Source organism: Oncorhynchus kisutch, linkage group LG20, assembly GCF_002021735.2.
Source record: "Oncorhynchus kisutch isolate 150728-3 linkage group LG20, Okis_V2, whole genome shotgun sequence".
NCBI classification, from domain to species: Eukaryota; Metazoa; Chordata; class Actinopteri; order Salmoniformes; family Salmonidae; genus Oncorhynchus; species Oncorhynchus kisutch.
In genome coordinates, this window is record NC_034193.2 from 21,571,551 (window position 1) to 21,693,446 (window position 121,896).

Genomic DNA, 121,896 nt, shown 5'->3' on the forward strand with positions numbered 1-121,896 from the left:
CGAGCAAGAAGGGGTAGGCGAAACTAATCATCTTACATACGGAGTATTAAGGAAACCACGAGGAGAGTAAAGGAGGGATGGGGAGACTTGGATAGCAACAGCAGAAAGGAGCAAGAGAAATTTGACCAACGGTGGAATGAGCATTAGGATGGAACAGCCCTGCTGACAGAAGAGGAGAGAAAGGTGAGAACCTTCTTTTCCCCTTGCCCATCAATCGTTGTGTGATTTTCATGCAAATTCACTGTCTCTGTCTTACTTTCGTTGGATCTGCCTTGGTGACTCAGTCTTTCAGATCACACTGGTGTGTGTAACTTTAAGTGCCAGGGAAAATTGGGTCAGTGAGTGAGGAGTGAGGAACATGTGTTGTGGGAGAGGCATTCGGAGAGAAAAGAAAGACGGAGAGAAAGTCGGAACGGCCCTAGAACTAGCAAGTGGCCACTTGAGTAGTCACTGGTGATTCAGAGGGAGACATGTAAGTGATGGATTCTCCCCGGCATGGTTTTATTTTGTCACGTTTGAATGAGGACTTGATCCTTGTAATGATTGAATGCAACTTGAATGTATTTTTCTTTGAATTATAGTCTATAATACTGTTCAGTGTTGTGAAACTGAGCCAAGACAAACTAGCTAATTGATGCTTAAACACCCCAGTCCCCTACCCACCTTACCTCGGCATGCTGAGGAAGAGATGGGGTAGAGACAGATATGTAATACAACAAAGTCGCTATAGTGGGACCATATCTAAAATCGAACAACAATCCTGTGACATTTATCAACAGTAGGCCTTCTGTACTGTTATATCATGGCATAGAAGACCAGCTGAGGGAGGGAGATGGTAGATAAGCACAGCAGCAAGGGGGAGAACGTTTCAGAGACAAAACCTTGGTTCTTCTCTTCCCTCTGCGTTAGTCTTGTGATGAGGTGCGGTTAGTCAGTTTCACACAGAGTAAATTATCACTCAGCCAACAAAGTGCCAATGTGTTAGGGAGATAAATAAGCCAGTAAGTGTCTGAGTGCTTGTGTGCTTGTGCATGAATCAGATTTTTTTATCTTGTACTGTTCAAAGTACCTCCTATACTGACACAGCCTCATATCTTTTCCCTCAGTTGGGATATCACAAAGCTTTGGCTTAGAACTACAGTAGGCATATTATCTGATTTGCTAAACCCAAACTCTCTCCCCTCGCACTTTGTTGTCATGTTTCCATGAGCGTGGACGTGTGAGAGTAGAAGATGGCTCGGGCTAATAGTGAGGGAGGCCGTTAGTCAGAGCCAGGGAAATATGACCTTTCCCTCCCTGTTTATTTTGGGACAGCAGCAGGAAGAATGTCGGAGCGGGTGTTCTATTCCTGCTGTTAGATTCCAGTCTATAAATTCCAGTCTCGGAATGACACTCCCCTTACTCACGATGGGTTCAGAGCAGAGGAGGCTGACGTGAGGCACTAATAGAAGGATGGGCTCATTGTAAAGGCTGGAATGGAATTCATGGAACGGAGTCAAACATGTGGTTTCTACGCATTTGATACCATTCCATTTATGCCATCCCAGCCATTACAATGAGCCTGTCCTCCTATAGCTCCCCCCACCAGCCTCCTCTGGTTCAGCTAGTATATCATAGATGTAAGCAATGTAATGTATAAATAATGTTGCAGCTGGCTCCAGTTCCGAAGGCTCAGTGTAGGAGCTGTTTTGTAGCTGTTTGTTGCATTATCGATTTCAATGAGATTCTGTATATCCAAATCACATCGTATTTCATATTCAATTTGAGTAGATTCTGTACAAATCTGTACTAATTATGTCATCGAGCCATTAAGTTTGATCACTGGCATGTACATTTCAGATTCAAGAGCCAAATGCTTATATTTAAAAGATACGTGTGTATCTGTTGATATTGTAGTGAATGGGGGGGCAGGGAAGTGAACACGGGTTGCTGGCGTAAAAGGTAAACACCCTACGCATCGAGCCAATAGGTATAACCCACTTGGTAAGAATTGTAATGTGGCTCATTTAGCTGCACTGACCCTTACTATCAGGGAGGCAAATCCCGTGCTTCGACTGCTCAGCCCCCTCATGTCCCGGGCCGTGCCTTCCGATGGCCCCACGGCTAGTGGTGTAAAAAGTACCCAAGTTGTCAAACTTGAGTAAAAGTAAAGATACTGTAAGGGTTTTCTGACGAAGAGGAGTAGTATGAAGGATTGGAGGACCAAAACGCAGCGTGGTAAGTGTTCATGTTTTTGAATGAATAATGAACACTGAACAAAACAATAAACGTTAAGTAAATCAAAACGAAACAGTCCCGTGTGGCACAGACACCAACACGGAAAAAATAAACACCCACAACTCAAAAGTGAAACCAGGCTACCTAAGTATGATTCTCAATCAGGGACAACGATTGACAGCTGCCTCTGATTGAGAACCATACAAGGCCGAACACAGAAATCCCAAATTATAGAAAAACGAACATAGACAACCCACCCAACTCACGCCCTGACCATACTAAAACAAAGATATAATAACAGAACTACGGTCAGAACGTGACAGATACCTTAATAGAAAATGTCTCAAGTGAATGTGAAAGTCACCCAATAAAACACTACTTGAGTAAAAGTCTAAAAGCATTTGGTTTTAAATATACTTAAGAATAAAAAAGTAAATGGACTTGCTAAAATATGTTGAAGTATCAAAGTAAAAGTATTAATCATTTCAAATTCCATATATTATGCAAACCAGACAGCACAATTTGTATATATATATATTTTTTATTTACAGATAGCCAGGGGCACACTCCAACACTTAGACATTAATTTACAAATGAAGTATTTATGTTTAGGTAGTCTGCCAGATCAGAGGCAGTAGGGATGACCAGGGGTGTTCTCTTGATAAGTGCGTGAATTTGACTATTTTCCTGTCAAAATGTAACGAGTACTTTTGGGTGTCAGGGAAAATGAATGGAGTAAAAAGTACATTCTTTTCTTTAGGAATGTAGTGAAGTAAAAGTAAAAGTAGTCCAAATATAAATAATAAGATAAAGTACAGACGCCGAAAAAAAATGACTTCAGTAGTACTTTAAAGTACCTTTACACCACTGCCCACTTCTGACAACAATGTATAGAACTACGGTCCAGGGATGCAAACCCGGGTTGCTGGTATGAAAGGCAAACACCCTACACATCGCGCCAATAGGGTTAACCCACTTGGTTGGAGTTGTAACACGGCACAGTACTTCACATAATGATGAAATCCCTGTGAAAGTACTGAAGGTTGTTTATGATCTTTTCCTCTGCTCATCAAAGACATACCGAAAAATGTCGACGCTCCCTAGAGAACCCCACGAGGACTCCAGGATGCAGAGCTTCTGGATGGTGAGGAGGAAGTTACAGATATGAATATAAACATGAACCTTTTTACAACAGTTCATGGCTACCGATAACGGATTTTCTATGTGTTCTTATAATAGGAGAGTTGATTCTATAGCAATACCTCTTTCTGCAGTTCCTCCTGATCCTGATCTACTCTTCTCTCCGCCATCCCTCTCTCCCCCTCTTCCTCCCCAGCCAGGGAACTATGAGCGAACCGTCCGACGCACTGACCAGTCCTTCCATGCATGTAAAGATATCATGGCCTGTTTCAATGAGAGGGCCAACGTAGAGAAGCAGTACGCCCAGCAGCTCAGTGAGTGGGCAGCAAGTGGAAGGCCATAGTAGACGCCCGTAAGTGAAGGAGAACCAAGGAGAACTTCAGGACTGGACTTCTATACTATAGCACTTATTATAAACTGTCAAAATGATGAACAAATACACTATGCCAAATCCTCCTACCTGGTCTTTGTATTATCAATCAGGCTGTTCTCATAGACTAGACGTAACATATTAAACGGAAACCCGGGACACTCAAATGAGTATGATACAGTATGGTACGTTTGGTATGGATACATAAGACAGAAGTTTACAAAATAACACAAATGTCTAGCAACCCAAAGGATGCGTGTTCGAATTTCATCACAGACAACTTTTGCATTTGAGATAATTAGCAACTTTGTAACTCCTAACGCAAACGTCTAGCAATCTAAAGGTTGTGTTCGAATCTCATCAAGAACAACTTTAGCATTTTAGATAAATAGCAACTTTGCAACTCCTTATTACTTTTTAGCTACTTTGCATCTACTTAGCATGCTAGCTAACCCTAACCCTAACCTTAACCCTTTAACCTAACTCCTAAACCTAACATTAACCTTACCCCTAACCTAGCTAACATTACCATTAGCGACTTAGCAACCTAGTTAATGTTAGTCACAACAAATTTGAATTCATAACATATCATACGTATAGCAAATTACTGACATATTGTACAAATTGCAATTTGTAACACATTGTAATTGTAATGCGTAACATATCATAAGAAATGGTTGATGGATATCCACAAATGAATGCATACCATACCAAACGTAACATATCACAGTAAATTGAGTGTCTCCTCATTTTCGTTTACTATGTTACGTTTACCCCTGAGTCCAGGTTGCATCAATCTAATTAGTTATCAATCCCTAATCAGTTAAAAGTCTTCTCTCTCTTTTATCTTTCCCTTTCTCTTCTCTATCACCCTAGGCCGCTCTATGGCTCCCTCATGAGGGCGTGGCAGTGCTCGTGGCAGTGTTTCTCTCCTCCGCTGAGCGTCTATCCATTCTCCATTCCTCTATCTCCCAGTCCCTCGTTACTGAGGAGGGGGACAGAGTAAAGAGCTGGCAGAAGGATACCTTCCCTAAGAAGATATTCTGTGGATTCCGTGAGACCCACGAAAACGAGACAGGGTTTGCACGCGCTCAGAAGCCCTGGGCCAAGAGGCTGGGAAAGGTTACAAAACCCATATGTTAGGTGTACATTACATCTCATGAACTGACCAAATGGGCCCGCATTTGTGTGCGTGGTGGGATTGTACTTCACATCCCTATTGCTTNCCCCCTCACTCTCTCTCCCCCTCAACTCTCTCTCCCCCTCACGCTCTCTCTCGATCCTCTCACTCTCTCTCTTCCCTCTCCCCCTCACTCTCTCTCCCCGCTCACTCTCTCTCTCTCTCCCTCTCACTTCTCTGCTCTCTCTCTCCCCTGCACTCTCTCTCTCTCTCTCTCCCCCTCACTCTCCTCTCCCCCTCAACTCTCTCTCCCCAATCACATCTTCTCTCTTCTCTCTCCCCTCACTCTCTCTCCCCCTCAGCTTCATCTCTCCCCTCTCACTCTCTCTCCCCTCCCCTCTTCTGCTCTCTCTCTCTCTCTCTCTCTCTCTCTCCCCCTCACTCTCTCTCCCCCTCACTCTCTCTCCCCCTCACTCTCTCTCTCGCTCTCTCTCTCTACATGTATTTCTCTCTATCATTTAATTGACTACCTTCACTACTTTTCATTTTCTATTTATTCTTATTTCTTGATTTACCCCCTCCCTCTTTCCTCAGGCTGTTCTCTCCCATGCATGACCCTAGCCCCTCCCCCGAGCCACAGGCAGAGAGTGAAAGATGAGGTGACTCAGGGCTCAGAGAAAGACAGAGAAACACACAGACCGAGATGAGTTCTATAGAAGACCATTGGACACAGACTGTGAGCTGGACAAATGGCGTAAAGGATCACGACGGAAAAGGCTTAAACACACCAGGAGAGATTTGTTATGAGTGGAGGACAATTGTCTATTTACACCCACTGTACAACTACTGATAAATAGGCTTTTAATGAACACATGGATACAGACAGACACACACACACAGACACACAGACATTTGACTGGTGATTCTCACACTCCATCTGCTGCCTGGCGGTTACAGTACTGGGAGAAATGCTAACAAGAATCTTGAGATTGTAATGCTGCTACCCATACAGAGATGGTAAGCCCATGGATATACTAAAGGTGGTGGTTGGGTACCTCTAATAAACAATACAGGCCCTATTCTTATCCTGAAATTCATGCGCAAACTCTGACGCGCAATTAGAGCATGGGATTGGAAGCTGTTGTTGGAATGTCTAAAAGTCCGAATATGGTCCTAAAATGGAAAAGTACATGACATTTTAAGTTAAAGTAAATAGTTTAAAAAAAAAACTTTTATACTGAGGTCAGTTTATTCCCTAATTCCCTAGTGATTTCCCAACAAGCTTTCTACTTATTTTACTAACTCTGAGTAACAATATAGCTTACATGTAAAAATGGATTCACAGATCCAAATCATTTAATTTGTTTCGTACCAAGTGCTGATTGCAATCATTCATTTCAAACGGACCAGAGTATTATTGATAGTTAATCATCCAGATCTGTGTGTAACGACGAATACTCAAAAAATATTCAAAACATAGAGTCGTAATATGTCATTTTTACTATGATAGTTATTATCTTTAGAAAGGCCGTCCGGAGTATGTAGGAGAGGTACAGAGGAGATTCAAATGTTGGTTTGTTTTTTCCTGAGACATGACTGTATTGGAGTCCACAGCCATGACTCAGGGTTATGCTTATGAACTCATGTCATTTTACACTACAAAAGCTGTTTGTCATTCATTCATGATGACGATGTTTACGACTGTACCAGGGATGTGAGCGTCTTTTGTCCCATGTCGACTTTCACACACACACACAGGTGCAGCGATCAAAACAAAAAAAAAGGGCTTTTACTGCGCGTCTGTCAGTCTATACGGTATGTCTGGTTCCCTAAGGCCTTCTCCCTCTGTAAGTGTGTGTCTGTTTGTGTCGATCTGTTTGTCAGCCTGCCTGGTTACTCATGATTCTTTCCCCACCCTCTGTCCCTCTCTCATATGCCTTCTCCACAACTCAACGCCAGTTTTCTAACGGTTCCCGAAAATGTAGAGATGTATATTTTGCACCAGTTGACAATCCTAACTTTGCCCTATTTCATAAACTCCTCTCCAGGATCTCAAGAGAAATCTTTTTTCAGATCCACACATTTCAGAAGAACACGTTCAGACACACACAGAGACACACACACAGAGACACACACACAGAGACACACACACAGAGACACACACACAGAGACACACACACAGAGACACACACACAGAGACACACACACAGAGACACACACACAGAGACACACACACACAGAGATACACACACAGAGATACACACACACACACACACACAGGCTCTTTTAGGTTCCTTTTTTAATATTGCCTTCAGTGAAATGCACTGTAAGATGAGGAATACACTCAAACTCTGTACACATCCTTTATAGGCCTATATGATATAGTGATAATGACAAGTATGATAAAGACGACAACAAAAAACATAAATTATAGTATAATTTTAAAACAATTATTATATTAATCATTAGGTATATGTAAAAAAATATATATAATTTTAAAAAAATAACACTACAGAATCTCTGTCTTCCAAATAGTGTGAGAAATGATTTGAAGCTACTTGTTTTGTTTTCTCTTTATTTATTGTTTCCGGTGCTTTCTATACTGCTCGACTTGTTCTACCATTACCCACGTCATCCTCCCTGTGAAACTCCTACACATCAACACACACCCTTCACTTCTTTAGGGTTGTTGCCTTTCAACAACCTTCTGATGGAAATGATTGAGCGGTAGTGTAGGAAGCATTAGGTCCTATGTTTTAAAGAGTATTTTAGGACTAGTAATATAAACATACGATGACTATTTACAGTATGAGCAAATGTATGCAGCGATAAGAGGTATTTATGAAGTTATGTTCAAAATGAAATGCAGAAATATACTGATATGATAGAGTTATAACTAAGGTGTTGAAATAAATGCTGAATAAACTATTGAACTCTATTGATATTTTTTCCCTCTCTGAATCCAAGGCTTCTAGGTTCACATAAAGATTCAATCTAGACTGCCCTGTTATGATTGACTCATTTATCAGTGTCTCCTTCTCCCAGCCAACCAGGGGTCTTACGCCATATTGTTCTCATGTTCAGGATGAATTCAGATCTGGCAGGAATGAGGAAAAGCCGGCCACATGAGGTACTTGGGTTCATCTGTTGTGGTCATACAGTGTAGGAGGAAGGGTGGGTCTTTAAGAAGTGGGTAATCAGAGGGGAGAAAGAGAGTAACTCAATAGGGGTAAACGAGAAGTCGTTCCCTGACACACTTGGACGGGTCCTTCTGCAGTGGGTTGCAAGGACCCACTGCATCAGGGAAACTCCCACTCCCACTTTGCACCCAAGTAGTGTGGCCCGAGAGCAGGGCGGCATAGTCTCTCCAAACAGACAAATCCCAAGTCTCAACACAGAATGGAGTGTTGCAAAAGTGCACAGGGTGAAGGCGACAGTTCGCGGGGGCCACCCGTCACTCACACACTAATAAGCTCCCATGACGCAGTGCCACATTGACACAACGCTGTGACCAGTAGAGGGTCAAAATTAACTTCTACAATTCATTAGCACCATATTGAGAGAGGTGAGGGAGGGAGGGAAGGAGAGTAAGGGAGGGAGGGAAGGAAGGAGAGGGAGGGAAGGAGAGGAGGAGGAGGAGGATGAAGTTTCTTCCAGCTGTTTTTGTAATAGACGAAGAGTTGTAAGAGTTGTGGAGAGAGAGAGGGAAATAGTGAGCGAGCAAGAAGGGGTAGGCGAAACTAATCATCTTACATACGGAGTATTAAGGAAACCACGAGGAGAGTAAAGGAGGGATGGGGAGACTTGGATAGCAACAGCAGAAAGGAGCAAGAGAAATTTGACCAACGGTGGAATGAGCATTAGGATGGAACAGCCCTGCTGACAGAAGAGGAGAGAAAGGTGAGAACCTTCTTTTCCCCTTGCCCATCAATCGTTGTGTGATTTTCATGCAAATTCACTGTCTCTGTCTTACTTTCGTTGGATCTGCCTTGGTGACTCAGTCTTTCAGATCACACTGGTGTGTGTAACTTTAAGTGCCAGGGAAAATTGGGTCAGTGAGTGAGGAGTGAGGAACATGTGTTGTGGGAGAGGCATTCGGAGAGAAAAGAAAGACGGAGAGAAAGTCGGAACGGCCCTAGAACTAGCAAGTGGCCACTTGAGTAGTCACTGGTGATTCAGAGGGAGACATGTAAGTGATGGATTCTCCCCGGCATGGTTTTATTTTGTCACGTTTGAATGAGGACTTGATCCTTGTAATGATTGAATGCAACTTGAATGTATTTTTCTTTGAATTATAGTCTATAATACTGTTCAGTGTTGTGAAACTGAGCCAAGACAAACTAGCTAATTGATGCTTAAACACCCCAGTCCCCTACCCACCTTACCTCGGCATGCTGAGGAAGAGATGGGGTAGAGACAGATATGTAATACAACAAAGTCGCTATAGTGGGACCATATCTAAAATCGAACAACAATCCTGTGACATTTATCAACAGTAGGCCTTCTGTACTGTTATATCATGGCATAGAAGACCAGCTGAGGGAGGGAGATGGTAGATAAGCACAGCAGCAAGGGGGAGAACGTTTCAGAGACAAAACCTTGGTTCTTCTCTTCCCTCTGCGTTAGTCTTGTGATGAGGTGCGGTTAGTCAGTTTCACACAGAGTAAATTATCACTCAGCCAACAAAGTGCCAATGTGTTAGGGAGATAAATAAGCCAGTAAGTGTCTGAGTGCTTGTGTGCTTGTGCATGAATCAGATTTTTTTATCTTGTACTGTTCAAAGTACCTCCTATACTGACACAGCCTCATATCTTTTCCCTCAGTTGGGATATCACAAAGCTTTGGCTTAGAACTACAGTAGGCATATTATCTGATTTGCTAAACCCAAACTCTCTCCCCTCGCACTTTGTTGTCATGTTTTCCATGAGCGTGGACGTGTGAGAGTAGAAGATGGCTCGGGCTAATAGTGAGGGAGGCCGTTAGTCAGAGCCAGGGAAATATGACCTTTCCCTCCCTGTTTATTTTGGGACAGCAGCAGGAAGAATGTCGGAGCGGGTGTTCTATTCCTGCTGTTAGATTCCAGTCTATAAATTCCAGTCTCGGAATGACACTCCCCTTACTCACGATGGGTTCAGAGCAGAGGAGGCTGACGTGAGGCACTAATAGAAGGATGGGCTCATTGTAAAGGCTGGAATGGAATTCATGGAACGGAGTCAAACATGTGGTTTCTACGCATTTGATACCATTCCATTTATGCCATCCCAGCCATTACAATGAGCCTGTCCTCCTATAGCTCCCCCCACCAGCCTCCTCTGGTTCAGCTAGTATATCATAGATGTAAGCAATGTAATGTATAAATAATGTTGCAGCTGGCTCCAGTTCCGAAGGCTCAGTGTAGGAGCTGTTTTGTAGCTGTTTGTTGCATTATCGATTTCAATGAGATTCTGTATATCCCAAATCACATCGTATTTCATATTCAATTTGAGTAGATTCTGTACAAATCTGTACTAATTATGTCATCGAGCCATTAAGTTTGATCACTGGCATGTACATTTCAGATTCAAGAGCCAAATGCTTATATTTAAAAGATACGTGTGTATCTGTTGATATTGTAGTGAATGGGGGGGCAGGGAAGTGAACACGGGTTGCTGGCGTAAAAGGTAAACACCCTACGCATCGAGCCAATAGGTATAACCCACTTGGTAAGAATTGTAATGTGGCTCATTTAGCTGCACTGACCCTTACTATCAGGGAGGCAAATCCCCGTGCTTCGACTGCTCAGCCCCCTCATGTCCCGGGCCGTGCCTTCCGATGGCCCCACGGCTAGTGGTGTAAAAAGTACCCAAGTTGTCAAACTTGAGTAAAAGTAAAGATACTGTAAGGGTTTTCTGACGAAGAGGAGTAGTATGAAGGATTGGAGGACCAAAACGCAGCGTGGTAAGTGTTCATGTTTTTGAATGAATAATGAACACTGAACAAAACAATAAACGTTAAGTAAATCAAAACGAAACAGTCCCGTGTGGCACAGACACCAACACGGAAAAATAAACACCCACAACTCAAAAGTGAAACCAGGCTACCTAAGTATGATTCTCAATCAGGGACAACGATTGACAGCTGCCTCTGATTGAGAACCATACAAGGCCGAACACAGAAATCCCAAATTATAGAAAAACGAACATAGACAACCCACCCAACTCACGCCCTGACCATACTAAAACAAAGATATAATAACAGAACTACGGTCAGAACGTGACAGATACCTTAATAGAAAATGTCTCAAGTGAATGTGAAAGTCACCCAATAAAACACTACTTGAGTAAAAGTCTAAAAGCATTTGGTTTTAAATATACTTAAGAATAAAAAAGTAAATGGACTTGCTAAAATATGTTGAAGTATCAAAGTAAAAGTATTAATCATTTCAAATTCCATATATTATGCAAACCAGACAGCACAATTTGTATATATATATATTTTTTATTTACAGATAGCCAGGGGCACACTCCAACACTTAGACATTAATTTACAAATGAAGTATTTATGTTTAGGTAGTCTGCCAGATCAGAGGCAGTAGGGATGACCAGGGGTGTTCTCTTGATAAGTGCGTGAATTTGACTATTTTCCTGTCAAAATGTAACGAGTACTTTTGGGTGTCAGGGAAAATGAATGGAGTAAAAAGTACATTCTTTTCTTTAGGAATGTAGTGAAGTAAAAGTAAAAGTAGTCCAAATATAAATAATAAGATAAAGTACAGACGCCGAAAAAAATGACTTCAGTAGTACTTTAAAGTACCTTTACACCACTGCCCACTTCTGACAACAATGTATAGAACTACGGTCCAGGGATGCAAACCCGGGTTGCTGGTATGAAAGGCAAACACCCTACACATCGCGCCAATAGGGTTAACCCACTTGGTTGGAGTTGTAACACGGCACAGTACTTCACATAATGATGAAATCCCTGTGAAAGTACTGAAGGTTGTTTATGATCTTTTCCTCTGCTCATCAAAGACATACCGAAAAATGTCGACGCTCCCTAGAGAACCCCACGAGGACTCCAGGATGCAGAGCTTCTGGATGGTGAGGAGGAAGTTACAGATATGAATATAAACATGAACCTTTTTACAACAGTTCATGGCTACCGATAACGGATTTTCTATGTGTTCTTATAATAGGAGAGTTGATTCTATAGCAATACCTCTTTCTGCAGTTCCTCCTGATCCTGATCTACTCTTCTCTCCGCCATCCCTCTCTCCCCCTCTTCCTCCCCAGCCAGGGAACTATGAGCGAACCGTCCGACGCACTGACCAGTCCTTCCATGCATGTAAAGATATCATGGCCTGTTTCAATGAGAGGGCCAACGTAGAGAAGCAGTACGCCCAGCAGCTCAGTGAGTGGGGCAGCAAGTGGAAGGCCATAGTAGACGCCCGTAAGTGAAGGAGAACCAAGGAGAACTTCAGGACTGGACTTCTATACTATAGCACTTATTATAAACTGTCAAAATGATGAACAAATACACTATGCCAAATCCTCCTACCTGGTCTTTGTATTATCAATCAGGCTGTTCTCATAGACTAGACGTAACATATTAAACGGAAACCCGGGACACTCAAATGAGTATGATACAGTATGGTACGTTTGGTATGGATACATAAGACAGAAGTTTACAAAATAACACAAATGTCTAGCAACCCAAAGGATGCGTGTTCGAATTTCATCACAGACAACTTTTGCATTTGAGATAATTAGCAACTTTGTAACTCCTAACGCAAACGTCTAGCAATCTAAAGGTTGTGTTCGAATCTCATCAAGAACAACTTTAGCATTTTAGATAAATAGCAACTTTGCAACTCCTTATTACTTTTTAGCTACTTTGCATCTACTTAGCATGCTAGCTAACCCTAACCCTAACCTTAACCCTTTAACCTAACTCCTAAACCTAACATTAACCTTACCCCTAACCTAGCTAACATTACCATTAGCGACTTAGCAACCTAGTTAATGTTAGTCACAACAAATTTGAATTCATAACATATCATACGTATAGCAAATTACTGACATATTGTACAAATTGCAATTTGTAACACATTGTAATTGTAATGCGTAACATATCATAAGAAATGGTTGATGGATATCCACAAATGAATGCATACCATACCAAACGTAACATATCACAGTAAATTGAGTGTCTCCTCATTTTCGTTTACTATGTTACGTTTACCCCTGAGTCCAGGTTGCATCAATCTAATTAGTTATCAATCCCTAATCAGTTAAAAGTCTTCTCTCTCTTTTATCTTTCCCTTTCTCTTCTCTATCACCCTAGGGCCGCTCTATGGCTCCCTCATGAGGGCGTGGCAGTGTTTCTTCTCCTCCGCTGAGCGTCTATCCATTCTCCATTCCTCTATCTCCCAGTCCCTCGTTACTGAGGAGGGGGACAGAGTAAAGAGCTGGCAGAAGGATACCTTCCCTAAGAAGATATTCTGTGGATTCCGTGAGACCCACGAAAACGAGACAGGGTTTGCACGCGCTCAGAAGCCCTGGGCCAAGAGGCTGGGAAAGGTTACAAAACCCATATGTTAGGTGTACATTACATCTTCATGAACTGACCAAATGGGCCCGCATTTGTGTGCGTTGGTGGGATTGTACTTCACATCCCTATTGCTTGATTACAAGGAAGTCAACTTTATGCCTAACTGTTTCTCTACAGTAGTTTAGTTTTGCTGTAGTCTAAGTTTGGGCACCATTACATTTACATCTCCAAGGCTAGTAGCATGCAAGGCTTACCCGTTGCTGGTAAGATTAGAAGCTAGGTGATAAATTCCTGAACCCTCAAAATATATTTTATGTATCCTACTGTATGCGGCACACCCTATTATAGTGATTGAATTACTCCCAAGGGAGGTGTTATTTTAGAATATGAGTAGTAGGACATGAGGAGTAGAACTGGGTTCAAATATATACAGTGCCTTGCGAAAGTATTCGGCCCCCTTGAACTTTGTGACTTTTGCACGCCCAATTTTTCAGTTTTTGATTTGTTAAAAAAGTTTGAAATATCCAATAAATGTCGTTCCACTTCATGATTGTGTCCCACTTGTTGTTGATTCTTCACAAAAAAATACAGTTTTATATCTTTATGTTTGAAGCCTGAAATGTGGCAAAAGGTCGCAAAGTTCAAGGGGGCCGAATACTTTCGCAAGGCACTGTATATTTGTTAAATGAAATACTTTAGCTGTGCTTGATTGATAAGTCTTTTGCATTGAAACCATTTAAAAAGTCCCAAATCTGCAAACCCCACCCAGTACTTGGCACTCCAAGGCAGTCTAAAGCAAACACTCAAAGTATTTGAAAGGATTAAAGTAGTATTTGAACCCGGATCTGATGAGTCGTGAGTGGCATATTCATGGAAGCAGGGCATACAATGTTTTAACTTTGTTTTGCTTCTTTTTTACCCGTATGTCGTAGCTGGAGAAAGCCCGTGGTTCATACCATAAGGCTTGCCATAAGGAACAGATAGCCATAGACAGAGAGACGCAGGCCAAGGAGAACACAGTGCTGAGTCCTGAGAAACTGAAAAAGATCCAAGACGCTCGAGAGAAGGCCAGTGAGGAGAAAGACAAAGTGAGAAAAACTGAAAGGCTACTAACTCACAACTGCTAAATTTATATTCATTCATCTGAGAGTGTGGGATGCTCAACTAGCCAGATATGGAAATGTTGCACTTCCCTAGCCCATGCCCCCATCTGGTAGACTGTTCTGCGGAATTTTTCCCACATACAGTTTCCTTTTATGGCAGGGGCAAAAATGTGTTATTGTAACCACCATAGTAACCACCTTCCATGTTATTGTTAGGCACCGTCTTTGTTTATCCAGTAGTAAATTATTCTAACTTACACTATATATACAAAGGTATGTGGACACCCCTTCAAATGAGTGGATTCGGCTATTTCAGACACACCCGTTACTGACAGGTGTATAAAATACAGCACACCGCCATGCAATCTCCATAGACAAACATTGGCGGTAGAATGGCTGGTACTGAAGAGCTCAGTGACTTTCAACATGGCACCGTCATAGAATACCACCTATCCAACAAGTCAGTTTGTCAAATTTCTGCCCTGCTAAAGCTGCCCCGGTTAACTGTAAGTGCTGTTATTGTGAAGTGGAAACATCTAGGAGCAACAACGGCTCAGCTGCGAAGTGTTAGGCCACACAAGCTCACAGAACGGGACTGCTGAGAGCTGAAGCGATTAGCGCGTAAAAATAACCGTTCTTCGGGAGCTTCATGAAATGGGTTTGCATGGCTGACCAGCCACACACAAGTCTAAGATCACAATGCCAAGCGTCGACTGGATTGGTGTAAAGCTCGCCGCCATTGGACTCTGGAGCAGAGGAAACGCATTCTCTGGAGGGATGAATCACACTTCACCATCTATCATCCATCCACCAGCTACCTGCCCCAATGCATAGTGCCAACTGTAAAGTTTGATGGAGGAGGTATAATGGCCTGGGGCTGTTTTTCATAGTTCGGGCTAGGCCCCTTAGTTCCAGGGAAGATAAATCTTAACAGCACAGCATACAATGGCATTCTAGACGATTCTGTGCTTCCAACTTTGTGGTAAGAGTTTGGGGAAGGCCCTTTCTTGTTTTCAGAATGACAATGCCCCAGTCCACAAAGCGATGTCCATAAAGAAATTGTTTGTCGAGATCGGTGTGGTAGAACTTGACTTGCCTGCACAGAGCCCTGACCTCAACCTCATCAAACACCTTTGGGATGAATTGGGACGCTGACTGTGAGCCAGGCCTAATCGCCCAAAATTTAGTTCAAAGCCTTCCCAGAAGAGTGGAGACTGTTATTGCAGCAAAGGGGGGACCAAGTCCATGTTAATGCCCATGATTTTGGAATGAGATATTCAACGAGCAGGTTTTTTAAACTTGATTTCTTGTAGTGTACAGTACATAGGGACACTGGCTAAACCAGAAAGGCCCATTCATATACAGTACCAGTCAAACGTTTGGTCACACCTACTCATTCAAGAGTATTTCTTAATTTTTCTATTTTCTACATTGCAAGATAATAGTGAAGACATCAAAACTATGAAATAACACACATGGAATCATATAATAACCAAAAAAGTGTTAAACAAATCTAACCCTTTATCTTTGTTGACAACTTTGCACACTCTTGGCATTCTCTCAACCAGCTTCACCTGGAATGCTTTTCCAACAGTCTTGAAGGAGTTCCCACATATGCTGAGCACTTGTTGGCTTCTTTTCCTTTGCTCTGCAGTCCAACTCATCCCAAACCATCTCAAATGGGTTGAGGGCGGGTGATTGTGGAGGCCAGGTCATCTGATGCAGCACTCCATCACTCTCCTTCTTGGTCAAATAGCCTTTACACAGCTTGGAGGTGTGTCGGGTCATTGTCCTGTTGAAAAACAAATGATAGTCCCACTAAGCCCAAACCAGATGGGATGGCATATCGTTGCAGAATGCTGTGGTAGTGATGCTGGTTAAGTGTGCCTTGAATTCTAAATAAATCACTGACAGTGTCACCAGCAAAGCACCACCATACCATCACACCTCCTCCATGCTTCACAGTAGGAACCACACATGCAGAGATAATCCATTCACCTACTCTCAAATCAAATCAAATTTATTTATATAGCCCTTCGTACATCAGCTGATATCTCAAAGTGCTGTACAGAAACCCAGCCTAAAACCCCAAACAGCAAGCAATGCAGGTGGAGAAGCACGGTGGCTAGGAAAAACTCCCTAGAAAGGCCAATACCTAGGAAGAAACCTAGAGAGGAACCAGGCTATGCGGGGTGGCCAGTCCTCTTCTGGCTGTGCCGGGTGGAGATTATAACAGAACATGGTCAAGATGTTCAATGTTCATAAATGACCAGCATGGTCGAATAATAATAAGGCAGAACAGTTGAAACTAGAGCAGCAGCACAGTCAGGTGGAAGTTGAAACTGGAGCAGCAGCATGGCCTGCATCTCTGCATCTTACAAAGACATGGTGGTTGGAACCAAAAATCTCAAATTTGGACTCATCAGACCAAAGGACAGATTTCCACTGGTCTAATGTCCATTGCTCGTCTTTCTTGGCCCAAGCAAGTCTCTTCTTCTTATTGTTGTCCTTTAGTGGTGGTTTGCAGCAATAAGACCATGAAAGCCTGATTCACGCAGTCTCCTCTGAACAGTTGATGTTGAGATGTGTCTGTTACTTGAACTCTGTGAAGCATTTTTGGGGGGCTGCATTCTGAGGTGCAGTTAACTCTAATGAACTTATCGTCTGCAGCAGAGGTAACTCTGGGTCTTCCTTTCCTGTGGTGGTCCTCATAAGTGTCAGTTTCATCATAGCGCTTGATGGTTTTTGCGACTGCACTTGGAGAAACTTTCAAAAATTCCTGACATTTTCCATATTGACTGACCTTCATGTCTTAAAGTAATGATGGACTGTTGTTTCTCTTTGATTATTTGAGCTGTTCTTGCCATAATATGGCCTTGGTCTTTTACCAAATAGGGATATCTGAATACCATCCCTACCTTATCACAACACAACTGAATGGCTCAAACGCATTAAAAAGGAAAGAAATTCCACAAATGAAATTTTTACAAGGCATACCTAATTCATTGAAATGCATTCCAGGTGACTACCTCATGAAGCTGGTTGAGAGAGTGCCAAGATTGTACAAAGCTGTCATTCAGGCAAAGGGTGGCTACTTTGAAGAAATATATTTTAATTTAACAAATGTTTAGTTACTACATGATTCCACATGTGTTATTTCATAGTTTTTTATGTCTTCACTATTGTTCTACAATGTAGAAAATTGAATTAAAGCTAGACTAAGTCATTGGCACAGATGTCACTATACAAACAGAAGATCCTTCAAATACTGATATTTGGTTGTGTTGATATCCAAACACAATTCAACATCACAAAATATCATTCAATTTGAAATCAACCAGGGCTTGAAAACCTAGTCCTATTATATTGTCAAATTTTTACTTAAATTCTGGGGTGAATTGAAACAATAGCTGTGGATGACTTTGCAAATGCTATATAGTCCTAAATAGCGGCATTGATGATATATGAGTGACAAAGTGTGGTCACATTTCAATTGCTCTGTTAAACCTACCCTTTGGAATGACTTCAATAGCAACAGTTGAGTATATTTAGTTTTTAGTATATTTAGTTTTTAAGTGGAGATCTCTCAATCTTTCTCATGATAGCACTTTGGAAATAGTCAGTGACAAATATCATAGCTAAGGAGGGCTGGGCTTGGCTTGGTTAATACCCTGGATGGGAGAGCAAAGGGTAGCTGTAGATAGATCAATTATCTGCCCGGCCTGTTGTCCTTTTCTTCTGATAGTGGATATAACCTTGAAGATCTATCCACATCGATGGAACAGTAGTGGAGAGGGTAGCAAGTTTTAAGTTCCTCGGCATACACATCACAGACAAACTGAATTGGTCCACTCACACAACCTCAGGAGGCTGAAGAAATTCGGCTTGTCACCAAAAGCACTCACAAACTTCTACAGATGCACAATCGAGTGCATCCTGGCGGGCTGTATCACCGCCTGGTACGGCAACTGCTCCGCCCTCAACCGTAAGGCTCTCCAGAGGGTAGTGAGGTCTGCACAACGCATCACCGGGGGCAAACTACCTGCCCTCCAGGACACCTACACCACCCGATGTTACAGGAAGGCCATAAAGATCATCAAGGACATCAACCACCCGAGCCACTGCCTGTTCACCCCGCTATCATCCAGAAGGCGAGGTCAGTACAGGCGCATCAAAGCTGGGACCGAGAGACTGAAAAACAGCTTCTATCTCTAGCCACTTTAAACAATGCCACTTAATGTAATGTTTACATACCCTACATTACTCATCTCATATGTATATACTGTACTCTATACCACCTCCTGCATATTGCCATTTTGGTGACAAGCTGCTGCGCCTTCTTCACCACGCTGTCTGTGTGGGTGGACCAATTCAGTGATGTTTATGCCGAGGAACTTCAAACTTTCTACCCTCTCCACTACTGTCCCTTCGATGTGGATAGGGGGTGCTCCCTCTGCTGTTTCCTGAAGTCCACTATCATCTCCTTTGTTTTGTTGACGTTGAGTGTGAGGTTATTTTCCTGACACCACACTCCGAGGGCCCTCACCTCCTCCCTGTAGGCCGTCTCGTCGTTGTTGGTAATCAAGCCTACTGTAGTGTCGTCTGCAAACTTGATGATTGAGTTGGAGGCGTGCGTGGCCACGCAGTCGTGGGTGAACAGGGAGTACAGGAGAGGGCTCAGAACGCACCCTTGTGGGGCCCTAGTGTTGAGGATCAGCGGGGCGGAAATGTTGTTACCTACCCTCACCACCTGGGGGCGGCCCGTCAGGAAGTCCAGTACCCAGTTGCACAGGGCGGGGTCGAGACCCAGGGTCTCGAGCTTGATGACGGGTTTGGAGGGTACTATGGTGTTAAATGCTGAGCTGTAGTTGATGAATAGCATTCTCACATAGGTATTCCTCTTGTCCAGATGGGTTAGGGCAGTGTGCAGTGTGGTTGCGATTGTGTCATCTGTGGACCTATTAGGGCGGTAAGCAAATTGGAGTGGGTCTAGGGTGTCAGGTAGGGTGGAGGTGATATGGTCGTTGACTAGTCTCTCAAAGCACTTCATGATGACAGACTACCGGGCGGTAGTCATTTAGCTCAGTTACCTTAGCTATCTTGGGAACAGGAACAATAGTGGCCCTCTTGAAGCATGTGGGAACAGCAGACTGGGACACAGTCTTTGGTGGCAAGCTTACTCAGTCTTTATCGGCAAGATGTGTTTTGATGGTATGACATCACTACTCTGATGTTGTGACAGGTCCGTGAGAAATATGAGAAGGTGTTGGAGGATGTAACGTCCTACGCGCCTCGCTACATGGAGGAGATGGAGGCCATTTTTGACCAATCGCAGGAGGAGGAGAGGAAGAGGATCAGCTTCCTCAAACAGGCTTTCCTGTCCATCCACAGACACCTGGACATCACCAACAATGAAAGGTAGAGGAGCCTCATCCTTCTCTCTCTCTCCTCACTCATGTGGGTGCGTGTGTGCATGTGTGTTTCAAGTTTTATTGTCACATGCAGTACAGTGAAATGCTTTTCTTGCAAGCTCTTTCCCAGCAATGCAGTAATCGATATCAGTAGTACTATTAAAAAAGTATTCGTTTTAAAAAAACACAAGAAAGTAAGTAACCTATATACAGAGTCAGTTTCAGAGTCAGTACCAATACCATATTTACAATGTTCAGGGACACTGGAGTGGTAGGGGTAGATATGCATAGGGGTAAGGTGACTATGCATCAGGATATACAGTTGGGAGAACAAGTATTTGATACACTGCCGATTTTGCAGGTTTTCCTACTTACAAAGCATGTAGAGGTCTGTAATTTTTATCACAGGTACATTTAAACTGTGAGAGACGGAATCCAAAAATCCAGAAAATCATATTGTATAATAAATTTGCATTTTATTGCATGACATAAGTATTTGATCACCTACCAACCAGTAAGAATTCCGGCTCTTACAGACCTGTTAGTTTTTCTTTAAGAAGCCCTCCTGTTCTCCACTCATTACCTGTATTAACTGCACCTGTTTGAACTCGTTACCTGTATAAGATACACCTGTCCACACACTCAATCAAACAGACTCCAACCTCTCCACAATGGCCAAGACCAGAGAGCTGTGTAAGGACATCAGGGATAAAATTGTAGACCTGCACAAGGCTGGGATGGGCTACAGGACAATAGGCAAGCAGCTTGGTGAGAAGGCAACAACTGTTGGCGCAATTATTCGAAAATGGAAGAAGTTCAAGATGATGGTCAGTCACCCTCGGTCTGGGGCTCCATGCAAGATCTCACCTCGTGGGGCATCAATGATCAGAGCTCTATCTATATATGGCTGGTGAGGGATCAGCCCAGAACTACACGGCAGGACCTGGTCAATGACCTGAAGAGAGCTGGGACCACAGTCTCAAAGAAAACCATTAATAACACACTACGCTGTCATGGATTAATATCCTGCAGAGCACGCAAGGTCCCCCTGCTCAAGCCAGCGCATGTCCAGGCCCCTCTGAAGTTTGCCAATGACCACCTGGATGAGCCAGAGGAGGAATGGGAGAAGGTCATGTGGTCTGATGAGACAGAAATAGAGCTTTTTGGTCTAAACTCCACTCGCCGTGTTTGGAGGAAGAAGATGGATGAGTACAACCCCAAGAACACAATCCCAACCGTGAAGCATGGAGGTGGAAATATCATTCTTTGTGGATGCTTTTCTGCAAAGGGGACAGGACGACTGCACCGTATTGAGGGGAGAATGGATGGGGCCATGTATCGCGAGATCTTGGCCAACAACCTCCTTCCCTCAGTAAGAGCATTGAAGATGGGTCATGGCTGGGTCTTCCAGCATGACAACGACCCGAAACACACAGCCAGGGCAACTAAGGAGTGGCTCCGTAACAAGCATCTCAAGGTCCTGGAGTGTCCTAGCCAGTCTCCAGACCTGAACCCAATAGAAAATCTTTGGAGGGAGCTGAAAGTCCGTATTGCCCAGCAACAGCCCCGAAACCTGAAGGATCTGGAGAAGGTCTGTATGGAGAAGTGGGCCAAAATCCCTGCTGCTGTGTGTGCAAACCTGGTCAAGAACTACAGGAAATGTATGATCTCTGTAATTGCAAACAAAGGTTTCTATACCAAATATTAAGTTCTGCTTTTCTGATGTATCAAATACTTATGTCATGCAATAAAATGCTAATTAATTACTTAAAAATCATACAATGTGATTTTCTGGATTTTTGTTTTTGATTCCGTCTCTCACAGTTGAAGTGTACCTATGATAAAAATTACAGACCTCTACATGCTTTGTAAATAGGAAAACCTGCAAAATCGTCAGTGTATCAAATACTTGTTCTCCCCACTGTATATGATAAACAGAGTAGCAGCAGAGTATATAATGATTGTATGTGAGTGTGTGTGCTTGCGTGTGTACAGAGTCAGCATGAATGTGTGTGCGTGTGTGAGCAAATGAAGTGTGTTAGTTTGTGGGTGTGTGTTGGAGTGTGAGTGTGCATAGAGTCGTGTGTGTGTGTGTGTTTGTGAAAGGTCTGTGATGATCTATGTGTACAGTTTATTAATATCCTCTCCCATTCTGTCTGTCTCTGTCTGTCAGTGTGAAGACCGTGTACAGTGAGCTCCACCACACTCTCACGTCCATCAGTGAGGCGGACGATCTGAGGTGGTGGAAGAACAACCACGGCCCAGGCATGCCCACTGACTGGCCAACGATTGAGGTATACAACTGTCACTCATTATATTGACCTTTGACCTTTGCTAGTGTTGATAGGCGTATTGCCACCAGCCATATATAGAGAGAGCTCTGATTACTACCGTATACAGACCATGTGTTGTGTGAAATCAAATGATATGGAGAGAGTTTAATGAGAAGGAAGAACTAACGCTTATCTGTATCATCAGGAATGGATCCCACCTGTAAAGAAGCCGAAAAATAAAAAGAGAGAAAAGAAAGGGCAGAAGGATAAACCGTAAGCTGTGTGTGTGTGTGTGTGTGTGTATTTGTATCCAACATATTACCATGTCCACTACAATTGATTACTGTAAAATGTCAATTAAACGTTGAGTCTCAAATACATTTCAACAAATAAACGCTGGGTCTAAATTAATTGTTTACAAAGTTACCGTGAATTACCATGAATTGTTTACAAGGTTTAATGTTTGATTTATTACATAAAATAATTCAGTAATGACTAGAAAAAATAATGGCAAGCATCCCTTTTCATCCCCAGTAAGAAACTGCTAGCCATTGGCTGCTAACAGAACTTCTAGCGAGTGGTGTAAAGTACTTAAGTAAAAATACTTTAAAGTACTAATTAAGTCTTTTTTGGGGGTATCTGTACTTTACCTTACTATTTATCTATTTGACAACTTTTACTTTTACTTCACTACAATCCTAAAGAATATAATGTACTCTTTAATCCATACATTTTCCCTGACACCCAAAAGTACTTGTTACATTTTGATTGCTTAGCAGGACAAGAAATGGTCCAATTCACGCACTTATCAAGAGAACATCCCTGGTCATCCCTACTGCCCCTGATCTGGCGGATTCACTAAACACAAATGCATAATTTGTAAATGATGTTGGAGTGTGCCCCTGGTTATCCATAAATAAATTTAAAAAACAAGAATAGTGCCATCTAGTTTTCTTAATATAAGGAATTTGAAATGATTAATATTTTTACTTTTAATACTTAAAAGTATGTTTTAATAATTACATTTACTTTTGATACTTAAGTATAATTAAAACCAAATACTTTTAGACTTACTCAAGTAGTATTTTACTGGGTGACTTTCACTTTTACTTGAGTAATCTTCTATTAAGTTATCTTTACTTTTACTCAAGTATGACAATTGGGTACTTTTTTCAGTAGAAGTCTACAAATATTTGGTTATAAAAATACTTAAGTATATTTTAGCAATTACATATACTTTTGATACTTAAGTATAAAAAATTTAAGCTAAAGTGTAAATCATTTCAAATTCCAAATTCCATTATTAAACCCAGATGGCACAATCTTCTTGTCTTTTATATTTACGGATAGCCAGGGGCACAACGACAACACTCAGACATAATTTACAAATGAAGTATTTGTGTTTAAGTCTGCCAGATGAGAGGCAGTAGGGATGACCAAGGATGTTCTCTTCATAAGCGCGTGAATTAGACAATTTTCCTGTCCTGCTAAGTATTCAGGGAAAATGTATGGAGTAAAAAGTACATGATTTTCTTCAAGAATGTAGTGAAAGTAAAGTAAAAAATATATATATATGAATAGTAAAGTACAGATACCCCCCCCCCCAAAAAAAAACTTAAGTAGTACTTTAAGGTATTTTTACTTGCTTACTTTACACCACTGCAAAATAGACGCCTAGCTCAAACAGACGCCTTGGTTCTAATAAGAGCCTATTGTGTTTATTGATTTAAGAAAATAAATGCCTGGGCAATTAATTGAAGTTTTATGATAATACAGTTCCAGATAAACTCCCTTATTCATTCTATCATTCCTCCATCCTCTAGTGTGATGATTGGAGGAGTGAAGGTGCGAGCTCTGTATAATTATGTGGGAGAGGAAAGTGACGAGCTGTCCTTTAAAGCAGGTGACATGACCGTTTAAAACACAGTTCAATTCAGCATTTTGTCGAAAACATTGGAAAGACTCCAGTTCATTTTGCCAGTCCAATGTCTCAAGTGTGTCATCCAGAATCATGTCTGTTTCCACACCTGTATTATTCCAGGTGAGGTGTTCCTGAAGGTCGAGGAGGAAGACGACCAGGGTTGGTGCAAGGGGATGCTGGATGGAGGGAAGGACGGCTTCTACCCTGCCAATTATGTGGAAGTTGTTGTGCAGTGATGTCATGCTACCACTCTCAAAACTCTCAAGCATTATGTCAGCAACTTTTTTTTTTTTTTATGAAATGTGCATGTCTTCATGGAAAATCCACTTTGGTGCAAAATTCATTCGAATTTTGATTTGACTCTGAAATTAGAAGGGGGGAAAAGTAATTAACATAAAAGGTTGACGCTCACAATGTTATAATCATCAAGCTGAAATGTGTAATGTTACCAATACCTTATTAAAGAGAGACATACAATTCCCTTCATTATTTTACAATCTAACCTAAATGGTTTGACCTCAATGTAAATGAACTTCCTTCATACGCTATTTCTACTTTTGCAGGTGGTTGTGGGCAGGGACACATTTGGCTGCCTCTGTCACTACTTTAAAATGATTTAATTAGCAGTATTAGTATTTACCCTCGACCAGGAAAGACCACAGATTTACAGTGATTTGTGTATGCCGATATTAAAATCTGAAAGCTGTATGATAATGCATATTATAGATGATTGAAGGACATACATCATTCTTAGTAAATTAAGTTCTACAACTGGCATTGGGTTGTATTAGAAAAATAAATGTCCTAATTCTTTACTAAGCTCAACGTTTGTGTCTTTTTTATACTGACACCAAAGTGTTGCTATACAGTGCATTCAGAATGTATTCAGACCCCTTGACCTTTTCTACATTTTGTTACGATACAGCCTTATTCTAAAATTTATCAAACAGATTGTTTTTCCTCATCAAACTACACACAATACCCCATAATGACAAAGCAAAAACTGTTAATTTTCTTATTTTAGCAACGCCAAAAAAAATAAATGAAATATGACATTTCCATAAGTATTCAGACCTTTTACTCAGTACTTTGTTGAAGAACCTTTGGCAGCGATTACAGCCTCGAGTCTTCTTGGGTTTGACACAACAAGCTGTATTTGGGGAGTTTCTCCCATTCTTCTCTGCAGATCCTCTCAAGCTCTGTCAGGTTGGATGGGGCTATGTTGCTGCATAGCTATTTTCAGGTCTTCAGAGACTTGTCCCGAAGCCACTCCTGCTTTGTCTTGGCTGTGTGCTAGGGTCGTTGTCCTGTTGGAAGGTGAACCTTCGCCCCCAGACTGAGGACCTGAGCACTCTGGAGCAGGTTTTCATCAACAATCTCTCTGTACTTTGCACCGTTCATCTTTCCTTCGATCCTGACTAGTCTCCCTGTCCCTGCTGCTGAAAAACATCCCCACAGCATGATGCTGCCACCACCATGCTTCACCGTAGGGATGGTGCCAGGCTTCCTCCAGACATAATGCTTGGCATTCAGGCCAAAGTGTTCAATCTTGGTTTCATCAGAACAGATAATCTTGTTTCTCATGTCTTTAGGTGCCTTTTGACAAACTCCAAGCGGCCTGTCATGTGCATTTTACTGAGGAGTGGCTTCCGTCTGGCCACTTTACCATAAAGGCCAGCGACCAGCTTTAGGAAGAGTCTTGGGGGTTCCAAACTTCTTCCATTTAAGAATGATGGAGGCCACTGTGTTCTTGGGAACCTTCAATGCTGCAGAAATGTTTTGGTACCCTTCCCCAGATCTGTGCCTCGACACAATCCTGTCTCGGAGCTCTACGACAATTCCCTCGCCTCATGGCTTGGTATTTGCTCTAACATGCACTGTAAACTGTCGGATCTTCTATAGACAGGTGTGGGCCTTTCCAAATCATGTCCAATCAATTGAATTTACCACAGGTGAACTCCAATCAAATTGTAGATACATCTCAAGGATGATCAATGGAAACAGGATGCACCTGAGCTCAATTTCGAGTCTCATAGCAAAGGGTCTGAATACTTCTGTAAATAAGGTATTGTGTGTAGATATTTTTATTTATTCAATATTAGAATAAGACTGTAACGTAACATGTGGAAAAAGTCAAGGGGTCTGAATACTTTCCGAATGCACTGTATAGCAACACAGATCAAGCCATCTTCTATGCACACATTTAGTTCAAATCAAATCAAACTGTATTAGTCACATGCGACGAACACAACAGGTGTAGACCTTACAGTGAAATGCTTACTTACGAGCCCCTAAGAGGACTGGACACCCCTCAGAGCCTGGTTCCTCGGTCCCCTCTTTGTTAATATAACTGCCTCCACTCTTTTGGGAAGGCTTTCCACTAGATGTTGGTACATTACTGTGGTGACTTGCTTCCATTCAGCCACAAGCATTAGTGAGGTTGGGCGCTGACCCTATTACGGGGGCTGAGTCACTGGCTTACTCGTGCTCTTCCATGCCGTCCCTAGGAGGGGTGCATCACTTGAGTGGGTTGAGTCACAGACGTGGTCTTTCTGTCCGGTTTTACACCCCCTCGGGCTTGTGCGGTAGAGGAGATCTTTGTGGGCTATGTCTCAGGGTAGTAAGTTGGTGGTCTGTGGATATACCTCGAGTGGTGTAGGGGCTGTGCTTTGGCAAAGTGGGTGGGGTTATATTCTGCCTGGTTGGCCCTGTCCGGGGGTATCGTCGGACGGGGCCACAGCGTCCCCAGACCCACTCCTGTCTCAGTCTCCAGTATCTATGCTGCAATGGCTGCGGCTAGGGAACCCTGACCTGTTCACCGGACGTGCTACCTTGTCCCAGACCTGCTGTTTTCGACTCTCTCTCTCTCGTTCTCTACCGCACCTGCTGTCTCGACCTCTGAATGCTCGGCTATGAAAATCCAACTGACATTTACTACTGAGGTACTGACCTGTTGCACCCTCTACATCCACTGTGATTATTATTTGACCCTGCTGTCATCTATGAACATTTGAACATCTTGAAGAAAAATCTGACCTTAAATGGCCATGTACTCTTAAAATCTCCACTCGGCACAGCCAGAATAGGACTGGCCACCACTCAGAGCCTTGTTCCGCTCTAGGTTTCTTCCCAGGTTCTTGCCTTTTTAGGGAGTTTTTCCAAGTCACTGAGCTTCTACATCTACATCTGCATTGCTTGTTGTTTGGGGTTTTAGGCTGAATTTCTGTATTGCGCTTTGTGACATCTGCTGATGTAAAAAGGGATTTATAAATACATTTGATTGATTGATGTCGGGCGATTAAGCCTGGCTCGCAATTCGGCGTTCCAATTCATCCCAAAGGTGTTTGATGGGGTTGAGGTCAGGGCTCGATCTCGACAAACCATTCCTCTATGGACCTCGCTTTCTGCAAAGGGGCATTGTCATGCCACAAAAGTGGAAGCACACCCCAAGGTGTTGCCACAAAGTTGGAAGCACAGAATGATCTAGAATGTCCTTGTAGCATTAAGATTTCCCTTCACTGGAACTAAGGGGCCTAGCCTGAACCATGAAAAACAGCCCCAGACCATTATTCCTCCTCCACCAAACGTTACAGTTGGCACTATGCATTGGGGCAGGTATTTATTCATTTATTTTTTATGTAACCTTTATTTAACTAGGCAAGTCAGTTAAGAACAAATTCTCATTTACAATGACGGCCTTCTAAAAGGCAAAAGGCCTCCAGCGGGGACGGGGCCTGGGATTAAAAAAACACATACAAAAAATCAATATACAGTGCCTTGCGAAAGTATTCGGCCCCCTTGAACTTTGCGACCTTTTGCCACATTTCAGGCTTCACACATAAAGATATAAAACTGTATTTTTTTGTGAAGAATCAACAACAAGTAGGACACAATCATGAAGTGGAACAACATTTATTGGATATTTCAAACTTTTTTAACAAATCAAAAACTGAAAAATTGGGCGTGCAAAATTATTCAGCCCCCTGAAGTTAATACTTTGTAGCGCCGCCTTTTGCTGCGATTACAGCTGTAAGTCGCTTGGGGTATGTCTCTATCAGTTTTGCACATCGAGAGACTGAAATGTTTTCCCATTCCTCCTTGCAAAACAGCTCGAGCTCAGTGAGGTTGGATGGAGAGCATTTGTGAACAGCAGTTTTCAGTTCTTTCCACAGATTCTCGATTGGATTCAGGTCTGGACTTTGACTTGGCCATTCTAACACCTGGATATGTTTATTTTTGAACCATTCCATTGTAGATTTTGCTTTATGTTTTGGATCATTGTCTTGTTGGAAGACAAATCTCCGTCCCAGTCTCAGGTCTTTTGCAGACTCCATCAGGTTTTCTTCCAGAATGGTCCTGTATTTGGCTCCATCCATCTTCCCATCAATTTTAACCATCTTCCCTGTCCCTGCTGAAGAAAAGCAGGCCCAAACCATGATGCTGCCACCACCATGTTTGACAGTGTGGATGGTGTGCTCAGGGTGATGAGCTGTGTTGCTTTTACGCCAAACATAACGTTTTGCATTGTTGCCAAAAAGTTCAATTTTGGTTTCATCTGACCAGAGCACCTTCTTCCACATGTTTGGTGTGTCTCCCAGGTGGCTTGTGGCAAACTTTAAATGACACTTTTTATGGATATCTTTAAGAAATGGCTTTCTTCTTGCCACTCTTCCATAAAGGCCAGATTTGTGCAATATACGACTGATTGTTGTCCTATGGACAGAGTCTCCCACCTCAGCTGTAGATCTCTGCAGTTCATCCAGAGTGATCATGGGCCTCTTGGCTGCATCTCTGATCAGTCTTCTCCTTGTATGAGCTGAAAGTTTAGAGGGACGGCCAGGTCTTGGTAGATTTTCAGTGGTCTGATACTCCTTCCATTTCAATATTATCGCTTGCACAGTGCACCTTGGGATGTTTAAAGCTTGGGAAATCTTTTTGTATTCAAATCCGGCTTTAAACTTCTTCACAACAGTATCTCGGACCTGCCTGGTGTGTTCCTTGTTCTTCATGATGCTCTCTGCGCTTTTAACGGACCTCTGAGACTATCACAGTGCAGGTGCATTTATACGGAGACTTGATTACACACAGGTGGATTGTATTTATCATCATTAGTCATTTAGGTCAACGTTGGATCATTCAGAGATCCTCACTGAACTTCTGGAGAGAGTTTGCTGCACTGAAAGTAAAGGGGCTGAATAATTTTGCACGCCCAATTTTTCAGTTTTTGATTTGTTAAAAAAGTTTGAAAAATCCAATAAATGTCGTTCCACTTCATGATTGTGTCCCACTTGTTGTTGATTCTTCACAAAAAAATACAGTTTTATATCTTTATGTTTGAAGCCTGAAATGTGGCAAAAGGTCACAAAGTTCAAGGGGGCCGAATACTTTCGCAAGGCACTGTAAATATAGGACAAAACACACATCACCACAAGAGAGACAACACAACACTGCGTAAAGAGAGACCTAAGACAACAACGTAGCAAGGCAGCAACACATAACAACACAACATGGTAGCAACACAACATAACAACAACATGGTAGCAACACAAAATGGTAGCCTCACAAAACATGGTATAAACATTATTGGGCACAGGCAACAGCACAAAGGGCAAGAAGGTAGAGACAACAATACAACACATAAGCAGCCACAACTGTCAGTAAGAGTGTCCATGATTGAGTCTTTGAATGAAGAGTTTGAGATAAAACTGTCCCGTTTTGAGTGTTTGTTGCAGCTTATTCCAGTCGCTAGCTGCAGCGAACTGAAAAGAGGAGCGACCCAGGGATGTTTGTGCTTTGGGGACCTTTAACAGAATGTGACTGGCAGAACGGGTGTTGTATGTTGAGGATGAGAACTGCAGTAGATATCTCAGATAGGGGGGAGTGAGGCCTAAGAGGGTTTTATAAATAAGCATCAACCAGTGGGTTTTGCGACGGGTATACAGATATGACCAGTTTACAGAGGAGTATGGAGTACAGTGATGTGTCCTATAAGGAGCATTGGTGGCAAATCTGATGGCCGAATGGTAAAGAACTTCTAGCCGCTCGAGAGCACCCTTACCTGCAAATCTATAAATCATGTCTCCGTAATCTAGCCTGGGTAGGATAGTCATCTGAATCAGGGTTAGTTTGGCAGTTGGGGTGAAAGAGGAACGATTACGATAGAGGAAACCAAGTTTAGATTTAACTTTAGCCTACAGCTTTGATATGTGCTGAGAGAATGACAGTGCACCGTCTAGCCATATTCCCAAGTACTTGTATGAGTGACTACCTCAAGCTCTAAACCCTCAGAGATAGTAATAACACCTGTGGGAGGAGGGGAATTCTTCTTACCAAACCACATTACATGGTTATGGGTAGAGAAAGCTTATTGGACACCAAGAAATCTTTGTTGTAGAGCATTTAACACAAAATTCAGGGAGGGGCCGGCTGAGTATAAGACTGTATCATCAGCATATGAATGGATGAGCGAGCTTCCTACTGCCTGAACTATGTTGTTCATGTAAATTGAGAAGAGTGTGGGATCTAGGATCGAGCCTTGGGGTACTCCCTTGGTGACAGGCAGTGGCTGAGACAGCAGATTTTCTGACTTTATACACTGGACTCTTTGAGAGAGGTAGTTAGCAAACCAGCCCAAAGACCCCTCAGAGACACCAATACTCCTTAGCCGGCCCACAAGAATGGAATGGTCTACCGTATCAAAGCTTTGGCCAAGTCAACAAAAATAGCGGCACAATATTGCTTAGAATCAAGGGCAATGGTGACATCATTGAGGACCTTTAAGGTTGCAGTGACACATCCATAACCTGATTGCATACCTGAGAGAATACTATACACATCAAGAAAGCCAGTCAGTTGATAATTGTCTTTCCATAAGTCTTTCCAACACCTTTGATAAAAGGGGCAAAATAGAAATAGGCCTATAACAGTTAGAATCAGCTTGATCTCCCCCTTTAAATAAAGGATGAACCGTCGCTGCCTTCCAAGCAATCGGAACCTACCCAGAAAGGAGAGACAGGTTTAAAAGGTTGTAGATAGGCTTGGCAATGATAGGGGCAGCAACTTCTTTTTTTTTTTTGCCCTTTTTCTCCCCAATTTCGTGGTATCCAATTGTTTTAGTAGCTACTATCTTGCCTCATCGCTACAACTCCTGTGCGGGCTCGGGAAAGACGAAGGTTGAAAGTCATGCGTCCTCCGATACACAACCCAACCAAGCCGCACTGCTTCTTAACACAGCGCGCATCCAACCCGGAAGCCAGCCGCACAAATGTGTCGGAGGAAACACAGTGCACCTGGCAACCTTGGTTAGCGCGCACTGCGCCCGGCCCGCCACAGGAGTCGCTGGTGCGCGATGAGACAAGAACATCCCTACGGGCCAAGCCCTCCCTAACCCGGGCGACGCTAGGCCAATTGTGCGTCGCCCCACGGACCTCCCGGTCGCGGCCGGTTACAACAGAGCCTGGGCGCGAACCCAGAGTCTCTGATGGCACAGCTGGCGCTGCAGTACAGCGCCCTTAACCACTGCGCCACCCGGGAGGCCCAGGGGCAGCAACCTTAAAGAAGAAAGGGTCTAAACCGTCTGAGCCAGGTGGTTTTAGGGGGTCTAGTTTAAGGAGCTCCTTTAGCACATTGGACTCAGTGACTGCCTGCAGGGACAAACTTTGTAGCGGGGCAGGGGAAAAGAGGGAGAAGCATCGGGGATAGTCGCATTAGAAGAGGTGGGAGATGAGGAAATGTTGGACGGGCAAGGAGGCATGGCTGAGTCAAATAGGAATCTTGACTTAATGAAGTGGTGATTAAAGAGCTCAGCCATGTGCTTCTTGTCAGTAACAACCACATCATCAACCTTAAGGGACATGGGCAGCTGTGAGGAGGAGGGTTTATTCTCCAGGTCTTTAACTGTTTTCCAGAACTTCTTGGGGTTAGACCCACAGAGCGAGAACTGCTCCTTAAAGTAACTAACTTTGGCCTTCCGGATAGCCTGAGTGCACTTATTTCTCATTTGCCTGAACGAAAGCCAGTCAGCCATAGTATGCGTGTGCCGAGCCTTTCACCAAATGCAATTCTTGAGGTGGAGTAACTCTGCAAGATCACGGTCGAACCAGGGGCTGAACCTGTTTTTAATTCTCATTTTCTTTATGGGGGCGTTTTTGTTAACAATACCACTGAAAATGTCAAAAAAGAAGGTCCAAGCGTCTTCGACAGAGAGGATCAAGCTGATTCTATACTATTTTACAGAGGCCAGTTCATGAAGGAAGGCTTGCTCATTAAAGTTTTTAGCAAGCGTCCATGACAAATCAGGACAGGAGCAGCCTGTAAAACAGTGATCACTATGGTCATTACAGAAAACACCAGACTGAAACCTATCAAGATTATCGAGGAGAGTAGCCTTTTCTGGGTGGTTGGAGTCATACCTTGTGGGATTGGTAATAATCTGAGAAGGATTTAAGGAGTCCCATTGCTTTAGAACTTGGCCAGGTGGTTTAAGCATGTCCCAGTTTTGGTCACCAAGCAGGACAAATTCAATTAGTGTAAGGGACCAAGAGAGAGCTTAGGGCAGGTAGGGTACAGGCCGGTGCTGATGGAGAACGATAGTACCCAGCAACTATCAACAAAGAGCTATTTGAAAGTTTATTGCTTAAAACCAGCAAATCAAATTGTTTGGGGACAGACTTGATGGAGACAACCATGCACTGAAGGTGATCCTTGGTAAAGATTGCCACTCCCCCACCTTGGGAAGATCTGTCTTGCCAAAAAAGGTTATAACCAGAAAGGTTAACATCAGCATTCAAAACACTCTTCCTTAATCACGTCTCAGTAATGACCAACACATCTGGATTGGAGTTGTGAACCCACACTTTCAAATGATCCATTTTAGGTAATAAGCTTCTAGTCTTAACATGCAGAAAACCCAGGCTTTTACGAGAGCAGATATCAGCGAAGCAGGTTGCAAGTTCAAACCCGAGCTGACAAGGTACAAATCTGTCATTCTGCCCTTGAACAGGCAGTCAACCCAATGTTCCTAGGCTGTCATTGAAAATAAGAATTTGATCTTAACTGACTTGCCTAGTTAAATAAATAAAAAATAAAAATGATGGACTGTTGTTTCTCTTTTCTTATTTGAGCTGTTCTTGCCCTAATGGATTTGGTCTTTTACCAAATAGGGCTATCTTCTGTATACCACCCCTACCTTGTCACAACCTTGTCACAACACAACTGATTGGCTCAAACACATTAGGAAGGAAAGAAATTCCACAAATGAACTTTTAACAAGGCACACCTGTTCATTGAAATGCATTCCAGGTGATTACCTCGTGAAGCTGGTTGAGTGAATGCCAAGATTGTGCAAAGCTGTAATCAATGCAAAGGGTGGCTACTTTGAAGAATCTCAAATATATCATATATTTTGATTTGTGTATTGGTTACTACATGATTCCATATGTGTTATTTCATAGTGTTGATGTTTTCACTATTATTCTACAATGGAGAAAATACTAAAAATTAAGAAAAACTCTGGAATGAGTAGGTGTGTCCAAACTTTTGACTGGTGCTGTATGTGGTAAGTGTCAATGTTCAAACCTGTCTGATCTGTGCTGATACACTCCCTGTACGTAAACTTTTACAAACATGAATATTCACAAAGTGGAACAACGCAATGTCCACTGCAATCTCTACACTGACTGTATTACAGTGCTGTGTGCGTGTGTTTTGTTTCCATTCCATGTTAGATAATGTATACACTGCATTGGACAAACTTGTTAAACAGGTTTTTTTTTACATTATAACACAGAGAATGAGTGATGTCATCACTCACTCACTCCTAACACTTCAGACTGGGAGTAAACTCAAGTTTGAACCGTCACTGTTCACGAGGCTTTGCATATGTAAGAAAGACTCATTTGTATGACGGAGTAAGCTCTCATTGAATGCAATCTTATCCTGTACTTGACCGTTCTTTCCACAGAGGTGTGTTAACATTAGTTACTGTGTTACCAATATATCTTCTGGAGCTTGACTGGTACTGCTACATGGACAGTGATAGCATTGTCAGGGACTAATCCTATGGGTGTGTTTGCATCAGTGTTTTAATCTAGTTGTAATTAGCTTGCATCGGATGCAATAAATTAAGATTTATTCAGGATCACAATGACATACAAAGGCTTAGAAATAAGAGTTTGACAATGTGATAGAAGTGTCTACATCCTGGTGACTGGTTTGATGTGTTTTAATGTCCATGTCCTTACTGTAGGTTAGGGTACCCCAACTGGCGGCCCGGTGGCCAAATTTGGCTCGCTATGATTTTATTTGGCACCCCAAGTTTTCTCTATATATAGTACCTTCAGAAAGAATTAACACATTTTCACTTTCCCTACATTTTGTTGTGTTACAGCCTGAATTTAAAATGGATTAAATTGAGATATTTTGTCACGGGCCTACACACAATACACCATAATGTTAAAGCGGAATTATGTTTTTCAAAAGTTTTACAAATTAATAAAAAATGAAAAGCTAAAAGATCTTGAGTCAATAAGTATTCAACCGCTTTGTTATGGCAAGTCTAAATAAGTTCAGGAGTAAAAAATAGATTAACAAGTCACATAATAGGTTGCAAATCAAAATCAAATCAAATCAAATTTTATTTGTCACATACACATGGTTAGCAGATGTTAATGCGAGTGTAGCGAAATGCTTGTGCTTCTAGTTCCGACAATGCAGTAATAACCAACAAGTAATCTAGCTAACAATTTCAAAACTATTACTTTATAGACACAAGTGTAAGGGGATAAAGAATATGTACATAAAGATATATGAGTGAGTGATGGTACAGAGCGGCATAGGCAAGATACAGTAGATGGTATTGAGTGCAGTATATACATATGAGATGAGTATGTAAACAAAGTGGCATAGTTAAAGTGGCTAGTGATACATGTATTACATAAAGATGCAGTAGATGATATAGAGTACAGTATATGCGTATACATATGAGATGAATAATGTAGGGTATGTAAACATTATATTAGGTAGCATTGTTTAAAGTGGCTAGTTTCCCATCAATTCCCATTAATAAAGTGGCTGGAGTTGAGTCAGTGTGTTGGCAGCAGCCACTCAATGTTAGTGGTGGCTGTTTAACAGTCTGATGACCTTGAGATAGAAGCTGTTTTTCAGTCTCTCGGTCCCAGCTTTGATGCACCTGTACTGACTGGATGATAGCGGGGTGAACAGGCAGTGGCTCGGGTGGTTGTTGTCCTTGATCTTTATGGCCTTCCTGTAACATCGGGTGGTGTAGGTGTCCTGGAGGGCAGGTAGTTTGCCCCCGGTGATGCGTTGTGCAGACCTCACTACCCTCTGGAGAGCTTTACGGTTGTGGGCGGAGCAGTTGCCGTACCAGGCGGTGATACAGCCCGACAGGATGCTCTCGATTGTGCATCTGTAGAAGTTTGTGAGTGCTTTTGGTGACAAGCCGAATTTCTTCAGCCTCCTGAGGTTGAAGAGGCGCTGCTGCGCCTTCTTCACGATGCTGTCTGTGTGGGTGGACCAATTCAGTTTGTCTGTGATGTGTACGCCGAGGAACTTAAAACTTACTACCCTCTCCACTACTGTTCATTCAATGTGGATAGGGGGGTGTGTGCAGTAAGAGTAAAAACGTTTATTATTTTTTATTCTTTACCCCTTTTTCTCCCCAATTTCGTAATATCCAATTGGTAGTTACAGTCTTGTCCCATCGCTGCATCTCCCCTACGGACTCAGGAGAGATGAAGGTCAAGAGCCATGCATCCTCCGAAACATGACCCTGCTAAGCCGCACTGCTTCTTGACACACTGCTCAGTTAACCTGGAAGCCAGCTACACCAATGTGTCAGAGGAAACACCATCCAGCTGGCGACCGAATTCAGCTTGCAGGTGCCCGGCCTGCCACAAGGACTTGCTAGAGCGCAATGGAACAAAGAAATCCCGGCCGTCCAAACCCTCTCCTAACCCGGACAACGCTGGGCCAATTGTGCGACACTTCATGGGTCTCCCGGTCATGGCCGGCTGTGACATAGCCTGGGATCAAACATGGATCTGTAGTGATACCTCAAGCACTTCAAAGCAGTGCCTTAGACCGCTGCATCACTCATGAGGCAATAATAGAGTTTAACATTATTTTTTAATGACAACCTCATCCCTGTACCCCACACATACAATTATCTGTAAGGTTCATCAGTCGAGCATTGAATTTGAAACACAGATTCAACAACAAAAACCAAGGAATGGTAAAGTTATTATTTACACTTTAGATGGTGTATCAATAAAACCAGTCGCTATAAAGATACAGGCGTCCTTCCTAACTAAGTTGCCGGAGAGGAAGGAAACCGCTCAGGGATTTCACCATGAGGCTAATGGTGACTTTAAAACAGTTACACACGGCTGATAGGAGAAATCTCAGGATGGATCAACATTGTAGTTACTCCACAATAGCAATCTAACTGACAGAGTGAAAAAAGGAAACCCTGTACTGAATAAAAATATTCCAAAATATGCATCCTGTTTGCAATTAGGCGCTAAAGTAAAACTACAAAAAATGTGGCAAAGAAATGAACTTTATGTCCTGAATACAAAGCATTATGTTTGGGACAAATCCAACACAACACAACACTGAGTAGCACTCTTCATATTTTCTAGCATGGCCGTGGCTGCGTCATTTTATGGGTATGCTTGTCATTGGCAAGGACTAGGTTGTTTTTTAGGATAAGAATAAATGGAATAGAGCTAAGCACAGGAAAAATCCTAGAGGAAAACCTGGTTCAGTCTGCTTTCCAACAGACACTGGGAGACAAATTCACCTTTCAGCAGGACAACAACCAAAAACACAAGGCCAAATATATACTGGAGTTTCATACCAAGATGACATTGAATGTTCTTGAGTGGCTGTGTTATAGTTTTGACTTAAATCGGCTCAAAATCTTTGGCAAGACTTAAAAAGGGTTGTCTAGCAACGATCGACAATCAACTTGACAGAACATGATTTTTTTAAAGAATAATGTCCAAATATTGTGCAATCCAGGTGTGCAGGCTCTTAGAGACTTGCACAGAAATACTTACAGCTGTAATTGCTGCCAAAGACATCAAATCTATGAAATAACACATATGGAATCATGTTACAACCCCCCAAAAATTGTGAAACAAATCAAAACGTATTTTATATTTGAGATTCTTCAAAATAGCCACCATTTGCCTTGATGACAGCTTTGCACACTCTTGTCATTCTCTCAACCAGCTTCATAAGGAATGCTTTTCCAACAGTCTTCAAGGAGTTCCCACATATGCTGAGCACTTGCTGGCTCCTTTTCCTTCGCTCTGTGGTCCAGCTGTTACGGCTTTCTTCCATCGAAGGAGTCGGACCAAAATGCAGCGTGGTTAGTTCGATACATGTTTAATGAAAACGAAAACACGAACAATACAAAAACAACAAACGGAAAAATGTGAACACCTATACAGCCTGTCTGGTGACAACTAACACAGAGACAGGAACAATCACCCAGAAACACACAGTGAAACCCAGGCTACCTAAATATGGTTCCCAATCAGAGACAACGAGAATCACCTGACTCTGATTGAGAACCTCAGGCAGCCATAGACTATGCTAGACACCCCTACTCAGCCACAATCCCAATACCTACTAAAACCCCCAATACCACAACACAACACAAAATAACCCCATGTCACACCCTGGCCTGACCAAATAAATATATAAACACAAAATACTAAGACCAGGGCGTGACACCAACTCATCTGAATTTTGTTGATGTCAGGTGATTGTGCAGGCCAGGTCATCTGATGCAGCGCTCCATCACTCTCCTTCTTGGTCAAATAGCCCACACAGCCTACAGGTGTGTTTTGGGTCATTGTCCTATTGAAAAACAATTTATAGTCCCACATTGGGGCGGCAGTGTAGCCTAGTGGTTAGAGCATTGGACTAGTAACTGAAAGGTTGCAAGTTCAAATCCCCGAGCTGACAAGGTACAAAATCTGTCGTTCTGCCCTTGAACAGGCAGTTAACCCACTGTTCCTAGGCCGTCATTGAAAATAAGAATTTGTTCTTAACTGACTTGCCTAGTAAAATAAAGGTACAATTTAAATAAAAAAAAACGCATTCTGTATCGCTACAGAATGATGTGGTAGCCATGCTGGTTAAGTGTGCATTGAAATTCTAAATAAATCCCAACATTGTCACCAGAAAAGCACCAACACACCATCACACCTCCTCCTCCATGCTTCACGGTGGGAACCACACATGCACAGATCATCCGTTCACCTAGTTAACTCTAATGAACGTATCCTCTGCAGCAGAAGCAACTCTGGGTCTTCCTTTCCTGTGGCAGTCCTCATGAGAGCCAGTTTCATCATAGTGCTTGATAGTTTTTGCGACTGCGCTTGAAGAAACTGACTGACCTTCATGTTTTGAAGTAATGACGGACTGTCGTTTCTCTTTGCTTATTTGAGCTGTTCTTGCTATAATATGGACTTAACAAATAGTGCTGTATACCACCCCTACCTTGTCACAACACATCTGATTGGCTCAAACACATTAAGAAGAAAATAAATTCCACAAATGAACTTTTAACAAGGCACACCTGTTCATTGAAATGCATTCCAGGTGACTACCTTGTGAAGCTGGTTGAGTGAATGCCAAGATTGTGCAAAGCTGTAATCAATGCAAAGGGTGGCTACTTTGAAGAATCTCAAATATATCATATATTTTGATTTGTGTATTGGTTACTACATGATTCCATATGTGTTATTTCATAGTGTTGATGTTTCCACTATTTTTCTACAATGGAGAAAATACTACAAATTAAGAAAAAGTCTGGAATGAGTAGGTGTGTCCAAACTTTTGACTGGTGCTGTATGTGGTAAGTGTCAATGTTCAAACCTGTCTGATCTGTGCTGATACACTCCCTGAACATAAACTTTAACAAACATGAATATTCACAAAGTGGAACAACGCAATGTCCACTGCAATCTCTACACTGACTGTATTACAGTGCTGTGTGCGTGTGTTTTGTTTCCATTCCATGTTAGATAATGTATACACTGCATTGGACAAACTTGTTAAACAGTTTTTTTTTTATACATTATAACACAGAGAATGAGTGATGTCATCACTCACTCACTCCTAACACTTCAGACTGGGAGTAACTCAAGTTTGAACTGTCACTGTTCACGAGGCTTTGCATACGTAAGTAAGAATCATTTGTATGACGGAGTAAGCTCTCATTGAATGCAATCTTATCCTGTACTTGACCGTTCTTTCCACAGAGGTGTGTTAACATTAGTTACTGTGTTACCAATATGTCTTCTGGAGCTTGACTGGTACTGCTACATGGACAGTGATAGCATTGTCAGGGACTAATCCTATGGGTGTGTTTGCATCAGTGTTTTAATCTAGTTGTAATTAGCTTGCATCGGATGCAATAAATTAAGATTTATTCAAGATCACAATGACATACAAAGGCTTAGAAATAAGAGTTTGACAATGTGATAGAAGTGTCTACATCCTGGTGACTGGTTTGATGTGTTTTAATGTCCATGTCCTTACCTTAGGTTAGGGTACCCCAACTGGCGGCCCGGTGGCCAAATTTGGCCCGCTATGATTTTATTTGGCACCCCAAGTTTTCTGTATATATTGTACCTTCAGAAAGAATTAACAACTTTTCACTTTCCCTACATTTTGTTGTGTTACAGCCTGATTTTAAAATGGATTAAATTGAGATATTTTGTCACTGGCCTACACACAATACACCATAATGTTAAAGCGGAATTATGTTTTTCAAAAGTTTTACAAATTAATAAAAAACGAAAAGCTATAATGAGAACTGTACTGACACAAGCAACTAACATAGACAATCACCCACAACCCACAATGACAAAACAGGCTACCTAAATATGGCTTCCAATCAGAGACAATGACTAACACCTGCCTCTGATTGAGAACCATATCAGGCCAAACACAGAAACAGACAAACTAGACATCCAACATAGAATGCCCACTCAGATCACACTCTGACCAAACAAAACATAGAAACATATGTCGTCCGTCCCCCCCCCCCCCCCCCCCCCGCCAACCTAAGACTGGCAACCCTACTAAAGGACCCCACTGGACTGAGGGGCAGCTCGGGACTGGGGGGCAACTCGGGACTGAGGGGTAGCTCGGGACTGAGGGGTAGCTCGGGACTGAGGGGTAGCTCAGTACTGAGGGGTAGCTCAGTACTGACTGACGACTCTGGCAGATCCTGGCTGACTGGCGGCTCTGGCAGATCCTGGCTGACAGGCGGCTCTGGCAGAACCTGGCTGACTGGCGGCTCTGGTTTAAAAGGTTGGAGATAGGCTTAGCGATGATAGGGGCAGCAACCTTAAAGAAGAAAGGGTCTAAACCGTCTGACCCAGATGGTTTTAGGGGGTCTAGTTTAAGGAGCTCCTTTAGCACATTGGACTCAGTGACTGCCTGCAGGGACAAACTTTGTAGCGGGGCAGGGGAAAAGAAGGAGAAGCATCGGGGATAGTCGCATTAGAAGAGGTGGGAGATGAGGAAATGTTGGACGGGCAAGGAGGCATGGCTGAGTCAAATAGGAATCTTGACTTAATGAAGTGGTGATTAAAGAGCTCAGCCATGTGCTTCTTGTCAGTAACAACCACATCATCAACATTAAGGGACATGGGCAGCTGTGAGGAGGAGGGTTTATTCTCCAGGTCTTTAACTGTTTTCCAGTACTTCTTGGGGTTAGACCCACAGAGCGAGAAGTGCTCCTTAAAGTAACTAACTTTGGCCTTCCGGATAGCCAGAGTGCACTTATTTCTCATTTACCTGAACGAAAGCCAGTCAGCCATAGTATGCGTGTACCGAGCCTTTCGCCAAATGCAATTCTTGAGGTGGAGTAACTCTGCAAGATCACGGTCGAACCAGGGGCTGAACCTGTTTTTCATTCTCATTTTCTTTATGGGGGCGTTTTTGTTAACAATACCACTGAAAATATCAAAAAAACAAAGTCCAAGCATCTTCGACAGAGGGGATCAAGCTGATTCTATACCATTTTACAGAGGCCAGTTCATGAAGGAAGGCTTGCTCATTAAAGTTTTTAGCAAGTGTCCATGACAAATCAGGACAGGTCGTTTCACTGAGCAGCCATTACAACACAGGCTGTAAAACAGTGATCACTATGGTCATTACAGAAAACACCAGACTGAAACCTATCAAGATCATTTCTGAGGATAACATAGAGGAGAGTAGCCTTTTCTGGGTGTTTGGAGTCATACCTTGTGGGATTGGTGATAATCTGAGAAGGATTTAGGGAGTCCCATTTGCTTTATGACTTGGCCAGGTATTTTAAGCATGTCCCAGTTTTGGTCGCCAAGCAGGACAAATTCAGACTTAGTGTAAGGGACCAAGAGAGAGCTTAGGGCAGGTAGGGTACAGGCCGGTGCTGATGGAGAACGATAGTACCCAGCAACTATCAACAAAGAGCTATTTGAAAGTTTAATGCTTAAAACCAGCAAATCAAATTGTTTGGGGACAGACTTGATGGAGACAACCATGCACTGAAGGTGATCCTTGGTAAAGATTGCCACTCCCCCACCTTTGGAAGATCTGTCTTGCCAAAAAAGGCTATAACCAGAAAGATTAACATCAGCATTCAAAACACTCTTCCTTAATCACGTCTCAGTAATGACCAACACATCTGGATTGGAGTTGTGAACCCACACTTTCAAATGATCCATTTTAGGTAATAAGCTTCTAGTCTTAACGTGCAGAAAACCCAGGCTTTTACGAGAGCAGATATCAGTGAAGCAGATATCAGAGTACAAGTCAGAATTGGGGTTAGCACAGTAGATGGGCCAGGGTGTACATGCACATTTCCAGATATCATCAACATTAATACAATCAAGGCACAGCACAGGACAGGGAGAGCTCTGCAGTGTTGATTTATGACATCTGAATGTGCATCAGATGGCAACAAGATCATATTGTACAGCAATTTCATCAGGTAACATACATTTTTTTTAAGTCTGTGTAAACCAATAAAGAGTCAGAGTCCCGAGTCCCAAACATAGTCTGTCCCATGGTTGGGTAAAGAAAGTTTGTAGAAAGTTTGTAGTTAACAAAGTATGCAGGAGTCATGACAAAGGCAAATAACAACATAGCAAAATGCACAAGAAAAAAAAAATGTTCTCCTGGCATCCGCCAAACTCAGATTTGTCTGTCGGACTGCCAGATGGTGAAGCGTGATTCATCATTCCAGAGAACGAGCTTCCTCTGCTCCAGAGTCCAATGGAGGCGAGCGTTACACCACTCCAGCCAACACTTGGCATTGCGCATGGTGATCTTAGGCTTGTGTGCAGCTGCTCGGCCATGGAAACCCATTTCATGAAGCTCCCCACGAACAGTTATTGTACTGACGTTGCTTCCAGAGGTAGTTTGGAACTTGCTAGTGAGCAGTGCTTAATTTGAGCCGAATCCTACCGGAACAGGATCCGGCACCTCTCCGTTTTGGACTGTTTTGTTCCCGAACCTATTTGGCCGGATTCGGTAACTCTCGTTGCATGCAAAATAATTGCTAGGGAAAAATTCTAACAAAAGCGATCAAAGTTAATTCGAGTTGCCTTTTCGTTAATTATCCTTCCCCCACAAAAAAAGCGTAATGTGAAAAAGTTGATGTTATTGGTGTCATTTAGTAGTGGTTTCTTTGCAGCAATTCTACCACGAAGGCCGGATTGACACAGTCTCCTCTGAACAGTGGATGCTGACATGTGTCTGTTACTTGAACTCTGTGAAGCATTTATTTGGGCTGCAATTTCTGAGGCTGGTAACTCTAATGAACCTATCTTCTGCAGCAGAGGTAATTCTGGGTCTTCCTTTCCTGTGGCGTCATGAGAGCCAGTTTCATCATAGCGCTTGATGGTTTCTGCGACTGCACTTGGAGAAACTTTCAAATATTCCTGACATGTTCCATATTGACTGACCTTCATGTCTTAAAGTAATGATGGACTGTTGTTTCTCTTTGATTATTTGAGCTGTTCTTGCCATAATATGGACTTGGTCTTTTACCAAATAGGGCTATCTTCTGTATACCACTCCTACCTTGTCACAACACAACTGATTGGCTCAAACACATTAAGAAGGAAAGAAATTCCACAAATGAACTTTTAACAAGGCACACCTGTTCATTGAAATGCATTCCAGGTGACTACCTCGTGAAGCTGGTTGAGTGAATGCCAACAGTGTACAAAGCTGGCATCAAGGCAATAGTAGGGGGAAAAGGGAAGTGAAGGTGTGTTTATGTGTTTTTGTTTTTTATTGATGGCTATATTTTGATTTGTTTTAGACTTTTCAACTTTTTTGGTTACTACATGATTCCATATGCGTAATTGTATAGTTTTGATGTCTTCACTATTATTCTACAATATATAAAAACCCTTTAATGAGTAGGTGTGCCCGTACGTTTTACTGGAACTGTGTGGATATATATATATATATATAAGGCTGCTGAGGGGATTTTTAAATTATTGTTGGACATAAAAGACTGTAAAAACACCATCAAATCAGCTCCAAGTTCCAAAGTTTTCACACACATAATAGAGAGATGTATGTGATCATATACAAATGTAAGTAAGGTTTGAAATTATTATGTTTTAGTCAAATATATCTGTTTGTTCTTCTTGGGGTCAATTTGCAGTGTACAAATTATTTGTAATTATGTTCCTGCGTCCTGACCATTGGCCTGCAGCTGAATCTAGTTGATTATCCCTGTTTAGGTGGTAGGACCACCAATGGAGTTTGCCTGTGGGTTTGTTTATGTCCCTCCATCAACCTATCAGAGGGAAGTCCAAACGAAACCACAAATTGCAGTTAAACGTTCAGGTGAGTTATAATTTTTCAGACACACTTCAAATTAAATCTTGCTAACATTGTCCGAATGCCCGTTGCTGCCCAAACACTGTCCTGTCAGTGAATGTCCTGTCAGTGAATGTCCTGTCAGTGAATGTCCTGTCAGTGAATGTCCAGTCAGTGAATGTCCTCTCAGTGAATGTCCTGTCAGTGAATGCCCTGTCAGTGAATCCCCATCCTGTCTGAATGCCCGTTGCTGCCCAAACACTGTCCTGCCAGTTCATGAATGAATCCTGTGTAATAGACATTAACATTAACAATGCTCTGTCTCTCATCTCTCCCAGCTCTCCTTCCTCCCCCAAACAGAATCCGTCCCCGCAGTCCTCCCCCTCCTCCTCCAGCACCCTCCCCAGAACTACAAAAACAACAACACCACTCTCCAGAACAGAGAATCACTGAGAAATGTTTTAAAAATGGTGAGGTGAAGACAGCTCCCAACCCCTTGCCATTGTATGAGAATTCAGCCTTCCATATTAGAAGAGGGAATGTTCCAGACTCGCCCCAACAGCTCACATTTCAAACAGCTCAATGGACAGGTTTTCCTAGCATCACTGTACTGGGGAATTCAATGTATAATGTAATTTTTAGGATATACAGTTCAATTTCAGTGTCTCAAAAGTCATGAGTGAACTCTTGAGATTGTGGCTAACATTGTGTCCATTTCCACCTTCCCCAGCTCTGCTCCCCCCATTCATGCGATCTCAATCGCCTGCTTGCGTCCAGCCAATCCCAGGCCCACCTTCCCTTCTCCCTTCCAATAGCCAGAGGCTGACCTATGACCTTCCAAAGAAGGAACCAGACATTGGGAGTCATCCATGGGATCCAGACTACTCATACAATATCCCAGAAGGCAGTGGGGAAGAGATGAAGCATCCAAACACCACCGGCAGCAGTGGATCTGCACAGAAGTCAGGTAACTGGTTAATGTCCTCTCAAGAGACATTAATTTTTAGGCTCAAAGCTAGCATTGTCGGACCATACCACCATTCATGCAATTCACATCTTAAGATGCCAACAAAACAAACAGTCTTGCGTGTGATGATAAAGATGTGATGAAGATTATGACTACAACCAGAGTTGAAAAACATGATTCTCTCTACTTCTAGCTCCAGCCTTGCCACCAAGACCTTCCTTTATGAAGTCCTGTCCGGAATACCTAGTTCTGTTGCCTGATTCTTTCTCCTCCTCAAAGTCCTCCTCTTCATCCTCCAGTAAATCCTGTTTCATTATGGACATCCATTAGTATACAGTATCTTCACAGTTCATTAGATAATTCCTCATTGAAAAGAAAAAATGTAGGCGCTCATGAATAAAGATATAAAGCATAATTGCAACTACTAATGGCCATTTACTACACAGGATCAAGGGAACCATTGGTAGGGAATCCAAATGTGATCCTAGTCAGTTTGTGGGAGCTGATATCAGAGGAAAACGGTTAGTGGACTATTCCTGCTATCATTCTGAGATAATGTTTGGTATATGATACTCAATGCCTTTGACCTGACTTTTCACTGTCTCTCTGTGTGATTCTCCTGACTTTTATACTGTCTCTCGGTATGTCACAGTCTAACTTGCTTGTCTGTGTTGACCAACGTGTGTCCAATCACAGTGTTCACCATAGAGGGAGAGCCCACCTGCTGTTCCCGGTGTGGCTCTGTGCTGGACTCCTTCTATGACAATGTGGTAGTTTGACCTTTCACACTCTCTTGAATATGAATCCTACGCAATATGATAAAATAATCACAGTGGTCAAGCGGTAATCCCTGTTATGATTCTAACTTCCTGCCTTCCAAATTATTCAACAATAATGGTAGACCTACAGTAAACCTCAGTGAAGTTATATCTACTACTTATTGTAATTCATAACTACTGAAGGTACAATTTCTCTCAAACAACTGCATTTCCAACATCCCTCTGTTGCTCTACAGGTGAATGTCTGTTATTTTTGCCAGTCATCATTGGAACCACCTACCTCATCATCTGCCACCTGTCTCGGTTGCCGGGACAGTGTCTTCCTGTTGACCCCTGGTGACAAGGCCCTGGCCCTTACAGACACACTGCTCCTGTTCTGTATCGACATCTCAGCGTCCATGAGTATCACCTCCCAGGTTTGAACACAAGATCATTAGTGTTATTTGTTAGTGTTTTCCCCAGGCTCTGTATGGTTAGATTAGAATACATGTGATTAGGGATACCTCTATAATCAATTTTGTTCTGTAAAAACCATATTTTTCTGTTTTAAGTAGCTTCACAATCAGTGCTGGTTGAAGCTGTATTTCTGACCATTTCTACTGACCACAGTATATACTGTGAAATTCTCTCTTTTTCTTGTGCCAGGTGTTGGAAGGAAAACAGCCAATCTACAGGTCACGTCTTCAGGTCAACCATCTTTGATTATTTAAATGGGCATAAGTGGATACATTTGGGAGATATTGTGATGATCGTAGTAACTACCAGTAAATGAAATATGCAGTGGCAGATTCACAATCATTTGCTTTGCTAGAATTGATAATGGTCTGTGGTTGTGTACATGCTGGTAATGATAACACCAATGCGGATTTTAAACCAGTTTGTTCAGGAAGCAGTGTTACAGAGTGTTTGGAAGCTGAGTGAAACACAACCACACATGCGAGTAGGACTCATCACGTTCAACAATCAGGTTCAATATTACACCCATTTCACATTGACATGATTGACTATTTATGCATGTTGACATCTAATGAAATGGTGTTTTCATGCTCTTTATATAAAAAAAAATTTTTTTGGGGGGGGGGTGACATTTCATATTCCCTGATTTGGATTCAATATTTGGATGCATTTGTCCAATAGTTGGGTGTAAATCTGAAGTTGTTTTGATCTGTATCTTAAGATCATCCACTGATGTTTGTCTTGACAGGTGACTCTGCATGGATATGACGAGTTCACCTCACGTTTTTTGCGGGGTGCGGAGTTGATTGACAGTGAATACCTTAAGGAAGCAGCGTTCAGCTTCCCCAGCCCACAACCCCTCTCCAGGACCAGGGACTGTCTACAGAGAGAGATTCTAGGGTAATGTTGAAAGGGGCAATAAAAACAAACTCTACATTTTAATTCAAGGGCCCATGTGGTCCAAGAGCAAATAAGCCATGGACTCATTCAAACTGGTCCAATGAAGCAATAATTGTATCAAATAATGGTATGTTGTCACTTCCTCTTTTCATTAAAAGATTGTCTGAGAGTGGTGCCACGGCTTTAGGTCCTGCTTCTCTTGTAGCCATAGCGATGGCTTCTCGGCAACCAGGGTCAAAGGTCAGTCAGTCCCATAGTTCCAGTGCTCTGAATACATACTGTATCTGTTTTGTTTATGATGTAGTACCAATATAATGTATTGCCCTCTTCCCAGGTGATCATCTGCACAGATGGAAAGGCCAACACAGACCTGGGGAATCTGGAGGTGGAGGGCATTGATGCTCGACCTTGCCTCTCCTCCACTATCTTCTACCACGACCTGGGGGAGTACGCTGCTAGCCAGGGGTCGGTGCAACTCTGTACTGTCTTCACTAGCTACATTTTCACTTCTATTTGAGCATCACAGTGGAGAACCTATTTTACCTTGAAATAGCTCATTTTCCTACAGACTATGTTGATAGCCTTTTAGATGTTGTCATAAGTGATTTTCAGTTATTGAATATTATAAGCAAGCGCTTACAGTATGTAACCCTTTCTCTCCTAGGGTGACGGTATCAGTGTTGGCTATCGAGGGGACAGACTGCAGACTTGATGAGCTGGGGAGACTAGCAGACCGCACAAGCGGAAAGGTATGTGATACAATAAATCATCTTGTATTACTCTCCTTTGTGCTGTGTATGTCATTGAGCTACAGTCCTATTTGGCCCATATGTGATCAGAGTCCATTGTTCAATATGTGTCTTTTAATATGGTACTGTACGTGTCATCCTTTCCCCCTAGGTGGTAGTAGCAAGTCCACATGAACTATACACTGAATTTGAGGAGATTATTGAGAACAGGACGATAGCGACACACTGTAGTGTCACTTTGCTGCTCCCCACAACACTGTAAGTGTTGAATTAAACATCTGTATATTCATGTGTATTTTCAAATATAGTATATGTGTGTGGGTAGATGTTTGTATATGTATAATGCATTCGTAATGTGTATGTACGTCACCATCTGTATTTAAAATTAAGTGGTTTAAATGCTTAGGAACCCCAGTTGCATGCTCATCCTCAATCATTTTTTGGGGGGTGAATTGACAATCCTAAATTGTGAATGGGAAATCTAGCACTGTCACACCAGCGACACATTTGAACAGAGATCCCTGATTTGACTGGAAAAGGCCTTCATCTCTCGCCCTCATTCGCTCTTCCGCCAGGTGTGTGAAAGGAGAGAGGGAGGCTGGGAACAGGGTGACCAGAGAGGTGGGCAATGTGGCATCAGACACAGAAATCACCTTTCAATTTGGAGCGAGGGAACACGGCTCACAGGGAGAGGGTGAGAACAGAGGGATGAGGAGAAGACCCAGTCAAAGATTTAAGGATTGGGGACCAAGTTCACAGAGGAATAGATTTGTAACATTTTTTTCTTTCTCTGACGTTTAGTGTCAGCCCCAGTGGCAGGTGGCCGTGTGTCTGTTCAGCTGCAGCTGAGATACAGACAGAAGGATGGACACAGTATGCTCAGAGTGCTGACGGCTGATAAAGAGGTGACGGATGACAGGTAATGGGACACGTCCAGAACTCACTCCAGCATTTTCCAGCATTCATGACATGTGAATTCAGAAATGCCTTTTGTTGCTAGTTTATCTACCAGAAAGACTAGTTCAAGTCAAAGAATTATAGAAATGTATTTACACATCACAATCCACTCCATTTGCAAAACAATGTGATATGAGAATAATGATGATGACAACCATGTTAGGAGTCATGATAGTAGCCTAACACTGTATACCTCTCTCCTCTCCCTCTCAGCTCAGTGGTCCTCTCCTCTCTGTTTCTAGCTATCATTCAGCTCAACTCATCCCAGGCCAGCGCCGCTCTAGCTGTCAGGGGCCGCTTCCAAGACGCAAAGAGTGAGGGGGAGACACAGAGGGAACTGATGGAGAGAGCCCTGTGAGTGAATGATTTAGTGAGAAGGTTGACGGACAGCAAAACGTGTGTGTGTGTGTGTGTGTGTGTGTGTGTGTGTGTGTGTGTGTGTGTGTGTGTGTGTGTGTGTGTGTGTGTGTGTGTGTGTGTGTGTGTGTGTGTGTGTGTGTGTGTGTGTGTGTGTGTGTGTGTGTGTGTGTGTGTGTGTGTGCCTATGCTTCCGTGCGTGCGCGTGCCTGCGTGTGTGTGGAGGCAGAGCCTCAGAATGGGCGCTAATTAGTGAGTGAGACTGACAGCCGGATTCACATGAGTGAACAAGGCCTGTTTTTGTGGGTGAGAGCGAGAGTGCGAGTATGTGTATGAGCATGTGCACGTTTGTGCTTGCGTGTTGGCTGGTCATTTCTGCTGTACATGGGCATTTGTCAACTTGTATTAGTTTGTATACGTGACAACATGCTTGTCTTTTACCTTATCAGAGAGTATGATAGAAGTGCAGAAGACAAACTGATTTATTCAAAATGGCTTAAAACCATGGACCCTATACACAACAGCCTACAAAACTACACAAGGGTAGGTCTGTGTGTGCAGTATTGAGATAATTGTGAAAGAGAAACTGTGTGAGATGATGGTGCATTCTTCAATACATTCTGTTTAGTAATTAAAGACTAATTGTCATTGTTTTATTTCCCATCTTAGAGACAATCCATACATTCTGATACACTGCAGGTAATGTATAACATATCCATCGATATAGAACCCTGATATGAACATTACAACATATTTTCGCCCAGACTACAATTGCCTCTATGGTAATATCTAACGTACAATTCAGATACACAAATCATGCTATTTTACCTTCGCAATCTCATGCTCCTATCCAAATATTACCCCCTAACTTCCTCTAGTCTACCCTGCTAATCTCCCTCCTTCATATCTCTCTCCGCTTCAGTATCTAACAGACATGGGTGCTGCACTGCTGTACAGCATGAAGAACAGCAACAGGTCTATTTCACTGAAGGAAAAGCACCAACACTGATTGGTGGCTACTGACTATGCCTGATATCCTTGGAAGTTATTCAAGTCCTACCGACTTCTGGGGAGGCCTATTTATACACAAATCTGACTAATTAATGTATCTAACAAAAAATTCTACATCTGGAAATATATTATTTAAAATAGCATTAACTGTCAATATTGTACTTGTTCATTGTATTTGTAAATAGAATGTTCTTATCTATGCACACTATCAGAACGTCATGTCAGAACTGCGATGGCACATAGCAAGTGAAATGGGTTTGTACCTGCAGTGCCTTCAGAATGTAGTCATACCCCTTGACTTATTCCACAATTTGTAGTGTTACAGGCTGCACTCAAAATGTATTCATCTACACACAATACCCCATAATGACAAACTGAAAACATGTTCTTAGAAAATGTTGCAGATGTCTTGAAATTGAAATAAATAAATATCTAATTTGCATAAGTATTCACACCCCTGAGTCAATACTTTGTGGAAGCCCCTTTGGCAGCAATTACAGCTGTGAATCTTTCTGGGTAAGTCTCTTAAGAGCTTTCCATACCTGGATTGCGCAACATTTGCCCACTATTCTTTTCAAAATTATTCAAGCTCTGTCAAATTGGTTGTTGATAATTGCTAGACAACCATTTTCAGGTCTTGTCATAGATTTTCAAGTAGATTTAAGTCAACTGTCACTCGGCCACTCAGGAACATTCACTTTCTTCTTGGTAAACATTTCCAGTGCAGATTTGGTGTTGTGTTACAGGTTATTGTCCGGCTGTCCTTGCTCCGTTCATCTTTCCCTCAAGCCTGACCAGTCTTCCAGTTCCTGCCCCTGAAAAACATCCCCACAGCATGATGCTGCCACCACCATTCTTGACCGTAGGGATGGTGGCAGGTTTCCTCCAGGCGTAACAATTGGCACTTAGGCGAAAGTGTTCAATCATGGTTTCATCAGACCAGAGAATCTTGTTTCTCATGGTCAGAGAGACATTTAGGTGCCTTTTGGCAAACTCTAAGCGGGCTGTCATCTGCCTTTTTCCAGAGGAGTGGTTTCCGTCTGGCCACTCTACCATAAAGGTCTGATTGGTGGAGTGCTGCAGAGATGGTTGTCCTTCTGGAAAGTTCTCCCATCTCCACAAAGGAACTCTGGAGCTCTGTCAGAGTGACTCTCAGGTTCTTGATCACCTTCCTGACCAAGGCCCTTCTCCCACAAACTTCTTCCATTTAAGAATGATGGAGGCCACTGTGTTCTTGGGGACCTTCAATGCTAGAGAAATGTTTTGGTACCCTTCCCCAGATCTGTGCCTCGACACAATCTTGTCTCGGGGAGCTCTACGGACAATTGCTTTGACCTTATGGCTTGTTTTTTGCTCTGACATGCACTGTCAACTGTGAGACCTTGTATAGACAGGTGTGTGCCTTTCCAAATCATGTTCAATCAATTGAATTTACCACAGGTGGACTCCAAGTTGTAGAAACATCTCAACATGATTAATGGAAACAGGATGCACCTGAGTTCAATGTTGAGTGGGTCTAAATACTTATGTAAATAAGGTATTTCTGTTTTTAAATTTTTCTAAATATTCAAAAAGCCTGTTTTCGCTTTGTCATTATGGGGTATTGTGTGTATATTGATGAGAAAACGTTTTATTTAATCAATTTCAGAATAAAGTTGTAAGGTAACAAAATGTAGAGAAAATCAAGGGGTCTGAATATGAATGCACTAAAAGTGAATTGCTTTGCCAATTTCTTTTGCAGTATTACGTTAGTGCCTTGTTGCAAACAGGATGCATGTTTTTGAAAATGTGTACTCTGTACAGGCTTCCTTCCTCCTTCCTTATTTTCCCTCTGTCAATTAGGGTAGTATTGTGGAGTAACTACAATGTTGTTGATCCATCCTCAGTTTTCTCCTATCCCAGCCATTCAACTCTGTAACTGTTTGTAAGTCACCTTTGGCCTCATGGTGAAAACCCTGAGCGGTTTCCTTCTTCTCCGGCAACTGAGTAAGGAAGAATGCCTGTATCTTTGTAGTGACTGGGTGTATTGACACCATCCAAAGTGTAATTAACTTTATGCTCAAAGAGATAGTCAATGTCTGCTTTTTTTTATTTTGACCCATCTACCAATAGGTGCCCATTTTTGCGAGGCACTGGAAAACATCCCTGGTCTTTGTGTTTGAAATTCACTGCTCGACTGAGGGACATTACAGATAATTTAATGTGTGGTGTACAGAGATGAGGTAGTCATTGAAAAATCATGTTAAACACTATTATTGCACACAGAGTGAGTCCATGCAAGTTATGTGACTTGCCAATCAAAATGTTACACCTGTACATATTTAGACTTGCCCTAACAAGGGGGTTGAACACTTATTGACTCAAGACATTTCATCTTTTAATGTTTTATTAATTTGTCAAATGTTAAAAACATAATTCCACTTTGATATTATGAGGTATTTTGTTTAGGCCAGTGACAAAAAAAATCTACATTTAATTCATTTTAAATTCAGGCTGTAACACAACAAAATGTGGAAAAAGTCAAGTGGTGTGAATACTTTCTGAAGGCGCTGTATCACTCCCTCTCTAGCTTAGCATGTATTTTCACCCTGACCAGAAAGCACTAGAAATGCCTGACTCAGACACACCATCAGATAGGTGTTTCTACACCCATAAACATAGTTTGAAAAGTAAGAACTGCTGCCAAGAATGAGAATGTAGGAAACTTGGACAGATTATTTAGCATTATTAGCCTTTTAAGCTGGCACAGACATGACACATGATTAAAAAAAAGAAAACAGTAAATCCAATGTTACACCTACACATTACACATTTATAGTTAAAACGGTGCAGTATGGGTTCCCTGCAGGCTCAAAATTTACAGAGGTAGTGGAAAATAGAGTACAAACAGAACAAGACAGAAGTTACAATGACCAGGCCTGAAACAGAGGCTAAAGCATAGATAGACATACGTTTCTCTGGTGCCGCCCTCACCAAGCAAATATGTATCTCTGGGCAGATACCTGATTTACACTTGAATGGTCCTTCATCTACTTTAGGTAGGTTCCAGGACAGAAGCACATAGACAAACCAGACCTCCACCATAATACGCAGCACGTTGCTGAGCAGGTAGAAGCCCACAGTGCCCCTATCTTTGTGGAGGTCAATCACCATCTTCCCTGGGGGTTCAGATTCAGGCACACTGACACTCTTCCCCTGGGCCTCCAACTCCCCGGGAGTTTTCCTCTGCCGGGAGCTCCTCTTCTGGGCAGCGGAGCGGAGGTGGGAGGCAAAGAGCTCCATGAGGAGGACAGACATAATGAGGAGGATGAAGAAGAAGTTCCAGGCCACCATGACAGGCTTGTCAAAGTGTTGATTGAAGCAGCCTCGGGTGCACATGTCCTGGGTGGTGTTACAGGTGAAGTCCGAATCCAGCTTGAACCAGGGCATCTCGGCCACGAACAGAACCACCAGGCGCATGCAGAGGAAGCCAAACCACAGCGAGCGGCACTTGTAGGTGGTGGTGGTGTCCACTGCCGTGCGGAGGATTGGAATGAGCCCTGTTACGATGGCTGCCATTATTTCCGCTCGTCTTTGCTATGAAACTACTGTAGCAGTGATCTAGCAAGAGAAGAAAGGTACCACATCAGGCAATGTATCAAGATAGATGTTCACATATTTGCATTGCAGAGCAATAAAAAAAAATTTTGTCAACAATAATATTCAACGTTAAAAGAAATGTTGTAAGATCACAGTAAATATTAAAATATGGTTCCAACTATACTTTAATATCAACACTTTTCCCTGGTGTATTTGACATAAAGCTGCTGTAATAATAGGAGATGCCAACTTACCGTTAAAAGGAATTTCCATGAACCTCATAGTATGTCAGTTGAAAACCTTTTATTGGGTTGTAAAATGGCATTGTCATCAGCATCAGTGTTACCATGTCTCACCTTTTATTCTGCTGACTCCAACCCAATGATACTTCTCTTTTTTCCTCAGTGACCCTCCCTTTTTAAACTATTGTTTGTATAAGTCTGTGTGTAAGGTGTTTTGGTTGAAAATATGGTTCTATTCTCTGTTAACGTCATACTTTTGATGATGTCATAGGCAACTTTTATATGTATTTGAGTCTAACTGTAATTTGATGTTATCATATACCCTGAATGTATGTCATATGTAATTGCATATTATTAGGCATAAGACATGATGATTCTTCTCCAACAGGTCAATTTAGGCATTCAGGTTTTTCATAAAAAGAGCCATTTCACAGGAAAGCAACTTCAGTCCATCAATGCTATTAAGTAAATTGTTTACTTACATATTCCATCGCAAAAATGACGAGAAGTGAATAGAAATCAAAATACCCAACAGTTCATGGGAAAACAAAAACAGGACTTAATATCATGACTCAAACAATGTTATAGCCTATGTTTAGACATAAATGACCTAACCGTGGAATTAAGATTAGTAGTTTAGCTTACACACTAATCAATATACACCGAGTTCACAAAAAATTAAGAACACCTATGATCCCTTATGTCACTTGTTAAATCCACTTTAAATCAGTGAAGATGGAGGGGAGGAGACAGGTTAAAGAATGATTTTTAAGCCTTGAGACATAGATTGTGTATGTGTGCCATTCAGAGGGTGAATGGGCAAGGCAAAATATTTAAGTTGCCTTTGAACAGAGTATAATAGAACAGAGGGTAATAGGTGTGAGGTGTACCGGTTTGTGTCAAGAACTGCAACGCTGCTGGGTTTTTCACTCTCAACAGTTTCTTGTTTGTATCAAGGGGGGGGGGGGGGGGGGGGGGGGGCAACTCAATTTAGGAAGGTCATCCTAATATTTGGTATACTCAGTGTATAGCCTATGACACAAAACAATACATTCTTATGAACAAATTATGACAATGAAATTTGAAATAAGTTGATGACAGATGTCAGGTATCGTATAGTATAAAACATAATGTACGTTATATAGCATAAATAACACATTTTAAATCACAAATACATGTCATCCTACACACAAGACAGTTGAGGGCAATTTAAAGTCTCATTATTTCAAATTGTTATCAATAGGCTATCAATAACCTTTGTTTAAGGATGGGAACTAAGCTGTTTTATAACCATACCATTGTTAAAAATATTCAAGGCATCTGGCTGTTGAGTCATAATTCATTCCACACAAACAGTTACGGTCTTTTCAGAGTCGGTCTTCCTTATCGATATACATAGGCGTGGTCTGAAAGGTTACAGGAACAGTCACTGGAATTGTCACCGGTATAGTCAGACAAATTGCACCAGGTTCAAGAGTGGAAGAGGAAACTTCAATGGGTGGAGGTGGCGAGGGAAGAGGCTCCGTGTGTGCAATGTGTGTGTCAGAGAGGGGGAAGGTGGGCAGGGGGTCGCGGTGGGTGCGTAAGTGCTTGCGGAGATAGGCGGCAAACAGAAAGGCTTTGCTACAGTGGGGGCAGACGTGGTTGCGGTTGGTCGAGTGGATCCGCTGGTGTTTCCGCAACCCGGCTTTGTTGAGGAAACCTTTGCCGCAGCTGTCGCAGACGTGGGGTCGCGGTTTGGGGTGCATCTTCTCGTGGGCTTGCAGGTCAGACAGCAGTACAAACTCCTCCCGGCAGGTGGCGCACACGTGTGGGCCCATGGGCAGGGGGGCCACGGTGGTGGAAAGAGGGGAAACGGTGTGAAGAGCCTCATGGGCCTGAACCTCCTCCCAGGTCCCAAAGGTGACGTCACAGTGTGAACAGGAGAATTGGGGGAGGGAGGTGTGAGCGAGGAAGACTGCTGCAACTGTCTCGGGTACCGCCTGCTGCGGTAGCAGCGCAGGCCTCTCAGCCAGGTGAGTGCGCTCGTGCTTCCGTAGGCTGGAGGAGACCACGAACGACTTGAAGCACAGGTCACATTTGAATGGGCGCTCGCCGGAGTGCACCCTTCGGTGCTTGTTGAGACTGGAGCGCTCGGCAAAGGACTTGCCGCACTCCGTGCAGGAGAAGGGCCGCAGCCCTGTGTGCACCAGCATGTGACGTCGCAGGTCCCAGGACGCCACAAACGCCTTGTCGCAGCTCTGACACTTGTAGGGCCGCTGCCCGGAGTGCACCCGCTGATGCACGGCCAGGTCGGCAGGCTGCCGGAATCTCTTGGCACACTTATCACAGGGGTAGGGCTTGAACCCTGAATGGGCCCTCTGGTGCCGGCGGAAACTGGAGGGGTCTGAGAACATCTTCCCACACTGCGGGCAGAGGAATGGCTTCTCACCTGAGTGAGTGCGCAGGTGAGACTGATAGGAGGAGAGCTGAGTGAAGCCTTTGCCACACTGCTCACACTGGTAGGGTTTGCTCTGGGAGTGAATGCGGAGGTGACAAGCCAGGGAGGAGGAACGGGAGAAGGCCTTGCCGCAGTCTGAACACAGGTAGGGCTTCTCTCCTGTGTGAGACCGTTCATGGTTCTTCAGGTCTTTCAGCTCAGTGTACGTCTTCCCACACTTATCACAGGAGTAGGGCCGGTGGCCCTGGTGGTTGCGCCTGTGCTTCCGGTAAACAGAGGGGTCGGCAAAGCTCTTCCCGCACTCGGCACAAAAATAGGGCTTCTCCCCCGTGTGAGAGCGCAGGTGCACCTTCAACTTGGACAGAGTGGGGTAGCTCTTGGAGCAATGGGGGCAAGAATATGGCCGTTCGCCGCTGTGCTGCGTCATGTGAATACGCAGGCATATGGCCTGCATGAAGGTCTTGCCACATTCGGTGCAGACAAAAGGCTTCTCCCCTGTATGGGAGCGGCTGTGGTTGCGTAGCTCCGTTGGGGTCTTGTAAGCCTTGTGACACTGATCGCACTGAAAGGGGCGCTGAGCAGAGTGAGAGCGCTGATGTTTGGAGAGCTGGGCTCTGCTGGGGAACGTTTTGCTGCACTGAGAGCATGTGTGCTGTTTTTGCTCCTGCTGCTCCTTACTGTGGGCAGACAGCTTATGGCTCCGGAGAGCCAAGGGGCTACTGAAAGCCTCCTGGCAGACAGAGCATTTGAAAGAATGCTTGGATTTCTTTGGAGGTCTGCCTTTGCCTCGCTTTTTTACAGGGGGCTCCTCTACCTCCAGCTCTTTGCTCTCCTCACTCGGTTCAGCAAGGGGGGTGTCTTGCTCTGTAGGTGGTGGGCTGCCAGGCTGGGGAGAGGCCATCCTTTAAGTTATATGCTTGTGATGCTAAGGAAATTAGAATATAAGGAAAAGACATAAGTGAATCTGAAGATGACACATTCAGTCATGCATTTCTTAAACAAGCTTGGGAAATGTTCAGTAGGCAGTAATGATTTTACAATCATATAAAATAGTGAGCAGATTGAAACTCAATACAAGATCATTTATATCATGTTTTCAAATATAATTTGTACTGGCTGAGAGGACATGACAAAGGCACTTGGGTAGCAGTGGGAAACTAGTGAAGCAACGTTTCATTAATAATGTGGAGGGATAAATCTCAAAATGGCTGGCATTAGGACCTCAGGGACAATTAAACTAAACGCTTGTTATAAAAGGAAGTTGGCATGAAAAACACGGATCTCAAATAAATCTAATTTCTTTGAAAAAATAACGTGCGTTTTCCATGTTAAATTATTACTGGGGCGCATATATCAGGAGACAATAATTCAACAAAAATGGGCAATTGAAGCGATTTTAGCGTACTTGTGCTAAACTCAAAATGGCTGGCTTTAGGACCGGCTGAACAAGCTCATTCGCCCTCTGGGGTCATCCTCGCATGAGATGGCTCCGCATCTGTATTTGGAATAAATGTGTATTATAATATTAAAACGATTGCTTACCTTTTTATCTTCTTTCCGGCATTCAGGATCAGTTAAAATGTCCAGATATGAAGCCCCAATAACTGCGTTTACAGTGAAGCCCTATGATTGGTGTTGGTGGAGGAGGACGGCTTTAGGACCATGACGAGAGCGCTATTCTCGAGCGTGCAACAGTGCAGCACTTGCGTGGGTCACAATTTCATGTAAATATTAAACGTTGGCTTTATGGATTTTCTCATATTTGACCAACTGTAGTGTATTTTACAGTTAGCAAGTTGTCGGAGAACCGCATGAATGGCTTTATTTTGAAGAACTGCAGGTAAGAGGTGTTCTATTGAGAGGGGAAATAATTCAATAGCACGCTCCTGTTTTGCCAAATGTTTGGATGGATGGTTGATGTCGCGCAGATGGGTTGTTAATTTTTGAATGAGCTAGTGCCTAATTGGGATGGAAAACGTTTTAGTCACCTAAGAAGTTTTTTACATTTCAGTTTACGTACCAGTCCATCTTATAATTTTACATGACAAATCCACAAATAGTTTTGTAGAGAACGCACAGTTATGTGCGTATGACAGAACGACGAAGGGGGACTTATTTTAGTGGTACACATATCCTGTTTCCTAGCAACAAGAGCAGGAAGAATGTGTAATGGAATGGAATGAAGGAGGAAAAAAAGACAATTGAGGAAGACTTGTCCATTATCAATAACATTTTAGCTTTGTGGTGAGGAAAAACATTGACCTGGATTTAAATGCCATAGGTTACATCAGAAACTACAGAATATATTTGACAGGACGCACGAATCAAATGGATGGTAAAACAGAGTATCGCTTTTTGCTGCAATGTTTGTTTAGCTAGCTAAGCATGATGCTGCTACTTGCTAACGTTACCTAGCAGTTATTGTATCCAGCATTGGATTGCTCGCAAAACAACAGCTTTTCCATAGTGGTGCGTGTTTTGACCTAACATATGAAATGTAGCTACTGGAATTCAACCATTTGACATTTTTAAGTTGTTTTGACCAAGGTATTGTTTTTCCACATTATTGACATAGCTATGCGGCTGGCTGTCGCGCTAGTTAGGTTATTGCTGTGTGTGCTAGCTAGCTAGCCACTTTCAACTTATATCGGACAAAATCTTTTTGGGATAGTTTGAGGCCGAGCTAGCAAGCAAGTAACAAACTAGTTAAATTCCTAAATTTAGTCAACTCGAATATATATACATTTTAAATAGCATGTAAATAAGTAAGAAAATTGGTAATTCAGTTCACGGTAACGTTAACGACATTTTATGTCGCTAGGCCAAACAGGAAAAGTATTGCTGCTGTACACTATGTAGCTGCATATGGAGAGTTTGTCATGTTGCGTTACTGAACCGATTAACACGATATTTGAGCGGAGTTAAATATATTAGGCCTTGTTTATTAGCCACATTCCAATCTGTGATAAACTACCCTTATGGTTCTTCAAAATTCGTAATAATTTGAAGCGGTTTTTTTTAAACCACAACTGTCCAGTTTACAGTAATATGGTCTACTTCGTCTCTAATGTATCATTGCCTGCTTGAATTGTATACTTCCAGATGAGACACAACCCTTGTTTCAATATTAAGTCTCACACCAAGCCTTTAACATTTTATCATTTAGCAGATGCTCTTGTCCAGAGCGACTTACAGGAGCAATTAGAGTTAAGTTCCTTGCTCAAAGGGCACATCGACAGATGTTTCACCTAATCGGCACGAGGTTTCGTACCGCTCTTAACCGCTAGGCTACCCACTGACCCCTTTAACATGTTGATTAATAATGGCATCAGTAAACTACATTTTGAATAAAAGTTTGTGCCAATTGCATTAGTAGGCCATGATTATCCCATTGATAAATAAATAATACATTGACTGTGCATATTATGCCAAATGATCAGTTCTGTTTTACATTTTTTCCCACAGCCCTCATGGTGTACCTGCAGCCTTTCTACCCCATAAATTAAATTCATATTCAATGGAGTGGTACTAAATGATCCAATCACATTATTGTGTTGCCTTCCTATTTGGACCGTACAATAGATAAGCTCTTGTTATACGGAGGAGCTGGGAATCTGATGTATTTTCCCCACAATTGTCTTGCTCAAATATGTGCAGTACTATCCTGTAATGGCTATGCAGGAGCCTGGCAGGACCAAAGGCTTCCCTTGCAAACACTGTGGCACAGTGTGTTCCAACATGCCAAGCCTTCTGGAACACATGGATAGTCACTCCCAGCAAGAGGAAGATCGCAAGTTCAAGTGCGATGAATGTGGGCGGGGTTACAGGCATGCAGGTAGCCTCGCTAACCATAAGAAAACACACGAGTTGGGTTCTTTTCAATGTCCAGTATGTGCTAGGAAACTCTCAAACCCTCTGGCCCTGAAGAGCCATCTGCGCATCCACACATCTCAGAAGAAGTACTCCTGCATGGATTGCGGGAAGGCCTTTAGGTTAGCTACTCAGCTGGCCACCCATCAAAAGGTCCATCTATCCAGGCAGTCAAAGAGGAGAGCCGGTAGGAGGGCAGCTGCAGAATATTCTCCAATTGAGAATAGAGATGAAATTGAGGATAATGAAGATCTTCATGAGCAGTTGGTCTTTGTGGCTGACCAGCAAGACACAAAGATGGATATTATATCTGATAATGGCCTTCGTCAGGAGGGGGCAGAGATTATCCCCATCTCAGCAAATTACAGTGAAAACCTAGGCTCTGATGAGGCAGGGGATCGACCTTTCAAATGTGATCAGTGTGAAAAGTCATATAGACACCATGGAAGCCTGATCAATCATAAAAAGTCTCACCAAGTAGGGATGTTTGAGTGCCCTATCTGTTTCAAACAGTTCAATAATCTTGCTGCCCTCCATAGTCACCAGAGAACCCATAAATCCAGAAGTGGGCCAGATACCCGTTCTACGGAAGTCACTTACACAGGCACAGCACAAGAGCAGTTTTCCCCCTCAAACAGGGAGGCTGCTGTACATTTCTGCCACCTGTGTCAAGTGATGTTTCCTAATGATGATGAGTTCCAGGAACACATCCAAATGCATAATTCTTCCTCTATGTCATTTGGGCACATTCAAAGTTCATCTGAGGGTTATCATGGCACTTATGACCATAGTGTCACTCATTCTCCTGACTCAAACTTTCATTCACCCCCTCTAAACAATACTCCATCGATGGATAATCAGGGGGAGCAGATCAACGATGTTCAACTATACTCTGACCACTCCAGTAACGAATCCATCTTGAACACTCAGCAAGAGCCCTCAATCTTGGATTCTGAGATTTCTGCTGACGATCTAGGGAAGGCAGAACAGTCCTCAGTTACAGAAAATGTTGAGCGCCGCTTCAAGTGCCAGGTCTGTGGCAAAAGCTACCGGCACGCAGGGAGCCTCATCAACCACAAGCGGTCTCATCAGACGGGCATTTATCAGTGTTCCATCTGCCGCAAGACTTACCCACACATGGCTGCCCTCCGCAGCCACATCCGCATCCACAGGGCCCATCCGTCCTCCTTCAACCTCAGCTCTGAAGGAGACTGGCTGTCTACCGAGCCCCTGACACTGGAGAACCAGCAGGCCTGCTTTTCCTCTCAGGATGGTGATGCTAGCAGTATGATGGCGCTCGCTCAGGAGACCAAGGGTGAACACGACAATGGAGGATCATTCCACGAGCAGTTTGACTCTACCTTTCCCCAGGAAAGAACTGTGCACCTACCTCACAACGAACACCTGATGGAGAGGCACATGTGCGCCGACTGTGGCGAAACATTTGTAGACATCGCAGGGATCAAGTCGCACATATGCCCCCAGCTACAACAGCATCAGGAGGCCATGTCAAATGATTGCGACAGTAACCTAACCTTCCAGGACACAAATGGCCAATGCTCCATGGGAAATCCAGGGGATCATATAAAATTCCAGGGACTGAATGGCGGCCCTGGGCATAGGTACTTTGGTGAACACAACTTCCAGGAAGTCATGAATGGGGAGCAGTTAAATGGTGGTGATGGCGAGGAGGATGATGAAGATGATGACGGAGAGCTCTATCAGTGCTCAGTGTGTGGGAACCGCTACACAAGCATGAGGGCTCTGAGGAGTCATCTTCGTGGCCACACTCAATCCCATGACACTCCTACAAGCTCCGGCCCCTCCTCCATGTCCTCCCTCGAGGCTGAAAAAGAGGAGGACCCTGGAGAGAGACAGCAGGTGGATGGGGGTCTGATGATCTGCAGTACTTGCGGAGAGAGTTTTGCCAAGAAGCAGGACATGCTTGCCCATCAGCTCTCGCACCATAAAGCACAGGCAGATGACGCTAAACACATACATGTGGACAATAGTAATGGAGCTAGGCACAAAGAGGAAGTTGACAGCATCATCTGTGGAAATTGTGGTACATTTTGCACCAGTTACCATCATCTTGAGACACATCAATGTACAGCAAATGGGCAAAGTGAATCTAGTAATGAGAGAACTGAAATGGGCAACTCTGTCAACCGTAAAGAATTAGGACCCATGAAAGAGGATTTAGACGATGGTGATCGCCAGTACAAGTGTGATCAGTGTGGAAGAGCATACAGACATGCTGGCTCCCTTCTCAACCATAAAAAGTCCCACAAAACGGGAGTATTCCGCTGCATGGTTTGCCAGAAGCGCTTCTACAATCTACTGGCCCTTAAGAACCATCAAAGGACCCACTTTGATGTTAAGAGGTAATTGCTCAACGTAATTGCTAACACAGAACAAAGTTGTCTTCGACTGATAAGTGTCCATGTAATTTGACATATCATGTATATAACCAGAGAAGCTACATTGTACACGTGTTAGACTCAATTAATTTGTACTACTACATACCAAGGGTTTAGGTTATTACACTGTTATAGTTGAATTTGCCTAAATGCCAACAAATAGTGATTGGACCCTGCCCTAACAGCAAGCATTTTCTTTTACAAGTGCTTACGTACTTGTAGAAGAATCCAAGGATATATTGCCTATAAAATTGCTATTGCCATAGATGTATTTTGTGTCTTGTCATAACTTCATTCATGCTCAAATGTTCTGTGCTTTGTAAACAGGATTATCCTCACTCTTTGTCCCCTCGTCTAGGCATACTTGCAATGAATGCGGGAAGGCATTCAAGATACAGAAGCAGCTATTGAACCACCTAAGAATTCACAAGGAGAACAAGGCCAAAATACAGGAGCTCAACAATCAGATTCAGGCCCTCATGCAGATGAATGGGAACGGGTCAGAGGGAGGAATGCACTCGTTAAATGCACCTGCCAACCAAGCCGCCACCACCAACCGCAGAAAGCGTAGACCAACCATCAACCTAAAGAAACCCAGTGTGGGGGAAGGGGCTCTTACAGCCTCTCAGACTGAGGTCAAATCAGAGGGGGCAGTCGACCCTCGCCCCTACTCCTGTGACCAATGTGGGCGAACGTATCGGCACGCAGGAAGTCTGGTCAACCACAAGAACTCTCACAAGACTGGTGAATACTACTGTTCTGTTTGTAACAACACCTACTCCAACCAACTGGCTATGAAGAACCACCTGCGCATCCACTTCTCAGTCAAAAAACACAGTTGCCAACACTGTGGTAAGGCCTTTAGGGGAAAGAAGCAGTTGTCTAACCATATTTGCGCACACCTCCGAAAGGATATGCCTGGAGGGGTCAGGGGAAGTGGTCGCAGACGTGCTAGAAACATTAAATGTAAGCAGTGCAGACTGACATTTGTATCTGCAGACCAGCTCACAGCCCATACCTGTGGGTCACTGGCAAACTCATCAGAGGGCAGTGATGGACAAACGAGCATGTCCTTGAAAAAAGAGGAGCGACCATTCACCTGCAACATCTGCAATCGCAGCTACCGCCACGCAGGCAGTCTCCTGAATCATAAAAACACCCATAAGTCCGGCCACTTCAGCTGCACGTTCTGCTCTAAGCCCTTTTCTAACCCCATGGCGTTACGCAACCACACACGAATTCACACACAGAAGAAGAAGCATGTCTGCCTGACCTGTGGGAAGGCGTTTCGGCTGGCCAGTATTCTCCATAACCACCAGAAAGTCCACACCAGGGTGGCCAGCCACTTCAGCTGCCCAGACTGTGGCAAGAGCTTCCAGGGCAAGTCTGGGCTCAAGAGGCACCGCTGCCAGAGCAGGGGTCAGGATGACTCGGCTAAAGCTGGCGACAGCTATCACAGAGATGGTGGTGGAGACAAGTGCTTCATGTGAGTTACTGTCTCATAATCAACTCGTTATGTAAGTCCTACTTCTTCATGGTTGTTATTAGAATGATCCCCCCTTTTTTTGTCTTCTCCCTTCTGTTTAAATGGCTATGTTTTATGTTTAGTTTTAGGGTAAATCTGTAATTATTTCCTCTGTTTATATTAGACTAGTAAAAGCAAGGTTTTCTTTGCCAATTAATGCCCAAGGTAAATTATTTTCATGAACAGGGATTTTAATGTCTCTCTACTGCAGGTGTGACCTGTGTGGACGCTCATACCGCCACTCTGGCTCCCTGCTCAACCATAAAAAGACGCACTCCGAAAACCTCCACCACTGTACCTTGTGCCTCCAGACTTTCCCCGACCCCATCGCCCTCCATGTCCACTCCCAGATGAAGCGCCACTGCTGCCCAGACTGTGGCAAGACCTTCTGTCTCGTCTCCCACCTGCAGAGCCACATGGAGGTGCACTCCAAGGAACGCACCCTGGTCTGCAGTCCCTGCCATCAGAGCTTCCCCAACCCGGCCAGCTACCAGCAACACCAGGACCTGCACCACCGGGCCCAGGGGCATTACCAACAACACAGCATGCAATTAAAGGACAACCTAGGCTGGGGCTCGGAACTGGACCAACCCGTGGGGATCCAGGGCATGCCCAAGCTGGTACCGGCGTTTGCCCACATGCACGGGGGCATGCCCGACCCTCAGGACCAGCAGGAGAGCAACGAGGCTCACTGCACAGGGGTGAAGAGCCACGTGTGCGAGCACTGCGGCCGCACCTACCGCCACGCCGGCTCCCTCCTCAACCACAAGAACAGCCACAAAACGGGCTCCTTCTTCTGCTCCGTGTGCCAGAAGGAGTTCACTAACCTGATGGCCCTGAAGAACCACAGGCGCATCCACACAGAGCCCAAGCGCTACCAGTGCCTGGAGTGCGGCAAGGCCTTCCGCGTGTCCACCCAGCTCATCTGCCACCGGAGGATGCACACCAAAGAGAAGCCTTTCTCCTGCCTGCTGTGCGACAAGAGCTTCTCCAGCAAGTCAAATCTGCGCCACCACCAAAAGATGCACCAGAGCGGTGCCCAGGTTTATGAGTCCTCCTTCAGCATGGATGCTAACAGTTTCATGGACTTGGACATGGGCTCTTTTCTCTGAGTCGAGTCGGGATTCAAAAGGTGAGGGTTTTCTTCAACTCCTCAGACCATTGTAGAGTCGAATACTTCTTATATTAGTCTCCCCTGGGCCCCTATCAGTAATTGTAAAGTGACGGGAGTTCCTCAAAGCCCCAGTAGAGACAGAGTTTTAGTCTTGATGCTGAGCTCTTCAAAGCTGCCTCACAAACATTTCATTTTTTTTGTTTTGGTCATACACTTTTGGACTCGTGGAAGGAATTCCGATCTTACCTCTAGTAGGGATTGTGACACTAAAAAGTCCCAGATTGGATTGAATGTTTGCACAAAGCCATTGAATCGTTTAGCGCTACAGGAGTGAGGACTAAAGGACATGATTTATTTCCTCTTGCTATCTATTACTGTGTTTTGTGCCTCCGTAGGTTAATTTCTCTGCTGTGCTCATCAAAAGTGTGGGCTTTATATTTGCCCTTGAATCCTGTTCAGTGTTGCCATAGGTTAGAGAGATGTGGTCAATTGACCTTTTGTGATGTGGTTTCAATAAGGACAACCCTGTCGCTTTAAAGGAGATGACCTCTAGTCCTACCCAGAGGATGATATCAAAGGTATTTACTGAAATCATGAAATCAAATATATGGTTTTAATAATGATAATATTTGGGTTCATGTTTGAGGCATTGTATGCTAAATGGACGTATTTAATAATTTATTCCTGTTCTTTTGATTTATTTTTCTGTGTATACTTTGATAGATCACAGTTTTCAATTAATGTTAACATGTAAAGAGAACCTTGACTCTTAAAAAAAAAAATGTACTATGTAGCGTCTATGGAAATTCCTCAATCTATAATTCCATTATTCTCAATTGGTGCAACTCCAATACAGGTAGGAATGCATAAACCCAGGATAATGGTCCTGCTAGCACTCAGGTTTTTCATCTTTAAAAGGAAAATATCTGACGTGCAAAGCATTGTAGATGATCATCGGTGTCTGGGTTGGGCATGACTTGTTTCTTTTTTACATGCGCCATTTCTCACCCATGTCTTGTTAAAATAAGAATTGTAGCCTTTTGTCCATAATCCCCCCCCCCTTAAAAATTGCATGACTGTTGCAATACCATATGCATGCTTTTGACTTCTCAAACTTTTAAAAACAACGTTTGAGTGCTAGTTCTTAAAATATAAGTCAAAAGTGTAGCATTATTGTGGCGTGAAATTCTAGTCTCCTATTTCTCTCATTTTAATGGTTTATTTTATTTATGCTGAAATGGTATTATGGATTATTTTATAACTTTGAAAATGTGGAGATGAATCTACGGAATCTTGTTCTAACCACTCACCTATCACGAGCTTTAAGTGTTAGCAAAGTCAATATCGTTGGTTGCTAACTTCAACCATGTTGACCTCAACGTTTATCAAGAAGCAGGTGTTGATGACCACTATTTTGCGAAATGGTGTCTTTGGAATCAGCAATTTCTGGTCATAACTTAACCTTTACATAAACGTGCAATTATCTTTGGTTTACTATTCCTACCAGAAAAAGTTTAGAAAACAATAAGGTGCCTATCATACACAAAACAGTTATTTTTCAGTCACACTGTAATGTCAAATGTTTTGGAAAACACAAGTAGGAAGCAGAGGCCCTTTTTTTTAGGTTTAAAACAGCGGAGGGCCTTTGTTTGAGGGTGTTGTATCAGTACACCACAAGGTGTTTTTCTTTTTTCTTTCTTTATGCCTTGTATTTCATATATTATGAATTGTAAATATTTTTGGGACCGGTAAGGTGTATAAAATACCTCATCAAAGAGCCTTGCCAATTCCTGAAACTGATATTTAAAGCTATCACAGTTTATTTAAGAGAAATTATAGCTACAATACACTGTAATAATTACAACTTTTATAGTTCTCTAGGCCTGTATCATGAGCACATTGTTAATAAGGCGTCAGCTCCCAACACCTCAAATTCTAATTGCACGTGAGCAGTCGAGATGCATGCAAGTTGTTCTCCCCATTCTACCAATATTGTAAGCAATAGGTTGCCATTTTAGAAATGTTTAGTGCTCATTTTGCCAATATATGTTATTTTAGTAAGTTCACATCTTGTGGTTAAAAATTTTTTTCTCATTGTTGTATCAGACATGCTTGTCCACTGGGTAAAATTATATTACTTGATTCAGAAGACAAACCACATGGCCATCCTGACACAGAGATTCTACAACTCACACAAAAGGTTACTGCAGAAGTCAGAACTACTGTACACTTAGAATAGCTTGCATGGTGATGGCAGACTTACCAACATCTAAACAGAGACCTTTTTTTTGTGTGTGTGTTATTTGAATTGGCAATAAATACATTATGGTTCATTTCTGTAATTCGGCTCTCATACCCTAATTACATGAAATTGCAACGTGTATTTTAAGCCGTGAACATTTGAAATGGTCTGCATGTAGAGAATGATGCCAGTTGATCTCTGTTTAAACCTTGCAAGCGGGAAGGTGTCCGATTTACTATGATCTCTTCTGGCACTTGTTAATGTACGCCTCATTTTGTGACATGACTACATGTGTCATGTGCGTCTCCCACAGTTTTGTCAATATTTTAAATAAAACATTAGCTGGGTTCTCTGTACATTCATAGCAAGAATTTCCTTTAAATGAAGTTACTGTTAAATTGGCTATAGTATAATAAAAAGCATATGCCACATTTGATTTGAATTTAGTGTTTGAAAACTCAAGTCTGAAATATTTTATTTATATAACCTTGTATATATTTTGTCACTTTGAAATGTAGATTTTTACTTCCTTGTTAGTACTATGAACTTAGCTAATTAGAAACTTAACAAATCACTTATTAAAATTAAATGACTTAAAATATGTTGTGTTGGTAATTTTTTGAGTTCATGTCATTTTCAAACTTGGTTCCAAACCAACACCTGTCTCTTACACACAATAGTACCTGGTTCCAAAACATACTGCTTCCTACACACAATAGTACCTGGTTCCAAACCAAAGCCTCTATCCATGCAACACAGTACATGGTTGTAGTGAGTGCAAAATGTGTGTGTGTCAATAGAGTGGAGGGTTCGTGTTATAGCACAATTTAAATGTAAAGGTCATTTCAGATTGAGTTGACATATGCAACGTTTACGGTAAAGGTGACTGCAGGATTATTGCCTTTAAATTTCAATCGTGCTATAGCGTGGCACTTCTGCGCTACGGATTGAATCTAGGACATAAAGTTTATACATCAACAAATCTATGGGATTCATAATTTTATTCTATATAACACAAAAGTCAGTTCATTTGTAACAATGCTTATTACTACACTAACTCATGTACATAACCCAAACAGACAAAGTACATTCACTAGGGCAATATTCAATCCAAATACGGAAGTTTAGCGTTGAAATTTAAAGGCTATGTTTCCGCGTTAGCGGAGACTGCATTCATGGTAAATGCTGCATATGACGGCTCAATCTGAAATGACCTTTACACTGCTATTGCACAATCTGTACCACTTCACCGATAGATTGAATAGAGCCCTAAATGATTGCTCAGTAACAAATCTAATTGGTCAGCTGGTGTCAGAGGTTTTACAAACAACTTTACAGGTGTCCCTTCGTCAGTATTTATTCATACATTTAGCTGTTACCACATGTAACTATAAACATTAGAAAATATATAATTCAAAATAAATAGATATGAAAACAATATCTGTATAAAAATTGTCCAATGACCCTTTTCTTGCTGCTGGTATACATATCCACTTAATATTGATAAGTAATATTGTCAGTAATGTGAATTAAGTCATATTCAGCCACCCACATTATCCTGACACACAAGCCCTAAAATTGTGCTCTGAGTTAGTTTGAAGATGAGTACACAGTTATACCATGGTTATACATTTCAATAGGGTTCAGTTTGTTTTTCCCTAAACTGCAATGTTCCTTCCTGGGTTGGCAGTCAGTGTCTAATAGTGTTAAAAAAACAAGCATTGACTCATCTCCATTGTTTCAACTGTGGAGAGCACAACGCTAAGGTTTCCCTATTTGTCCATCGGGAATGGATTTAATTGCAAAAAGAAGAAAAAAACAGTATAAACTATACCAGGGATTGGCAACAGGTGGAAGGGCTTAGTCAGGGTCTCAACTTACTGTTGCGAGTTAGAATAGTAGAATACACAAGGTGCCATTTAGAAATTTGGTTGTGCATCAGCAGTTTTTCTTGTTCCTCAATTAGTCCATGTCAGCTAACATTTTTTAGATTGGTAAATTAGTCTAGTGCTCAGCTATCTAAACTTGTAGTAATCGTGGTCAAATTACCACCCGGGGGGGGGCCCCCCATTGATTTTGTTAGTCAGTCTCAGTAAGATATAATTAAAACTGCAAACATTTCTCTCCACCATATTGGCGAAATGTGTAGAATTGGGTGGCGGCACAACTGTGGCCCCTCATGATGTGTTCAGATTTTTTTGTGGCCCCCACCCCAATCAAAGTTGCCCATCCCTGAACTATACAAACACATTCCCACAGGATTCTGGACCACCTTGAACTTTTCCATCACGACAGTTTGCAAGCCCCTGTGTTATACTACTTATCCTGCATACACACATTCTACAGTATAATGGTTAAATGACCTGTGTAAGAATGTCCAATACGCAGGTTCATAATCAGTTCACTTATTTTCCCCTTTGCCTCTTTTGATTGGAAGATCCTAGAGAGTACAGTGCACGATACTGTTAAAATAATTCTACTCCTTTAAAAATGATGAGTTAAAAAACAACTAGCTCTAAGTGCATATAGTTCCTACATGGAAACACAGACTGGATAAATTGCCCTAAAAGTACATTCAAATTGCCAAAATGTGCCCAACATGAATTTATAATCTAACATTTCCCTTTTACTTTTCATTATCACGAGGATGTTAAAGAGAAACGTTACTCTTATAGAAGTACAGTATGTGAAACCTGGCCCAAGAAGCACGGTTGTGCTGTATTCACTTTTATCCTGCTGATGGCAAGTCGAGGCAGTTCGGTAGTTGGTATTCGTCCTAATAAGCTACAATAAAACAATAGGTGTTCAAGCATTGACAGAAATGGTTGGAAATCCACATCATTCAAGATGTGTCTTATGTTCACTACTGTTTTTTAAACTACTTATTGATTGAACAACTTACTTATCGATAGATAGATTATTGGAACATCTAGACAAGCTCAACCTAGCATCACTACTCAAAGGCCATCATTTCAAAAAGAGCTGTGAGAGTTACTCTTTACTAACTACATTGTCTTACTCAGAGTACAGTCTGACTGCAGACAAGGTAGGGGATTGACAGCGCTTGTTAACACAGTTCTATGTGAGAGCTCCGTTCCGTAACACACTGAATGTATGTGAACACATCTTTACTAACAGTATAATAAATTAAATGGTCAAACTCCACTCAAATAATACCCTGTGGTCAGAGTATTATCCATTGTACAAAAATGATTCTGTTTCGGTTGGTCATCCAAAGATGTTCCCTTGGTTCTGTCACATCAATGTCAGAAGGAAGATGAGGCTGAGGAAGTAATGAGAGATTTGTTAGTTAATTCCCTCTGAACATCCCCATTATTTCAAAACATAATTACACCTCGTACAGAAATATTTGCATATACTTATGTAGGCTACTTACATATGTAATTATGTATAATAATTGACAGCCGTTATCATCGACTAGTCACACATCAACCAATTTGAGGAACGCGCACTTACTGAAATGTTTACGCTTGGTAAAGAGGTCCCGTTGTCTCTTCAATGGGTTCTGCAGAACAAGAAGACGATGCTGATTTTCTTTTATGTAGTTTCACCAGAACCCAGAGGTCAATGTGTCTTAATGCTACAAACATATGTGTGCCTCTATCATCGTGCTACAATACGTTTCATGACTGACAATGTTAGTTTATCATGAGATTGGTAGCCTTGAGCCCTACCACGGAGGGGCCTCTTCTGTGCCTTGCGTCGATGCACCATGACTCCAATGATCAATACTGCAGCGACCAGAATAACTGCCAGCACAGAGAAGCTGGAAATGGCTGCCAGTCTCCAGACATCAGATCTTTCCTTGGCAAATGTGCCTGAAAGGGGACATATTGGTCGAAGGCATACAATTAAGCATGGGTTATTTGCATGATTTAGCTGTAGGATATAAAGGTTGAATGTTCCTTAGCTAAGGATTTGACTTACAAGTGTTACACGAAGGGGTCTTTGGATACTGCTTGCATGATGAGCAGGATACGCATTGGTCTATGTCCGAACTCCAGAACTCTGAACTACTGCATAGGTCTGTGAGAAAAACATCAAATGGAGAGACAATGCTTAATTCTCTTACAGCTTTTACCCGTTTGAATGACAACAATTTGTGACTCAATTTGCTCATTGGGAAATGTTCCTCTACCTCACCAAAACAAATGAACTATTGGAAGAGAGAGAGTATATATTATTTTCCTTCAACATTGGTCAATGAGAACAACGGATCTGCCTGAACAGTCTTTAGACAGCAACCTAAATATGATTTATCTTATTGTAGATGTTTTTAAAACCTGACAATAAAAAGGTATGCACTTAGTCCGCGGTCTGAGAAAGGAATTGTTGTTGCCCAATGATAAAGAAATCGTATGACATCAAGTCCAAAGAAATAGAGAAGATCCGAGAAACTGTGTGCTTCCTCTTCTTATGAAATGAGTTGGGGAATTCCTTTGATTTTCTCGTACTGATGCACTTAATATGCAAATCAACATTACTCATTGGCTTTGGGTGCACAAGCATGGTGAGACGCTGTGTGTGAATGGCAGGATGTGTGTTATCAAGATGAGGTTCTGACACATTGTTTTGGTGTGTTTGACTTCTAGAGAAGGTGTGGTGAGACTGGGAGTAAACATTACCATAACAGCAGTGAACTGACAGACATACAAGACACAGACTGGATAGAAAATGTCTACAGTGTGTCCCCTGAGAGACACTACACCGGAAACCTCATATCCTTTTAGAGAACCCACAGACAGCAGTACCAGACTCATTTCGAAGAGGCATGTGTCAATTTATATCTAAGGTGATTAAGTACGGAATAAAGGGTCTGCAATGTTAATTCAACCCGGTAAAGAATAAAGCCGGATGGTAAAATTCAATGTAGTGATCACAGCACTTAACATAGATCATGTGATGAAAAACCTGTTACTTCACAGAGTTAGGGTTACTCTGACACTGCTTGGCAGGTTTGACATCTCCAGCTCAATAGCTTCACTCATTGAAGTGATGTAGATTATCAATGCGATACAGTTTCCTCTTCCTCGAGCTTGAAGGCCACACAAGTGGTTAGAGGTCTAGCCAGTGATTTGTGACTTTGTCATTCAGCATATAAACCACATGGACAATGTACTTTGAGAAAATGGTTTGTTACCGGACCAAATCTGAACCAATCATAGACGTTTATGTTTTACAGTAGAGTACAGTGCAATAGAGTACAGAGAAGTAGAGTACAGTACAGTACAGCAAAGATAAGTAGAGTATAGTAAAGCACAGTAGATTACAGTAAAGAGAAGTATAGTACAGTAGAGCACATTAGAGTAGAGGACAGTAATAATGTACTGTACTGAACTATACTGTACTGTACTTTACTGTGCTGTACTGTGATGTCCAAACTTGTGAAACATGGACGTCTATGATTGGTTCAGATTTGGTCTGGTCCGGACCAACCAAATTGGGTCTTGTTTGGGGGCGGATCTTTTTAGAATAATAGCTAGTGTGTAGAATATTACCCATATATGCCACGGATGATATTGCGTATTTCTACCTTTGTGTACCTTTTTCAGGATACATCAACATGAAGAGAATGCATAATTCAGCATTTCTGTGTAGTACAGACCCATGATACAAATCTATTACCATAATTCTGTTAACGGGTGTAAATCCACTTCACTTACTAAAGTTTAATAACCAAAATAGTTTTTTTCTAAGTCAAGGTGTCATGTAATAGCTGATACCCCATTCGTTCTGCAGATATCTTTGAATCTTAATTCAGGGCAGATATTTAACAGTTTCTGGAAAATTTGGTCACATAAAAAAATGGAGGGAAATTTTGCCGCAATTCTGTTACCAAACTTTGCATCTGCACAGTTCTTCCAGTAAATGTGTTGTTGTGAAATGTTGTATGTAAATGGTTCAATGTACAATGTTGTCCTTGTGCATCAACGGCTTTTGCTTGGCATACATTTGAAAGTGAAAAATCAGCGTCGGAGTGGTGTTCCGTGGAATTGCCCTTCAGCTGCTTTGAAACTAAATGAAACAATAGCATAAAGGTCAGAACTGAGTGGCACAATGATGTAAGACAAAAGGGTGTGCAGGAAATTGGAGACAAGTCAACACTTGCATTAAATCTACAGTATCAAACAATCAGTTGGAGTTTCCATGGTAAAATACTATTCATGAAGAAGCAGATTGTGCATGTTATCGGGAATTGCTGTGGATTTCTCATCTGTGTCTGACTTCCAGGACTGGTAATGTTGAAATTGATGTGTGAACATAAGCAATCAACACATTTTGGGTGACAGCATCACCACCTGCAAAATCCTAAATTCACCCGTGGGGCCTGGATGAAACCCCATTTCAGCATTAGCTATATTGTTGCCCTGGTCAATAACGAAACAGTCTCACATGCATTTAAGACATAACACAGTTTTGTCTGATGTCCACTCAGCAATAAGAGCCACCTTAGAAAATAACCTCAATAAAGGAATTATTCTTGTGCTGGGCATGGGAGGAATTATATTGTCAAGAGTCCACAATTTTACTTTACTTTTACCCCTCAAGAAAGGAAAGAAATGATAATGATTTGCCAACTATAAGTGTCCCCATCAATCAGGTCTGTCCTTTTCACCCATGGGCATGGATGGAGTGAAATAAGGCGATTGGAATGCGGAACCGGTGAGAAGGCAGCTGGTAGAGGAAGCAACTCCATAAGCAACCCTTTCTTTTATCCGACTCCATTTGAGTAGCCATGCGATGATTCCATGATGGTCAATGAAACACGAATTCCCATGCGATTAAAAGTTTGATGAAATAACGTCTCTTCGCATTTAAAATATAGTATTGAGATCGAAAAGTATATAAGCATTTTCTTTGCCTTACATAGATCAAAAGATAATACTTAATATGATTCAAGTTTATCTACATCCATACAAGTTCAATTAAACATATTTTACTTACTTTGTTGCCCGTTCGCGCCGTTTAGGTTCGCTACAGTCGCAATGACAAGTCCACAAAGCGCACATATAATGTTTGAAGCCATGTTTCTTGTATAAACGAAATTCCCGAAAGTTCATCTGATGAAAAGCCCGTTTTGTTTTTCACCATGGAAAAGCTAGCCTCACAATGAGTCACCCGGAGTAGTCTGAGCCTTGTTTTAATAGAGTACACACCCACGCTAACAGTTCAACTCCTATGAGTCATTTCCTATGTACTGTACTCACATTCTGAGTACTGCCGTCCGGACAGGCAGGAAACTTTAGAATGATAAAACATTTTACTTTCGTTTATTGTAGTAAAGAGAAAAATGTCAATGATCATTCACAATATGTATATTTGAACCAGCAGAACTAAAATACCATGACCGCACCCTTTTTGATTTTCCCTTAGCCAACTTCGGAGTGCAAAGTCTGTAAAGATCTGGAATTAATTGTGTTCTCATTGTTATTACCACGCCTGTCACGTCATTCACTGAGCACTGCCAAAAAATACAAGTATCCGGCAGTTGCATATGGATCCCATAAGCAGTGAAGAAAAGCACTTTACACTGGGGTTGAATACGTTCAGGGTTGTTTAAAACTTCACAGAAGAGGAACTTTTGTGATGCAAAGTGGTATTTTTCTGAGAAACACTACAGGGAAATTAATACAATTACAGAGGGGGATCCTCATCTTGGTTCACATGAGTAGGTTCTGTTTTTATTTTTGTAATTTTTTTTAAAATCTCACCATCTCATATTTGTTGTATACATGTATGGTATATATTATTTTGTATGGTCATATGGTTGTATGCATATGTAACACTTGACAGTCAAATGATTTTTTTTTTTTTTTTTACCATCCTCAGGAAGGAGCAACATCTGTAAAAACACAACGCAAAACCCCTCCTCCTATATACAGTATTGGGCAACCAAATGTTAGGCGCACAAGTGGGAACTGCAACACTCACAGACTCGTGTGCATTTGATACTTCTGCTTTTTTAGCAAGATCAAATGCTTTCCCATTATTGACCTCCCAAAATGTTGAGAAGAGGTCAGAAAACCCTAAGATGAGGAAATGTATTCAACATTCAACTCATGATGCACAAGTTCAAGTTTTTACTAGGAAAACAACTTCTACACTGTGAAATACAAAATGATCACTAGTATGTTCCGAATGACATGTATGTTCATATCACACAATCAGAGCCCACACACTCTACTCATTTATACCAATCCCAATACCCAGACACAACATTACATCAAAATATTATAGAGGTCTTATTTTGAACCAATACATAACATGTTTTTTTGCCATTGACTTTAGATCACCAGAGTCTCACTGTGGTTTTTTTGAGGCCAGTTATGATTTTAGTTCTCACAGGAGCTAACTTCAAACGCATTACCAAGCTCTCATTATACTGTTAACATCATCAGAACAGAGGAAAATGGTGTTCAGAGGTTCCATTAAAGGCTTATTATATGGTTGTAACAGATGTTTTGTGACTAATGTACAAGTAAACTTTAACAAAGTAGTCTTGGAGGACTTGGATGGGACAGCCCACTTAGTATGACACTCATGAGCTGACTATTCCACTGAAATGATGTCATCAGTAATGAGGCACTAAAACCTGCAGATGTTGTGTGTGACTGAGTCACTAGGTGGTAGCAAGAGGATTGGTCATAACTGGCTTAACACACAAAGATCTAGCCCAAGGTGATCCTTAACACTCCTTTCTGTGCTGATTCTGAGACAAACTAAAAACGGCCTACTTTGTGTCGAATGATTCCTATTGACAATAGTGAGGCTTGACTTTCAGATTGTCCGGGGCAAGTAAAAATAAGTGTCAGACAAGCAGAAGATGTTGTGTTAAAAAAAGACATGTAAAAATAATAATCACAATATCAAAAAAAAAAATTTGAATAAGAATGTGCTTATCTGTAGCCACATGTGCACATTTGTTGATATTCCTTGCTGGTTAGGGAGTTATTTGCCCAGTTATAGCTAATTGTTGGTCAGCACACAGGTACGGTCATGAAAATCCTGGAAATGTAATGTTGTGCGCATCAATCACCTGCATGTGTGCCAATGTGCTTGGGCCCGAGAAGAGACAGAGAAACATTGAAGCGTTTGTAATTAACTAAGCTTAACCAAAAAGCAGCATTTTCTAATCATTCTACAGGTTCTTGCAGGTCATTTTTATCTATCAGAAAGACCTTTATTTGCCAAATAACCAAGATGAGCTCTATTTCAAAATATAACTTTTCCCAACCAAAAACGCTGTTCCATGCACTCCACACAGAGTACTGGAGGTAGCATAGCCGAGGCTACTAAGCAACAACTTCTAGTAATAAAATAAAACGGAAAATATTTTACTCTGTTCTTTTGAAATACATTTTCCAATTCAGCCATGTTTATATCAACATCAAATCATTTCTGGATAACAAGTACCTTACTGTAACAGTTTTCCATTAAAATGAACAACAATATTTTTTGCAAAAAACTTTCTCAAGCAAGATTTTTTGTTAATTAAGACTGTCTGGGAGTGGTCTAAGTGGGGGAGGGAACAACGTGGGAGTGGTCTAAGTGGGGAGGGAAAAACTTGCTGTTATTAGCAGAGGTTTGGAACTCTCTTTGTTATTGGTTTATTAACCAATTTCCCACCAGGCAAGCAGAAACTCCCACTCATGCAAACAGGCTGATTTGAAGGTCCTGTGTATATTGTATTTTCAAGCAGGAACTATCAGAAAACAACACATCAATTTTGTTCACACTTTTACAGTGTATGTTTCATCAGCTGTTGTACAATGATACGAAACACAGGAAAAACACAATTTGGACTGCACCGGGCTGTATAAGACCTTCCAAAACGTACTTATAATGGATTTCTGTGTGATGACTTAACAATTGTGGTGCTTTGTGGTTTTTCCCCCTCATTTTTACAGATAGCCTACAGTAAAATAAATGAATGAAAATGCCAAAGTGTTCTTAAAAAATAAATTAAAAAACTCAGTCTAATGTTAGCAAAGACCTTCATAAACACAACCAAATGATTATTTTGGGGATAGCATATCTGAAATGTATTAATTATTGGAAGTTGAGGAATAAATCTAACACCATTGGAAAGCTGGTATACCCCCTATTCAACATTGGCAATGTCATTCTGACGTTAAAATCTTAGAATAGCTTCATAGTAGCCAAGGTGACATTCCATCTTAATTCTTCCTCCACATTTATTGGATTGGTTGAACAGTGCGGTCAATAAACCTCCACTGAAACCTGAATATTTCAGCCTTACAATGTTATAAACATGTCGTTCTTTTAAGAGACCTACTGTAGCCATTTGATTCCCGATTCATTAAATTAGTCAATTATTTATTAAAGACCAAAAGTATTCGGTTGGAATTGTAACTGCAATATTTTGGGGGGCTATTTAAGGGTTGCCAATCATCCTCCAGGTGCATCTAAAAGGGGCAGTGTTCTATTTTGAGACAGGCTTGAATATGCAAAGAAGCCCATAATGCAGAGGGTAGCCTACATTTGTCTGATTCTCTATACGGTAGCAACAATGGTCATTTTTATATTGTAAAGTGGTTCCTTGAATCATACAACAATTTTAAGTATCACTCTTTGGTGACTTGAGCTTTCTGACCAAAAAGAACAAATCTGTCCTACTTGTCTGAAGGACAAGTATTATCTGGTGAAATCTCTGCACATTAAATTTTACTGAATTGAGTCGCATTTGTACAGAACTCGACTAGACTTGCATCCAGAGATTGAATCTCAGTTCTTCAGAGTGGTCTTTTCTTAGAATACCGGAAACAAGCACATACGGGTGTTCTCAAGGATGATTCTGGGGAAGTCAATGTACACTACCATTCAAATGTTTGGGGTCACTTTGAAATGTACTTGTTTTTTTAAAAGAAAAGCACATTTTTTGTCCATTCAAATAACATCAAATTGCTCAGAAATACAGTACAGACATTGTTAATGTTGTAAATGCCTATTGTAGCTGGACGCATTAGAGTGTCTAGTTTGAGAAACAGACGCCTCACAAGTCCTCAACTGGCAGCTTCTTTAAATAGTACCAACAAAACATCAGTCTCAACATCAACAGTGAAGAGGCGACTCCGGGATGCTGACCTTCTAGGCAGTTTCTCTGTCCAGTGTCTGTGTTCTTTTGCCATCTTAATATTTTATTTTTATTGGCCAGTCGGAGATATGGCTTTTTCTTTGCAACTCTGCCTAGAAGGCCAGCATTCCGGAGTCGCCTTGTCACTGTTGACATAGAGACTGGTGTTTTGCGGGTACTATTTAATGAAGCTGCCAGTTGAGGACTTGTGAGGCATCTGTTTCTCAAACTAGACACTCTAATGTACTTGTCCTCTTGCTCAGTTGTGCACCGGGGACTCACACTCCCATTTCTATTCTGGTTAGGGCCAGTTTGCAATGTTCTGTGATGGTAGTACACAGCGTTGTACGAGATCTTCAGTTTCTTGGCAATTTCTCGCATGGAATAGCCTTCATTTCTCAGAACAAGAATAGACTGATGAGTTTCCGAAGAAAGGTAATTGTTTCTGGCCAGTTTGAGCCTGTAATCGAACCCACAAATGCTGATGCTCCAGATACTCAACTAGTCTAAAGACCAGTTTTATTGCTTCTTTAAGCAAAACAACAGTTTTCAGCTGTGCTAACATAATTGCAAAAGGGTTTTCTAATGACCAATTAGCGTTTAAAAATGATACGCTTGGATTAACTAACACAATGTGCCATTGGAACACAGGAGTGATGGTTGCTGGTAATGGGCCTCTGTACGCCTATGTAGATATTCCATAATCATTTTTTATTATTTTTAAAATCAGCTGTTTCCAGCTACAATAGCAATTTACAACATTAACGATATGTACACTATTTCTGATCAATTTGAAGTTATTTTAAAAATGGACAAAAAAATATGCCTGCCTTTCAAAAACAAGGACATTTCTAAGTGACCCCCAACTTTTAACAGTAGTGTAAACAAAATCATACAGGGCCACGACAAAGACCTAGTTAAAAGTTAATTGCCACACGGGCAAGACCTGATCAAAAGAAAAGATGTGACAGAAAAACAAAAACAGAGTATCCAGAAGTATGAATACCTTAGTATGTGCACTTCGGTTTTTAGACTCTCACTCAGTCACAACTATCTGTTTGGTCACTAGCACCAACCGGCAATGACGCAATATAAGAAAGTCCTTCAAGAAAGCAAAGACAAAACTAAGCTCTCCAACCACACTCACTTCCATCCATTTTTTCATTTTCTTCCTCCCCTCCCTTTATCTCTTTTCTCTTCTTTTCCTCGGCAGTTAGGTGATGTAGATGCGGTGGAAGTCGTTGGCTCCGAAGGCACAGTTGCACTTGGGGCACTTCCTTTGTCGGGTGTCGTAGCGCGTCTTCAGACACTCGTAGCAGAAAACGTGGAAACACTTGGTGAGCACCGTCTCCTTGTCGCGGGTGTTGCAGCACGGACAACGCAGCTTCGCCTGCCAGGTGTGGAGTACAGAAAATGTACAGTTAACGCTGTAAAATAAAGTGGCACCCATGTCCCGCAACATGTGAACCTTCTCGCATGTAACTGATCGAACAAAAGCAAGGCCGGGCCATCAGGATGTGTGTATTTGTTTAATTACCTTGTACTGGTTGATCTCCTCCTGCAGGATCTCATCAGCATCAGTGTACACCTCCACTTTCTTCTGCTTCTCCAGCTTTCGTCGTAGCCTGGACAGGTCCTCCTATAAGTCAGCCAGACACAGTCGAATACTTTAGGAGCCTAGACTAAAACGACAGTTAACATTCACACTCAAAATGACCCTTTCCCACAGAAGGCTTTTAGGGGTTTGACAAATTAACATTCACGTTTACAAAATGAGACTCACCTGGTTAAATAAAGGATACATATGTGGAAAGGACAGACTTGTCAGTAGTTGTGTGTACCTGCGCTCTTTTGAGGTTGCCCAACTCCCTCTCTCTGGCGTTGCGGTTCTCAGACACAGATACCTGGATCTTCCTCAGCTTGGACTGGGTGTGATCCAGCTGCACCTTAAGGTCCTCAGCCAGCTGGGCTGCCTCCACCGCCTGAGATGGAGGGGCAAGAGACACTCAGATACTATTGTCCTTAATAACAGTGGTATTGTTATTCCTTTTTGTGATATTATTACAATACCAATAGTAAAAGTAGTACTACTATGAGTAGTAGTATTGGTAAGGTAACTGTGGAAGAAGTAAGATTAAAATTGTAAGTGGAATTGTTTTGCTACCTTCCTCTTGTTGAGTTCTAGTGCTTGTATGCGAACTCCTAACTCTTTCTCCAGATTGGTCAGTGAGCTCTGGAGGATGCCTTCTTTCTCCTCCAGCTTCTGTACAACCAATAACTGGGCTTCCACCTGTGACAGAGAGCAAGGGGAACCAATCAATCAGACCGTTTTCCTCATTAGCTCAGAAACACAAGCATTATCAGTACTACAATCAAATGTTTTTTTTTATTTTTTATTTCAATAGTCATCAGGGATGAACAACATGCAGCCCAAGATATGCTATTTTTTGACCCACGGGTCTCTTAATAAATAAAACAGTCTGCCTTGCCGAATGAATGAGTTACGCACCTGTTTTACATCCACCGCTTTGTAAGTTGCCCTGAAAATAAACACACACGATGCTGAAAGTTCATCCTCCACAGTCGCTCTCACCTGGGTCTTGAAGGTGAGCACCTGGTCAGCCAGCTCCTCCTTCTCCTCCCTCAGCAGCTTGTAGATCTGGTTGGACTTGATGCGTTCCGACATCAGCTTGAAGTTGGCGTCGTCCTTCTCCCTCAGCTGCTGCATCAGCCGGCTGTTCTGCTCCTGCATGTCCTCAAAGGCCTGGCCCGTCACGTCCATCTCACTCAGTAGGGCCTCCTCCTCCTGGACAGAATGGAGCGGTACCGGGGGAGGGGGGGTCGGTATCAACTGACTTCACAATGACACCTCATCTAATGTAATTGAAATACCACTGAATAGTGGTCGGCATCGAGATTTCTTAAGAAATCAAATTCCATTCAAATCCCTGGTCAAAAAAATTTATAAAAAGCAATGGCAAAGCCAAGACAAACCCACTGCAATTGTGACATTTAACATATTCAACAACTCTGCAACAGCTTTGATTGTGTAGTGGATATACAGTACTTGTTTGGTGGCAGTGAGCTTCTTCTGTAGGTGGTCGATCGTCTCCTCTGCCACACGGATCTTCCTGAGAGCGTCCTCATCAGCCAGCTTCTTGCTCTCCTTCCTCTCTCTCTCCTCCAGCTCTCGAACACGCACCCGCAACTCATCCACCTGGGACACGGGGGGAGGGATTTAGATGTAACACATGGAAAAACACATAGGCACTCTACCACCTCATAATTAATTTATTTTTTATGACCAAGATTTTATAGACAATTCCATTTTTTTTAATACAGAATACAAGACATACAAAGTAGCAGGACCCAACAAATACCATTTAACGTTACATGTGAGATTCTTGATTTTTAAAAATATAACCTCGGCTTTAGACTTGCGCTCTGCTGCCATAAGCTGCACTTTGTCCCTCTGCTCTTTGGGAGCTGATTTGTACATGTCCAAAAGTAGTTTCATCTCCTTCTGAGACTCCTGGGCTTTCCTGAGTGAAAAGGAGAATGAACAGTAGAAGAGTTAGCACTACCTAACTTTAGAATGAGACAATATGTTAAGGTCTTCTACTATATGAGAGTATATTTTATTTTAGGGGTGTGCCGAGTAAACGGACAAAACGAGTACCTTAACAGATATGGTGAATTTTCTGAATATTATTATGATGAGTATTTTTTGTAATTATCAGTGATGGGGGGGGGGGGGGGGGGGGGAAGAGTCATTCTCAGCTGCCAGCACGCATCTCTCAAACAGTGTGGATGAAGCGTTGTGTACTATAAATTGTACTACTCAATTGGCTAGTTTGGCTGTCTGTCAAGAAACGGGCGGGGTGTGAGTTGAGCCTGCTGCCATAACTGGATTAGAACAAGTCGCCGCTCCCTCTGTCTTTATGTCGCGAGCTAAGCCCATGCTTGTTGCTATTATAATTTGTTCCTCGCCCAGGCATTTTCACATTTGAAAATGACAAGTGCAGATAGTTAATTTTCATGGTACAAATGTTGTGGCATAAGTGTAGGGAGAGAACATTTTTGCTCCTTTTGAAAGAAAAAAATATATAAAAAATAAGGGGCAAGCAAATTACCTTCAACTAAATCTGGGTCTGGAATAAATGCAGGCAGCAGTAGCCATCCATGCATTATATATTAGCCTATTTTGTTGATAATTGAATAGGACTAAGTCAGTCAATCATATGCATTTTCAGCTGTCAGGATCATTTATTAACTTTGAACAATGTGTGAAGGAACATAACGATGTGCTCTGAGATGCACTCTGAGTGATAGTGCAGTAATGTGCACATGTGGTATCGGCTTTACCTGCATTTAAAGGTCACTTCCAGGTTTTCCGATCACAAGTAAATCTGATAACGAGTATCACGTGAGATAAAACGGATCGAATTACGAATACGAGTATGAACAGATCTGCACACCCCTACTTTATTCAGTATAATATGAAAAATGGGAGTTGAGGGTTCTATATCAAAAACAAAACATACTTAAGTTCCGCCCTCAGCATCTTCAGGGTGTCCGAATCTTTCCTCTTCAACTCCTCGCTGCGCTGTCGCTCCCTTTCTCGCTCCCTCTCTCGTTCCCTCTCTGTCTCCCGCTCTCTCTCCCGGGACCGCTGTCTCTCCAGCTCCCTCCTCCTCTCCTCCTCCTCCTCTTGGTCTTCATCATCCTCTTTCTTCACCTCCAGGCTGTCGCTCACCGGCTCCTCCAACGACAGAAGCCCGGTGTCACCACTCTGACACCGCAACTGACATAGGGGCAGGGATAGAAAATGGATTTGAGACATCAATCGCGTGGATCACTGATTTTCATAGCAAATATCATGATTTAAATAAGTCACGTTGATCGTCATCTACTAACCAAATATTGTGCAACTCAAGTTTTGTTGAACCACATGACCGAACCACCTCACCAGGGCAAACTCAAGGTTCTAGTTAGCCTATAATAAGTGTCCAGAGTAGAGCCTTGCAAGGGGATTCATTTTAAGCGAGCACTACCCTACCCAGGCCGATTGATTCTGGCAAATTCAAGGCCCTGCCCGAAACCAGAAATAACTTCCTCCAATCCATTAGCTGCTCCCTGCACTCAGCTCACTCTGCTCATTGCAGCTCTGAGTCGGAGTATCCATAGCAACGGATCAGATTGGGTTGCTCTGCTCAACGAAGAGACACGAGAGAGCAGTTAGCGGTTTGCTACTTTCGGTCACTCTAAACTCAGACACAACTCAAGGACCATTAGTTTCTGTGAGATAATCTCTCCCGTCTTATATTTGACGAGGATGAAGTACTTCTGACACAATGTTACTATCTTAGTCAGATATGACTGTACTGCGCCGCCGAGCACACGCAAGTGGCTCAGCATCAAAATGTTACTGATGAATAAAAAAACTGGCCCTACCCTAACCCGATGTATAATGTCGGGGCCCTGTCGGGCTCAGGTCAGGTAGCAGCTCTCTAGTCCAGAGTTTATCCTGACCTGGTGAGGTCATCTGGTTAGAAAAATTGCCGGGCTCTTTCCGCATATTGATTAAATATGCAGAATTTAATTGAATATAAAAATATTATATATATATATATATATATATATATTCAGAAGAAAGTCCATTGGTCTAACGTAGAGGATCCGCCGCCCTACCTTGTTGATCTCCATCTGTGTTTCCCGGAGCTTCCGCTTGTAACGCTGCACGTCACCTTTCAGCTGGTGGTTGTGGTTCTGGAGGCTGCTGATGAGGTGGCGCATCTCTCTGTTGATTGGGCCTGAGGTAAAAGATCAAAGGGGGACAGAAGGGTTGATAAGGAAACAACGACCGTGCGTTTCAGTCAGAGCCTCTGTTTTGTCTGACTGTAGTCTGCGTGTGCTAAACTTGTGAAGTATCGCCAAACTAGTGGGCTATATGGATAGTGATAACAGGATAGGACATTCATCCCAAACACATTCAACATCCTTGGTAAGAGGGAGTTGGGAAAAAAAGGAATAAGACTGACAATCATCCATTCAAGATTCTCACTGAGAAACTTTTGCTTTCTATGGGAAACTGTTAATGATAGAAACAAGCCTCGGGAGTGAGAGGTGTTGTGGAGATGAGACGTTACCTGCTTGCTCGTTGGCCGCCAGGTTCTGCTCAAACTCGATGCGCAGCATCTCGTACTCCTTGCGCACCTGGGCCAGCGTGTCTTCCAGCTGGATGACCTCTGTGCGGAGTTTCTTCTGTAGGGACAGCTCGTCACTCTGAACAGATGACAAGCACCACAGCTTTTGTTGGCGGCAGTCCAACGGCAACGTCACACCAAACCTCTGACGTCCTGACTAGTTTTGGCCAGTTTTTACTGATTGTGACACGATCCACTTTCCAAACATACAAAGAGAGCCTGTCTGTTTCTGCTTACACCAAATTGGTCATGTTTTGCCCAAACACAAGGCACTGTAGCCATGGCAATGACACACCATTGTGGAATGCAGAGCTAGTCAGCTCCCCGGGCCGCTGTAACCCGGGCTGTACAAAATACCTTTCTAACCACATATATTCCTAGTGTATTCATGATATACATGCCAGACCTGGGTTCAAATAGTATTTGTTTTCTTTCAAATACTTTAGCTGCACTTGATTGAGTGTGCCTGGCAAAATGGAAACAATGGAATAGTCCCAAAATTGCAAAACCCATCCACCTGGTATTCTAAGCAGAGGTGGGTGGATACTATTTGAACCCAGATCTGATACGCTGAAATATTTGTTACTTTAAAATCAGTGGCTCCCTCCTACACTTCAGTAATTTGTCAGATTATTTTATGCAGAGCGACAATCAGTCCATTCAACTAAGGGAGGTAAATTAACCATGGATCATAATCATTGCAAGTAAAAACCTTCTTCTAAATAGCCGCTCTCTGCAAAATCAGTGCTCCTGACCTCCATGTGCTCTATCTGTCGGAGGTGGGCGTTCTTTGCGGTGAGGAGCAGGGCCCGGGCCTCATCCAGCTGGGTCTTCACCCCCAAAGACTCGTTGTAGAGCAGGGAGAATTGGGACTGCAGGCACTTGTAGTCCGCGGTCTCTTTCACCACATCCTCTGGAATATTTTTCAGGTCCAACTGAAAAGGTAGTTAAGTGAGTGAATTACCCCCCCCTCCATACACTGTAAGACACCTTGGGACATGGTGAAAAACTAAATGACTGCAATTCATTTGGGATAGAGCAAACAGACAAGGGAACATTGGCCAAGAAATTACATACAGAGTATACATTCAGTGATCATAACATAAAACAATTATAAACACTAACATTTGTTTTAAGTGTTTACAGTGCCTTATGAAAGTATTCATACCCCATGACTTATTCCCCATTGTTGTGTTACAGCCCAAATTCAAAATGGATTACATTTATATTTTTTCTCACCGATCTACACACAATACCCCATAATGAAAAAGTAAAAACACGTTTTTCGAAAATGTTGCTAATTTCTTGAGAATTAAATAAAGAAATCTGTAATTGACACCGGAGTCAATGATTTGTAGAAGAACCTTGGCAGCGATTACAGCTTAGAATAATCTTGTGTTTGTCTGTATCAGGTTTGCACATCTGGATTTCCTCCCATTGTTCCTTGCAGATTTTCACAAGATCTGTTAAGTTAGATGGGGAGCGGCAATGAACAGCAATCTTCAAGTCTTTCCACAAATGTTCAATGGGATTCAAGTCTGGGCTTAAGCTGTTCCACCTGTTAGATTCTGGGTTAAACTTGGAACATCGTTTAGAACCTTGTTTAGAACCTAACACACGCAACAATTTCCACATTTTTGTTCTGAAGCCATTCCAGCATTCCTTTAGCTTTATGCTTGGGGTCATTGTCCTGTTGGAATGTAAATCTTCGCCCCCAGGTCATTTGCACTCTGAAGGATTTGCCAGTATTTGGCTCAATTCATTGTTCCCTCTATCCTTACCATCCTTATGATGCTGCCACCACCACCATGCTTCACGGTAGGGATGGTGTTAGATGGGTGATGAGCTGTGCCTGGTTTTCTCCAGACATAGAGCTTTGCAATCAGGCCAAAGAGTTACATTTTTGTCTCACCAGACCAAAGAATATTTTGCCTTATGTTCTCAGTCTTTCACAAGCCTTTTTACAAACTCCAGGTGTGCTGTCATGTGCCTTTTTATCAAAGCCCAGATTGATGAAGCGCTGTAGAGTCTGTTGTCCTTCTGGCAGGTTCTCCCATCTAAGCCAAGGAACTCTGTAGTTCTGTCAGAGTGGTCACTGGGTTCTTGGTCACCTCCAAGACCAAGGTCCTTCTTTGCGGATGTGCAGTTTGATCGGACGGCCATATATTCCCAATTATGGAGACCACCGTGCTTTTGGAAACTTTCAACACTGTCGAAATTGTTTTATACCCTTCCCCAGATATATGCCTCATCACAATTCTATCTCAGAGATCTATGGACAGTTCCTTGTACTTCATGGTTCCTTGTACTTCATGGTATAGCTTCTGCTCTGACATGCTTTGGCCCAAAAAAATGAATTGGCCACAGGTGCACTCCAATCAAGTTGTAGTGACATCTCAAGGATGATCAAAGGAAATTGGATGCACCGGAGCTGAATTTGGAGTGTCATTGAATTTTGAATAAATTTGAAAACATGTTTTCACTTTGTCATTATGGGATATTGTGTGTAGATAGATGGGTGATGTTTATGTTTTAATCAATGTTGAATTTAGGCTGGAACAACATAATTTGGAATAAGTCTAGGGGTATGAATATTTTCTGAAGCCACTGTGTCCATTCTACAATTATAATCATCCTTGACATGACATCTGACTCATGACTGTCTGAATAGTGAGCATCTCCTTTGTTAAGCTGACATAACAGAATGCACAGCGTATTGTCTTGTATTCCCTCAGAGGGGGATGCTGTTGTACCTTGAGTTTCTCGCTCTCCCTGACAGCCTCCTGGAGCTCCTGCTGTAGTTTCTCCAGGTCTGCCATGCGGTTGTTGGCCAGCTCCTGGTTCTGCTCCAACTCTGCATTCAGGCTCTCAAACTAACAGATATAATAATTACAATATGGAGTTCATTTGTATCACTTTGGGCACTAGGCCGTCATTGTAAATAAGAATTTGTTCTTAACTGACTTGCCTAGTTAAATAAAATTAAAATAAATATGACAGGGTTGGAAACAACAATGTATCAAAACAAGATGGAAAGGAAGCTCAAAGATGAATGGACAATAGGATGGTTGGACAATAGTCTGCACTCACCTTCTGTATATTGAGGGTGATCTGGCCACCGGGTAGCCCCCCTGAGCTGCCAGTGGTGTAGTAGCCCGAGGTCAACTGGACAGAACAATCAGAGATGGTTTAGCGAACTTGGCCCATACATTAGTACACAAACCCAGACATATTACAATAGCTATATAGACGTGGTTACAGTCCTCATTTCCGCAATAAAACATCAAGACATTATTTTACCCGTGTACACCCCCCCCCCCCACACACACACACACACAAGTGCTATTCAATGGACGGCATGCTCTGCTGCTTCAGCCTTGTCGCTGGCCATCGATGCATAACGGAGTGACATCAGCGATGACAAGACACTAGAACCTCACACACACCTGCTCCATTACACACACAAAGTAAATTAAGTACACACCCACCGATGCACACAAATTACACACACCTGCTCCAATGCCTCAGCCAGATGCTTGTTGAGCTTCTGTTCCCTCTTACGGAGCTTCTCGATGTCCCACTGTAGATCCTCCACAGCAGTCTCCATCTCAGACACCTTGGTCTCCGAGCTTGTCACCTTATCCACAAGCTCGTTGTACTGTTAAAGAGGAGCAGAGATGAGAGCAAAAATGTGATTATGAAATTGGTTGGATGAGTCCACACAAATCGCCTTGTAGAGAACTAGCAGACATTCACATTGAGGAGGATACAAAAGCTTGAAAGACGACACTATGGAGATGTGGGCATACCAATCACACACACACACACACACTATACATGACAGGGTGAGGTAACATACCTCCATAGACATCTTGTGGTGTCTGCCCTGCAGGGAGGAGGCCAGGTCTTGCAGTCTGCCATTCTCCTCTAGCAGAGTACGATTCAGACGGAGCATCTCTTCCTGGCTGTCATCGTCACACGCTGACAAAGACATCACAGTCACTATGGTTACTCAACTAGTGATTACATTTGCCACGTAGCAGATGCTTCTATCCAAAGCGACTTACAGGAATTTAACACGAGATCAAAGTGAATGTCACACTAGGCACCAGAGTGAATGTCACACTAGGCACCAGAGTGAATGTAACACTAGGCACCAGAGTGAATGTAACACTAGGCACCAGAGTGAATGTAACACTAGGCACCAGAGTGAATGTAACACTGGGCACCAGAGTGAATGTAACACTAGGCACCAGACTGAATGTAACACTAGGCACCAGGGTGAATGTCATAGTAGGGACCAGAGTGAATGTCATAGTAGGGACCAGTGTGAATGTCATAGTAGGGACCAGTGTGAATGTCACACTAGGGACCACAGTGAATGTCACACTAGGGACCAGAGTGAATGTCATAGTTGGGAACCCGTCTACATAATTATGCTAAATGTAGAACCCACATGATGCTACAAACAGAAAGTGAAAAACTCCAGAGTCATGATAAGCGAGTCTGAATAGTTACCTGAGGACAGGATCTGGGTGCATAGGCCGTCGATGCGGCTGTGCAGCCTGTCGAAGACGCAGACCATGCAGGCAGCGGCCTCCTTGCTGAACTGCATCCTGTCCCGCAGCTGCAGGCTGAGCTCCTCCTCACTGCTGTTGTCCAAAGTGGAGAGGAAGGCTTTGGTACTCTCACTGAGGGTAGTAGTGGGCGGCGGGGCTAAACAGTCAGGATGAGAAGACTTAGGATGTGGGTTATTTATTTAACTAGGCAAGTCAAATTCGTATTTACAAAGACGGCCTAGTGCTTGATGTTGCCATACCTCACACCAGTTATTACCGGCGGCAACGCAATGGACTCAGAGGTATCATTACTTCTGATCAGAGGCTAGATATGCGTAGATGAAAAAGGTTGAGAGAGAGAGCAGGAATCCTCTTTACCGGTTGTCGAGTCCTGCTGTGGTTCACGAGCTATCTCCATACCGTCGGGTGGTGGAGGCTGTTTCTCCTCGTGTTCTGGCACTGGGAGTGGGGCTGAGGGAGGGGGTGGTGGGATCATCATGCCATCCGCGTCCATCGGGGTAGGGGTAGAAACAGGAGTAGCGGGGGGTGCCGGGACCACCGTGGGGTCAATGCGTCGGCGCAGGACGTGAACATTTTCTTCCAACTGGAAGTTAGAGAAAGAAGGTAATAGACTGTGTGTGTGGGGGGGGGGGGTTACACGTTAAGTTGAGAATATGTCTATGTTCCTTCACGGCAGCAAATGATTGTAGGACGTATGTACCTGGGACCAGTAGCGATTCACAATGAGCAGTGTGGTATCGTCAGTAGCTTGTCGCTTTTCCAGCTTCTCGATCTTCTCCCGCAGCTCATCCTCCATGGTCTGCCTCTGCTCCAGACGCTCACTCAGCTTTTTGTTCTTAAACTGGATCACCTTCATGTCCATCTCCTCCTGCAGACGTCACGTGATAATAAAGAAGATCAATTAAAACATCCCTCCTGTATGGTTAAGCACAGACAAGACCCAGTTGTGGGGGACAAAAAGATGACGACTAACCGTAGAGGACACTCCCCCAATGCGTATGGGCTCAATGAGAGTGGTGGTGGTCTTTTCCTCTTTTTTACACTTCTTCTCAGGTGGACCAGGGGAGCTGTCCCCACCTGAGGCTCGCTTCCCTCCCCCGGTGCCAGACATGGTTGCTGCTTCTGCAACAAAAGCGTGACAGCCGTTTTAGGACACAAAGCCGATGAAAAGGGGGAGTTTCATTTGAACAACTTCATTTGTCAGCTGCCTATGGCCTCTACGAAGAGATATTTATGATGACAAGACTAATCACTTCCCCGTGTCAACACCAGGGTTTTGTCATTGTGTCACCAACTTTTGAAGTTTAATTTAGAAAATGATACTGAAACTATCTACTATTTGGTATACAAATACAAATAATTGATGTGGATTGCCCAAGTTGGCAAATTAATTCAGATTTGTATATGCCAATTCAATGAAGGCCAGGATGTCCCGCTAGCTAACTTGCTAGCTATCCCATTTCTGAAGTGTGGAATATGTAAACCTGCAAGTGGGCATCCAAAACTTGGCAGAGTAGCTATCCATGTTAGCTACCTAAATAGCAGTAGTTGCATGCTTAACGTACACTACGTGACCAAAAGTATGTGGACACATGCTCGTCGAACATCTCATTCCAAAATGATGTGCATTAATATGGAGTTGAACCATTGTTGTCATTTACACTTCACAATAACAGCACTTACAGTTGACCAGGGTAGTTCTAGCAGTGCAAAAAAAATTGACTAACAGACTTGAAGGAAAGGTGGGATCCTATGACGGTGCCACATTGAAAGTCACTGAGCTCTTCAGTAAGGCCATTCTACTGCCAATGTTTGTCTATGAAGAATATATGGCTATGTTCTCGATTTTATACACCGGTGTGGCTGAAATAGCCGAATTAGCAACGGGTGTGGCTGAAATAGCCGAACCCACTAATTTGAAGGGGTGTTCACATACATTTTTATACAGTGTATATTTTACTAGCTAGTATAACTAACGTTTGAAAGAATCTAGCTAGCTAACAGGCTAATGCTAATTGTAATGAATGCTAACGTTACCCGGCAAGCAGATTAGAGTTATACGGCCTATGCACTCGAATCACTTTGAAATGTTTACTACATGCAATCACACGTTTTTATTTAAAGATCACTACCAACTATCACAAACCTTCACCAGCAAAAATAATCATTTGTAAAACATAGTCACTAACCGGAGATGACGATGGCAATTATTTATTTTATTATTATTTTATATTAGTTTCCTGTACGGCACGGTAAGTGTACCGATGAGAAAGTCGTTTTATTAAAATCAAAGTTCCTGTAGTCCGTTTCTCGCTGTTTTTTTACTATGTAGTTACCTAAATGCCTAATAGAATGCATGCGATACACATTTTGTCATTATTCAATAACTATCCCAACGTTGTGTTATACGATTAATTATGTGAAATATTGTTTAGTCCATGCCACGCCTCACTCCGTCCTCATGATGGCACTACAGTCTACAGCCCCTTCATATATGCATTGTTGTATGTAAATACTTGTTCGCGGAGAAGAAGTTTAAGAAACGTTTAAATCATTGTGAATGCAGCTGGACAATTTTTGTTAGTTGGTGTGCCTAATTTGGTATTTTGTATGATGTCATTTTCCCGCAATGTTTTTATATTTTCTCATTCAATACTCCGTCCAACTGGTGGCGGTAATGCTCCATTAACATTGGATGCCAACAGCAGTTAAATCCCATTGAAGAAGAACCATTTTTGTTCATGTGTTAAGGTAAGGAGGTAAGAATGTAAACAATCAAGTTGGTAGCTTAACGTTAGAAACCCTGGAAATATTTGCAATGACATAGTTGCCCTTCAGTTTGGTAGTATTATCAGTCGGATGCTCGACGCTATTTATCTTCTATCAATCTTGTAGTTTGATCGCATTTGGTAAGTAACGTTACCGCGTGAACCAATTTAAACGTGTGCAGCTAGTTAGACGTGTCTAGTTAAGCTAACGTTAGCTGATGGCTAACGTTAGCAGCTAGTTAACCTTGCTGTGATCAAATCGGTCAAAATTAAAATATGTTGTCTTATGTGTAGCTATCTACAGTAAGTATCTATGTCAATTGCTGGTGGTGTATTGCCATACATGTTTTGCCAAGTTACAGCACTCGCCGGCTAGCTACATCATCCGGCTAGAGGTAGCTTACAGTAACTGGTAAAGTGGCAACCTAGCCGAGTTTACCGAACTCTACATACGATAGAGTTGTGTGGGCTGGCTGGATACTTGTAAAAATGTCAATTATTTAATGCTTTCCTTGTACCTATGTTTGTCCTTTGTAAATGCAAGCTTTTATTTGGTTGTTGTAGCCGACTAAACACAACTCCACGATTTGTGATGGAATTGAAATGCGACTAGTAGTGTGGACGGACTGGATCTCCGGCATCACATAATTATGTTTTAAATAAAAAAACGATTGATTTCAGCACCCAAAGAATAGACTGCAATTACGTAGAACAATGTCGTATAAAGTGTGGGCTATTTTTGGGGTATTAAAACCTGTAGTTTTTAATAAAAACAATTTTATGTGACATCGGAGATCCAGTCCGTCCAAACTAGTTGGTGCTCAACTCCATCATAAATAGTTAAGTTAAACCGGTTATGGGTGCTGAATTCCATCGTTTCTGTACTTGAACATATCGTGAATTTGAGAAACTCAGCTAGTGGCAACTTAGTCTGATTAATCAGGCTGTAATAGACAATTTAATCGGTGTGTGTGTATATATACAGTACCAGTCAAAAATTTGGACACACCTACTCTTCAAGGGTTTTTCTTTATTTTTACTATTTTCTAAGTTGTATAATAGTAGTAAAGACATCAAAACTATGAAATAACACATGGAATCATGTAGTAACCCAAAAAGTGTTAAACAAATTTTAAAAACACTTTAGATTCTTCAAAGTAGTCACCCTTTGCCTTGATGACAGCTTTGGACACTCTTGGCATTCTCTCAACCAGCTTCACCTGGAATGCTTTTCCAACAGTCTTGGAGTTCCCACATATGCCGAGCACTTGTTGGCTGCTTTTCCTTCACTGTGCGGTCCAACTCATCCCAAACCATCTCAATTTGGTTGAGGTCGGGTGATTGTGGAGGCCAGGTCATCTGATGTAGCACTCATCACTCTCCTTCTTGGTCAAATTGCCCTTACACAGCCTGGAGGTGTGTTGGGTCATTGTCTTGTTGAAAAACAAATGATAGTCTCACTAAGCGCAAACCAGATGGGATGGTGTATCGCTGCAGAATGCTGTGGTAGGCATGCTGGTTAACTATGCTTTGAAATCGAAATAAATCACTGACTGTCAAAGCACCCCATACCATCACACCTCCTCCATGCTTTACGGTGGGAACCACACACACAGAGATCATGCGTTCACCTACTCTGCGTCTCACAAAGACACGGCGTTTAGAACCAAAAATCGCAAATTTGTACTGATCATACCAAAGGACAGATTTCCACCGGTTTCATGTCCATTGCTTGTGTTTCTTGGCCCAAGCAAGTCTCTTCTTATTATTGGTGTCCTTTAGTAGTGTTTTTTTTTCCAGCAATTTGACTCCTCTGAACAGTTGATATTGAGATGTCAGTTACTTGGACTCTGTGAAGCATTTATTTGGGCTGCAATCGGAGGCTGGTAACTCTAATGAACTTATCCTCTGCAGCAGAAGTAACTCTGGGTCTTCCTTTCCTGTGGTGGTCCTCATGAGAGCCAGTTTCATCATAGCATGTGATGGTTTTTGTGACTGCACTTGAAGAAACAAAGTTCTTGAAATTTTCCGCATTGACTGACCATCATGTCTTAAAATAATGATGGACTGTCATTTCTCTTTGCTTATTTGAGCTGTTCTTGCCATAATATGGACTTGGTCTTTTACTAAATAGGGCTATGTTCTGTATACCACCCCTACCTTGTCACAAGACAACTGATTGGCTCAAATGCATTAAGAAGGAAAGAAATTCCACAAATGAACTTTTTAACAAGGCACACCTGTTAATTGAAATGCATTCCCATTGACTACCTAATGAAGCTGGTTGAGAAAATGCCACGATTGTGCAAAGCTGTCATCAAGGCAAAGGGTGGCACCTTTGAAGAATCTCAAATATAAAATATATTTTGATTTGTTTAACACTTTTTGGTTACTAGATGATTCCACATGTTATTTCATAGTTTTTATGTCTTTACTATTATTCTACAATGTAGAAAATAGTAACATTAAAGAAAACCCCAGGAATGATTAGGTGTGTCCAAACTTTTGACTGGTATGTTATATAGCCTGTCATATAAATGACCGGTTGTCTGTGCAGTTTGTCCTTCTGCTGCTTGAAATTCGAGACAAAATATCCTCAGGAAAGTATGGTTTACCCAACTTTTTATAGCGCCATGTGTTAGGCAGCTAGGTAAAATGTGTTTTATATTGGATATTCAGATTTAAATCTTCAAATGTGTGGATTGTTCTTCCTCACCTGATTCAGAATATAAAATGTTCACTGTCATGTCATGCTTGGTTCAATAGCTATTGATGAGAGAGCCGAATATCCCATATAAAACTAACTTTACCTGGGTGCCAAAAGAACCATATATTTACCTGCTCTCTAAAAAGTTGTGTAAACCATACTTTCCTGTGGATATTTTGTCTCAAATTTTAAGTAGCAGAAGGCCAAACAGCACAGACAACCGGTAGAGCACGTTACATGAAATTTTATTCAACATTCTGGTTTGTAAGGAACATTTACACGAGTTTGCACACAAATGTCTCAGGCTGTATATATTATACCAATTTGTTGTGCATTAGATAAATTCAAGCTAAATGTAGCCTGTCACCCTTGATCAATTTGATTATCTTGTCAAAGCTCTCATAGCATCCTGTCCAAGTAGGAATAACACGGTAATGTTCTGTTCATGTTATAGAATAAGCTGTCACCATGACTCGAGATATAGTGATTGGAGATGAACTACCTGACTGGGTGGGGGCCAAGGAGTTCTACCAGAAATATGACCCAAAAGAGGTGATTGGCAGGTGAGTTACTAAGTCACACTTCACACAAGAATAGATCCTAAGCACATTATAGTCCAGCGGCTAAGCGTCACATTTTAGGGGGACACGACCTAAGACGTGTTCTTGGCTATAGTGCCATCACAGATTTTGTCACATGGCCATATCTCCATAAGTAATAGGTAGACACAGCTCAGTGATGGCTTACAATGTTTGAGATGGTGTTGAGAACACAATAAAAGCATTGCGGTTCTTGAAGCACGCAGACTGATGCGCCTGTCACCTACTATCATACACCATTTTAAAGGCATTTATATATTTAGTCTTGCCCATACACCCTCTGAATGGCACACACATACAATCCATGTTTTAATTGTCTCAATGCTTAAAAATCCTTCTTTAATCTGTTACCTCCCCTTCATCTACACTAATTGAAGTGGATTTAACAAGTCAATAAGGGATCATAGCTTTCACTTGGATTCACCTGGTCACTCTATTACATGGAAAGAGCAGGTGTTGTGTAACCAATGATTATGGATGAAGACTGAATAAAATAACCATCATAACAATTGTAATACATACATTTTAGAAAATATTAAGTAAATATATCCAATAAACCCAATAGCAGTATTGTAATTGTGTTTCTACCTTAATCCGTAGAGCAAAGTGCTCTGGCTCAGTGATGTCATTTCAGATAAGCCTAGGGTATGGCAAAGTGTATAAATTAAGATTATTTACTGCACTGCAAAAACAAGCAGAATTGACTCCAGCCATTATCACCTTGCTCCCATAAAGCTAGCCAGCCATACAAACAGCCTTCCCTTCTGCTCCCAGGCGTCCGCATGGTCCTAAAGTCAGCTAAACTGCATTTGCCCTTTAATTAGGATTGGAATGATTTATGTACCAATTATTTATGACATATGGCCATGTGAATCCTGTCCATTGGAGCTGGTTAGCAGCCATTTTGCAAAACTGGTGCGCTAGAGTAAAATAAGTTAAATCTGCATTGGCACTATAGCTATAACATCATTATTTAGACCTTTACTTGCTGTTTGTAAAGGTTGAATGGTCTCACAAAGGCATTTAGTTCAAATGGTTTCTCTTTCTGTCTACTCTGTTTTGACATCTCACATCGTGCTTTTCATTTGCTGAAGCCTTATTCAATTCCACCTAACATGCCAATCAGTGCTTTGTGGGTGTAAGCACCACAGTTCTATATACAGTGCATTTGTAAAGTATTCAGACCCCCTTGACTTTTTCCACATTTTGTTACATTACAGCCGTATTTAAAAATGTATTAAATATATTTTTCCCCCTCATTAATCTACTCTAAATACCCCATAATAACAAAGCGAAAACAGGTTTTTAGAACCTTACATAAGTATTCACCCTTTGCTATGAGACTTGAAATTGAGCTCAGGTGCATCCATTCCATTGATCATCCTTGAGCTGTTTCTACAACTTGATTGGAGTCCACCTGTGGTAAATTCAATTAATTGGACATGATTTGGAAAGGCACACACCTGTCTATATAAAGTCCCACAGTTGACAGTGCATGTCAGAGCAAAAACCAAGCCATTAGGTCGAAGGAATTGTCCATAGAGCTCCGAGACAGGATTTGTTGAGGCAGAGATCTGGGGAAGGGTACCAAAACATTTCTGCAGCATTGAAAGTCCCCAAGAGCACAGTGTCCTCCATCCATTCTTAAATGTTAAATGGAAGAAGTTTGGAACCACCAAGACTCTTCCTAGAGCTGGCCGACCGGCCAAACTGAGCAATCGGTGGATCAGGTCTTTATGGTGGAGTGGCCAGGTGGAAGCCACTCCTCAGTAAAAGGCACATGACAGCCTGCTTGAAGTTTGTCAAAAGGCACCTAAATGACTCTGACCATGAGGAACAAGATTCTCTGGTCTGATGAAAATAAGATTGAACTCTGGCCTGAATGCCAAGTGTCACGTCTGGAGGAAACCTGGCACCAACCCTACGGGGAAGCATGGCGGTCGTAGCATCATGCTGTGGGGATGTTTTTCAGTGGCAGGGACTGGGAGACTAGTCAGGATCGAAGGAAAGATGAACGGAGCAAAGTACAGCGAGATCCTTGGTGAAAACCTGCTCCAGGGCACTCAGGACCTCCGACTGGGGTGACGGTTCACCTTCCAACAGGACAAAAACCCTAAACACACAGCCAAGACAACACAGGACTGGCTTTGGGAAAGGTCTCTGAATGTCCTTGAGTGGCCCGGACTTGAAAACCAATTTTAAATCAACAGAGAAATTTTTATGTGTTCTGGAAAACATCCTGGTTTTACCTGCATTCCATACTAATTTCAGTTCAATAAAGGTTTGTTGTAAAGCATTAAGACAGGCTGCAGTTCAGAAAGAGCCTGGTCAACCGTGGGGGCAATAGCATACACAACAGTATCATCAGCATACAAGCGCAGGGAACTTTTTTTTTTTAACAGACAAACTCATATTGTTAATGTAATTAGTGAATAGTAACTGGACCAAGAATTGACCCCTGGGGACACTTTTTTTTTTTTGTTATGTCCGATTTAACACCATCAGTGGATATACACTGAGTTCTATTTGTTATACACAGCCAAGTTACACAGAGCCTGGTCTAGGCCAATTGATGAAAGCCTCTAAATTTGAAGTGAGTGATCAATAGTATCGATGGCCTTCGACAGGTCAATGAAGAAGGCAGCACAATGTTGCCGTTTATCCATACAATTAACCACATAACGTATGACCAGGGATACAGCAGAGATTGTGCTGTGACCTGGTCTCAAACCTGACTGATTTTACATTTTATAATATATTTCATAGATATCAGCTGAGATTGAATCAAGTGTTCTAATATTTCAGTTTGGTAATAACGTTTTTAAATAGGGTGAGTTATTAAGGTCATAAGGGTCACCATCTTTACATGAGCCGCCTTCCAGACCCTGGGGATAGCACCAGATAAAAAATGTGTAAATTATTCCGCAACCGGAGGCCCAGTGCCTCAGTGGAGGCGAATATAAGCCTTGTGACATTTGAACACAAAATGTCTCACAGAATTGACTTATCAAGCATAAATGTTAATGTGTATTTTTGTGTAAACACAAAATTACAATGTTCTAAGCAATACTACTTTGAAGTAACGGAACAACAACTTGCGTTATGGATGTGACGGAAATGGACAGGTATTTTTGGGAGAACAGACACATCGGCAAGTCTGAATCTCAAAGACTTAGGGTAAAATATTAACAGACGCTTTGAATGGAAGGCTTGGCTACACACAAAAACAATGATGAAAATATGAGGCCATGTACTAAACAACCAAAGATTTCAAGACTAAATGCTGGTTTATACTACGCGTGTGTTTGTAAATTCAATCTGCGCTCTGGGCGTTCGTAAACTGAGAGCGTTGTCAGATTGTCTGTAAATTCAGAGCGCACACTGGACACTGGTCGAGGAGTAGGGTTGATCCGAGCGTTCTGATCTAACAACAGCAGTCAAGCACCCAAGCTAACTGTCTAACGTTGGCTAGCTTACTAACTACTTCCAGTCACAAATGAGAGAACAGCTCACTCTGACCCTTTTACACGCCCTAGCAGAGCTGGTTAGGCTATTGTTATGTTATCCAGAGCGTTGGTGATTGTAACTGTGCTGCTGGCAACAATTTAATTACGTTTTTTTTGCCACCGTTTACTGACCGGTGTTGTTTGTTTGTAAATGTGTCAGTTATTCTGCGCTCTGAATCTGAAATTGGAGTAGATAGCCAGAGCGAATTTACCAGCTATGTCTATCGACAGTTGTCGCAGTGACATAATGAACATTCTATTGAAATGGTTACTTGCATAGTGGAGTCTTTTCTTTAGACATGTAGCTAGCTAGCTAGTTAGTTAAACAATGAACCATAGTCCCAACTCATATGGTTACTACCCTGCATGAATCTGCAGGTAACTAACCAACCAGGTTCAATGTTTGTTAGCTAGCTAACATTAGGCTATAACTAGCAATGCAAATGGCTCGGAGGTATGAATAAAATATTATGACACAGATCATACACAATGTTAGCTAGCTAACAGTGCGCTTTTACTTGCAATGAAAACTACTTAATGACAAAATTAGAAACCTGTAACATCTGAAAATGTAGTTAGCTAGACTATCTTACCCGTATTCATGGATGGATGATTCTCCCTCTGTCATGGATTCCATTGTTGCCCTTAGTTTGAAGATGTAATCCAGAGACAGGTGATTTATACAACAGCGTTCCGTGTGTTCTCTTTTCGACTCACTCTGCATATTTGCAATCAAACGGCAGAATTTTCTCCATATCTTTAGCTATCATACTGATTCCACTGAGTATTTCACTGATTTTAATGCCAGACCAATCCAAGCTCATCTCTCGGCATGTCCAGCCCCCCCATTATCTCAGCCACTCGTGGCTAGCGGGAAGGTTCTTGTCTTTTTCTATGGCTAAACCAACTAGGCTCTTTAATTTAACAATTCTATTTGTATTTACAGATGGCATATACGTTTGTTATTAAGGCACGTTAAAGTTCACATGTTCCAGAATGCATTTCGGCCCAAAAAAACGTGCACCATACATGGACTCCAAGTTGTAGAAACATGTCAAGGATGATCAATGGAAACAGGATGCACTTGAGCTCAATTTCGAGTCTCATAACAAAGGGTCTGAATACTTATGTAAATAAGGTATATTTTTATATATATATATATATATATGCAAACACTTCTAAAAACCTGTTTTCACTTTGTCATTATGGGGTATTGTGTGTAGATTGAGGATTTATAATTGTTTTAATCTATTTTAGAATAAGGTTGTAACCAAATGTGGGAAAAGGGAAGGAGTCTGAATACTTTCCGAATGCACCATGGAGTGGAATAAGTGGAATGGTGTTAAATACATCAAACACATGTTTCTGTGATAAACTCTTTCATTTCCATGTTTATTTGAGCTATCTGCACTTATTCCTCACTCATCTCTACTATATCTTGACATATCTCATTATGTTGATGTCTTTTGTATGAAGTGTTAAACTATTTTTTTATTATGTGAAAGGGTAAAAAAATAAGTTTTATAACCTACCAATGGCACAGGGTTCGCACTTTCGTAAATTTCTTGTCAGAGAAATGTTCAAAGTTTCACATATTCAACTTCTCAGATGCATTCAGATTCAGTTTTCAACATCCTGATACTTTGCCAGCCAGGAAAGGTCGAGGAGAACGGATATAATCAAATGCTTTCTGTGGTAAACAGAAGCTTCTGGCGGTTTCTGAAGCCAATGTGGCATGAAGCTATTATTTTTATTCAACCTTATTTATACATGTTTTTCTCATTGAGATCAAATCTCATTTTTTAAGAGAGACCTGGTCCAAGAGTTCTTTGCAAGGAACACACAACACTATGTGTGGAGAAAAAAAGGCACAGTACAGCACACCAACATCAAAACCTCATCCCAACTGTAAAGTATGGTGGAGGGAGCATCATGGTTGGGGCTGCTTTGCTGCCTCGGGACCTGGACAGCTTGCTATCATCGACGGAAAACAAATTCCCAAGTCTATCAAGACATTTTGCAGGAGAATCTAAGGCTGTCTGCCAATTGAAGCTCAATAGAAGTTGGGTGATGCAACAGGACAACGACCCAAAACACAGAAATAAATCAACAACAGAATGGCTTCAACAGAAGAAAATACGCCTTCTGGAGTGGCCCAGTCAGTCCTGACCTCAACCCAATTGAGATGCTGTGGCATGACCTCAAGAGAGCAGTTCACACCAGACATCCCATGAATATTGCTGAACTGAAACAGTTTTGAAAAGGGGAATGGTCCAAAATTCTTCCTGACCGTTGTGCAGATCTGATCTGCAACTACAGAAAACATTTGGTTGGAGGTTATTGCTGCCAAAGGAGGGTCAACCAGTTATTAAATCCAAGGGTTCACATACTTTTTCCACCCTGCACTGTGAATGTTTACATGGTGTGTTCAATAAAGACACGAAAACGTATAATTGTTTGAGTGTTATTAGTTTAAACAGACTGTCTATTGTTGGGACTTATTATTGGATTTGATCTTCATCTATGACCAATTTTATGCAGAAATCCAGGTAATTCCAAAGGGTTCACATACTTTTTCTTGCCACTGTAATTGACAGAGTGAAAAGAAGGAAGCTTGTACAGAATAAAAAAACATGCATCCTGTTTGCAACAAGGCACTAAAGTAATACCGCAAAGAATGTAACAAAGCAATTCACTTTTTGTCCTGAATACAAAGTGTTATGTTTGGGGAAAATCCAATACAACACATTACTGAGTACCACTCTCCATATTTCCAAGCATAGTGCTGCATCATGTTATGGGTATTCTTGTAATCGTTAAGACTACTGCGCCACTCGGGAGCCCTAAGGCACTGCATCTCAATGCAAGAGGCGTCACTACAGTTCCTGGTTCGAATCCAGGCTGTTTAACATCTGTCCGCATTGTCCATGTTTGGCCGGGGTAGGCCGTCATTGTAAATAAGAATTAGTTCTTAACTGACTTGCCTAGTTAAATAAATAAAAAGGGGACTGTAGTTTTTCAGGATAAAAAAACAACTAATGGCTAAGCACAGTCAAAATTCTAGAAAAAACCTGGTTCAGTCTGCTTTCCACCAGACACTGGGAGATGAATTCACCTTTCAGCAGGACAATAACCTAAAACACAACACCAAATCTACACTGGGGTTGCTTACCAAGAAGACGGTTATTGTTTCTGAGTGACCGAGTTACACTTTTGACATAAATCTACTTGAAAATCTATGGCAAGACCTGAAAATGGTGGTCTTGCAACCAATTTGACAGAGCTTGAAGAATTTTGAAAAGAATAATGGTCAAATGTTGCACAATCCAGGTGTGGAAAGCTTAGACTTACCCAGAAAGACTCACAGCTGTAATCGATGCCAAAGATGCTTCTACAAAGTATTGACTCGGGTGTGTGAATATGTATGTATATTAGATATTTCTGTATTTCATTTTCAATAAATTACCAACAATTTCTAAAAACACGTTTTCACTTTGTCATTACAGGGGTATTGTGTGTAGATGGGTGAGAGGAAAAAAATATATTTAATCCATTTTGATTTCAGGCTTTAACACAACAAAATGTGGAGTAAGTCAGGGGGTATGAATACTTTCTGAAGGCACTGTAGTTTAATCTTGTTCATGATACCATGCCTTGTTTTTAGGAGTTGACTGATTTTATGTCAATGCTAATGTGACTAAAATGCACTAACTAGCTAACCTGTTAAGATGTATTTGATAGACCACAAATGCTCATTGTGCAAATGTATTTATGTTTTCAATAAACATTGGAAACTAAATATTGTTTACATGTTGTCAACATTCTAAGCCAACCCTGTCTGTTTTGCCCCATAGTTGCGCATGCGTCGGTTCTGTTGCTAAACAATCAACCCGTCTATGGAGCTGGTTTGCAGCCATTTTGGAAATGGCTGCCAGGGGGGAATGGACAAAAATACATATTTAGACATGCCCTAGCTGTGTGTGAAATTTGGTGCCTCTATCACAAAAGCCATTTTTTTTCTCTCCCTTAGTCAGGAGTACTTTTCAGTTGCCCGAAGATAATGATCACTCGCCCAGAAAATGTAGCTGTTTACAAACAGCAATGCCATAACTTGTCTGTCTTTTACTTTAAAATACTGCATTTATTGTGCAATTTGGTTGTTTTCAGGACAAAATTATGATAATAATTGCCCCATGTGGCAAACACAGATCAGGCTCATCTGGCCTGACTACTCAGCCAATTTGAATTGACACTTTACGATATCTATTTCTTTGTCCTTGCAGAGGTGTGAGTAGTGTGGTGCGCAGATGTGTGCACAAGCACACAGGGCAGGAGTTGGCAGTGAAGATTATAGAAATCACAGCTGAGAAGATGACTGCACAGCAGCTGGAAGAGGTGAAGAGCTCCACACTGAAGGAGATCCAGGTTCTCAACATGGTCAAAGGACACTCCTCTATCAGTGAGTTTGTACTACCTTCACCAATGTACCGAAGGGCATTAAAATAGCTCACTTGTCTCTTGAAATGCAATATGCTAATGATAGACTTTTATTTCTCTTTCTCCAAGTCACTCTCATTGATTCCTATGAATCAACAACCTTCATATTTTTGGTATTTGACCTGTAAGTATGCATTTATATAGCCTAATATATTATTACATGTGTAGCTGTGTTTTGTGATGCGTTTGAACTATCCTGTCTTTTCGTAGTCTTCGACCTACTCAAGAGTTTTCTATCGTTATTGTTCCTTTTGCAGCATGAGGAGTGGAGAGCTTTTCGACTACCTGACAGAGAAGGTCACTCTCAGTGAGAAGGAAACTAGGTGAGTGTCTAGATTTTGGTCCGTTATAACCCAAGCCAGAAATACACTCCAGATCTTCTCAATTCTCTCTCTCCCTCTCTCTCTCTCCCCCTCTCTCTCAGGTGTATGATGCGATGTCTCCTGGAAGCTGTCCAGTACCTCCATTCCCTCAACATAGTTCACCGGGACCTGAAACCTGAAAACATTCTGCTGGATGACCAGGGACACATCAAACTCTCTGACTTTGGCTTCTCTGTCCAGCTTCAGCCAGGCAAGAATCTGAGAGGTGAGAGGGAAGAATGAAATGAACTCGCTGCATTTTGGATTTACACTCTCATCAACAAAATATAAAGTTGAAGACAAAATCCATTAATTGCCCACATAGCTCAAATGTGTAATTGCTTTCTTTGTTCTCTCCAAACGGCTAGAGCTTTGTGGGACACCAGGTTATTTGGCACCTGAAATCCTGAAATGCTCCATGGATGAGACGCATCAGGGATATGGGAAGGAAGTTGACCTGTAAGTCTTAAAATTATTACTTTCAGTAATCAGATAGTCCTAAGAACATTTTGTTATTTATAATATAAGAGCACCAAACTATTTTATGAATCCGTGAAGATTCTGTTCCTGACACTGTATCTGGTTTTCTGTGTTAGCTGGGCTTGTGGGGTGATTCTGTTCACCCTCCTGGCTGGCTCTCCACCCTTCTGGCACCGCAAACAGCTGCTGATGCTCAGAATGATCATGGAGGGCCGTTACCAGTTCAGCTCCCCAGAGTGGGATGACCGGTCTGACACCGTCAAAGATCTGGTGAGAACTCATCCTGTCTCTCGTTCCGATCTATGATTCATGGGCTGATTTTGTATATTTCAAGGTGGATTTTAATACCATATGTCATCAAAGAATATGTTGAATACGAACATTGATACACTTTCTCCGACTGGCATTGTTTTAGGACTTCTCTCTTGTTCTCTCTTTCACAACTGTTAGATTACCAGGTTGCTGGTGGTGGACCCAGTTGTCCGTCTCAACGCTGAACAAGCCTTGGCTCATTCCTTCTTTAGGCAGTACCAAAGGGACGAGGTGCGTCACTTCAGTCCCCGGAAGACATTCAGGGTAAGTTTCGATGTATTTTGTGTTATTTGGCTCCAGTGACCGTAAAATAAACCGCTGAGCCAGAATTAGATTTCCGTTGCATCCAATTGGATTCGTGCTTTGACTGGAAGATGGGCATCTTCTGGGATGTTGTGAAGTATTAATGTGTCTGTTTTATTTCACGTCCCTTTCCATGTTCCTGTAGGTACTGATTCTGAGTGTGCTAGCCTGTATCCGCATGTACTGTCGCTACCGCAGAGCCAGGCCACTGACGCGGGAGGTCCTGGCCAGAGACCCCTACTCCTTGAAGGGAGTGCGCAAACTAATCGACGGCTGCGCCTTCAGGATCTATGGACACTGGGTTAAGAAAGGGGAGCAGCAAAACAGGGCTGCCCTCTTCCAGAATACGGCTAAAATAATGCTTCTTGGTTTAGAGGACTTTGAAACTTAAAAGATCATACTTGTTCTAGTAACCGCATTAGCTTTATGTAGTTTAACAGGTTTGACATTTTGGTGTGCATATTTTTTCTTTGTGAATGCTAGGTCTCGTTACATAGGATGAGGAATTCATGGTCCGGTGACATGTTCGCCTTAATGTGAATAATGGCTCATTATTATTTATGGTTAAGTGGAATGAGATGAGAATTTTTTGTTAATTTTAGGGTCCAAGAGTGCTTTTTGAGACTACTCAAATCAGCTGGCAATGGTTTTAGGAAGCAAAAGTGACAAAGCCACTTCAATGCACTATATTGTACACATAGGGCAAAAAAGGTGAACATATATCCATACCGATGGTGCAGTTAATGCTTGAAAAAGTGTTTTTATTTTATTGCTATGACATCCTCTATTGAGTTGACATAACATTATTTTTGTCATTGTTTACTTCTATTTGCTACCTAAACCTGTATTTTAGTAATCATATATTCTTACTGAATCTAAAATAACATAGCGGAAAGTTAGTGATTGCAGAAGAAACATTAAACATTCCAAATATAGTTTTCCAATTTCCACTGATAGTTTGAGTTAAGGGTATAGGAAATGACGAAATAACTGTTACCCCAGTCAGATTAGTTTCCTTTCTGTGTTTGGTGTTTAGTGCAATACGGCAATTATTGTAACCAATAGCATTCCTTTTCAGTCCAGTTTGAGATTTACTTCCTTTGCCTAAATTAAAATGGCATTCCTCAATAAGTGGTGTACAATAATTGTACAACTGTGAAAGACCAATGTTTTATTGATAATGAAAGTAACCTATTTACTTTGTAATATCTGTGTGTTGATTTTGTGTTTAAAGGAGTTAACAAAAGCATGATTACGCAATCAACCTCTTTACTGACAGACACCCACAAATAACCTATATCTCAAATTTGACTAACGTGTTTTTAGTGCAAAGAACAGCATGTGCAAAGAACAGAATGAAATGCATAGATAAAAATCAGGCGTTGATGTTTATTTTTTGCCTTGGAGATTGGTCTCCAGTGAAGTAAGTGCACTATTTAGCCGATCTGCACTTTCCTTCAATCGTTGCTCTAGTTGCCTTGACATATGTATCATCTCCTCTCTCATTTCCTGTTGTATTATCGTCCTCAACTCTGACTTGGGCGATGGATCTAATAGAGAAAAGAGACACTTTTACAAACAGGAAATTTCACAAGTTGCAACTGAAGTGTCGATATTTAGAACCAGGCTTGTTACAACACAATTTCTCTAGTCTATACAGGTGCCTTGCATGAGCAACCATGTAATACCTGTATTAGCCACCTCTGGACCTGTGTTCATTGCTTCAATGGGCTGCTCCCCTTCTGCCGTCTCTGGCTCGTTTTCCTTCTTGCCGTACCCATCTGGTTTACGCAGATAAAACATGAATTCATACTGTTCCCCTGATCACATGGGTATGGTGGATATTTCAGAGCTTGCGCAATAACACCGACCTGATGATACTGTCTCAGTGACAGGGTCTTCGTCTGGCATGCCAGAGTAGGAAAAAGACATATCCAATCTAACCTAAGAGACAAGGAGCAAAACACTAACTTCAAGTTACAGTTTAGCCCCCAAAAAACAACGTGTGTGTTATTTAGAAAAATATATGGCTCCCAGATATCTAATGTGTGGAGATTACCTGAGGGGTGAATATGTACTTGTACAGATTGTAATGTCTAAAATAGGTGTTAAGGAGATACTTCAAGATCTGGGTCACGTCCTCAGAGCTGAACAGGCTGATACTGAAGGGAGGCCTCTGTGGCAGGTAGAAAACAATAGAATAATGGTGAAATGTAAGAGTTTGTCCATGAAAATGTCCAAAACACAAGACTGAATTACAATTCATACATTGGTGAGATTGTGGAGTAAATAGAACATGTGGGAATAAACAGTATTGCCTCTTCGGATACAAAAACTCACCCTGACAGAGTGACAGAGCAGTAGTTCACTGCAGTATGCATAGCAATGGCCCATATTGTTGAGTGGAGTTTCTGAACAAAGAAATGCAAAGTTATTAACATTGCAGAGTCTTCCTCTTGCTAAAACAGCACAAGACCAAACTATGAGCAGTAGCCCATTACCAGTGTTAGCCTGATGCATGCTCTTGACGATGGAGAGGAGGACAGATGTCTGCTCCCTGTTGAAGTTGCTCTCTCTACAGAACAGCACTGTGTGGACATAGAGCTCCAGCAGGACTCTCCTCCTTGGCTCAGGAATGTTTACTCCCAGCACACAGCATAGAGTTCTGAGTAAAAAGTAACCAGTTAACCACAATGTCCGGGATTTTGTGTGTGTGGCCACAAACAAGGATAGAGACCTCTCTAGCTCCGGTATGGCCTTGGTGTTTTCAATTTCCTCCATGTCACTGTAGCTTACATCTGCCCTGTGAACACACACAAATAGAGGATTTCAATCGAATTGTAAGCCTATAACGTTAGTTTGCAGAAAAATCTGGAATACGGCTGTACGTGCCCCCCTACCATAGCAAGACTTTTGGGTTCAGGGGGTCAGGTTCCTATAAAAGAAAGTACTCAATTAATTAAGATGTATCTACAATATAGCAATGGAAGAAAAATGCCCCCAATTGAGTAGCAATGAATTCGAGGCATACAGCTACATTAACAGTTAGCTAGCTTGCTACTGTACCTAGAAAGCTAAATGTCCAAGCTCTTTCAGTTGACAGCTAGCAAAGCTAACATTAGTTGGTCAGACCCTCTCTTACCTTTATTTTCCCAGCCAAATTCATTTCTCTGGTTAAATATAAATTAATAGATTTGAAGCTAATTTGCATTAGCAAAAAAATGCTAGATTACACTTTTTTTGTTTACTCTAACGTGTCCTAGCAACACCGTTTTTGTTCTTCCGGTGGCACACCAACAGTAAAGATTTCCCAATGCATTGCGCGCACAGTATAATAAACTCAAGCCCCCTTATAATACATTCAAGCACAAAAGCTTGAAATAAATACTTTTCGCTGCTTCTGTGCTGTAGCAATGTAATTCGTTTGAAGTCTCATAGAAATAGAAGACCAATAGCCTATAGGAATGGCTTTGCTTCATTATAGCAAATTAATAATAGGCTACAATCAATTAATATGCCTACTTTTCGTATAGATGTATGTGAAATAAGTTATATATCAAATGCATGACACATTATGCAAGTTGTTTTTAATGCATTTCTTCTTACACATTAAACATGACTCTTTCAATGACTCAATGTTATTTGTCACTGGTCAGCTCTGTCACCACTCACCAGTCCATACTGCATGTGCTATGCCATGGAGTTTAAGAACATTATCCCTCTTAATCCACTTTACCTTCTGTTGCATGCAGGTGCATATGCTTATGTCAGACAGGGAGAGAGAGAGAGAGAGAATGAAACACGTTTCATGTTTTTATGTTGAGAATCTGTCTGTGCGTATTAGTTTTATTATTGCTCTGCAGGCTGAACATTTGTCCAGGTAAATCTATTTAGATAGTGTGGTATCTTCTCCTCAGCAGACGGTCATTAGCGGTCCTATTGGAGTGTTATTTACAGTACAATTACTTTAGCCATGGAGGACCCAGAATTGCGTCAACTAAAGCTGGACAATCAGGTAAGGAAATCAAAATGATACTATAATTCAGATGACTTCCTCTAAACTGACATTCATGACAATATTGTGTAATAAAGGCAAATGTCACCAAATATGTGGTCTACAGATCCAGTGTATAAGCCAAATAAAAGCAACCAGTCTCTCTAGATACTAGTCTATATAAACCTCAATTTATTAACCTATTCGAAAGAAAATCATGTGTGGTTTAAATTGTGAATATTGAAACAATGTAGCATTTTACATTTAGTGGTATAGATGAAACATGACAATCTTACAATAAGAATTAACTCTTAGTTACCCTTTCATATAGGCTAATCAAAGAAATAGGTAAACTGCTTTTGAAAGTGATGCAAGTGGTTGTTGTGTTTTTGAACCCGATGGAGAGGCAGAACATTGATGCAATCTTGGAATTAAGATTAAGCCCAGAATCTCCCTCAGCGTTCACTTTTGATGAAGAAGCAGCAGAGAAGGAGGGCCGATACCCAAATGGTCACAGCCAATAGGGACGCTCGACCCAAGAAAAGCAAGCAGAAGACTGGAGCAGATGACACAGACCTGTTGATTACTCAATCCCAGAGCAACAACTCCTTAAATGGTTGGTGATATGAACACTCAATGTATAGTACTCTCACAATACAGTATACTGAACCACAGAACAGTCATACAACTGTGTTGGATGCATTATCAGTCTTACAAATACATATCCCCATATTGACACCCTTCTTATCAAGAATAAAACATTGTTGAATGGTTACAACCTCTGTCAAGATGTAGGCGAGAACTATTAGTTGTACATCATTTACCAATAACTATCTAGTACTGTATGCCTGACTTGTAATGGCCATGTTATACTCTTCAGCTGAAGAAGCCCATGATAACCCACTGGAGGAAATTACTCTGGGAGAGCTCAGCCTAAAAACCACTGATGCTACAGATGAGATGCCCCCCGAGAAACCCATCATCACCAAAACTATGGACGTGGAAATTGACAGCCAGCCAAAGCCTAAACTTAGTACAGAAAATGAAGGCCCAGCAGAAGTGAAAAAGAAAGAGAAGGAGAAGAAAGAGAAAGGTGTGAAAAAGGAGAAGGCGCAAGCAAAACGTAAGATCATTTTATCCTATGAGATATGACACACACACACACACACACACAGCAAAAACAGCAGCAAACACACAGCAAAAATACACAACACACACACACAATATCCTGTGTGTGTCATGTGTGTTGTGTATTTTTGCTGTGTGTTTGCTGTGTGTGTGTGCGTATCTGTGATTGTTTGTCAGAGGAGGCTTCCTCAAGGAGGAATAGAAAGATAGTCCTCCTCAAAATGTAGTAAAAAATACTATTCTGTCTTATGTTTTAGAGTTAGAACAGAATGAGGAGAAGGGAGAGGAGAAGGAGAAGCGAGAGAAAAAAACAAAAAAGGACAAATTGAAAGGACACACCCCAAGTAAAGAGAAAAAAAACAAGACTGATGAACAAGAGGGTAAGAGATACAAATGTCATACACAATGCTGAATGTGTGATGATAACCTCTGCCACCGTATATGAGATGTGCACAGACACGGTTACAAATGCTTGCTCAGAAGGCTTGGTTTTGAAGGTTTTATAGAAGAATGTGAGTTACAGCTAAAGGCATCTGTAGGCCTTGCCCCTTGAGACGTAACTTTGGCTCCAATGCCACTGTTGTGCTATGAAAGGGCAAACAGTAAATGGCTCACGATAGCCTGACTGCCCTGTTCAGTGGGCATCGGGTACGGAACCGAGCCAGATAGACCCAGGTATTCTGATCCTCTTCAGGAGGGCAAGGTGTATGTCTATAACCCATTGATCAAGCACGTTTGTTGTCGTCCTATCAAACTGATGTACTCTAGAACTATCAGCAGTGCACTTGGACTAACCTTAAAAAGTACCCGAAGTCATGCACTTGTATAACTCATTCTCTTCATGTTCTGTAAAGACATAAGAGATCTGGCTGCTTTAATCTGTTTCCTGTGACTAACTAGTAGATATGTTTTCCAGAAAAACACAACATATTCAGAACAAAGTTGACATACTTTACACAAAATGCAGAGCAACACAAAATATTTTATAACACATTTCATTACTACCTTTCAGCATTACCATATTTTTATATTTCTCTCAATTTCCAGCAAACACTATCACTAAGTCTCCAGCTATTCAGATAGATTCCGTAGTAGAGTTTGAGACGCCAGAATGGGACAGTGATGGTGAGAGAAAGGATTGGTCAAAAAGCCCCATCCCAGGAACACCCAAGAAAAAACAACACCTCAACACATGTGAGTCATACGTTTGCAAGGTAAACTGAACAAAAATATAAACGCAACATGTAAAGGTTTGGTCCCGTATTTCATGAACTGAAATAAAATATCCCAGAAATGTTCCATATGCACAAAAAGCTTATTTCTCTCAAATTTGGTTTACATCCCTGTTAGTGAGAATTTCTCCTTTGCCAAGATAATCCATCCACCTGACAGGTGTGGCATATCAAGAAGCTGATTAAACAGCATGATCATTACACAGTTGCACCTTGTGTTGTGGACAATTTAAAGACCACTCTAAAATGTGCAGTTTTTTCACACAACACAATGCCACAGATGTCTTAAGTTTTGAGAAAGAGTAAAATTGGCATGCTGACTGCAGGAATGTCCACCACAGCTGTTGCCAGAGAATTTAATGTTAATTTCTCTACCATAAGCCGCCTCCAACGTCATTTTAGAGAATTTGGCAGTACATCCAACCGGCCTCACAACCGCAGACTACATGTAACCAGGCCAGACCAGGACCTCCACATCCAGCTTCTTCACTTGCCGGTTCGGCTGAGACTAGCCACCCGGACAGCTGATGAAACTGTGGGTTTGCACAACCTGTCAGCAAATGTCTCAGGGAAGCTCATCTGCGTGCTCGTCGTCCTCACCAGTGTCTTGACCTGACTGCAGTTCGGGGTCGTAACCTACTTCAGTGGGCAAACGCTCACCTTCGATGGCCACTGGCATGCTGGAGAAGTATGCTCTTCACGGATAAATCCTGGTTTCAACTGTACCGTGCAGATGGCAGTCAGTGTGCAAGGCATTGTGTGGGTGAGCAGTTTGCTGATGTCAATTTTGTGAACAGAGTGCCCCATGGTGGCGGTGGGGTTATGGTATGAGCAGCAGTAAGCTACATACAATGAACACAATTGCATTTCATTGATGGCAGTTTGAATGCGCAGAGATATCGTGATGAGATTCTGAGGCCCATTGTCGTGCCATTCATCCGCCGCCATCACCTCATGTTTCAGCATGATAATGCAAGGCCCCATGTCTCAAGAATCTGTACACGATTCCTGTAAACTGAATATTTCCCAGTTCTTCCATGGCCTGCATACTCACTAGACATGTTAACCACTGAGCATGTTTGGGATGCTCTGGATTGAAGTGTACGACCGTGTGTTCCAGTTCCCGCCAATATCCAGCATTTTCACACAGCCATTGAAGAGGAGTGGGACAACATTCCACAGGCCACAATCAACAGCCTGATCAACTCTATGCAAAGGAGATATGTCGCACTGCATGAGGCAAATGTTGTGTTTATATTTTGTTCAGTGTAAACTGACCTTCCGGTATACTGCAAAGAGTTTCCCTTTTGTTTACATGAAATAACTTTGAATATGTTGTTTCCACTGCTACAGCAAGGTGCCAAATAAGTGACAATGAGAGGGAGGAAGATGAAATTCTTGAAAGAGAGAAAAAAGAGAAAACTCCAAAAAAGACCAAAAAAGCTGAGAAAGCCAATCTCGCACTGCTTAACTCCAACTACAGGCAGCAGGACACCTCAGACAGCGACGACAACATTGGAAGAGTAAGAGTGTGATAAAAACGTCACTCTAAAAGAGCAGTGTTTGTCCATTTTACAAATGAACCATTTTCCCTTTAACCTAGATATGGTAGCCATTACCTTATAAATGTCTCTTTCATTCAGACAATTTATGTCTGAAAAAAAATCCTTTCCTCCCATCTCTTCCTCTTTCTTTTCTCTCCTTCCCTCTCCCTACCCTTCCCATTTCCTTCCTGTCTCTGTCCCTCAGGTGACAACTCCTGTCTCAGTTGAAGATCTTGAAAAGTTTGCCCTGCATCCAGCCCCTAGAGATACGACAATCCAGTGCAGAATCACTCGGGACAGGCGGGGCGTGGAGAAAGGAATGTACCCCACTTACTATCTCCATATGGAGAAGGAGGATGGGAAGAGGGTAAGGGTGCTAAAGAAAAGGTTCAATGGAATATATGGCTGGCCAATGTGAATGCTCTTGTTGCAAGTCTTTCCTTGTGCGGTATGTGATTGGCCAGCCTTTATGTCAGTTTGATCATCAGAATAATTGCACTCATGTAACTGCTGTTTTCTCATTGTCCATTCTTGATTTCTCCCTCCATCCTCCCTTAATACCCCTCTTTCTCTCTACCTCTCTCAGGTGTTTTTAATGGCAGGCAGGAAGAGGAAGAAGTGCAAAACCTCCAATTATCTCATTTCCATTGATCCAACAGAACTTTCCAGAGACACAGACAGTTATATAGGCAAACTAAGGTAACTAACCCCCAACCGATCTATGTTCAACCATACAACCATAAAAAAATGTGTGACCAACTTTTCATTTAGTTTAGTATTTTTTTCCATTCTGTCTGTCTGTCTGTTTATTTATTGTGTCCATCTGTCCCGTTCTTCTGTTTAACTTCACAGTACTATGTAAATCGTATGATCAATCTCTTTCAGATCAAATGTGCTAGGCACCAAATTCACAGTGTTTGACGACGGGGATAACCCAGATAAGAAGCCTTTCGTCAAAGAGTGTGAGTCAGTTCGGCAAGAGCTTGCCGCAATCTGTTATGTGAGTCAAACCTAATTTTACATCTTTACAATGACTTCCTTCATTTACTGTAGGCTTTTGCCTCCTGATAAAAAATTAATCCGACCAATAACTATGACCTTCTCTTCTGTATTTTTGTCTTTCAGGAGAAGAATGTTCTAGGTTTCAAAGGCCCCAGGAAAATGACAGTGATTATTCCTGGCATGATGGAGAATGATGAGAGAGTGTGCATTCGTCCAAAAAGTGTATGTTTATCGACACCTAAGACTCCTGAGATTGAGACCTAAGGTTAAATTCATCAGGCCACTAAACCAATACATATGATGCAGAATAGAATAGGAGAATATAATGAGTACCTATATGAATAAAGATATGGTACGGACAGTCTGTTTACCACTCTCTCCTTCATCTACTGTTATCTCTCAGGATATAGAGTCTCTGCTCTCCCGCTATGAGAATGGTAACACTGACAACCTAGTGTGCCTCATGAACAAGTCCCCCAGCTGGAATGAACAGACACAGTCCTACGTGCTCAATTTCCACGGCCGAGTCACACAGGCCTCCGTCAAAAACTTCCAAATCGTTCACCCTGACAACGGTAAGATAGAGCCATTATTTGCTGAGAAATAGAGGTGCTTTAGGCCGCCTGATTGGCTATAAGCTGTCTTAGAATACCCGTTCTATATTTCTGGATGTAGTGGCTTAAAAATGCCTTCATTCACTTCATTCACACGCCCCCAATGCCAACTAACCCTTTTATAATGTACTGCTATCCAACTCCCCACCACCCTGCTGACTATGGGACAATTACACTACCTTCCAGAGGACTACATTGTGATGCAGTTTGGTCGGGTGGCAGAGGACGTATTCTCCATGGACTATAGCTTCCCTATGTGTCCCCTGCAGGCCTTCGCCATCACGCTCTCCTCCTTCGATGGCAAACTGGCTTGTGAGTGATACCAAGTGTGGACAACTCAATCAAGCAGAAGCAGAGCCTTAATGGCTTACCATTACAGTTCTATCACAGTATTAATTGTCAATGTGCATTCCAGGTAGTATTGGATAAGTGTTTGATATTTTTCAACACCTGAGATTACAGAAAGTATTTTTTAGATTTGGCGAAAAATACGTAACAACTAATCAACGTCATTGAGTATAAGTTATGATTCAGTCTCAATAAGGAACACATATTACTAAATGTTATCTGAAAAACAGCAACTAGGTCCTCTGAATTATATATTGTGCTTAGATGTCTGGTAGATGTAACCACTAGAATGACAATGTTGCACAGCATACCTGTTTTGTGCAGGCTGTTTGATCATATTTGAACTGAAACATTTTTATAAGAAATATGTATAAGAAAAATGTCCAATTCATTTATTTAATATTGATTGCAGTCTTAAGGCTCCGCTCCACATTATCAAAGTGGAACGTATTCATGTTTTCAATTTTTTTCTACATTCCACATAATCTCATATGTGCAACATACACTGAGTATAACAAATATTAGGAACACCACCCCTGTTGCCCTCAGAACGGCCTCAATTCGTCAGGGCATGGGCTCTACAAGGTGTCGAAAGCATTCAACAGGGATGCTGGCCCATGTTGACTCCAATGCTTCCCACAGTTGTGTCAAGTTGGCTGAATGTCCTTTGGGCGGTGGACCATTCTTGATTACACACAGGAATCATCTGCACTGATTGAAGTGGATTTAACAAGTGACATTAATAAGGAATCATAGCTTTCACCTGGATTCAAATGGTTAGTCTATGTCATGAAAAGAGCAGGTGTCCTTAATGTTTTGTATACTCACTGTAACAAGGCAGCTGCAGGGCTCTAGACTGCAACCATTTAGTCGTATTTTGAGATCTTCCCAGCAAACGTTTCCATAACGTTCCCTAAAGGTTCTCCTTTGGTTCTTAGAAAAATAACCTTCCCAAAAACGTTCCCAGAAGCAACATTTGTTATCTGGGCTTTGACTTGGCTTTGCGAGTTCCATTTTAATTGGTTGCATCGGTGCGAGCTGCCATTTCTAGCTGGTCACTTCACTTCTCTCAAAACGTTCTATTTGGGGGCGGCAAAAAACACAATTTGGTCAAATCTAAAAGTGCACCATTTTTCTGATCCCTGAATGAAATAGTCAGGTCTGCCCTGTGCTTGTTTCTCCCTTGCTGCTCCCAAGTAGGTTAGTTGGAGAGCAAAATGCATTCTGATTGTAACATTTCAAAATTCAATTGCGGGAAAATAAAAGTTTAGAAGAAGTTGTGACTGTTGGAGAGAGGAGGGTCTAAGGTTTCTGAAAGGTATTACATTTATTTCTCAAGTCTCAATATTGGCTGTTTAAGCACAGTTTTGAGCCAAACTATCTGGTAGGCTATATCTTTGAGATATACGGAGTGGAGTGCGGGAAGCACCCATCTGCCATTTGCGGTGATTGCATAGGCCTATAAATAAATGATTGGGTATGCTGCAAAGTTTTTAGGAAATTACAATTACTGTTAGATGAATCAATTACACAACTAACTACCGGCATATTATATTTAGCTATCTAACTAATGCATTTTGAGTTTACAAATTAATTAGCCTATGCGATATTTGTACACACAATAGATGTAAGCAAATTTATATCTATTTAACAGAAGAAATCTGCAGTTCTGGAGCCCTATTTTGAGAGTAAAATATAGCAACAATAGACTAAATGTCAACCCATTCATGACAATCACTGGTTTAGGGTGCATGTCAAAATATATTGATCATGCACTCCTGCTTGGACATGTTCCATTTTCCATTTTCCATTTTAGTCATTTAGCAGACGTTCTTATCCAGAGCGATTTACAGATTGTGCATTCATCTTAAGACAGCTAGGTGGGACAACCACATACTGTATCACAGTCATAGTAGGTAAATACATTGTTCCTCAATAAAGTAGCTATCAGCAAAGTCAGAGCTAGTATGAGGGACAAGAGTCAAGTGCGAGCGTTAGTTCACAAAATGCTTTTTTTAATGTTAGATGAAATAACTTATTTTCTGAATCATATCATCTCAGTAGCACTGTGAACGTCTTTTTAAAATGGCTGGTAATTTTTTCCTCTTGCGTGATGCTGCAACAAGTTTGGTACGACCAAATTATGGGCTGGTGCCACCAACTGAAAATGTAAGTAGCACCGGTGCCACCAGGAAATTAGTCTGGATTCCTGAAGCTGCAAAGAGCCTCTATTTAAGATAATGACGTGGAATTTGCCATAAATTGTTATTGATAGAATGTTTACTGATGTATAAAACTGTCATGTTGATTAATCATTTTTATACTATGGCATTGTTGAATACTTGTTTCTGATTGGCTTGAAGGACAATTTAGAGCGTGCATTATTTTCCTGTAATGCATGGTATATCAGCACGGTAGCGTTCAATGGCTATAGTTCATCCTTACATGTTCTATGTTTGAGCTGCTTTTGAAGGCAAAGGTCGAATTGAAAACATTATTGGCACTGATGAATTGGATTTTCAGCCACGTCTATTTCTATGGGCACAAGCACTGTTCATGACACAAACTATTCACACCCCTATTGTTGGTGGAGAGAACATTTAGCAAGTTTGAAGTCTATTCCCTGAAATTATACAAATGTTCTCATGGGATGCAGATGCAGTTTTAAAGCTACTTTTCATGCAATTCTATACATTTTTGCCATGTCTAATGTGCATTCATGTGATATTTGACTGACTCAAACATTACATCAGAATGTATGGTCTAAAAAACCTACCGAAAAAAACGTTAGCTGACATGGGCTAGATGATCTGGACATTTCTGACACATTATAGCTCTCTAAGATATGCAATGACTGGTTTGACAAGAGGAAAACTGTTGACGCATTACCCAATTTCAAAATGACACCTTGTGCATTCTACTATTATAACTTTCAAGAGAAAATTTAAAGCCAGACTGAGTTCCGTTTAAAAAATGCCCCACCGTTTGAGAACCAATGATCTAAACAAGCAAGTCTGTTTGTGTGGTTACCAAGGCAACTACTGTAGCTATCTAGTAAACTTGCTAGCTACTTCAGTGGATGTTGAATGCATTTCTACCTGTAAATGAACACATTTCTAGGGACAAATGTGTTAAATGTGTTAAATTATAGCCATGGCATAAAACATCTTGTAAACCCATTACTCTGTGTTGATGTTGTTTTTGTACAGGAAGTTAGTATCTTCTCTCCCCACTATCTCCTTTTGGTCTCTTTATCGCAGTCAAGGACAGAAATGCTTTTAGTCAAAGAACTTAATGAATATACCAATCTTCACTGCTGATCTGGAAACACTACATCCAACAGATTCAGATGTAGATAAAACCAATGACTCATGATTTCTCCTCTTGCACAACAGTTACAAAAGTAATTTCGATACCGATAACAGTCAAGCTTTCAGCACTTACTGTATTGCTGAACGCAGAGAGCAATTGAGTTTCACAGATATAAGAATAGGCCACAGTTAAGCCCTGTGGTAAATTAATTTGACCACAAAACATGTTTTCTGATGTAGCCTATCTATTCTGTTTCTGAGTGAAACCTTATACCAAAACTAACTTTAGACGTTGTCTGCGGAGTTAAAAGATGCCTTTCCTCTCAATAAAGAAACACACTTCCTGTGTTAATGATGTTTAGTTTGAACTGACAATAATATTGGCAATGATGACTGAAGACATTTATAAGCATCTTCCTGTGAGATAAAAGTGTTTCCTAATAACCTCTACTGTTCCTCTGCCACAAACTTGTCACTTGATTAGTGAAAGTTGCTCACAAACTTAGGTTACCATGATTTAGGCCCGAGTTATATTAGTTATCCCAGTTTTCTTGCTGTATGGTGAGGATATTAGTTTATTTTTCTTGCCTCCCTGTAAATAAAATATTTAAAAAAAGGTGTATTACCTATTATTGCCCATTACTAATCTCTCACACTTTAGGACAGGAGTATTTCCTGGTGAGGTCACATGGTCAGGAAAAACTCTTATCCCTAAAAATAAGTAGTCAATTCACAAGTTTAGATCAGAGCCGTATAGAGAGGGAGTTCGGTCAGGTTTTAGAATGGCTGCCATGTAAACGTCTTTATTCTCGAAATGTTGGTGACGTAACAATACGAGAGCATGTCTGATATTTCCATATGAAATGACCTGCTGTGAACAAGCAAAACCGAGCAGCGAATTTAGATAATGTGTATCTAAGTCTGTACTGTGTTGTGGTGTCAACAAATCTATCTTTACTGGACATCTTCATAGGTTTTGAAAACTATCAGAAATAAGCAGCACAAAGCAGAAGCATCAATTATCACTTAGCAATGTCTATGTAGGTGAAAGTGGCTCGCTCGCAACTATCAGACTGAAACCGCATTGGCCCAACTCTCTATATATACACAGTATGACTCTTCAGATAGGTCAGTGATGTAACAGGTGAACTAACACAACACTGTCATTATGTGTTCACTATGTGTGCCAATGTGTATATACAAACTCAATGATAGTCAGATATGACCAACTTTGACACATGACCAGGAGCTCTGTATCTGCACTTATCTTCTATATACACTGAATTGAATAGATTATGCAACATGCAACTATTTCAAAGATTTTACTTAGTTCATATAAGGAAATAAATTCATTAGGCCCTAATCTATTGATTTCACATGACTGGGAATACAGATATGCATCTGTTGGTCACCAATACCGTTAAAAAGGAAAGTAGGGGCATGAATCAGAAAACCAGTCAGTATCTGGTATGACTAGCATTTTCCTCATGCAGCACGACACATCTCCTTTGCATAGAGTTGATTGTGGCCTGTGGAATGTTGTCCCACTCCTCCTCAATGGCTGTGCGAAGTTGCTGGATATTGGCGGGAAATGGAACTTACATGTTGATCCAGAGCATCCCAAACATGCTCAATGGGTGACATGTCTGGTGAGTATGCAGGTCATGGAAGAACTGGATCATTTTAAATGTTTTACATTTGAATCATTTAGCAGACACTCTAATCCAGAGAGTAACGGAGACGCTGAGAGTCGAGAAGCAGGTGCAGGTGAAACATTGAATTAAACAACAAACATGGAACAAGACAATATAACAGTAGAGTCTACGCATAAACACAGGAACAATACTGACTGGGGAAAGAACCTAAGAGAGTGCCAGATATAATCAAATCAAATGTTATTAGTCACATGCGCCGAATACAACAGGTGTAGACCTTACAGTGAAATGCTTACTTACAAGCCCCTAACCAGTAGCGCAGTTAAAAAAAAATACAGATAAGAATAAGAAATAAAAGTAACAAGTAATTAAAATAGTCTGGGTAGCCATTTGATTAGGTGTTCAGGAGTCTTATGGCTTGAGGGTAGAAGCTGTTTAGAAGCCTCCTGGACCTAGACTTGGCGCTCCGGTACCATTTCTGTGCTGTAGCAGAGAGAACAGTCTATAACTAGGGTGCCTGGAGTCTGACAGATTTTAGGGCCTTCCTCTGACACTGCCTGGTATAGAGGTCCTGGATGGCAGGAAGCTTGGCTCCAGTGATGTACTGGGCCATAGGCACTACCCTCTGTAGTGCCTTGCGGTCGGAGGCCGAGCAGTTGCCATAGCAGGCAGTGAGGCAACTAGTCAGGATGCTCTCAATGGTGCAGCTGTAGAACCTTTTGAAGATCTGAGAACCGATGCCAAATCTTTTCAGTCTCCTGAGGGGGAATAGGTTTTGTCGTGCCCTCTTCACGACTGTCTTGGTGTGCTTGGACAATGTTAGTTTGTTGGTGATGTGGACACCAAGGAACTTGAAGCTCTCAACCTGCTCCACTGCAGCCCCGTCAATGAGAATGGGGGCGTGCTAGGTCCTCTTTTTCTTGTAGTCCACAATCATCTCCTTTGTCTTGATCACGTTGAGGAAGAGGTTGTTGTCCTGGCACCACACAGCCAGGTTTCTGACCTCCTCCCTGTAGACTGTCTCGTTGTTGTCATTGATCAGGTCTACCACTGTTGTGTCATCGGAAAACTTAATGATGGTGTTGGAGTTGTGCCTGGCCGTGCAGTGATGAGTGAACAGGGAGTACAGGAGGGGACTGAGCATGTACCCCTAAGGGGCCCCTGTGTTGAGGATCAGCGTGGCGGATGTGTTGTTCCCTACCCTTACCACCTCATTAATCCAATCCACATTTTTATTTATTATCAACCACCAAAAGAACGTAGTGGTAAAGTCTTCACCTATTTGATTCATAGCTTTGTATTAATCTGTAACTTCCTTGAGGATGCCAATAGCATCCATCTAGACAAAGCTACTCCCATCCTGGTCAAAACTCCTCCTGTGCCTACTTCAGCCTCCTATAACTGGCCTCTGATGACTAACTCGAACTGGTTGGACCAATAACACCGGGGCACAAGTTCCTAACAACCCTTTCTGGTAGTTTCTGTCGTATGTGTCCTTTGCTGGTACGAGCCCACCCTACACCAGTCATAGGTGCTGTTAGGTTAACATTTTTCTCCTGTACTTCCAAACCTAAGTCAGTCACATTAACGAGCCATTGAAATCATCTAAGATCTCAGTGCCATTCTTGTATCTATAACACTGGTACTCATCAGGAGTTAAAGTAAGCCGAGGTGAGTTGGCCGAGTACTTCAATCTGGCCAACCTAGTCCCTGTAAAGTTATTTGCTTTCCTAGGGAAATGTTTAATGTTTACCTTAAATCCTACATCTTGATCTTCTTTGACTCCTTATTCTGTAAGACACTCATCAGTGTATTATATAGTTTATCTTTTACTTTTTATCAATGACAATGGCGTCATATAATTAGTACCGGCAGGTGGTGGATCTGGATGTATCAGAAAGATTACCAAGACTATGATGCAGTGATTTTCTGGATTTTTTTCTCTCATTTTGTCTGTCATAGTTGAAGTGTACCTATGATGAAAATTACAGGCCTCTCTCATCTTTTTAAGTGGGAGAACTTGCACAATTGGTGGCTGACTAAATACTTTTTTGCCCCACTGTATATCTTCAAC

At 41.9% G+C, this 121,896-nt stretch overlaps 10 protein-coding genes, 1 long non-coding RNA gene and 1 other non-coding gene across 22 annotated transcripts in view; 8 read left to right on the forward strand and 4 right to left on the reverse strand.

Moving 5' to 3' along the window:
* The window catches only part of LOC116355447 (uncharacterized), a 3,772-nt gene extending 97 nt beyond the window's left edge, over window positions 1–3,675 (forward strand). The window contains exons 1-3 of the long non-coding RNA XR_004204448.1: window positions 1–183; window positions 3,293–3,361; window positions 3,554–3,675. The exon at window positions 1–183 is cut by the window's left edge and continues 97 nt beyond it. This is a non-coding gene — a long non-coding RNA (uncharacterized LOC116355447). The remainder of the gene's footprint in view (window positions 184–3,292; window positions 3,362–3,553) is intronic.
* A 4,799-nt stretch (window positions 3,676–8,474) lies between these two features.
* LOC109865626 (protein kinase C and casein kinase substrate in neurons protein 2) lies at window positions 8,475–24,903 on the forward strand. Of its 3 annotated transcripts, none has more exons than XM_031799276.1 (10): window positions 8,478–8,747; window positions 11,858–11,926; window positions 12,119–12,275; window positions 13,170–13,405; window positions 14,309–14,464; window positions 19,722–19,897; window positions 22,064–22,184; window positions 22,369–22,436; window positions 23,987–24,066; window positions 24,205–24,903. In XM_031799276.1, the coding sequence occupies exons 2-10, from the start codon at window positions 11,870–11,872 to the stop codon at window positions 24,318–24,320; spliced, it is 1,167 nt and encodes a 388-aa protein (XP_031655136.1). In that variant the 5' UTR covers window positions 8,478–8,747; window positions 11,858–11,869; the 3' UTR covers window positions 24,321–24,903. The 3 variants fall into 3 exon arrangements, with proteins under 3 accessions (XP_031655138.1, XP_031655136.1, XP_031655137.1); XM_031799277.1 differs by lacking the exon at window positions 8,478–8,747 and adding an exon at window positions 8,913–9,036; XM_031799278.1 differs by lacking the exon at window positions 23,987–24,066 and having other exon boundaries at window positions 8,475–8,747; window positions 24,205–24,316.
* Window positions 24,904–44,303: 19,400 nt separating this feature from the next.
* Window positions 44,304–46,118, forward strand: LOC116355558 (uncharacterized). Its single transcript, XM_031800012.1, has 6 exons — window positions 44,304–44,420; window positions 44,681–44,917; window positions 45,111–45,215; window positions 45,364–45,438; window positions 45,614–45,687; window positions 45,957–46,118. The coding sequence occupies exons 2-6, from the start codon at window positions 44,698–44,700 to the stop codon at window positions 46,116–46,118; spliced, it is 636 nt and encodes a 211-aa protein (XP_031655872.1). The 5' UTR covers window positions 44,304–44,420; window positions 44,681–44,697.
* LOC109865224 (circularly permutated Ras protein 1-like) lies at window positions 45,936–50,574 on the forward strand. The gene is made up of 12 exons (XM_031799646.1): window positions 45,936–46,112; window positions 46,342–47,052; window positions 47,211–47,292; window positions 47,387–47,517; window positions 47,717–47,801; window positions 47,953–48,059; window positions 48,377–48,495; window positions 48,603–48,720; window positions 48,972–49,112; window positions 49,565–49,658; window positions 49,785–49,814; window positions 50,038–50,574. Exons 3-12 carry the CDS (start codon window positions 47,266–47,268, stop codon window positions 50,122–50,124), a joined length of 939 nt encoding a protein of 312 aa, XP_031655506.1. The 5' UTR covers window positions 45,936–46,112; window positions 46,342–47,052; window positions 47,211–47,265; the 3' UTR covers window positions 50,125–50,574.
* A 1,740-nt stretch (window positions 50,575–52,314) lies between these two features.
* gjz1 (gap junction protein zeta 1) lies at window positions 52,315–54,310 on the reverse strand. Its single transcript, XM_020453690.2, has 2 exons — window positions 53,960–54,310; window positions 52,315–53,726 (listed from the first exon to the last, which is right to left on the reverse strand). The coding sequence occupies exon 2, from the start codon at window positions 53,682–53,684 to the stop codon at window positions 52,977–52,979; it is 708 nt and encodes a 235-aa protein (XP_020309279.1). The 5' UTR covers window positions 53,685–53,726; window positions 53,960–54,310; the 3' UTR covers window positions 52,315–52,976.
* A 93-nt stretch (window positions 54,311–54,403) lies between these two features.
* On the reverse strand, window positions 54,404–58,044 carry znf668 (zinc finger protein 668). Its single transcript, XM_020453689.2, has 2 exons — window positions 57,930–58,044; window positions 54,404–57,312 (listed from the first exon to the last, which is right to left on the reverse strand). The coding sequence occupies exon 2, from the start codon at window positions 57,286–57,288 to the stop codon at window positions 55,315–55,317; it is 1,974 nt and encodes a 657-aa protein (XP_020309278.1). The 5' UTR covers window positions 57,289–57,312; window positions 57,930–58,044; the 3' UTR covers window positions 54,404–55,314.
* Window positions 58,045–58,116: 72 nt separating this feature from the next.
* znf646 (zinc finger protein 646) lies at window positions 58,117–68,159 on the forward strand. 4 transcript variants are annotated; one of them, XM_020453684.2, is made up of 4 exons: window positions 58,117–58,227; window positions 59,853–62,641; window positions 63,036–64,163; window positions 64,414–68,159. In XM_020453684.2, the coding sequence occupies exons 2-4, from the start codon at window positions 60,057–60,059 to the stop codon at window positions 65,312–65,314; spliced, it is 4,614 nt and encodes a 1,537-aa protein (XP_020309273.1). In that variant the 5' UTR covers window positions 58,117–58,227; window positions 59,853–60,056; the 3' UTR covers window positions 65,315–68,159. The 4 variants fall into 4 exon arrangements, with proteins under 4 accessions (XP_020309273.1, XP_020309275.1, XP_020309276.1 ...); XM_020453686.2 differs by lacking the exon at window positions 58,117–58,227 and adding an exon at window positions 58,370–58,631; XM_020453687.2 differs by lacking the exon at window positions 58,117–58,227 and having other exon boundaries at window positions 58,370–62,641.
* A 385-nt stretch (window positions 68,160–68,544) lies between these two features.
* On the reverse strand, window positions 68,545–91,694 carry rnf40 (ring finger protein 40). Of its 3 annotated transcripts, none has more exons than XM_031799447.1 (24): window positions 91,650–91,694; window positions 90,434–90,582; window positions 90,161–90,328; window positions 89,818–90,043; window positions 89,399–89,596; window positions 88,740–88,861; window positions 88,392–88,538; window positions 87,971–88,045; window positions 87,634–87,753; window positions 85,636–85,815; window positions 84,824–84,959; window positions 84,366–84,487; window positions 83,219–83,478; window positions 82,099–82,216; window positions 81,742–81,891; window positions 81,268–81,480; window positions 80,839–80,964; window positions 80,516–80,656; window positions 80,212–80,313; window positions 74,525–80,064; window positions 71,507–71,605; window positions 71,254–71,397; window positions 71,036–71,084; window positions 68,545–70,841 (listed from the first exon to the last, which is right to left on the reverse strand). In XM_031799447.1, exons 2-20 carry the CDS (start codon window positions 90,569–90,571, stop codon window positions 79,888–79,890), a joined length of 2,919 nt encoding a protein of 972 aa, XP_031655307.1. In that variant the 5' UTR covers window positions 90,572–90,582; window positions 91,650–91,694; the 3' UTR covers window positions 68,545–70,841; window positions 71,036–71,084; window positions 71,254–71,397; window positions 71,507–71,605; window positions 74,525–79,887. The 3 variants fall into 3 exon arrangements, with proteins under 3 accessions (XP_031655307.1, XP_031655306.1, XP_031655308.1); XM_031799446.1 differs by having other exon boundaries at window positions 91,498–91,652; XM_031799448.1 differs by lacking the exon at window positions 91,650–91,694 and adding an exon at window positions 91,144–91,252.
* Window positions 91,695–92,023: 329 nt separating this feature from the next.
* Window positions 92,024–106,246, forward strand: phkg2 (phosphorylase kinase, gamma 2 (testis)). 3 transcript variants are annotated; one of them, XM_020453695.2, is made up of 10 exons: window positions 92,024–92,219; window positions 95,390–95,498; window positions 103,324–103,499; window positions 103,607–103,661; window positions 103,795–103,860; window positions 103,962–104,125; window positions 104,268–104,358; window positions 104,496–104,649; window positions 104,830–104,955; window positions 105,140–106,246. In XM_020453695.2, exons 2-10 carry the CDS (start codon window positions 95,404–95,406, stop codon window positions 105,383–105,385), a joined length of 1,173 nt encoding a protein of 390 aa, XP_020309284.1. In that variant the 5' UTR covers window positions 92,024–92,219; window positions 95,390–95,403; the 3' UTR covers window positions 105,386–106,246. The 3 variants fall into 3 exon arrangements, with proteins under 3 accessions (XP_020309284.1, XP_020309282.1, XP_020309283.1); XM_020453693.2 differs by having other exon boundaries at window positions 92,025–92,369; XM_020453694.2 differs by having other exon boundaries at window positions 92,035–92,211.
* A 117-nt stretch (window positions 106,247–106,363) lies between these two features.
* cfap119 (cilia and flagella associated protein 119) lies at window positions 106,364–108,481 on the reverse strand. Of its 2 annotated transcripts, XM_020453697.2 has the most exons (9): window positions 108,137–108,470; window positions 107,895–107,929; window positions 107,732–107,797; window positions 107,496–107,659; window positions 107,335–107,405; window positions 107,054–107,170; window positions 106,866–106,938; window positions 106,683–106,775; window positions 106,364–106,544 (listed from the first exon to the last, which is right to left on the reverse strand). In XM_020453697.2, the coding sequence occupies exons 1-9, from the start codon at window positions 108,203–108,205 to the stop codon at window positions 106,384–106,386; spliced, it is 849 nt and encodes a 282-aa protein (XP_020309286.1). In that variant the 5' UTR covers window positions 108,206–108,470; the 3' UTR covers window positions 106,364–106,383. The 2 variants fall into 2 exon arrangements, with proteins under 2 accessions (XP_020309286.1, XP_031655311.1); XM_031799451.1 differs by having other exon boundaries at window positions 107,496–107,797; window positions 108,137–108,481.
* Window positions 108,482–108,639: 158 nt separating this feature from the next.
* On the forward strand, window positions 108,640–118,035 carry LOC109865468 (tubby protein). The gene is made up of 12 exons (XM_031799449.1): window positions 108,640–109,009; window positions 109,448–109,604; window positions 109,869–110,111; window positions 110,374–110,496; window positions 111,164–111,310; window positions 112,702–112,871; window positions 113,098–113,259; window positions 113,479–113,591; window positions 113,778–113,892; window positions 114,018–114,116; window positions 114,298–114,469; window positions 114,695–118,035. The coding sequence occupies exons 1-12, from the start codon at window positions 108,968–108,970 to the stop codon at window positions 114,826–114,828; spliced, it is 1,677 nt and encodes a 558-aa protein (XP_031655309.1). The 5' UTR covers window positions 108,640–108,967; the 3' UTR covers window positions 114,829–118,035.
* On the forward strand, window positions 110,658–110,786 carry LOC116355585 (small nucleolar RNA SNORA17). Its single transcript, XR_004204592.1, has one exon. It is a non-coding gene; the product is annotated as a small nucleolar RNA SNORA17 (small nucleolar RNA).
* Window positions 118,036–121,896: the final 3,861 nt, after the last annotated feature.

Coding starts and splice junctions, on each gene's coding strand:
- znf668 (XM_020453689.2), bottom strand. CDS start 57,288: ATGGCCTCTCCCCAGCCTGGCAGCCCACCACCTACAGAGCAAGACACC.
- rnf40 (XM_031799447.1), bottom strand. CDS start 90,571: ATGTCTGGCACCGGGGGAGGGAAGCGAGCCTCAGGTGGGGACAGCTCC. Junction 84,488..84,823: donor GGCGGCCAACGAGCAAGCAG/GTAACGTCTCAT, acceptor CTTTTACCTCAG/GCCCAATCAACAGAGAGATG. Junction 83,479..84,365: donor CACAGATGGAGATCAACAAG/GTAGGGCGGCGG, acceptor CCCCTATGTCAG/TTGCGGTGTCAGAGTGGTGA.
- znf646 (XM_020453684.2), top strand. CDS start 60,057: ATGGCTATGCAGGAGCCTGGCAGGACCAAAGGCTTCCCTTGCAAACAC. Junction 62,642..63,035: donor ACCCACTTTGATGTTAAGAG/GTAATTGCTCAA, acceptor CCCCTCGTCTAG/GCATACTTGCAATGAATGCG. Junction 64,164..64,413: donor GGTGGAGACAAGTGCTTCAT/GTGAGTTACTGT, acceptor TCTCTACTGCAG/GTGTGACCTGTGTGGACGCT.
- cfap119 (XM_031799451.1), bottom strand. CDS start 108,205: ATGCAAATTAGCTTCAAATCTATTAATTTATATTTAACCAGAGAAATG. Junction 106,939..107,053: donor AGTACATATTCACCCCTCAG/GTAATCTCCACA, acceptor CTTGTCTCTTAG/GTTAGATTGGATATGTCTTT. Junction 106,776..106,865: donor CACTGAGACAGTATCATCAG/GTCGGTGTTATT, acceptor TGCGTAAACCAG/ATGGGTACGGCAAGAAGGAA.
- gjz1 (XM_020453690.2), bottom strand. CDS start 53,684: ATGGCAGCCATCGTAACAGGGCTCATTCCAATCCTCCGCACGGCAGTG.
- LOC116355558 (XM_031800012.1), top strand. CDS start 44,698: ATGCGATCTCAATCGCCTGCTTGCGTCCAGCCAATCCCAGGCCCACCT. Junction 44,918..45,110: donor TGGATCTGCACAGAAGTCAG/GTAACTGGTTAA, acceptor CTCTACTTCTAG/CTCCAGCCTTGCCACCAAGA. Junction 45,439..45,613: donor GCTGATATCAGAGGAAAACG/GTTAGTGGACTA, acceptor GTCCAATCACAG/TGTTCACCATAGAGGGAGAG.
- LOC109865468 (XM_031799449.1), top strand. CDS start 108,968: ATGGAGGACCCAGAATTGCGTCAACTAAAGCTGGACAATCAG. Junction 112,872..113,097: donor GCGACGACAACATTGGAAGA/GTAAGAGTGTGA, acceptor TCTGTCCCTCAG/GTGACAACTCCTGTCTCAGT. Junction 113,260..113,478: donor AGAAGGAGGATGGGAAGAGG/GTAAGGGTGCTA, acceptor TACCTCTCTCAG/GTGTTTTTAATGGCAGGCAG.
- LOC109865224 (XM_031799646.1), top strand. CDS start 47,266: ATGGCTTCTCGGCAACCAGGGTCAAAG. Junction 47,293..47,386: donor CTCGGCAACCAGGGTCAAAG/GTCAGTCAGTCC, acceptor CCCTCTTCCCAG/GTGATCATCTGCACAGATGG. Junction 48,060..48,376: donor TTGCTGCTCCCCACAACACT/GTAAGTGTTGAA, acceptor CTCTTCCGCCAG/GTGTGTGAAAGGAGAGAGGG.
- phkg2 (XM_020453695.2), top strand. CDS start 95,404: ATGACTCGAGATATAGTGATTGGAGATGAACTACCTGACTGGGTGGGG. Junction 103,861..103,961: donor CTCAGTGAGAAGGAAACTAG/GTGAGTGTCTAG, acceptor CCTCTCTCTCAG/GTGTATGATGCGATGTCTCC. Junction 104,126..104,267: donor GCCAGGCAAGAATCTGAGAG/GTGAGAGGGAAG, acceptor CCAAACGGCTAG/AGCTTTGTGGGACACCAGGT.
- LOC109865626 (XM_031799276.1), top strand. CDS start 11,870: ATGTCGACGCTCCCTAGAGAACCCCACGAGGACTCCAGGATGCAGAGC. Junction 11,927..12,118: donor GGATGCAGAGCTTCTGGATG/GTGAGGAGGAAG, acceptor CTTCCTCCCCAG/CCAGGGAACTATGAGCGAAC. Junction 24,067..24,204: donor CGAGCTGTCCTTTAAAGCAG/GTGACATGACCG, acceptor GTATTATTCCAG/GTGAGGTGTTCCTGAAGGTC.